This window comes from Podarcis filfolensis, assembly GCF_964270895.1.
Source record: "Podarcis filfolensis genome assembly, chromosome: 2".
Classification (NCBI taxonomy): domain Eukaryota; kingdom Metazoa; phylum Chordata; class Lepidosauria; order Squamata; family Lacertidae; genus Podarcis; species Podarcis filfolensis.
The window spans coordinates 6,561,316-6,686,284 of NC_139605.1; the positions used below are offsets into that span (position 1 = coordinate 6,561,316).

Consider the following 124,969-nt stretch of genomic DNA (forward strand, 5'->3'; position numbering starts at 1 on the left):
GAACGCTCTGCCACAAGAGACAAGGGCCCTGCAGGACTTGACATCTTTCCGCAGGGCCTGCAAGACAGAGCTGTTCCACCAGGCCTTTGGTCAGGGCACAGCCTGACTCCCTCCTTTGGCAATCTTTACAGAACTTTAGTTTATGGTTGCCATCAATTTTGATTTTAATCAATTTTTATAATGTTTTTAGAATGTTGCACTATTTTAGTGTTGTTAGCCGCCCTGAGCCCGGCTTCGGCTGGGGAGGGCGGGATATAAATAAAATTCATTATTACTATTATTTCTTCCTCTCTTTTCTCTCTTTTTTGCAGCAGAAGACATACGTGAAACCATGGCGAAAACAGAACTACCTGCGTTGCCACTGGAACGAAGCACGTGTGAAGACTTGGAACAGCAGAGAAGGAAAACAGAAACAAATCCGAATGGCTGGAGTAAATCCTCTGCTTCTGAAGGCCGCAACTACCCCGAGATTGCAACAGATGAAACAACAGATGAAATAAGAGAAATGAGCAGATGTTGTGCGTATTGGGAATGTTTCGGTTCAGCTCCTCGTGTAGGTCAAAAAACAAACCAGTGCTTAGAAGGCGGAAAGTGTGTCAGTGAGACAATAACTGCAATTGATCAGATGATTCACAAAGAGTCGAAACCATTCTGGTGCGTGGAATGTGGAAAGCGCTTCAGTCTGAGTTCCACCCTTGCTTCTCATCAGATAATCCACAGAGCGGAGAAGCCGTATAGGTGCTTGCAGTGCGGAAAGGGCTTCAGCCAGAAGATTCATCTCACTTCCCATCAAAGAACTCATACAGGGGAGAAACCGTACCAGTGCCCGGAATGCGGGAAGAGCTTCAGCGAGAAGGCGAACCTCGCTTCCCATCACCGGACGCACACAGGGGAGAAACCGTATCAGTGCCCCGAATGTGGGAAGTGCTTCAGGCTGAGCTCTACCTTGAGTTCCCATCAAAGAATTCACAGGGTGGAAAAGCCACATAAGTGCTTGGAATGCGGGAAGGGTTTCAGCCAGAAGATTCACCTCACATCCCACCAGAGAATTCACACAGGGGAGAAGCCCTACCAGTGCGTGGAGTGTGGGAAAAGCTTCATTAGATACTCCAGCCTGACTTCACACCAAAACATCCACAAAGGGGAGAAGCCATTTCGGTGCCCCGAATGCGGGAAGAGCTTCAGTCAGAGTTCCACCCTTAGTTCTCATCAGAGAATCCACAGAGTGGATAAGCCGTACAAATGCTTGGAATGTGGGAAGGGCTTCACTCAGATGATACACCTCACTTCCCACCAGAGGATTCACACCGGGGAGAAGCCGTATCAATGTTCAGAGTGCGGGAAGAGCTTCATTCGAGGTTCAAACCTTATTTCGCATCAGAAAATCCACACAGGGGAGAAACCCTATCATTGTTTGGAATGTGGGAAGAGCTTCAGTCACAAGATCAACCTCACTTCCCATCAAAGGATTCATACGGGGGAAAGGCCGTATCAGTGCTCAGAATGTGGGAAGAGCTTCAGTCAGAAGAGCAACCTTACCTCTCATCAGAGAATTCACACACAGGAGAAACCGTACCAATGCATGGAATGCGGAAAAAGGTTCAGCAGTAAGATCAATCTCGCCTATCATCAAAGAATTCACAGCAGTGCTTGGAATATGCAGTAACTCTGGATCATACCGGCGAGCCCACATATAAGTTTTTTCTCCACCGGAAATGTCAATTAGTAATATTTATTTTTGTGAAAGGATAAGAAAATAGACATAAATGTATGAAGTACATATTGCTGTCAAATATAATGTTGCAGATAACTCCATGTCCTAGACAATCTAATAACAGAGAAAAATTAATCAGGCCCATTTCTGTGGAAACCCAACTTGCTCCAGCTGAATTTGATTCAGCCTTCTCTGTTAAGCAATCCATACCCTTGACAAGAGATACTGAACTGCCTTATGTTGACTCAGCTAAGCTTCAAAGCTTCTCTCTGTTGTAAGCAATGAATCCTTATAATGCGTTATGTTTTGTTCAGGGCCCAATTCAAAGAAATAATTGTCTAGTCAAAAAGGAACAGCATGACCTAGCTGATAGCTGTATGTTTAGAAATGCCATGACCTAGTGAAATTAACATCTTTGAGTGCCGTCTCTGAGTGGCATGGCACTTTGAACAACTGCATTTATATAACAATAATCTAAAAGTGACCGGAGTAAAAACACCTGCATGTTTCGAATAAAACACCTGCATGCTTAGATTGAAACCTGCATGTATATAACCTTGTTATTAGAATTATTTCTTTCTTTTCATCCATTTAAGTATCCTATAAAATTGGCAGTTTGATCTGAAATATTTTAATTAGCTATTTGATTTCTTACTTGCCTTATTAAAAACAGTTTAAAACCAAGTTAAATTCACAGGAATGAGGGGGGGGGGGCGGTTTCCTGAAAACCTGTATATCAATTGTAAAAAGCAAAGAGGTGTGTTTTCAGCATATGACGTAAACTATACAAGGAATGTGCCCGACGCAGCTCTATGGGGAGGGATTTCCACAACCTAGGGGCTGCCATAGAGAATGCCCTCTTGCAGGTCAACCCCTCATCTTCAAAAGGTGGTGGAACAGCCAAGAGGGGCCATTCTGTTGATCTTAACCCAAGAAGGTCTGTGGAGAAGGAGGCAATTTCTCAGATATTTGGGGCCTAAGTCAATTAGGGCTTTCAACGCTGTTAGAAGTGGGTCCGAGACCCTCAAAATAAAATCTGAACAAAATTGGTGAAGCAGCAAAGTGTTTATTGAATATAAAAATGTTCTTGCAAGAGCAAGTGTCCAAAGCAGGCACACCCAAAATTAGCAAAACATAAGCTTATATCCCCTATAGCCAAGTGCAGGTTCCTCATTGGCTGGGCACGTGCAGTTTACAGCCTGTCACATGGGTAGGCAAACTAAGGCCCAGGGGCCGGATCAGGCCCAATCGCCTTCTCAATCTAGTCCGGGAACCAGTGTGTTTTTACATGAAGAGAATGTGTTATTTTATTTAAAATGCATCTCTGGGTTATTTGTGGGATCTGCCTGGTGTTTTCACATGAGTAGAATGTGCCCTTTTATTTCAAATGCATCTCTAGGTTATTTGTGCGGCATAGGAATTCGTTCATTTCTCCCCCCAAAATATAGTCCAGCCCCCACAAGTTTGCTGACCCCTGGCCTATCACGACCGCCTAATTAAAATACTAACATCCCCGTCTTTGTTGACATCTCCCATTACAGTGGTACCTTGGTTCCCAAGTGGCTTAGATGTCAAACAAATTGGCTCCCGAACGCCACAAACCCAGAAGTAAGTGTCCCGGTTTGCAAATGTTTTTTGGAAGCCGAACGACCGACATGTTTCCGATTGAGTGCAGGAAGCTCCTGCAGCCAATCGGAAGCCATGCCTTGGTTTCCGAACCAAGATAACCTGGGGAACTGCTGTAGCAGCCAGCAGTAGAGTCCTGGTGATGCAGGAAGCAGACAGGACGAACCATACTATTTGGTACCATTGGCCCATGCTTACTCCTGACAGGTCTCTCCAGTGTCTGGTTATGATGTTTCTGGCTGCTGAAAGTAGGTGGGTTATGAGTTCTTTGTGGTGTAAGTGGGCATTATTGTCTTGGAAGATGTTTAGGTAAAGGTAAAGGGACCCCTGACCATTAGGTCCAGTTGTGGCCAACTCTGGGGTTGCGGTGCTCATCTCGCTTTATTGGCCAAGGGAGCTGGCGTACAGCTTCCGGGTCATGTGGCCAGCATGACTAAGCTGCTTCTGGCGAACCAGAGCAGCGCACGGAAACGCCGTTTACCTTCCCGCCGGAGCGGTACCTATTTATCTACTTGCACTTGGGCATGCTTTCGAACTGCTAGGTTGGCAGGAGCAGGGACCGAACAACGGGAGCTCACCCCATTGCGGGGATTCGAACCGCCAACCTTCTGATCAGCAAGTCCTAGGCTCTGTGGTTTAACCCACAGCGCCACCTGCGTCTGGAAGATGTTTAGTAAGGCCAATTCTGGTTTCTAATACTTGCTTGATTATTTTACATATTTCTCATATGGGGACAAATAGAAGAAGACGCCTTCACCCCAGTATGGCTCCACTTTATCACACACACACCCCAACAAGACAATGACAAAAACCCACCAACAGCATACAAATCAGTATGGCTAACCTGATCCAAAACACCCACCCACCCCACTCACACATGAAAACAAAGACCACCACAGCCAACCACAAATGAACAGCCACACCCTAGGACAACCCCAACCTCTCTCACCACCAAAGGAACACAAGTGAACAGCAAAGAACCTGCACAAGCAACGCTGACACAAAACCCCACATATATTAAGTAAAATATAAACATCGTCACCCGAACCAACCCCCACCCATGTTCCCCACCCCCAACCTCTTTCCCCCCCTTCCTTCCTAATGTCTCAACAAATGAAACTGATTTGTAAAAATGTTACATGGGGAAAAAATACGAGAGACATTGCACATACTTTTGTAAATCAAGAAAATCTTTAATAAAAATACATTTAAAATAAAAAAATAAAAAAGAAGACATCTGAAGGCAACCCTGTTTAGGGAAGTTTTTAATGTTAGATGTTTTGTTCTGTTTTTAATCTGTTGGGAGCCACCAGATGGGAAACCCAGCCAGATGGGCGGAATTTAAATATTATTATTATTATTATTATTATTATTATTATTATTATTATTATATCCACTAATCTTTACATACAAGCTTCATTCTCCTGGAACTGAAGAATCACATTTTCTTTCTTTAATAAATGATGAATTTTCAAAAGAAGAAGAAGAAGAAGAAGAGGAGGAGGAAGGTAGCAGTATGGCTTGGCCTTTTACCAGGTCTGGAACGGTCATGTCCACCTACTAGTCACATGCAAGGAAGGATGCTCCAGGCCAGGAGGAACAGGAAGTTTTGACTGGCTGGACCAAACATTCCCTTGCATGTCCACTCTAGGAAAACAAGGAATGTTGTACTTGACTGTTCCCAGTGGTTTACATCCCACAAAACCGAGGTACCACTGTAGTATATTTGCTGCTGGATGATAGTTGATCATTTGCTTTGTGAATGAACTAAGAAAATGTAAATGTAAAAAATAATAATATAGCTTTATTGAATGCATACGTGGAATTAAAGAGACGGTTTTTGCAGGGAGAGTGGCAGGGGGCAAATGTTCTGACCTTGACCTGTGCGTAACAAAGCAAAGGCAATAATCTGGGTTGTGATCCAGTAGGCTGAGTTGAACCCAGTGGATCTTAACTGTGGTGAGCCCTGAAAACGGGGCATTTGGGGGACATGTCGGGGGTGGAGTAGAGAGGAGGGGACTTGGGCTGAACCCTAAGCCTATTCATCTGGGTCTCGTGACCTGGCAACCCAGCATAAATAAGCTGTTTTAAAGGCCTGATTTGCCTTTAAAGGCAAGCAGTAGCATTGCTCCTGAACCAAGCTTGGATCCAGAATACTTTACGCTGGCTCCTTACACCAGTTTCTTGTGTGTAGCGTTGCTCCCTTATATTCCTGCGTGAAGATCTGGGCACGGTATCTTACGAAAAGGAAAGAGAGCTGAAATGCGCTTGGTGGGCCACCGGGAGTTTTCTCCCATCTCTGGTCTTGTCAAAATGAAACACATCTTCTGTTTGCGTTTCAGGTGCTTTATATGTGATAGTGCAATAAAAACAATCAAACCAATGTTCTGTCAGCTTTCCCCGCCTTTCGGTCATGTGGCTTGGAAGATGATGTCCCCTGGCCACGGCTGGGGCGAACTTTCCAAGTGACCACCAGTCTGTCCTACATGCTTAAAAGAGAGGGGAATCCCCAGGGGTCAACTAGCCCAACCCAATGCAGGAATCTCGGCTAAAGCATCTATGACAGATGGCCAGCCAACCTCAGCTTGGAAACCTCCAAGGAAGGGGAGTCCGCCACCTCTCAAAGGAGACTGTGCCACCGTTGAACAGCTCTTACTGTTATATAGTTCGTTCGTTCGTTCATTCATTCACCTTGGACTATTGCAATGCGCTCTACGTGGGGCTACCTTTGAAAGTGACCCAGAAACTATAACTAATCCAGTATGCAGCAGCTAGACTGGTGACTGGGGGCGGCCACCGAGACCACGTAACACCGGTCTTGAAAGACCTACATTGGCTCCCAGTACGTTTCCGAGCACAATTCAAAGTGTTGGTGCTGATTTTTAAAGCCCTAAACGGCCTTGGCCCAGTATACCTGAAGGAGCGTCTCCACCGCCATTGTTCTACCCGGACACTGAGGTCCAGCACCGTGGGCCTTCTGGCGGTTCCCTCATTGCAAGAAGCCAAATTACAGGGAACCAGGCAGAGGGCCTTCTCGGTGGTGGCACCCACCCTGTGGAACACCCACCCACCAGATGTCAAAGAGAAAAACAACTACCAGACTTTTAGAAGACATCTGAAGGCAGCCCTGTTTGGGGAAGCTTTTAATGTTTAACAGACGACTGTATTTTCATATTTTGTTGGAAGCCGCCCAGGGTGGCTGGGGAAACCCAGCCAGATGGTAGGGGTATAAATAATAATTTATTATTATTATTATTATTATTATTATTATTATTATTATTATACACCGCCCTATACCCGGAGGTCTCAGGGCGGTTCACAAGACCACGACAAACAAAATCAAACCAAAAGCAGTACAAAACAAAAAAAATTTTTTTCCTTCCAGTAGCACCTTAAAGACCAACTAAGTTAGTTCTTGGTATGAGCTTTCGTGTGCATGCACACTTCTTCAGATACAAAAAGCAGTACAGTGGTACAGATACAAAAGCAGATACAAAAGCAGTACAGTGGTACTTCGGGTTACCGACGCTTCAGGTTACAGACTCCGCTAACCCAGAAATATTACCTCGGGTTAAGAACTTTGCTTCAGGATGAGAACAGAAATCACGCAGCGGCGGTGTGGCGGCAGCGGGAGGCCCCATTAGCTAAAGTGGTGCTTCAGGTTAAGAAAAGTTTCAGGTTAAGAATGGACCTCCGGAACGAATTAGGTTCTTAACACGAGGTACCACTGTAACCCAATAACCCCCCCAAAAAGCCACATTCTAAAAGGGTGTTGGATGTCAGTAAGATCAGCCAAAGGCTTCTAGTTTCTCGTTCAATTGCTCAGCGTAGATGCAAAACCGCATTTCCCTGCAGGATCTGTCAGGGGTTCTTTCGCTTGGATTCCTGCATTGCTGCGGGTCGGACTAGATGACCACCTGGGTGCCCTCCAATTCTTTTGATTCCATGATTTTCTTCTCTCTGCTGAGATGCGATCTTGCGTAGGTAGGATGAGAACGGGATTTCCTGCAAACCTCCCCGCCGCCTCAAAGACACCTTTGCAGTCAGTTTCCTCCCATCTTGCTCAGGGGAAAGGGGCCTATGTCTGAGCCCCCCAGGAGTGGCCAAAGCAGGTATCTCTGTGAAATGCAGAAAAAGCAGAGACCGGAGAGGAATCCGGCAGTTTGGCCTTTGGGTGAACATGAGCCGAGCTCGCTTCCTGGAGAGGGAGGAAACTTGGGGGGGGAGGGAACTCTCATTATAATGCCCCTCCCCATCCGGTGGCTTTCCTGCTTCGTCCCCCGCTGGGATCCACGCTCTGGGATCTGGTGAGCTTGCCTGCCCCACTTTTTGTGCATTTGGGTGAAGGGCAGTCCCAGGGCTGGAGGGGATGGGGAGACTGCAAGGCTGCAAAGAGAGGAGGGGGCTTGGGGGCTTGGCAGAGGGGAGTTGTTAACATCCCCACCTCCTCCACGGTCTGATCCTCTTTTCAAAGCCCTCTGTGTTGGGGCCCTATTTATCTACTTGCACTTTGACGTGCTTTCGAACTGCTACGTTGGCAGGAGCAGGGACCGAGCAACGGGAGCTCACCCCGTCGCGGGGATTCAAACAACTGAACCTTCAGATTGGCAAGCCCTAGGCTCTGGGGTCTCTTGTGGAGGGGAGTTCCAGAGGTTAAGGGTGCGCTGCTATGCGCTTTGCTCTGATGCTCTGCAGAAGTCCCACGCGCACATCGCTCAGGAATTGCAGGAGGCTCAAGCAGGCAGGTCCCCTTCGTTTCAGGAGGGTCCCTGCCCTGTTAATGGAGAAATCTGAGGACTCCCTTGGACAAAAAACAAGGATATCAGCCGGGAATACCAGAGCAAAACAGCAGCCAGTAGGCTTGGTCTTTATTGAAGACTGTCGCGACAGGACTCCCACCTGCCACCAGGTGGAACAAGATGGAAACCCGGAACAAAAGAGCCCCCAAACTTTTATTAGCTGCTAATCCCCATGTTATCTAAAGGTAAAGGGACCCCTGACCATTAGGTCAAGTCGTGACCGACTCTGGGGTTGCGGCACTCATCTTGGTTTACTGGCCGAGGGAGCCGGCGTACGGCTTCCGGGTCATGTGGCCAGCATGACTAAGCCGCTTCTGGCGAACCAGAACCGCCGGAGCGGTACCTGTTTATCTACTTGCACGTTGATGTGCTTTCGAACTGCTAGGTTGGCAGGAGCTGGGACCCAGCAACAGGAGCTCACCCCGTTGCGGGGATTCAAACAACTGAACCTTCAGATCGGCAAGCCCTAGGCTCTGTGGTTTAACCCACAGCGCCACCCATTTTCATGTAGTTCTCTTCAAAGCGTAGCATGCTATGAACTTCAGATCACTCTTCCACAGTTTCTCCCAGAGGTTCAGTTCCATAATATGTCCTTTATTTATTGTCCAGTGTGTCATGGAGACTCATCTTTTGTTTCCCAGAGCTGGAGGCTTTCTTGGGGCACAGACCAAAGATGGAAAAGCAGGATTCTGCTGTGGCAGGAAGAGGCCCTGACACCATCAAGATTGGAAGCACTGAGAACTTCTGGAAAAGAACTGTTCAGAAGAAGATCCCGGGCGAAGGGGTTTTCCATTCCAAAGTACAGCACCGGCAGTTCAGAAACTTCAAGGACGTCTGCTACCAGGAGACCAAGGGACCTCGAGAGCTTTGCAGCCAACTGCGCCGTCTCTGCCATGAGTGGCTCAAGCCAGAGCAAAACACCAAGGCTCAGATCCTGGACCTGGTGATCCTCGAGCAGTTCCTGGCTGTCCTCCCCCCGGAGATGGAGAACTGGGTCAGGGAATGTGGAGCAGAGACCAGTTCCCAGGCGGTGGCCCTGGCTGAAGGTTTCCTCCTGAGCCGGGCAGAGGAGAAGAAGCAGGAAGAGCAGCAGGTGAGAGACAGTTGAATGAGGGTTGTTCCAAAGGGCCTAAAAAACATGAGGGAGCTCAACTCAAAACTCGCTATAATTGGCCAACTTTTTCAGACAGCAAGAGCCTGTTGGATCAGGCCAATGGTTCAGCTGGTCCAGCATCCTCTTCTCACAGTGACTAACTACATGGCCATCTGTCTTGGATTCTTTAGTTAAGATTCCTGCATTGCAGAGGGCTGGACTAGATGACCCTTGTGGTCCCTTCTAGCTCTACCATTCTGATGCCTGTAGGAAGCCGGAAGGACCATCTCTTTCCATATGAACCTACCCAGACCCTAAGATCATCTTCTGAGGCCTTCCTTCCTGTGCCACCTCCTCAAGAGGACCGGAGGGTGGCAAGGCGAGAACAGGGCCTTCTCTGCAGTGGCTCCCCGTCTGTGGGATGCTCTCCCCAGGGAAGTTCACTTGGCGCCTTCATTACGCACCTTTAGGCACCAGGCAAAAGCGTTCCTTTTAAACCAGGCCTTTGGTTGATCTGATTTACATCCTGTGCCCTTTTAAAATGTCTTTTGGGGGGCACGGGGGGAGGCTATTGGGTTGCTGTTTTTATTTTTATTATGTATTTCGTGGTTTTGTATCTTGATTTTAGGGACGTGGGTGGCGCTGTAGGTTAAACCACAGAGCCTAGGACTTGCCAATCAGAAGGTCAGCGGTTCGAATCCCTGCGACGGGGTGAGCTCCCGTCGCTCGGTCCCTGCTCCTGCCCACCTAGCAGTTCGAAAGCATGTCAAAGTGCAAGTAGATAAATAGGTACCGCTCTGGCGGGAAGGTAAACGGCGTTTCCCTGCGCTGCTCTGGTTGGCCAGAAGCGGCTTAGTCATGCTGGCCACATGACCCAGAAGCTGTACGCCGGCTCCCTCGGCCAGTAAAGCGAGATGAGCGCCGCAACCCCAGAGTCGGTCACGACTGGACCTAATGGTCAGGGGCCCCTTTATCTTTACCTTTATCTTGATTTTATTCTGTGAGCTGCCCTGAGCCCCCCGGGTATAGAGCGGTATATGAATTCAATAAATAAACAAAATAAAATAAGTAAGCCGGCAAGATGGACCTGAGAGCAACAGCATTCGCTTACCTCCAGTTCGAACAGTATTGAGTGGTAGAACGTAGCCATTGCGTCTAGGAGGTGTTGATAACAGTGTCCGTGGATCTGTCCAGTCTTTTTCAGAAACCGCCAAATCGGTGGCTATTGCTGCGTCTTGTGGGAGTGAGTTCCATAGTTTAACCATGAATGAAGTAAAGTGCCACCTTATCTTACATGCCCTCCATCTTCCCACCTTCACTGGACGCCCACAAATTCTAGAATCGCCTGCTTTTTCCTTGCATAATTTCGTAAACTTTCGTGACATCAGCTCTCTCTTGCTTTTCCCATAAACCAAGAAGTCCGAAGCGCTTCAGTCTTTCCTCATAAAGAAGTCTCTGCAACCCCTTGATCGTTTTCCCATGCAAGGAGGGCTGGTGTCATTCCTACTCTGATCTCCCACCCCGTTCCTTGTCTTAGATCTCCTCCTTGCGGTTTCTTCTGACCCAACAATTTTTATTACTTTTTAGTTACAATAATCCAACAGTAGCCTCATTATAACAATGCCAAATTATAATACAATTACTAATCCTAATCATTCAGATGCCGAATTATATAATTTAGGTGGCCTCCTGCGTGCTAGAATTGATGGTTTGATGATTTGCTTTCTTTCTGCGTTCCAAGATCTTATTCCTCTCAATTACATTCCATTCAAAATAAACATCCCTTGTATAACAACTGCAATATTAACAACATCCAATTGTCTTGACACATTAAATGATTTATAAACTTGTAGGTGAAGCATTCAAGCTATATCCTTATTCCTCCTGCGTGTGGCAATTATCCTGTCCGTGGCGTTCAGGGCCGGATTTAGGTTTGATGAGGCCCTAAGCTACTGAAGGTAATGGGGCCCTTTCTATGTCCAGCTGTCCTTTGTCAACAACAAATTGTCGCTGTTTTTTGTGTTGAATATATGCTATATGGTAATTTATGGACCTAATAGGTATCTAAAACCAGTGATATTTTAGGGAGCAGGCTAGCAGGCGGGGCCCATTACTTATATCATAGGAGCCTACACAACACAAAACATTGTTGCTGTATGTAGGTTTTATTTTATTTGTTTTTTTATCTTATATTTTGGAAATGTACATCCAAGTTTTTTTCCTTTAATTTTTTTTTAGCGGCCCCCAAGAGAGTGGGGCCTTAAGCTATAGCTTGTTTGGCTTATACGTAAATCCAGCACTAGTGATGTTCCTTCCAGTCCTTGTAAAATGTTATGTCTATCTTTTCCCAGCCGATGCTTCCATCATGCCTTGGGCAGAGCTAATATCCCATTGTTGTTTCAGAAGTTCTCCATCACTCCATAACGTGGTTCATTGTTCTCCAGCTTTTACCAAAAAGCTTCCGAAGATCTGTGTTCACGTTGTTTTACAACTTCATCTTGCTGTTTCAGACCAAGGGTCTCCTTGCAGAATTGGCTGCTGATTCCCTGGAGGCAGAGAGGACGCCATCAACCACTGGAGAGTATCCCATGCGAAACATGTCAGAGAGTGATGGAGGTGCCACTTTGTTGGGTAAATATTAATGTTGCATGATCTTGAACTTGGGTCTCCCTCTTTCAGATTGTGCCGGCCAGTAAATCACCCACAGTTCAAATAAAAATAACAACAATAATTCTATTATTTATACCCCGCCCATCTGGGTATAAATCTGTTATCCCAGCCTTCAATATCGAGTATGTTTACATTTTTTAAAGTCATCCAATCTTTGAGCCACACCAGGTGTGCTGCTTCGTAATATAATTTAAGATCTGGTAATGCAAACCCACCACTATCTCTAATTTCCATCAATAATTTGTATTTTATTCTTGGCTTTTTACCCTGCCAAATGAGCCACTCTGGGCGGCTTACAACATATCTAAAAACATGATAAAAACATCGATCCTTAAAAACTTCCCTGTCTAGGGAGTTAACTGGAAAAACACAGTCTCCACATACTTGACTTAATGTCAAGCTTAATGAGCACAGCAGCTCATTCCCTGTTGGGTCTTCCGGCAGTGTTATGTACTGAAGTTTTCACCCTGGGCCAGCAGGGGGATACTGTAGATAGTTTTCACTCAGGTCCACATATGCAAATAAGGGATTGAAAGTGACATTCAGTGATTGGATAGTTACAGAAAGTTGTTACAGTTGCGTTGTAGTGGAGCTCTAAGCAGGCTGGCTGAACCCTTCAGTTCAGTTCTGTTCTGGCCTGTGAATAAACAAGAGCTGTTTGAAGAATCGCTGTGTCGTCTGATATGTTCACCCACAACTTAACAGGCAGGAAATCAGTTGCTGAAACGGAAAGCCTCCCCCACAACTGTCTTAAGTCCGCTCCTCTCCAGGACTTTTCCCAGCGATCAGAGACTGCACCTTTGTGCGGCCTGTTCTCCTGTTTTGGCCCTCTTCTGGTTCTGGGAGACGGAGGGTGAAGGGAGTTTGCCACAGCACAACGGGGGAGACACCCGTGCCTCTTCATCAGCCTGACCCGTCTCTGCTTCTTGGCCTCCTCTCCTGCTTCACCTTCTGCCTCCGATTCTGGACTGCTCTCTGCCACAGCCTCCTCCTGCTCACTAAACCCTGTCACCTCTTCAGCTTCCGATACCTCCTCTTTCCCGTCTTCTCCCTCTGACCTCTCATCGTCATCCCACCACCATTCTCCAGGCTCTGAGTCTTCTTTCCTTAGGGGTTCCCCAGCTGGTTCCTTCCACCATCCCCCCATGTCCAACCAATCCATGACACCCTCCACTGTTTATGTAATAAATCTTTGGGATGCCTTTGCACGTGGGCGAACATGCTTGCCCCACAGCCCTTATACACAGTTCATCCATATTTATTTCCTACGTTTGAACACGTTAAAGGCGACACTTGGATTTGTTGCCCAGAGCCCAGGTGGAGAGCTGTGTTTTCATCAAACTGGGATATAAAAATAGATTAAGAAGAGGTTGTCTAGGTCATCCTGGGGCCCATCTAGTCCACCATCCTGTTCTCACACTGACCAGCCAAATCCTACATCCTATGCCTTTTTGAAATGTGGGGGTTTTGGGGGTGTGTGTGTCATGGAATTCTACTCAATACAGTGGTACCTCGAGTTACAAACGCCTCAGGTTACAAACTCCGCTAACCTGGAAGAGTTACCTGGAGTTGAGAACTTTGCCCCAGGATGAGAACGGAAATCGTGTGCCGGCGGCGCAGTGGCAGCAGGAGGGATTAGCAAAAGCACACCTCTAGTTAAGAACAGTTTCAGGTTAAGAACGGACCTCCGGAACGCATTAAGTTCGTAACTAGAGGTACCACTGTATTGATCCAGAGCAGATTCCAGCATTTAGTTAGCGGAGTGAAAACTTAAACACGTTGCAGGATTCCCCCAAAACAGACCAGAGGCAATGAATATTTCATCCAGCAGAGCTTTACTGGTACTGAAGGCAAATGAGTGTAATGGTCACAAATCCAATACATTCAGGATTGGCCCTGTCCATAAGAAATCTAGTTGCAGCAGAGTTAACAATAACTTACAATAACTTATAGTAACACTATACACAGAACACCACACCAGAAGGAAGAGAGATAGAAAGTGAAACACAGGCTCTTTCTGCCCTTATTAGTCAGCATGACCTTGGCAGAAGAGATAACAGGACCAAGTTAAGCCAGCTGTACTCAGCTTCTCTGAAGGAATAACCCAAACATCATGAACCTTCTGATTGTTTCTTTCACACAGAGAAGCTTCCAGAACCTTCTTGAACTAATTAGAATAGGAAAGATCTCTACACATCAGATCAATACTTTCTGTACAGTCATACCTCATGTTACGGACGCTTCAGGTTACGTGTTTTTGGGTTGCAGACCATTGGAAACCCGGAAGTACCAGAACAGGTTACTTCCGGGTTTCGCCGCTCGCACATGCGCAGAAGCGCCAAATCGCGCCGGCGCAGACGCGGCGCTTCAGGATGCGAACGCTGTGGGTTGTGAATGTGCCTCCATCATGGATTACGTCCGCAACACGAGGTTCCACTGTACTAAGAAACACAAACTGAAAGGGGGGAGTTATTGCGTTGTTGTTTTTATTTTGATTATGTATTTTGTGGTTTCATGTTCTGTTTTTATCCTGTGAACTGCCCTAAGATCTGTGGGTATGGGGCAGTTTATTATTAATATTAATATTAATATTAATATGAGAAGACTGGGAGCAGGACCTGAACACAAGGAAGCTCTCTCCTCTTGTGGTTTTCCAGCAGTCGGTATTCAGAAATACACTTCCTTCAACTACAGAGCATAGCTATTGTGAGCAGAATTCCTCCGCAGAATGTGTCTAATCCTCCTTTAAAGCTGTCCAGAAAAAAAGGATTCAACATTCAAACTGCATGCAATGGAGGAGACCTGGGCTCTTGGCTTTCCCGCCACCTTTGTCTCTTTAGCAGGTGATGGAATGAGCTTGGCAAGACCCGTTCGGCCGCCTCTTCTTTCGGACGGAGGGGAAGCAGCTGCTGTAACACTAGACCAGGTATGGGGAAGGACCCCTGGGGAGATGGGCAGGTGGCAGCGATGGGGCCTCTTATCTCCTGTGCGCCTCCTTCAGCTTCAACAAATCCCTCTCCTTCTCTTTGCTTCTGTCTGAGCTACATCCAAGGAAGGCCGTGTATGCCAGGCATATTTAAAGCACCTTTCCTTTCCGAGTCTTCTGAATTTTGCTTGTCGATGACCTTCATGTTAAACTTCCATACTTCCTTCCTTCCTTTTAAAAAAATAAAATAAAAATTATTCATTTTTATTCATTATAACATTATAACTTTTGAATTATGGTGCTGGAGGAGACTCTTGAGAGTCCCGTGGACTGGAAGAAGATCAAACCTCTCCATTCTGAAGGAAATCAGCCCTGAGTGCTCACTGGAAGGACAGATCCTGAAGCTGAGGCTCCAAGACTTTGGCCACCTCATGAGAAGAGAAGACTCCCTGGAAAAGACATTGATGTTGGGAAAGCTTCAGGGCACAAGGAGAAGGGGACGACAGAGGGCGAGATGGTGGGACAGTGTTCTCAAAGCTACCAGCATGCGTTTGACCAAACTGCGGGAGGCAGTGGAAGACAGGAGTGCCTGGCATGCTCTGGTCCAGGGGGTCACGAAGAGTCGGACACGACTAAACGACTAAACAACAACAACAAACATTTGTCGTCATACACAAATCATAATCATTTTACAAAATAGATTCTCAGAATCCCCAAACTTCCCTCCATGGTTCCCCCAGATATTCTTTTCAAACTACGTCTTATCATATTCTCCATATTTTCTTAAATCTCAATTTTTATCATAATTCTCACTTCATTGCACTCCAATGTTTTCAATTGTTTGTAGTGTTCTTTCAAGTAACTTAAAATATTTCCCCATTCTTTATTATATTTATTGTCTTCCTGATCTCTGATTTTCCCGGTCATTTTTGCCAATTCGGCATAGTCCATCATCTCTATCAGACATTCTTCTTTTGTAGGTAAATTGTCCTCCTTCCATCTTTGGGCAAATAGCATCCGCGCAGCTGTTGTAGCATACATAAATAGTCTCTTCTGATCCTTAGGTATTTCTGGACCTAAAATTCCTAGTAAGAAAGCTTCCTTCTTTCCTTCCCTCCTTCCTTCCAAGTCCAGTGTCCCATTTTTCCTTTAAATTGATTTTTATTATGTTTTGAATTTTTTTTTTGCAGATTTACTCCACAGACAATAAACCATTATCTTATAGTTTTCTTTTTGACTTCCCATCCTTCCCTCCCTGACATTTTTTTGCTTCTCCTTGGTTGCTGCATTATAATTATTACCAAACCCCCTCACAACATCTTACCATTTTCTTTCTCTGCTTCTCATATCTCAAATCCTGCTCACAATTTCATATCACTCTGATACTTCATCAGAGAGTCCAATAATTTTCCATTAAAAGTTTGTCCTTTGGATCTCTTAATTTTACAGTCAATTCCGCCATTTCATCATAGCCCATTAATTTTAGAAGCCATTCTTCTTTAGCTGGGATTGTTGTTAACCCTCTTTCCATTTCCACATGTAGAGAGTTGTTAGATACATAAAAAGATAAAAGTCAGCTTCTTCAGAACATCTGTCCCAATTATCCCGTGCAGAAAGCCTTCAAGTTTTTTTTGGGGGGGGGGAATAACCAATTTAGACATCTTATTTAGGAGAAGGTATGGAAAGTTAATTTAAAATTTACAGGTTGTTGTACATTAAAAGAGAATTACATGAAGACGATGTATAGATGGTACTTAACAGCGTTTAAGATTGCAAAAATGTATAAGGGTAAATCGGGTGCCTTTTGGAAGTGTAAAATGATGGATGGAACTTTTATTCATATGTGGTGGACCTGCAGAAAGGCAAAAAGGTTATTGGGAAATGATTTATAATGAGTTAAAAATGTTTAAAGTGATGATTCCCAAGAAACCTGAGGCCTTTCTGTTAAGTATAATTACACCAGAGCTTCCAGAGGAATTGTCTAATTTGTTTATGCATGCTATGGCGGTGGCAAGAATAGTCTGAGTGTAAAAATGGAGAGGAAATAATAATAATAATAATAATAATAATTATTTATATTATAATTATAAATATTATTATTATTATTTATATCCCGCCCTCCCCAGCTGAAGCCGGGCTCAGAGCAGCTGACATCAAATGTATAACACATTAACATAAAATCAGACAATCAATTAAAATACATCCTCAAATCAGATCAGGATCAGAATAAAATCCAATCAGATGGCAACCCGCAGATTAGGGTTGGGGACCTTAAATGCTCACCAGGCCCAACTGTTTGTGCTGAAATTATATGGGCCTGTGAGAAAAATTGGTAGGCTACTTTCATGCAAGTTCTTATGAAAGGGGAGAGGGAGTCAGACTGAACCCCAACCAAAGGCCTGGCAAGATGTCAAGTCCCGCAGGGCCCTAGTCTCTTGTGACAGAGCGTTCCACCAGATTGGAGCCACAGCCGAAAAAGCCCTGGCTCTAGTTGAGGCCAGCCTAACCTCTCTGTGGCCTGGGACCTTCAGGATGTTTTTATTTGAAGAACGTAAGTTCCTCCGTGGGACATACCAGGAGAGGCGGTCCCGTAGGTACGAGGGTCCTAGGCCGTATAGGGCTTTAAAGGTTAAAACCAGCACCTTAAACCTGATCCTGTACTCCACCGGGAGCCAGTGCAGCTGGTATAGCACTGGGTGAATGTGATCTCGCAGCGAGGACCCCATAAGGAGTCTCACCGCGGCATTCTGCACCCGCTGGAGTTTCTGGGTCAGTCTCAAGGGCAGCCCCATGTAGAGCGAGTTACAATAATCCAGTCTGGAGGTGACCGTCGCGTGGATCACAGTGGCTAGGTCAGGGCGAGAGAGAAATCCCAATGAAAGAAGAATGACTTATGAAGGTGATTGGATATGCTAAAATGGCTAGACTAACTGAGAATTAAAGTACAGAATGAAGAAAAATTTATTGAAGAATTGAAATATTTTGTAGAAAATTTGAAAAAAAATATCATAGTGATGTTAAAATGTATTGAAGATTTGAAGTATTGCAATGAATGAGAAGTGGTAGTTTAATCATCTATAGTTAACATATATACAGTGGTATCTTGGTTCTCGAATTTAATCCCTTCAGGGAGTCTGTTCGACTCCCGAAACTGTTCGAAAACCAAGGCACGGCTTCCGATTGGCTGCAGGAGCTTCCTGCACTCAACTGGAAGCTATGTAGGATGTTCAGCTTCTGAAAAACATTCGCAAACCAAAACATTCCTGTCCGGGTTTGCGGCGTTCGGGAGCAAATTTGTTTGGGAGCCAAGCCATTCGACTACCAAGGTACCACTGGAATGGGTGAAATATAAGTAATAAAGCAGCTTTATAAGGCAAGAAAAGAACACCATGAGAAGATGGATGGGAAGTCAACAGATAATGAGATATATGTTTTGATGGTTGTCTAAAAGAATTTGTAAAATTTGAAAAGCTAATAAAAAATGTTAATTTGAAAATCTAACAAAAATGTCAGTAATAGGCTATAAACGAATGATATGTTAATAATAAACATCTTCTTTAATTTGTTATCAGTGCCCGGTGTCCTTTGAGGATGTGGCTGTGTTCTTTGCAGAAGAGGAGTGGTCTCTGCTGGATCCTGACCAGAGAGCTCTGCATAGTGAAGTCATGGAGGACAATTGCCTGATGGTCACCTCTCTAGGTAAGGCTCCCTTGTTTCCCTTGCTCCGAGGTGAAGAGCTGCCGTCCTCACAATATAGATTTTAAACTCTGGAGAAAACTTTGGAAAAGCGATTTGAAGTTTACAGCGTGTTATTCTTTCAAGGAGATCTACTTGAAAATGATTTACAGATGGTATTTAACTCCGAGTAGGCTTACTAAGATCTATAAGGCTGAATCAGATAAGTGCTGGAGATGCAAAGAGGCGGAGAGAACATTCATATGTGGTGGACTTGTGAAAGGGTAAAAGAATATTGGGAAATGGTCCATAATGAATTGAAACAAATGTTTAAAAGTACTTTCCCAAAAAAACCCAGAGTCCTTTTTGTTGGGGATAATTCAGACTGAAATTCCCAGGTGTCCAAAAAGGTTATTTATGTATGCCACTATGGCGGCCCATATTATGTTAGCCCAAAAATGGAAAACAAGCCAAGTCCCAACCAAAGAAGAATGGCAACTTAAGCTGACAGAATATGCGCAGCTTGCAGACTTAACATATAGCATAAGAGAATAAGAACTCGTTTGTTGTTGTTGTTTAGTCGTGTCTGACTCTTTGTGACTCCATGGATCAGAGCATGCCAGGCACTCCTGTCTTCCACTGCCTCCCGCAGTTTGGTCAAACTCATGCTGGTAGCTTCGAAAACATTGTCCAGCCATCTCGTCCTCTGTCGTCCCCTTCTCCTTGTGCCCTCCATCTTTCCCAGCATCAGGGTCTTTTCCAGGGAGTCTTCTCTTCTCATGAGGTGGCCAAAGTATTGGAGCCTCAGCTTCAGGATCTGTCCTTCCAGTGAGCACTCAGGGCTGATTTCCTTCAGAATGGAGAGGTTTTATCTTCTTGCAGTCCATGGGGCTCTCAAGAGTCTCCTCCAGCACCATAATTCAAAAGCATCAATTCTTCGGCGATCAGCCTTCTTGATGGTCCAGCTCTCACTTCCATACATCAGTACTGGGAAAACCATAGCTTAAACTATACGGACCTTTGTTGGCAAGGTGATGTCTCTGCTTTTTAAGATGCTGTCTAGGTTTGTCATTGCTTTTCTCCCAAGAAGCAGGCGTCTTTTAATGTCATGACTGCTGACACCATCTGCAGTGATCATGGAGCCCAAGAAAGTAAAATCTCTCACTGCCTCCATTTCTTCCCCTTCTATTTGCCAGGAGATGATGGGACCGGTGGCCATGATCTTCGTTTTTTTGATGTTGAGCTTCAGACCATATTTTGCGCTCATTACAAAGACTAAACACACAGTATATACAGAAATGAAAGCACACCCACCACATGTGGTAGAATATGCCTTCCTTCTCTATACACTTCCAACATATGTTTTGCGTACAACATATGCTTTGGGCCCTCTTACCTTTTTCCTCTCTTCACTCCACAGCGCACGGAAAGCACTTCCGCCGTCGTTTGGACCACACGACCCACCAAACCATCCACACGTTGGAGAAGCCGTATCAGTGCTTCGTGTGCGGCAGGAAGTTCATCCAAAAGGGAAGTCTCACTGAACATCAGAGAATCCACACAGGGGAGAAGCCGTATCAGTGCTCGGAGTGCGGAAAGAGCTTTGGCCAGAAGTCGCAGCTCACTTTTCACCAGAGAACTCATTCGGGGAAGAAACCTTATCAATGCCCGAAGTGCGGAAAGAGCTTCGTTCACCATTCGACTTTTTCTTGCCATCAGAAAGTTCACTTTCGGGAGAAATTGTATAAATCGGGGGTGGGCAACATCAGGCCACTCTACCCTGCGCTTGGCACCTGCCCCACACCAGGCCCCCCCTCCCCAGCCCCCCCAATGACCCTGCTTTTTCTGCCTGCCTGGAATGTGTCCTTCAACTCCAACAATGCCCCTTGAATGTCTGTATCGAGGATAGAGAAGGTGTTGAAACTGGCTGGCTGTCATGTCAGGCCATGAGAAAGTTCACTTCAGAGGAGTCTGCTACGCAACTGGGCCCAGGATAGATCTCTTAAATCAGCTCGTGGGAAGAAGGGAGCTTCCTTCCGCCTGATTTAGGTGTGTGAGTGATCTCTACAGGGAACGTTTTCATGCTCCAGAGCCCAGCGCTAAGCAGGATTGATCAGTCCTGCTCCCCACCCACATAGACCAGCTTTTGACAGGAGAATAATGACAGCAAATGATTGACAGGTGGGTGGGCTCACCCACAAGTCAGAAGCTGGCTCAGGTCGGTGGGGTGAGGTGGGGAGATATCTGGTCCCCCAGGCAGAAAAGGGTTCTCTACCCACTGCGGTGGGACGCGGGTGGCGCTGTGGGTTAAACCACAGAGCCTAGCACTTGCTGATCAGAAGGTCGCGGCTCAAATCCCTGCGACGGGGTGAGCTCCCGCTCCGGCGGGAAGGTAAATGGCGTTTCCGTGCACTGCTCTGGTTCGCCAGAAGCAGCTTAGTCATGCTGGGCACATTACCCGTAAGCTGTACGCCGGCTCCCTCGGCCAATAAAGCGAGATGAGCGTCGCAACCCCAGAGTCGGCCACGACTGGACCTAATGGTCAGGGGTCCGTTTATCTTTACCTTTACCCACTGGGGTAAGTTACTGGTTTTCCTTTACCGATTTACTAGATACTAGCATTTTGAGACAGCATATGGCAGCCATTCTGTGATTGGCCATGCCCAGGAGAGCAGCCATTTTAGATTGTCACCCATGTCACTTTCTCTACGTTCCAAAGGTTGCAAAGAAAGGCGTAAGAAGAATGGATAGCTCAGTTGGTGCTGATAACGCCAAGGTTGCAGGTTCGAGCCGTGAATGGGGCAACTGCATTTTCCTGCATTGCAGGACTAGATGATCCTCAGGGTCCCTTCTTACCCTACAATCCTATGATTTTTATGATTCTCTAAACTGCCATCTATCCACAGCTGATCCATCAGGCTACAGTGGCAGGAGGCGACTGCAGGGCTTCTCCAGTGGAGAGCAATTTTGGGTTCCTCCGTTTGAGCTGTTTGCGTTCCAGCTGGTCATTACTATTATTCAGTGACTAAGAAACAGCTCCTGCACTCCCTTCTCCTATTTCCTTCCCATCCTGTTTCCTTTTCTGTTGTGCCTCTTCGATCGTAAGCAGATGATGCTCTTACACTACTTATATTTGTAAGCTGGTGCTTTCAAATGTTTCCGGGTTGCATATCAAATAAATGCTTCATTTATCTTTATAAATGGATTGCAGAGAAGAAAATGCATATTGCAATTTTTAAAAAAGAGGTGTCCTGGGTGTTGCATGGAGACTTGAAAGGTGGGATAGGAATTGTGTTTTATATATATATATATATATATACATATACATATATACATATACATACATATATATATATATATATATATATATATATAGTTGTTGTTTAGTCGTGTCCGACTCTTCGTGACCCCCTGGACCAGAGCACGCTAGGCACTCCTGTCTTCCACTGCCTCCCGCAGTTTGGTCAAACTCATGCTGGTAGCTTCAAGAACACTATCCAACCATCTCGTCCTCTGTCGTCCCCTTCTCCTTGTGCCCTCCATCTTTCCCAACATCAGGGTCTTTTCCAGGGAGTCTTCTCTTCTCATGAGGTGGCCAAAGTATTGGAGCCTCAGCTTCACGATCTGTCCAGTGAGCACTTAGGGCTGATTTCCTTCAGAATGAAGAGGTTTGATCTTCTTGCAGTCCATGGGACTCTCGGGAGTCTCCTCCAGCACCAGAATTCAAAAGCATCAATTCTTCTGCGATCAGCCTTCTTTATGGTCCAGCTCTCACTTCCATACATCACTACTGGGAAAGCCATAGCTTTAACTATACGGACCTTTGTTGGCAAGGTGATGTCTCTGCTTTTTAAGATGCTGTCTAGGTTTGTCATTGCTTTTCTCCCAAGAAGCAGGCATCTTTTAATTTCGTGACTGCTGTCACCTTCTGCAGTGATCGTGGAGCCCAAGAAAGTAAATTCTCCTTCATGGATCACTGCCTTGTTGTGGTGAAGGGGCTTGAATAACTCAGAGAAGCTATGAGCTATGCCATGCAGGGCCACCCAAGATGGACAGGTCATAGTGGAGAGTTTTGACGAAACATGATCCACCTGGAGCAGGAACTGGCAAGCCACTCCAGTATCCCTGACAAGAAAACTCCATGGACAAAGACAACAGGCATATATATACCGGATTTCTGTCTCCCAACCCTGAACATCAGCAGGGACTGGCCCAAGATCACCCAGGGAGCTTCATTCATGGCTGAGTTAGGGGGATCTGAACTCGGGTCTCCCAGGTCCTAGTCCAGCACTTGATAACCACCACACCACACTGGCTCTGCAAGGTTGTTGTTGTTAAAATTTGTATATCCCCCTTCATCCGTAGATCACAACGTTGGAGGTTTATAAGCAGAGTTTGGCTGGCCATCTGTCATGGATGCTCTAGTTGAGATTCCTGCATTACAGGGGGTTGGACTAGATGACCCTTGGGGTCCTTCCAACTATGATTCCATGAGAAACTTACCATTTAAAAAGCACAAACACATAATAAAAATAAGAGCAAAAATTCTGAGTAGGACTAAGTTGAATACTACCCAGAGCCCCCAGGAGAGCCTCTTTCCACTCCACCCAAAAAACCCACAAATGCACATTATAATTTCTGACCCTTCAAGTGTCTCAGGGACGTCCCTGATTTAGAGAAGCCCATCCCGGTTTCTGATCTGATCCCGGAATGTCCCACTTTTCCTTAGGATGTCCGTATTTTCATTGGAGAAACGTCGGAGGGTATGGAGTAATCTGACCCCCGAGCCGTCTGAAGTCAATCCTGTATAGGGAAGGGTTTTGTGTGTGTTTTTAAAAAAAGTTTAATGTTTTATAATGTTTTTATATATGTTGGAAGCCGCCCAGAGTGGCTGGGACGTAAGTAGTAAACTTATTATGGAATGGGATGTCCTTATTTTCATCGGAGAAATGTTGCAGGGTATGCAATTTAGGACTACATAAACTCTTAGAAGACATCTGTATTGGGAAGTTTTTAATGTTTGATGCTTTATTATGTTTTATATGTCCTGTAAGCCGCCCAGAGTGGCTGGGGAACTAATAATAATGATGATGATGACTGGAGTATATTATTATTATTATATGTACCCAGATGAGCAGGAAATAATAATCATAACAACAACTGGAGTATAGTATTATTATTATTATACGTACCCAGATGAGTGGGAAATAATAATAATAATAATAATAATAATAATAATAATAATAATACAGTAACGGCAGGGTATAATATTATTATTATACCCCAGATGGGCGGTGTTACGGTAAAAATCTGGGTGCGAGGCTGCTCAGCCACCCAGCTCGTCGGACTAAGTCCGCGGGTCCCTGCGGAGGAAAAATGAGCTCAGCCGGAGACAGGAGCAAACTGCAGAAGATCCAAGTTTATTGCGCAATAGGTTCAAGGCGAGATTGAACAGCGAGAAAGGGGTGACATAAACTTTTGAAACTTCCCTCCATGTCCCAGAATACAGTGCAAAATACATCCCAGTTACATCATGAATACATTAAGAAGAGGTTGGGTTACACAGATTACATCATGAATATATTAAGAAGAGGTTGGGTTACACAGGATTAACATATGGAGGAGGGAGGGGGGAATATGCAGAGCTGGAGATATGTGCAGATAAGCACATCCTGATGAGAAGACAATGGTCCATGTACTGGCATTTCCTGGAGGAAAGGCTTGGCAGAGTGATTTGACAGGATTAGGGTCTTGACACCTTGCCTGAGGGATTATGGAGGACGGGGGAGGTGTCATGGAGTCCTAGAGAAATTGAGCAAATTGGCACATTGATTTTCTATGAATTTTATAGATTTTAGTCCCTTTTGACACTGACAATTGGAAATAAATGGATATATTGTAGCGAAGAAGAAGGTGAAGAAGACATGCCCCCCTTCCGTATCAGCGGGGAATAATAATAAATATATAAATAAGTAACCATCATATTTAAGTTACAGATAGGTAGCCGTGTTGGTCTGCCATAGTCAAAACAAAAAAAATTTTTTTCCTTCCAGTAGCACCTTAAAGACCAACTAAGTTAGTTCTTGGTATGAGCTTTCGTGTGCATGCACACTTGGTATCTGAAGAACCATGTGTGCAACCACACATGGTATCTGAAGAAGTGTGCATGCACACGAAAGCTCATACCAAGAACTAACTTAGTTGGTCTTTAAGGTGCTACTGGAAGGAAAAAAATTTTTTTGTTTCATCATATTTAAGATCAGCGTTTGGGCCAAAGGATAAGCCGCCCCCCCCCCCCGCGTGTGCGTTATTCGCTCCTGCCGAGAGGCAGGCAGCATCGAGTGGCCTTCTAAGGGTTAAGGGAAACAAGCGGAGCCAGATTCCTAGAGCGGAAGGCAGCTTCTTCCGGGTGTAGGGAGAGGAAAGGGCGGCGCTCGCGGGGGTGCAAGGGCGCCTCCTGGCGGTGCTCCTTCCTGCCTTCCCACTCCTTCTCCTCCCGGAGGGGGAAAATGGCTTTTGTCTTCCCCGAGGGCTGCCTGGGCGCCTCCCTGCCGGGCTTGGCTCTGGTGGGTCGCCCTGCTCTGGCCCCCTCTCTCCCCCCTTGGGCTTTGGGGGGATGCGGGGCAGGTGGGGGGTCAAGGGGGTGGAGGAATCCGCTGGTTGGGGGTGCAGGGATGGATGGCTTCACCCCATAGGGAGGCGTTGGGGTACGGCAGGCACCCCGTTTATTCCCATAGGGAAGTGGACATTGGCATGGGACGGACCCCTCTGCATTTCCCCCTATAGGGAGGTGTGGGGTGGTATTGACATTCCCCTCTCCATTGACATTCAATGCTCTTTTAAAATGTTCTGGGGAGGGAGGTTATTGGGGCGGGTTTGTTTCTGTTTTCATTGTGGGGGGAGGATGTTGTTGTTGTTTTTATTTTTATTAGGTATTTTGTGGTTTTATATCTCGATTTTGTTCTGTGAACCACCCTGAAACCCCCTGGGTATAAATTTAATAAATAATGCAGTGGTACCTCGGGTTAAGGGACGCGGGTGGTGCTGTGGGTTAAACCACAGAGCCTAGGGCTTGCCGATCAGAAGGTTGGCGGTTCGAATCCCCGCGACGGGGTGAGCTCCCGTTGCTCGGTCCCTGCTCCTGCCAACCTAGCAGTTCAAAAGCACGTCAAAGTGCAAGTAGATAAATAGGTACCGCTCCGGCGGGAAGGTAAATGGCGTTTCCGTGCGCTGCTCTGGTTCACCAGAAGTGGCTTAGTCATGCTGGCCACATAACCCGGAAGCTGCACACTGGCTCCCTCGGCCAATAAAGCGAGATGAGCGCCACAACCCCAGAGTCGGCCACTATTGGACCTAATGGTCGGGTCCCTTTACCCTTTACCTTTACCTCGGGTTACCTTCAGGTTACAGACACTTCAGGTTACAGACTCTGCTAACCCAGAAATAGTACCTCGGGTTAAGACCTTTGCTTCAGGTTGAGAACAGAAATCGCGTGGCAGCGGCAGCGGGAGGCCCCATTAGCTAAAGTGGTGCTTCAAGTTAAGAACAGTTTCAGGTTAAGAATGGACCTCCGGAATGAATTAAGTTCTTAACCCGAGGTACCACTGTAATCTAGTTTGTGTTTTTATATTGTGATTTTATGCTGTGACCGCCCTGAGACCTGCGGGTATAGGGCGTTATACAAGTTTGTTTAATAATAATAACAATTACACCCAATAGTTATGGGGGGGGTGGAGAATGCCGAGAAGAGGAATGCAAAGGACCCCCCCATTTCACCCCATAGGGAGGTGATCTGAGCACCTGGCATATCCAGCACCCCTCCCCATCAGCAACTGCAAAGGAAGGTGGGGAGAAGCTTCTTTCCTTTCTCCTTGGCCCGCCCAGGTGTCTCCTTTACTCTAGGCCAGTGGTTCTCAGCCTGTGGGTTCCCAGATGTTGTTGGACTGCAACTCCCATCATCCCTGAGCTCTGGCCTTGCTAGCTAGGGGTGATGGGAGTTGTAGTTCAACAACATCTGGGGACCCACAGGTTGAGAAAGGTTGCTCTAGGCCACTGACACCTGGTATATGTCAGATTATATCTATCAGTATATTAACAATCACCCCTATTCTTCAGCTCATAAATTGTTTTAACTGATTTTTAACGTGTTTTTTTATACTGTTGCAAACCTGTCCATTTCATGGTACAGAATACTTGACTTTTTATGTTTCCATGAGGTTCCAGGGGAGGAACGACGTCAAAAGAGGGCTGGGGACTTAAGAGGAACAGCAAGAAAAGGAAAGAATAAATACTTGATCATTCTGCGTGCCTAGGAGAGATGCTGCATCTTCTCACCCACAACCAGATTGAAGGTTTTGGTTTGTGGCCTTGAGACAGAGCAGCCTCCTCTTCCAATCTCTAGCTCCTCTTTGAGTTTTGCTTTTTCTCCTAGAATGAAACTTGATTGCTGGCTGGAGTCATCCACATAAATCCTTCTTTTCTGACAGCGCAATAATTTGTGTAAACAAATGTTTTGGCTTTGCAGGACGTGGTGGAACCTCCAATTCTGTCTGTCTTTGCCTGGAGACAGGCATTGGCAGAAGAAGGCAGATTTCACCATTCAGCCTTCGTGGAGGCTTCCTTGGAGCACAGATCAACTATGGGAGAAGACGACCCAGCTGCTTGCAGAGCAGGGAAAGGCCCCCTTATCAGTGGGGAATTCTGGGAAAGAGCACTGCCAAAAAACCTGGATGAGGAGGACACCCTCAGCTCGGATGTACAACGCCGTCGCTTCAGGCAGTTCCGCTACCAGGAGGCCGAGGGACCCCGAGAGGTCTGCAGCCGACTCCACGATTTCTGCTGTCGTTGGCTAAAGCCAGGGCAGTACACCAAGACTCAGATCCTGGACTTGGTGATCCTGGAGCAGTTCCTGGCTGTCCTCCCCCCGGAGATGGAGAACTGGGTCAGGGAATGTGGAGTGGAGACCAGTTCCCAGGCGGTGGCCCTGGCCGAAGGTTTCCTTCTGAGTCAGGCGGAGGAGAAGAAACAGTTAGAGCAACAGGTGAGAGGGTTTCATCCTGGTAGTTCCAAGGTGTTGAGAATCCTTAAAAACTCGACTGATTCCCCAGCTTTCCCTAGAAATCATCCAATAGCCAGCACCCCCAAGCTTTTGCTTCTGCCATTCTTTTTGCAATCCTTCTCCCCATTCTCTGTTTGAATACACTTTCCTCTTCCAGGTCAAAGTTCTTCTTGGACAAGCAGTTCCTGATTTCTTTGAGGCGGAGAGGATTCTGTTGGGCACCGGACAGAGGTCACTTGGTAAGGGAGAAGGAGGTGGACTTGCCTCTATTGATTATACAATACAGTCGTACCTTGGAAGTCGAATGGCATTCGTTCCGGAAGTCCGTTCAGCTTCCAAAACGTTTGAATACCAAAACGCGGCTTCTGATTGGCTGCAGGAAGCTTCTGCCACCAATTGGAAGCCCCGTCAGACGTTCAGCTTCCAAAAACAGTTCACAAACCGGAACAGTGACCTCCGGGTTTGTGACGTTTGGGAGCCAAAACCTTTTGGGAACTAAGCTTTTTGACTTCCAAGGTACGACTGTAAATCTGTGGGCTGCTTTCATCTTTTTTTATTTCTTTTTCAATGGGGTAACACACTTGTCTCCAGCCTCAAAAATGACATAATCCTGAAAAGCTTGGTATGTTTGTGTCCAAGAGCCCAGATGGGGAGAGAGTTGTTTCCACACCACCGACCTGTAAAATGGGTATAAACATCCAGAAATGCATGCAACAGCTAAATTTTTTTTGTAGCACCCACATGCACCGTATTTTTTGCTCTATTAGACGCACCGGACCATAATGCGCACCTAGTTTTTAGGTGAGGAAAACAAGAAATAAGAAGGCAACGCAAAGCACCCTGAGCTAAGAGGGAGCGCTCCTCCATCTTCGCTCAGGAGGCTTTGCGGGGCTATCCCTGAAGCCAGGAGATCAACCAATCCCACTTGCCCTCCCGGCTTCAGCGAAAGCAAGCCTACTGGCTTTCCTCCCGCAAGAGCTGTGCACTCTTTAAAGGGAGCGCAGCTCTTGGGGGCTTTTCTGGTAGGTGGGGGAAGGGACAGAGCCATGCGCTCTGTCCCTTCCCCCACCTCCCGCAAAAGCCAGGGATAGCCGCGCGAAGCCTCCGCAGGACAGTGGGATGAAGGCGCCCCGTGGAGGCTTGTCGAGGTAAACCCTGGTTGCTCTGCCGGCACCCGGGGTTTCCCCCGCCAGCCCAAAGAGCGGCTCAGGAGTGTGACCTGCACACAGCCTGCCCACTGCTCCCAGGGCTGGAGGGGGAAGTCCGGGTTTCCCCTGCCAGCCCCAAAGCAGCTCAGGAGCGTGCCGCACTCCGGCAATTTAGCTGCAGGGACCACACATTCGCTCCATAAGACACACAGACATTTCCCCTTAGTTTTCAAGAGGAATAAAGTGCGTCTTATGGAGCGAAAAATACAGTACATTGTTTCATAAATTGACTTCCCATCTTCACCTCCGATGTTTTTCCCCACTTAAACCTTTTCTGCTGCATTATATATTTATGTACTGCAGAAAGTTTCTCTGTTACAGTTAAAGACTTCAAAAAGATTTTGAAGATTTTGAACTTAGATGCGCATTGTAACTGAGATGAGCACCTCCTACCAACCTCCTTTCATCTTTGTCTCTGACAGGCAATGGAGTGATACCAGAAATGCTTTCTCGGTCAACTCTTCTGTGTCCTGGAGGAGAAGCAGCAGACACAGGAGCTGAGCCGGTATGGAGAAATATCGCTGGCTGCCTCTGTCCCACCCCTCTTGCCTCCTTAGGCCTAGAATGAACCTCTTTTCTTCTCTTTAACTGCATGGTTCAGTCAGTAGAGCACAAGACTTTTAATCTCAGGTTTGTGGGTTCAAGTCCCACGTTGGGCAAAAAGATTCCTCCGTTGCAGGGGGTTGGACTAGATGACCCTCGGGTTCCCTTCCAATTCTACAATTCTATGAGTCTTTGCTTCAGTCAAAACTGCAGGCAAGGAAGCAGTGGTTGCTGGTACCCCTTGGGACTGGTGGGTGGGGGTTGAAGGAACCTTTATTTTAAAAAAACCCAGAAGCCTTTCTCTGAGGGATAATAGGACAGGATATAGCAAAAGACCGGAAGAAACTACAGTGGTACCTCGGGTTACAGACGCTTCAGGTTACAGACTCCGCTAACCCAGACATAGTACCTCGGCTTAAGAACTTTGCTTCAGGATGAGAACAGAAGCGGCACCAGGAGGCCCCATTAGCTAAAGTGGTACCTCAGGTTAAGAACAGTTTCAGGTTAAGAACTGACCTCCAGAATGAATTAAATTCTTAATCCGAGGTACCACTGTACTTATGTATGCAAGCACAGCAGCCAGGATGCTTTATGCGCAGAGATGGAAGCAGGATACCGTCCCAACCAAGGAAGAATGGCAGGCAAAATTAATGGAATATGTAGAAATGGCAAAACTTATGGGGATAAGAAATCATCTGAAGGCAGCCCTGTTTAGGCAAGCTTTTAATGTTGAATAGACTATTGTATTTTAATACTCTGTTGGAAGCCGCCCAGAGTGGCTGGGGAAACCCAGCCAGATGGGCGGGGTATAAATAATAAATTATTAATATTAATATTAATATTAATATTAATATTATTAGAAATCAAGAAGAGAGTGTTTTTATTAAAGAATGGGGATGTTACATATATTTTTTAAAAAGAATCATTGTAAACAACTAAATACATTAGCAGGATTAATATAAAATCAAGCAGTTGAGGGGAAAGAAGATCTATCTATCTATTTGTCAGGAGTTCAGCCTACACTCAAGTAGGACCCTGGCAGAGACATATGCCCGACTGGCATGTTCTCTCCCTCCTGGTCGTTCGTTCGGGAGCTTCAAAAGCTTTCTTCTGCCCGAACATCACAGCGACTGATGCCAACCGACACCGGCACACTTAGGGATCGGCAGAGTTTGTGCAACTTTCGTGACAGACCTCAGCAACTCAGCATTTTGGCTAATCTACTTTATTTACATATAAACACACGGAGCACTGCAACATGGCTCCCTCCCTCTCTAGCGTCAGACAGCAAAGAGAGAGAGAACAAAGGACAATAGTCCCACTTCACGGAACACAGTAACACAAACATCCTGTTTCCGTCACTTCCCACTCCGTGGAGTCAATGTGAAAGACAACAATCCCATGACTGCAATCATGGAGCAGGAATTCTAACACTATCATCTATCTATCTAAAAGATGTTATGGGGGAGGTACAGTTTAGTTAAACGAATTCACTACGTAACCAGAGAAGGAGTGGAGGGAAGTCAAAATGAAAGATACAAATGTAAAGGAGACTCTTGTTGTTAAATTGAAAACTATATATATGGGGTAGAAGGCAGGGAGCCCAACAGCAGGTGACGGCAGAGTCAATAACAGGCAGCTCCAACTAATTCTTCCTCCTCCCTGCTAAGTCCTATAAGGGGGAACATTGGGACTAAGGAGGAGGAGGTCGATTTGCTATTCCACCTCAGTTTTAACTAACCCAGGCAGGAGAGACTGGGATTGTTGGGGAGGGCAGCGCCCCATTTTCCAAAATAGACCAGTCTCCACAGCTAGGAAGGCTGCAAATGTCTCTCCCCACCCCCCAAATTATGCAAGATAATATCCAGCTGCCTTTCCTGGATGAGCCTTTTGGATTCAGCTAGTAGATCATCTTTTATGTGATCTATAAAGCAGCAAACATTTCTCTCTCTTTTTTCAGGGTCCAGTGTCATTTGAAGAGGTTGCTGTGTTTTTCACAGAGGAGGAATTGCCTCTGCTGGATCCTGACCAGAAAGCTCTACACAGGGAAGTTATGGAGGAGAATTATGGGATGGTGGCCTCTTTTGGTAAGGCCCCCTATTTCCCTGGCTGGGAAAATAAGGAACGCGTAATTTCTTTTGCACATTTCCACACTCCAACCATATTTTGGGTAGTGCGGGTCTAACCATGTCTACTTAGAAGTAAGTCACATTAAATTCAGCGACTGCAAGCTTATCTTTTTAAGAGAAGCATTTCCATTGCTCTAACCATTACATCACACCACACCACATGGACTCCATAAACATCATGAGGACAGTTCTCTGTGCTGGTAGAGCCTGAGACTCTTAATCTAATGGATTGTGGGTTCAAGCCCCACATTGGGGAAAAAGATCCCTGCATTGGAGGGGGTTGGACTTCATCATCATCATCATAATCATCATCATCATTATTATTTATATAGTGCCCTATACCCAGGTGTCTCAGGGCAGTCCACAGAATAAAATCAAGATATAAAACCACAAAATACACAATAAAAATAAAAACAACAACCCAATAGCCCCCCCAAACAACAAATTACAATCATAGGATTGTAGAATTGGAAGGGACCCCCAGTGTCATCTAGACTCTCATCCTGCAATATATGCCAGTTGCCAGTAAATGCCGGTCAACAGAATGTGTGAAAATTTGCCTTCCGTATATTGCAATGACCTTTATTGCAAAGTGTCATTCTGTTTGCTTGGTGAATGGAGGCTCAATTTCTTCCCCAAGCTCTTATCACTTTCCCTGTCTTCATTACAGCAGGCGGTGAATGGGAAATGCAAAATAATCGTGACCGACTCCCAAAGGTGTCATCGGAAAGAGACAGATGCAAAAAGAGCAAAACGCACACCGGACAGCTGCCGTATAAATGCCTGGAGTGCGGAAAGAGCTTCAGACTGAGTGCAAGTCTCACAAACCATCAGAGAAGCCACAATGGGGAGAAACCATATAAATGTTTGGACTGCGGAAAGAGCTTCAGTCTGAACAGAGACCTTGCTTATCACCAGATCATTCACACGGGGGAGAAGCCGTTCCAATGCACGGAGTGCGGAAAGACTTTTACTCGAAGCACAAACCTCCGCGGTCATCAGAGAATCCACACAGGCGAGAAACCCTACCAGTGCTTAGTGTGTGGAAAGAGCTTCAGCCAGAAAAAATATCTCACGTCTCATCATCGGATTCACACAGGGGAGAAACCCTATAAATGTTTGGACTGTGGAAAGTGCTTCATTCTGAACAAAGACCTCACTTGCCATCAAAGAATCCACACGGGGGAGAAGCCGTATCAGTGTTTGGAATGTGGGAAGAACTTTCGCTTGAACAAAGACCTTGCTTGTCATCAGAGAATTCACACCGGGGAGAAACCGTACCAATGCTTGGAGTGTGGAAAGAGCTTCAATAGGAGCACAAACTTCCGCTGTCATCAGAGAATCCACACCGGGGAGAAACCGTATCAGTGCTTGGAGTGTGGAAAGAGCTTCACTCGGAAGGTACATCTCACTTGTCACACACAAAAATCGCACTCGGGGGAAATCGTACAAGAGCTTGGAGATGAGCTGTTCCAGGATTCCTTTGAAATCCTTACCGTGGACATATGAAAAGGAATTCGAGAGAGATAAATTTCGCTCTGAAGTCAAACTCGAGTATAATACAGTTAAACCTTGGATCCCGAACACCTCCATTTTCGAATGCTTCAGCTCCCGAATGACGAAAACCTGGAAGTAAATGCTCCAGTTTTGGAACGTTTTTCGGAAGCTGAATGTCCAACGCGGCCTGCAACCAATCGGAAGCCATGCCTTGGTCGTCGGAACATTTCAGAAGCCGAACGGGCTTCTGGAACGGATTACGTTCGACAACCGAGGTTTGACTGTAGCTGTTTTGCAGCCATGGGAGAGATCTGTAAATACGTTGTCTTATTAAAGTTCTCAAGCAATATTTGTTTTCAGTTAGTTAGTGACACAACACAGTGGTCCAGAAGCGAGCTTACAATTTTTGCTGACATATCAGAGAATTAAATCAATAGCTGAATTGGTGGGTAAATTTTAAGAAGATTTATTTTTCCCTAGGAAAGCTACTTTATACCAAGTTAGAGCATTGATCCATCTAGCTCAATATTGTCTTCATTGACTGGTAGTGACATTATAGGCAGGAAATGTCTACCAGAGATGCCCTTCTGTGTGAGACGTGTCTTCAGTCTCCTCATTGGAAATATACATATTTATACTGGCAATGGGCCGAACATCTCTCTGTTAATCTCAAAGAGTTGCATTCAACTACGTCCTACTCAGAGTAAACCCTCCGAAATTAATGAACACAATCGTATCCACTAACTCCAATGGGTCTGCTCTTGAGCAGGACTAACGTTGCACACCGCCCAAAGTAAGTGTTTATAGTCTTTTTTTATTGCTGGTACCTCGCACTGCAGAAGTCACAATATTATCCGCGTTTGTTGAAAATGCAAACGCCATTCGTACATGGTGGAAAAATAAAATCGCCTATTCCTGTGGGGACGTTATAGCTCAGATGAACAAAAATACTGGCAGTTCCGTATCTGCAATACAGTCGTACCTTGGTTTTCAAACAGTCCTCGAACGTTTTGGCTCCCGAACGCTGCAAACCTGGGAGTGTTCCAATTTGTGAACTATTTTTGGAAGCCGGACGTTCAATGGGGCTCCCACGGCTTCCTGCAGCCAATCAGAAGCTGTGTTTTGGTTTTCGAACGTTTTGGAAGTTGAACTTCCAAGGTGTGGCTGTATATATTTTACTTGGTTGTCTCATTGGCGGGGACAGACTATTGCTAGCATGTAACTTTGGTGTTTAAAAGCTTGCACTGGTTGCCCGCTGGGAAAAGTTAAAGGTTCTTGTATTAAGAACCTGGGTCCAGTATATTCTTAGGACTGCCTGATTCCTTATATCCCAGCCAGATCAAGGAGGTCTTCAAAGCAGTCATCTCCATCAGGAGCTATGTGACAATTGTGTGAAACTTCCAGTTATGATCACATACCCTCCAACATCTCTCCAATGAAAATAATGACCTTAATTCCCCGCCACTCTGGGCTGCTTCCAATATATATAAAAACATAAAACCTTTTTAAAAACTTCCCTATACAGGGCTGGCTTCTAACGGTTGTATAGTTACTTATCTCCTTGGCTCAGGGGGTCGCATAACTCCATACCGTCCAACATTTCTCTGATGAAAATAGGGATTTTCTAAGGACATTCCAGGATCAATGTAAATCTGGGACTGCCCCTGGAAAATAGGGTCTGAGATCAGTTTTGTCGAGCTTCCTGTGCTCAGTGATGACCTTAAAAAGCTGGCGTTTAAGTAAGCTGTTCTGATTTTATGGTTGGTTTTAGTTTTCTTGTGTCTTCTCAACTACACTGCATACCACTTACAGACTATGATGTTAAGCGGTATGTAAGTGGCTGAAAGAAATCAACGATAAGAAGGGACCCTTTGGAATGAGCAGTAAATCTTTTATTTAAACACATAGTGGGAATAGTTCTAGCAGCCAAATGGATGCTCCCTTGTATTCCTCCACAAAAGGATATAGCCTCAGCGGTAATGTTAACAGGATCTGCTCATTTATGCGAAGGCAGGCAAAAGAAAGAAATCTCTGAGCAACGTGGAAAGCCATTATTGTATCATACTGCCATGTAATATGGATATCAAAGTGATCTGACTGCGCATTGGATTAATGAGTTACCTTGCATATATTAACTTCTATGTAAAGCAAGAACAAGATAGTATAAATGCAGATTAATTTGGTAACTCCCACTGATGAAACACATTTTATCAGTGAAGAATATTATCTGTTACGTGTATATATTGTGCATTTTGTGACGTGTGTTTTGTATATTTATAATAAAACTTTTTTCCCATTAAGTACTTGCAATATGGAACAAAACTATGCCACCGTTTCACTCCTGTTTTCACACTGGATAATCCATTTGCTGTAGGAATGAAGAAGTCGAGAGTATTCGCAATACGTTTCTCTGCCAATAGCCAGTTTTGCAAAAGTTTTATTTGGTTTTACAAATTCATTCACACAAATAAAATTCTTAAAATTGTTAAAATTAAAACAAAATTCTTCCGAATCTTCGGGCTTCCCTCCCCCGCTCCCTGGATCCTTAGAATACCTTTGTCCACCGAATATTATAAACTCATCCAAATAACAACCTTCCATTATATCCAAAATCTTTGCAACATTGCAAGGGTTGTTTAAAGCCTGCCAAAGAGTTCGAGTGTTTACAGTGTTCTTTTAGATACAATCTAAAATTGTCCCATTCTCTCTTGAAGTTTTTATCCTGATTTCCCCAGTGAATCTTGCCATTCTCTGCCAATAGCCAGGTCAGGCTGACTCACTACTCTCAGAGTACCAAGATAAACAAGAGGTTTGCTTCAAAGGGTGCATGTTTCGCACTTGGCTCCTGTCTTGGAAGAAATGCACAGGGGAAGGGGATGGATTGGGGGAATCCTGGTGCTTGGGCTTGCAAGGGTTAACATGAACCATAACTGGTTTCCAGGAGAGGAAGGGAATGTGAGATAAGGAGAGGGGGGCGTCTTTCCAGGCTCTTTTCCTGCAAGGCTTTTCTCCCTTGCAAAGAAGGAGCTTTCACTTGTGCAAAGCGCTGAGTTGCTGGAACCTCCTGCAACTTGGTGAGAAACCCCCACTTTGCACATTGGGGGAAAGGCGCTTGGTGGTCCCGGTCCCCCCAAATCAGGAGATCATTATGATGGGGGCCTAGGTAAAGGTAAAGGGAACCCTGACCATTAGGTCCAGTCTTGGCCGACTCTGGGGTTGCAGCGCTCTGCCTGGTTCCCTGTAACCTCACTTCGCGCAGGGAGGGAACCGCCAGAAGGGCCTCGGAGCTGGACCTCAGTGTCCAGGCTGAACGATGGGGATGGAGACGCTCCTTCAGATGTCCCCCACCAGAGGCACCACCATACACCCCAAACTAAGGTAAAGGGACCCCTGACCATTAGGTCCAGTCATGGCCGACTCTGGGGTTGCGGCGCTCATCTCGCTTTACTGGCCAAGGGAGCCAGCGTACAGCTTCTGGGTCATGTGGCCACCATGACTAAGCCGCTTCTGGCAAACCAGAGCAGCGCATGGAAACGCCGTCTACCTTCCCGGCGGAGTGGTACCTATTTATCTACTTGCACTTTGACGTGCTTTCGAACTGCTAGGTTGGCAGGAGCAGGGACCGAGCAACCGGAGCTCACCCCGTCGTGGGGATTCGAACCACCAGCCTTCTGATCAGCAAGTCCTAGGCTCTATGGTTTAACCCACAGCGCCACCCGCGTCCCTTGGGGGGTTGGGAGAGGATAATATGCATTTTCTATCCTGGGTGTGGGTAATCATACTTCGATGTGAGTTAATCCCCTTGAATTAGGCACTGGAGTTAACCACCTTCCTGCCTGACACGGGTGTGTGCCATTCAGACATGCAACTGCAAAAAGCCAGCCTTTTTTTTAAAAAAAAACCAACTGAAGGAGACAGCCGCACATTGGAACAAAGGAAGCGTGTTTATCTTAAAGGGAAACGAAAGTGAAACACCCTAAAGGTAGAAAACCAAATGCAAAGGCAGAGACAAAAAAATGCAGTTTAAAGAGAAGTTTTAGTTAGTGATGCAGCAGCAAAATGGTGCATAATTCAGCTGGGAGGAGATGTGATTTGTTATTTTTCCTCTCTGGCTGAAGCGTCTGTGTTGCAAGATAAGGACAAAGAAAGGGAAGGGAAGGGGTTGGGAATCTGTTCCAGATCTTCGGGTGAGCTGAAATTGTTGCTAGGATGGTTATTTTTATTGCTTGGATTTTATGGGGTTGGATTTTATGGGTGGTCCTGTGAGCACATAGTTCTGGGATGAGTGGGATCAGCTTCTTCTCATTTTATATTTCCACCCTGCCTGGTAAAAGACAGTCCCCACTGGGCTCAGGAAGAAAATGAAGAAACTGTGCTCCTCAGAGGATTGCTGAGCTTTCCATTTTAATAATAATAATAATAATAATAATAATAATAATAATAATAATAATAATAGTAATAATAATAGTAATAATAATTATTATACCCCAACCTTCTGGCCGGGTCTCCCCAGCCACTCTGGGCAGCTCCCAACGAAATACAGTGGTACCTCGGGTTACATACGCTTCAGGTTACAGACTCCGCTAACCCAGAAATATTACCTTGGGTTAAGAACTTTGCTTCAGGATGAGAACAGAAATCGTACAGCAGCAGTGCAGCAGCAGCATAAGGCCCCATTAGCTAAAGTAGTGCTTCAGGTTAAAAACAGTTTCAGGTTAAGAACAGACCTCCAGAACGAATTAAGTTCTTAACCTGAGGTACCACTGTATTAAAAACACGATCAAACATTAAAAACTTCCCTAAACAGGGCTGCCTTCAGATGTCTTCTAAAAGTCAGGTAGTTGTTTATTTCCTTGACATCTGGTGGGAGGGCGTTCCACAGGGCAGGTGCCACTACCGAAAAGGCCCTTTGCCTGGTTCCCTGTAACCTCTCTTCTCACACTGAGGGAACCGCCAGAAGGCCCTCAGTGCTGGACCTCAGTGTTTGGGATGAATGATGATGGGGGTGGAGACGCTCCTTCAGGTGTCCCCCACCAGATACACCACCACACACCCCAAACTACTTACCTGTCAAACATGGCATGGGGTTCCAATTGGTCAAAAACCATCACTCAAACCAACCTGGGAGAGGAAGTCCTTAAAAGGGGGCAGTGGCATGCTGCCTCGCGGACCACACAACTGAGCATCCTTGTGTCTTTCAGCTGAGCCCTGGGGGTGTAAATGACTGGCAGACTTTACAAAGCTGGTATCACTGGGTCAAGTTTGTCGATTCATTAAACTAGATAATAAATAAATTAAAATGTCCAGTAGCACCTTAGAGACCATCTAAGTTTGCTCTGGGTATAAGCTTTCATGTGTATGCACACTTCTTCAGATACACACAAAAGCTTATACGGTGGATGCTCAGATTGCAAACGTGATTTGTGCGGGATGCATGTTTGCAACCCGCAGTGGCACATCTCCGCACACGCGGGTTGCGATTTGGCGCTCATGCGCAAAGCACGATTTAGTGCTTTTGCACATGCACGACCCCCAAAACCCGGAAGTAACCTGTTCCGGTACTTCCAGGTTTTGGCAGGTCCGTAACCCGAAAAAATGTAACCCAAGGTATGACTGTACCCAGAACAAACTTAGTTGGTCTCTAAGGTGCTACTGGGCATTTTTTTTTTATTTCAACTGCGTCAGACCAACACAGCTACCTATCTGAATCATTAAACTAGATAGTTTTGAATAAACGTACACCCTGAATAAAAGTTACCATTTTGAATGCGCGCTGTTATCTTCCTTAGTAGAGTCCTGCAAAACCACTATTCTGAATGGTGATTCCTCAAGAGGAGTGGGCACTCAGAATGAACATCTGAAACCAAGGTGACCTGAAAAGGTTTGGGAACCACTGGATTAGACAGGTGTGACCAACCGTGCTCTCCTTATTTTTTATTTTTTTAAAAAGACGAACCCTTTTATCCGGCCACAATGTGGATGTATATATTAAGAACGGAGGGAAAACATTGTCGTTACAAAAGGAATTACTCCATCACATTAGTCGCCAGAACACATTTGAAGAAGAAAAAACAGAGACGGGGGCTCCTGAGAAAATCCAGTTGCTGTGTGGTCCACTCCCAAATGGAAACATAAATAAAGTGAATCCTGGGCCAGGCTATCCTCCTTTACAGAGTTGTAACTATGAATTGCATTGGGGAGAATGATATCCCATCTGCCCGAGCATTTTGAGGGAACAGCGAGATATGAATAAGAGAGGAAAATAAAATAGGCTGAAACCATAGACATCTTTGCTGAGCCATATTGAACAGTGGGATTTTACCTCAGAGTAAGCGTGCTGTGAAAGCAGAATTGGGGGGTCCTTAAGGATTAAACCTATCCTGCCGTTGCTTGGTGTTATTTTCAATTAGATTACATCTTTTTAAAGAAATAAATTGCTGAGGGAAATCTGGGAAAGAGCAGGCAAAGGAAAAACAGACTCTGGTCTCAATTAGTTCGCTTCAGAGACTGTGACTAGAAGCTGGCCTCGGCCTTTGCAGAGCTATCACAGGCGCTCTTATCCCATAAAAAGTTTGACTTAAAAAAACCCCAACCCAGAAAGGAACACTAGAAACACCTAAGAGAGCAGACCTTGAGGAAATGAGGGCGATATACCCCTTTTCAGACAGTCGAGAGAAGGGGAATGCATCTCGTCCTCCAAAATTGACATCCTTGAATTCAGTGAGCTCAGCTCCCAAATCAGCGACATAAAACAATTCTTTTTTTAATCTGATTTTCCCATTTCCCCTCTTTCACTACAGCAGGGATGGGATCCTGGACTGTGATGGTGGGAGGTATCCCAGTCTTCCCCCCCCCCCACTTCCCACAGGGACAGAAAGCTGATCTCTGCTAGCATGCATTTAGGACTCTCGAAGTCCCTTCTGAAATGGGAGCAATGGTGCTCTTTTAAGTGAAAAAGGCCATGTCATCAGGACAGTTGTGGATTTGCTACAGTTTTACCTGTTACCAGTTTTACCTGGCCCAGTATACCTGAAGAAGCGTCTCCACTCCCATCGTTCTGCCCGAACGCTGAGGTCCAGCGCCGAGGGCCTTCTGGCCGTTCTCTCCCTACAAGAAGCAAAGCTACAGGGAACCAGGCAGAGGGCCTTCTCGGTAGTGGCGCCTGCCCTGTGGAACGCTCTCCCATCAGATGTCAAAGAGATAAACAGCTACCTGACATTCAGAAGACATCTTAAGGCAGCCCTGTTTAGGGAAGTTTTTAATGTGTGACATCTTAGTATATTTTTGGTCTTTGTGGAAGCTGCCCAGAGTGGCTGGGGAAACCCAGCCAGATGGGCAGGGGACAAATAATAAATTATTATTATTATTATTATTTTAAGAAAGGAGCGTGTGGAGCTTAGGTGTGGCCAAGATGGATTCAGCAATCCTTAATTGTTAATTTTGATCCTGCGTGGTGCTTGAATGCAACAGATGCAGACATTTTAATACAGTTCATTTCACACTTTATGATCCCTCGTGAAGACACTGTTTTATTTTACATGCATATTTTTGCTCTTTATCACGTAGAAGATGCTGCTGATTTCTCTTTGCAGGGCTTACAAGTTTCAGAAACTAAAAAATGCCTTCACCTCTTCCACTGATAAATTGGAAATAAATATTCGCAAATGGGATCTTGACCCTCTAGCATTCTGTTTGCTCCCTACCCTCTTGCTTTATTTAGGGCAAATTAAAGAATTCACTTTCACGAGAATTTGTTCCTTTCCGGAAGCACAGCTTCTCCCCTGTGTGCATTACCGCTGAACCTTTTAAAAAAAACATCAAGAATATATACTGCTCCCCGCTTTACGACAACAGAAGTTTGTGTTTCTACTCAAATCCTCTCCCCAACTCCCCTTTTTAAAAATTTGTTGTTGTGTAGTTGTTTAGTCGTGTCCGACTCTTCGTGACCCCCTGGACCAGAGCACGCCAGGCACTCCTGTCTTCCACTGCCTCTCGCAGTTTGGTCAGACCCATGTTTGTAGCTTCGAGAACACTGTCCAACCATCTCGTCCTCTGTCGTCCCCTTCTCCTTGTGCCCTCCATCTTTCCCAACATCAGGGTCTTTTCCAGGGAGTCTTCTCTTCTCATGAGGTAGCCAAAGTCTTGGAGCCTCAGCTTCAGGACCTGTCCTTCCCGTGAGCACTCAGGGCTGACTTCCTTCAGAATGGATCTTCTTGCGGTCCCCTTTGTGAGCTCTTTGATGAGAACTGAGGCTTTTCTGGCTGTAGAAGCTCTTCCCGCACTCCAAGCACGGATACGATTTATCCCCCGTGTGAATGCTCTGATGGTACGTAAGGTAAATAGCCTGGCTGAAGCTCTTTCCGCACTCCAGGCATTTATAGGGCTTATTCGCCGTGTGAATCAACGCTTGGTGGTTGGCGAGGTGCTCCTGCCGCCGGAAGGCCTTCCCACATTCCAGACACGGGTAGGGTTTCTCTCCCGTGTGAATCCTTTTGTGGGAATACAGGTGGGACTTCGCTCTGAAGGCCTTCCCGCACTCGGGGCACTGAAATGGCTTCTCCCCCGTGTGGATCCTTTCGTGGGAACAAAGGGCGGCGCTGCATTTGAAGCTCTTTCCGCACTCCAAGCACCGATACTGCTTCTCCCCCGTGTGGGTCCTTTGGTGGCGGGTTAGCTTGAAACGGCAGCGGAAGCCCTTTCCGCACTCCAAGCACCTGTGCGGCTTCACCTCTGTGTGAATTACCTGATGCTTACGTAGGTGCTTCTTCTGGTAGAAGCACTTCCCGCATTCCAGACACGCGTACGGTTTCTCTCCCGTGTGAACTTTTTGGTGGGAATACAGGTGAGAGCGATCCCTGAAACGCTTCCCGCACTCGGCGCACGGATACGGTTTCTCCCCGGTGTGAAGTGTCTGGTGGGAAGAGAGGGTGGAGCTGTGCCGGAAGCCCCTCCCACAATCCGGGCACTGATATGGTTTCTCCCCGGTGTGGATCCTCTGGTGCCGAATCAGATTATAGCGGCAGTTGAAGCTCCGCCCACACTCTAAGCACCGGTACGGTTTTTCCTCTGTGTGAATCGCCCGGTGGTTGGTGAGGTGTTTCTTCTGGCTGAAGGTCTTTCCACATTCCAAGCACCGGTATGGCTTCTCCCCCGTGTGAATCCTTTGGTGAGAAATAAGGCCAGAAGTGTAAGGGAAGCTTTTCCCACACTCAGCGCAAATATAGGGTTTCTCTGTGCTGTGAATTCCTTGATGGGAAGCGACACGAATGATGCTTGTTCCGCACTCTGAGTGCTCGTAAGAATTCTCCCTTGGGTGGGTTTTGACGCTGGGTTTACGTCCCCTTTTAGAACTGAGACTCCCCCTGTTCACACGGGGTATCCCTGTTTCCTTTCTCTCATCCGTTTCTTCTCGGGCTGCAATTTCACGGTAGTCACATCCCCGAGAAGCGGACGATTTATTTCTCCTCTTCCCTTCATGTCCCTCCCTTTCCAATGTCTCTTTCCCAAGTAGATCTCCCTTATTCTGGGTTTCCCATTCATCACCTTCTGCAAAGAAGAGAGAGAGTAAGCAGATAAGAGCCTGAGGGGAAAACATTAGTCTCAAATCACTGAGCAGCTTCAACACTTGTGATCAAGGAAGAGCTGGAAGGATTTAGATAGGAAGCAGACCTGATCACAGATTTAACTGCTTCAGTTGATAGCTGATGTGCTATATATGCTGTGGAGTTCAGCTTCTAGCTCAGATAGGAAATTCGTGGGGTGATCTGGGACTAATCACACTCAGCTTGGCCTACTTCACAAGGTGTAAATGTAAGATGTAAATGTACAGGTAAATGTACAGGTAAATGTAAGAACCATGCATCATCTACATTGGTTCCCAGTACGTCTCCGAGTACAACTCAAAGTGTTGGTGCTGACCTTGAAAGCCCTAAACAGACTCGGCCAAGTATACCTGAAGGAGCGTCTCCACCACCATTGTCCATTCTGGACACTGAGGTCCAGCTCCGAGGGCCTTCTGGAGGTTCCCTGATTGTGAGAAGTGAGGTTACAGGGAACCAGACAGAGAGCCTTCTCGGTAGTGGCACCCGCCCTGTGGAACACCCTCCCTTCAGATGTGAAGGAAAAAGACAACAATCTGACTTTTAGAAGACACATGAAAGCAGCCTTGTTTAGGGAAGTTTTTAATGTCTGATGTTTTATTGTGTTTTTAATATTCTGTTGGGAGTCGGTCAGAGTGGCTGGGGAAACCCAGCCAGATGGGCGGGGTATAAATAAAAATTTATTATTATTATTATCTTTTCCAAACTGTTAGTTGCAAAAGAAACAACTGGAGGATAGATATTGGGGGGGGGGGGGAGAGAATGGCAGAGCATCCCAGACTTTTTTAGGCCAAACCCTTTTCATAAAATAGCGGTAACCACTCCCATTCCTCTCAGCCCCAGCCACAATCGCAATGCTCAGGAATGGTGGAAACTAGAATCCAAAAACCTTAAGAGGGCACTATTTTGGCTGTCCCAGTCCTGTAAGGGTCCTCAAACCTCACCCCCCCAAAAAAATCACAATAGGCACCCAATAGCGAGGAAGATCCTCGTTCCATAACCTGGTCTGCCCATCTGTAGGAGGGAGTATCTGAGTCCCATTTTTGGTGCTCCTCCCTCCACACCACCTATAGGAAAAATATAAACAAAGCCATCCCAAGGCCCAAAATAAAAAGCTGTACAGAAACCTGACAATGTATAATGGAACCAAAATGGAGGTTAGATACAGCATACGAGCATGTGAGGAAAAGGTTTAGTGAGAACTCCAAACAAGGGTCTTTCAAGCCAAATGTGGGGAAATATATACGTATATAACTTTTTTATTGGGGAGAAGCGGGGGAAATGGATGTAGGCTCTGAAAGAGAGCATACTTGACTCCTGATCACATGTTTCTTGAGAGGCAAAAGAATCTCTTATTTGTGGGCACTTGAAACCAGGAAATCCCAGACTTTTTTCTGCCATGGATTGCTGTTTGGCCCAGTCAAGAAACCTGCTCCATCTTCTGACATCTGTCATCTTTCCAGCCAACCAGGAAATAGCTGAGATTCTAGTTCCACTTCTGTATAAACTCTGAAACTTCCATTCTGAAAAAGCCTGGCCAGTTTTAACCAGTTAAACCATTGTTAAGAATGGCAAAAGTGGAGGGCATGTATTCAGAGAACATCCTTTCAACATTAACCGCACAGACAGGGAGTTTCACCGAGTTTCACTATATAAGGAAATTATGAGATTATGATCCAAGAGAGAGCCTCACCAAGAGAGGACAGAATCCAAAGGCTCTCCTCCGTGACTTGGTTATGCAGAGCTCTCTGGTCAGGATCCAGCAGATCCCACTCCTCTTCTGTAAACCACACAGCCACATCCTCAAAGGATACCGAACCCTGAAAGAAACAGAAAACGTTTTTCCTCCTTGCACATTACACAAAGATTATCGACTAGCCACAATCAAAATACTAGGTGTGATGAAGTGGCTGGTCATTATTCTCAATATTTAAATGGGGTTGTTTTGGGGGGTAGGGCAGACACAAGCCTTCATTAGGGGCAGCTTTGACAGAATCTAAGAGGAAGAGAGAGATCTGTTTAGGATCGAGAGGGGAGCAGGTGGCAAAAGTGTTGAAAGGTCACTTTAAAATGTGAAGGTTCATTATTGTTTCACAAGTTGTGTATGTCTTTAAGGGCCAGGGCAGATAACGAGACCCAGTCTTACAGCTGTGAAACATAGCAGGTTTTGCTGAGTTGTGTTAATCAAGCTGTGTCAGCAATTGGGTATAGTATATAAGGAGAGGCACCTAGCTCTCCCATTACCCTGGGGGATGGGTTGGTGGTTGGGTCATGCTTGTTGTTATCTTTAGTGTAAAAGGAGTTTTTGTTATTAAAACCTTGTTGAAGTTATTTTGAGTTCCTTGTTATGCATGGTCTCCCCAGCAAGCTCTCTGCAGCGCTACTATACTGCAAATAGCCAACAAAAGGTACCAGCCTCTTTCCCCCAGTGATTTATTCTCCTACCTGATCTGGTTTCACAGCTGCTCCTTCTTCAACACCGCAAAGAAGAGATGTCTGAGCAGGTATTCTGTCACCTGCGAGAGACAAACGTGCCACGAACCCATTAAAACACATGTACTTCGGAGTTTGAGCGACTGCATGTCTCATTTAGGAAAGGTCCTATATGATGAGTGCATTCCAGCAGTTTATACTCTTTATATTTCGATCGTGTGAAAACCTGTCTCTGGTCCCTAACCAGAAATCAGGGGTGTGAAGTGTTGCAAATAAACCAAGTTTGCCTTCCCCCAAAAGATAAAAGGGTTTCCTTCAAAATATGCAGAGAGAAAACAAACTGAAATAGAAGCCTTGAATCAGTACCTGGTGACCTCTGACCTTTGACGGATGGAGCCCTCTCTGCTTTAGGGAAATCAGTCCTCTTTTCTGTTGCTGGATCCTTTACCCGAAACTGCAATAGGGATAGAAGACATCACATGGGGAGAAGGATTTTAAAAAAGGGATGGCAAAGGCAGAAACCTGAAGGATATTCCTGTATGGCTAGTTTCCAGTGAAAGTAGGAAAATAAACAGAGGGTTTTTTCATATCAACCCTTCCATTCCGAAAACTTTGGGAGTTTCAAACTCAAGGGTTCCCTGCAGATTCCAAACACCACCAGCCCCAGCAAAAACAGACAATGCTCAGGGTCCTGAAAGACCTACATTGGCTCCCAGTATGTTTCCGAGCACAATTCAAAGTGTTGGTGCTGATCTTTAAAGCCCTAAACGGCCTCGGCCCAGTATCCCTGAAGGAGCGTCTCCACCCCCATCGTTCTGCCTGGACACTGAGGTCCAGCTCCGAGGGCCTTCTGGTGGTTCCCTCCCTGAGAGAAGTGAGGTAACAGGGAATGAGGCAGAGGGCCTTCTTGGTGGTGGGAGCCCACCCTGTAGAACGTCCTCCCATCAGATGTCAAGGAGATAAACAACTATCTGACTTTTAGAAGGCAGCCCTGAAGGCAGCCCTGTTTAGGGAAGTTTTTAATGTTTGATGTTTTATCATTTTTTAATATCCTATTGGGAGCCACTCAGAGTGGCTGGGGAGACCCAGCCAGATGGGCGGGGTATAAATAAAATATTATTATCAGGGATGATGGGAATTTTTAATTCAACATATTTTGGAGGACACATCCATAATCAAGATGAAACGCTCTCACCTGCTGCTCTTCCTGCTTCCTGTCCTCTGTCCAGCTCAGGAGGAAACCTTCGGCCAGGGCCACCGCCTGGGAACTGGTCTCCGCTCCACATTCCCTGACCCAGTTCCCCATCTCTGGGGGGAGGACAGCCAGGAACTGCTCCAGGATCACCAGGTCCAGGACCTGAGCCTTGGTGTGTCTCTCCGGCTTCAGCCACTGACGGCAAAGGTGGTGGAGTCGGCTGCAAACTTCTCGGGGTCCCTCAGCCTCCTGGTAGCGGAATCGCCTGAAATGCTGGCGCTGTACGTCTGAGCTGAGGGCATTCTCCTCACCCAGGATCTCCTGCATGGCTCTTTCCCAGAATCTCCCACTGCTCCAAATCTTGAAAGAATTGTGGTCTCTTCCCACTTCAAGGGCAGCCATATTTGATCTGGGCACCAAGGAAGCCTCAGCCTTTTTTGGTCTATTTCTCAGGACAAAGGCTGTTCTCATTAGTCTCTTTGCAACCAAGTCCTGCAAAGCCAAGACATTTTTTCCGTGTTAGAATTATCACGTTGTCAGTAAAAAGATTCCCTGTATTAGTTAAAGGAGCATGGCTCTCAACTAGGGCCATATATCGTCCAATCCCGGTTTTCAGGTCCATATCATGATTCATAATTTTTGACCTGGCAATTTATCACAAATCATGATGTGTGTGTGTGTGCTTTGCAAAAATCACAATGCAGGAAAAACAGTGAAGCTGGCCAATGATTCTACATAGCTCCATCCTTATTTCAGACTTCGTGATATATTGGTATATCACAATTTTTAGCTGGTGATCTATCACAATGTTAAAAACCAGATGTCGCCCAATCCTATTCTCAACCAGGTCTTCTTTCTCTAGGAAGGAAAGGCTGATGAATGCTGACATTCAAAGAGATTGGAGGGCAGAAAGGGAAAAGAAGATGCCTTGGGGTAAAATCCTAAAAAAACCTCAATAACTTCAATGCTAAAAAACTCAACAACTTCAACCATAAAAAAACTCAACAATTTTGGGGTAAAATCCTAAAAAATGGTCAACAACTTCATCAAATCTGGCCCGCTTTGAAAAAAGTTTGGATACCACTTAAAGAGTAAGCAAATAACACTGGAGTTGATTTAAACCCGTGGTTCCCAGCAGGGGGGCAATTTGGTTTTTAAGGGGGGGGGCAATTCAAGAATCAGTTATTAACAGCTAATGGCCTTTTAGGCTTCCTCCACATGAATAGGAATTCACTTTTTGAATAATAAGAATTATATGTCACGGGGGCCGGGGGGGGGGAATCAGGATTTTAGAGATGCTTAGGTGGGGCATGGCCAAAAAAAGGTTGGCAACCACTGGTTTAAACCAAAGTTGCCACTCAACAAAAGCAATGTCAATCAGATTCACTGCATCTCTTGCACACAGTTGATTAATCTGCTTATTCCACACATGCTTAAAACCTAAATTGCTGCTGAAGATATACCCCCTCCCTGTTTTAGTCATGGGGGGAGGGGCTTATGGTTTATTTTGCTATTATGTTATGCATTTGTGTGTTTTTCTACTGTAAACTGCCCTGTGGTCCTCAGAGGAAGGACGGCATAGAATTGTAATAAAGAAAAATAACAGTAATGTGTGACATCTTAGTGTATTTTTTGTCTTTGTGGAAGCCGCCCAGAGTGGCTGGGGAAACCCAGCCAGATGGGCAGGGTACAAATAATAAATTATTATTATTAATAATATTTTTAATTATGCAACACAACACCAGCAATAACGGATAAAGCCCTTAAGAACAAATGCAGAGGCCAAACAGCTCGCCGAAAGGTCTGGATCAGGATCAGGATCTTGTCTACCCTTCCCTGTGAGGTAGGGAGGGCTGAATCCATCCAGCCATCCGTCTCCTTTCCAAATCTATATTTACCATATTGGCCCGAATATAAGCCACACCCGAATATAGGCTACTTGGGGGGGAGCCACTTTGCCAGCAGCGTAAGTTCTGGAATATAAGCTGCACTTTGAACTTTTCACGATCAGAATTGGGGTGGGGGGAGTGTGGCTTATATTTGGCCAATATGGTACATGTCACTAACAGCAACTCTTCCCACCTATGGTTTTGAAGCTGAAAAACTCTCAGATCTCCTACAATTCAGCACCTATGGGTGGGAGGGAGGGAAAGAGGGTTTCCTGGCCTCTCCTGCAATCCTGCTCTGTAATAGCCTGCTGCTCCCAGCTGGGTTTTTCGGATCCCTATTTTCTTTCCATTTTCCTTTAATTCAAATATAAACCGCCTTGCGATCCTGGACTGAAGGCTGGGCGTTTGCGCTTCACAAAATGGAACAAGAGCAAGTAAGTAAACGCTTATTTTCAGCCGGGTTTTCCTTTGCTGGGTTTGATGGCTTGCCAGTTTTCAAGTTAAGTGCCTTCTGTCAGAAGCGTAGAATCGTGGCGTTGGAAGGGATCCCGGGGGTCATCTAGTCCAACCCCAGGGATCTGAATGAAAGCATCCATGGCAGGTGGCCATCAAAAAGTCCCGCGCACGCATCTTGGGAGCTGGTCTCTGAATTGCCATCATGTGTGTGTTATTAAGTAAAGGTAAAGGGACCCCTGATCATTAGGTCCAGTCGTGGCCGACTCTGGGGTTGCGGCGCTCATCTCGCTTTATTGGCCGAGGGAGCCGGCGTACAGCTTCCAGGTCATGTGGCCAGCATGACTAAGCCGCTTCTGGCGAACCAGAGCAGCGCACGGAAACGCCGTTTACCTTCCCACCGGAGCAGTACCTATTTATCTACTTGCACTTTAACGTGCTTTCGAATTGCTAGGTGGGCAGGAGCAGGGACCGAGCAACGGGAGCTCACCCCGTCGCGGGGATTCGAACCACCGACCTTCTGATCGGCAAGCCGGTTTAACCCACAGCGCCACCCGCGTCCCGTGTGTTATTGGAGGGGCATTAATTCTAATCGCAGCGCAATGCACAATTCATAGAACTGCAGAGCTGGAAGGGGCCCCTTGGTGTCATCTAGACCAACCCCCAGAAATGCATTGGCCGTCTCAAGAGATGCAGACACAGCGCACCCCCAGCGGCTTCCTGGCCTTGCTGGAGGGAGCTCCACTCCCTGATTTGGGGGGCATGGGATAAACAGGCCCCCCGTGGGACCCTCTCCCTGGGGCACCCTGTGCAATGGGTAGGGGGGGGCTCACCAGATTGCAGATGCAGCATTTGGAAATGACCCTCCCAAGTGGAAAAGCCAGGCAGGAAAAGGGACTTCAGAGAGGTGGTGCTTTGGCTGCAGAGGACGCCTCCTCCTCCCCCCCCCACTCCCAATTCACTTCTTCTCTAGGAATCGAGCTCGCTTCGTTTTAACCCTTTGAAGCCCAGCCTCTGCACCGCTTGCTTTCAAAGCAGCAGCCGCCAAGGAGGAAAGGCAGATGGGTGCTTTGCAGGCGCACTTCAGGTTCCCAAAGGAACATAGCCCATGGAAACAGCCCCGCCACAAGACTGTTTGTTTGTTACGTGGTCACAAAGCACAGATCCACATGGATCCTCAGGATCTTTGCATTGGGTCACCCCAATTCACCATCAGATCACAGAGGATGTCCATGGCTACAGCCTGCACCAACCCCCCCCCCCACACACATCCACTGTTTCGTGGGGCTGTAATGGCGCAAAAACGTGGTTACAAAACATATACCTACATGGATCCTCAGGATTTTTGCTTTGGTTCACCCCAAACTCACCGTCAAATCACATGTCTGTGGTCACAGTATGAACCACAAAAATCATACATCCACTGTTTCGTTCAGAATATTTTTTTTTCTTGAATGCGGTATATATTGAAACCAGATTTCTGTCTCCCAACCCTGAACATCAGCAGTGACCGGCCCAAGGTCACCCAGGGAGCTTCATTCATGGCTGAGTTAGGGGGATTTGAACCCAGGTCTCCCAGGTCCTAGTCCAGCACTTGATAACCACCACATAGAATCGTAGTGTCGTGGAATTGTGGCCTCGGAAGGGACCCCGAGGATCATCCAGCCCAACCCCCTTGCAATGCAGGAATAGGCAGCTGCCCCAGACGGGGATCGAACCTGCAACCTTGCCGTTATCGGCACCACGCTCTAAGCAACTGAACCATCCAGGGAGCAAGGACTGGGGTGTGTGTCCAAAGCATAATCAGGTTTTTAAAAACGCCATCAACTGGGTCAAGTCAGGGAGGCGTGGAAAAGGCTGGCGGTGAGCCACATTTTATGTCATAGAGCAGGCAACTCCCATCATCCCTAGCTAACAGGACCAGTGGTCAGGGATGATGGGAATTGTAGTCCCAAAACAGCTGGAGGGCTGAGTTTGGGGATGCCTGTCATGGAGCCATAGAACTGTCGAATTGGAAGGGACCCAGGGGTCATCTAGTCCAACCCCATTGCGATGCAGGGATTTCTTTTGCCCGATGTGGGGCTTGAACCCACGGCCTTGAGATTTAAGAGTCTTGTTCTCTGCCAACGCAAAGAGCTGGCTTCACAGAATCCGTGTGGTGCAGTGCAGTGGTTAGAGCGTCAGACTCCAACCCTCCTGTGATTCCCAGTGACTGGCACCCAGAGGCATCACCAGTAGCAGCCACAGATGGCCTGGTCAGCCATGAGTTCCTCCAGTCCTCTTTTAAAGCCAGCAGTGGTGTGCAGTGGTTAGTGTGTCAGGTTGGAGGATGGATGGCAGCTAATGGATTGAGGTTGAATCCTGATAAGACAGAAGTACTGTTTTTGGGGGACAGGGGGCTGGTGGGTGTGGGGAACTCACTGGTCCTGAATGGGGTAACTGTGCCCCTGAAGGACCAGGTGTGCAGCCTGGGAGTCATTCTGGACTCACAGCTGTCCATATAGGCACAGGTCAATTCTGTGTCCAGGGTGGCCGTCTACCAGCTCCATCTGGTACACAGGCTGAGACCCTACCTGCCTGCAGACTGTCTCTCCAGAGTGGTGCATGCTCTCAGTGGCGTAGCGTGGAGGGTGGAGGGGGGGCCGGCTGCACTGGGCGCAGCATCTGGGGGTTAGGGTTAGGGGGCGCAAATCCACGGGTTAGGGGGCGCAAATTACTTGCCTTGCCCCGGGTGCTGACAACCCACGCTACGCCACTGCATGCTCTGGTTATCTCCCACTTAGACTACTGCAATGCGCTCTATGTGGGGCTACCTTTGAAGGTGACTGGGAAACTGCAATTAATCCAGAATGCGGCAGCTAGACTGGTGACTGGGGTGGCCAAGACTGGTCCTGAAAGATCTTAATTGGCTCCCAGTACGTTTCCGAGCACAATTCAAAGTGTTGTTGTTTTTTTTAAATTATGTTTTATTAATTTTCCATACATTTATACCACATTAACAATTTGCATTAAACTTTTCGGTTTTTGACTTCCTTCGGCTTCTCTGCCAATCATTCAAATTCTAATTTCTTTAAATACACATTTCCAAATTTTAGTATTGCCTTTATACCTACCCCCCTCTTATATTTTGCTTTTTTACAATATTTCTTATTCTGTTACAGAGCTTCTCTAAATGCCACTAACGTTATTCCGTTATCACTTATACATTCCCAGTATTCTGCTAATTTTCCCCAGTCCTCGATGAATTTTTGATCTCGTTGATATCTAATCTTCCCAGTCAGTTTATCAAGTTCTGCATAGTCCATCAGCTTCGTTCTCCATTCCTCCAACGTTGGTATTTGTTCTTGTTTCCATTTCTGGGCCAGTAGTATTCTTGCCGCTGTCACTGCATATTGGAAAATTTTGTAGTCCTTTCTATTTATTTCATTGCCAACAATTCCTAACCTGGCAGGGGAGATACCATGATCACAAAGGTGGTTTTCCCAGGGTGAGGCTCATCCATTGCACAATTCAAAGTGTTGGTGCTGACCTTTAAAGCCCTAAACGGCCTCAGTCCAGTATATCTGAAGGAGCGTCTCCACCCCCATCATTCAGCTCTGACATTGAGAACGATTTTGAAAGGGAAGAACTTTAGGGGACGTGTTAAAACAAGTAAAGTGGGGATTGCTGCACCTCCAGATTGGCTGTTTCCTTCTGTCCCCCCCCCCTTTTTTTTGCACCACACACACACAACCAGCCATAAAAGTCCTGAATGAATTCATCATGCTTGAAATTGTAGCTGGTCAATGGGGGGAGAACCTAAGTCCTGGAGGCCAAATGTCTTCACCAGTTGTGCTCCATGCCTCTTTTGTGGTGTTCTTCGACTGCATACACACCATGCATTTAAAATGCACAACCCCCCCCAAAGAATCCTGGGAACTGTAGTTTGTTCAGGGTGCTGGGAATGGTAGCTCCATGATAGGTAAACTGCAGTTCCCAGAATTCCTTAGGGGAAGCCATGTGCTTCAGACGTACGGCGTGTATCGCTCTGGAAGTGGGATTAAGCCTCTTTGTCTCTGTGTGTCTGACTGAATTTCAGCCTATTGTACAAATGTCACCTCCATCACTCGGTCACTTTTGCCTTTGGCCCCTCCCACCATCGGCATGCGGCCCCCAGAAAGTTGCTCACGAAAGGCTGTGTTGTTGGCCAAGGCACAGTCTGACCCCCTCCTTTGGTAATCCTCACAGAACTCTAGCCCAATGGTTGCCATTAATTTGATTTTGAATTGATTTTAAAATGAATTGATTTTAGAATGCTGTGTTGTTTTTATTGTTGTTAGCCGCTCTGAGCCCGGCTTCGGCTGGGGAGGGCGGGATATAAATAAAATTTTATTATTATTATTACTGTGAGGAGATTTGACCATATGTGGCCTCGTATCTCCATAGGGTGGTGGAGAAACTAAAGGGAGCAAGCAGATTTACATTTCACTCCCTTTGAAGGGACAGGATACCCAAATCCTGTCTGTAAAATCACCCCAGGCCTCAAAAACTGTAGCTAGGCCCCAAAATTCCCTTTTCTCTCTTCTAAAATCCACAGCTTCAGCTTTTCTCACAAGATGCCAGGAGTCACAAGACAGGAGTTTCTGTTCATGATCAGGAAAACTCACCATGGGGCAGGGCTCCTGAAGAGGGGGAGAAAGGGGAGGGAACTGGAGGGGATATATGCTCTGTGCAAATGGCTGCAAAACTTGTGCTAAGCTTGTGAGTTATCACGCTTACTCCTTCTACCAGCCCGGATGGTAACAATAAAGCTCTTTCTCTGAATTATCCCTTGAGTGTCTATTTGACTCCCACTTCCTTCCCGGGCGCAATGCTCTTCCCACCCGAAGGCAAAGCCTGAAAAGGCTACACCTTTTTGTAGTGAACAAAAAGAACTACCAGCCAGCAACAGGTCTACCGTTTGGGGCAGACCTGGCGAAGTGAGCTGGGAGATCCCTCAACATACCTGACTTCTGAGAAACTTACATTCTGGGACCTGACATCCGGACATCTTTAAACTCAGCGCTGGATCCTTAAAGCCACTTCCTTCTCTCCTCACATCCTGCCCTTAAGTTTTTAACATTTGGCATTTTATTATGTTTTTATATCTTATAATGATTTTATTAGTTTTCCAATTACAATAATCCAGTAATAGCCTCATAATAACAATGTCAAATTATAATACACTCTCTCCCACTTTAGGAATTCTTTGATGGTGACTGGAGTTTGTGCCTTCCTCTGAAACATTTCCTGCACACGTCATTGAGCAAACACCGGCCAGGAAATCACACAGTCCAAAGCTGGAATTATCTCTTTATTAGCAAAACATGATCTTCACAGACTGGGCTGAGTGTCAGCCTTAATGAGCACAGCAGTTCATTCCCTGTATGTGTTACCCCATTACCCCATGACACGGGTGGCGCTGTGGTCTAAACCACTGAGCCTCATGAGCTTGCCGATCAGAAGGTCGGCAGTTCGAATCCCCGCGACGGGGTGAGCTCCTGTTGTTCTTTCCCAGCTCCTGCCAACCTAGCAGTTCTAAAGCACACCAGTACAAGTAGATAAATAGGTACCACTGTGGTGGGAAGGTAAACGGTGTTTCTGTGCACTCTGGTTTCCCTCACGGTGTCCCGTTGTGCCAGAAGCAGTTTAGTCCTGCTGGCCACATGACCCAGAAAGCTGTGTGTGGACAAACGCCAGCTCCCTCAGCCTGAAAGCGAGATGAGCGCTGAAACCCCATAGTCGCCTTTGACTAGACTTAATCGTCCAGGAGTGCTATACCTTTTTTTTTTATAACCCATGAAACCAGTTGCCGAGACTAAAGGTCCCTGCCTTCTCACAGCTGTCTATGTGGGGAGCCATCTCCAGAGGTTTTCCCAAGCAATCAGAGACTGTGCCTGTATGTCCTTCTTTGCTCTTCCCTTTTCATGCCTCTTTTGGTTCTGGGAGTGAGAGGAGCTTGTTGCAGCAGGAGGGGAAGACATCTGTGAGTCTTCACATTTCTACCTCTTTACGTCCCTCCTCCTATTCACCTGCTTTAGCTTTCCCCCCTGATTCTGGTCTTCTTTCTGCCACAGACTCTCCCAGCTCACTAAGCCCTGTTACCTCTTCAGCTTCCGACTTCTCCTTCTCCCAGACTTCTCCCCCTTCTCCCTCTGACCACTCATTGTTGTCTCACAACCAATCCCTGGGCTCTGAGCCTTCTTCCCTTGATGGTTCCACAGCCGGTTCCTCCACCATTCCTCTGCTTCCAACCAGTCCCCGACAACACACACAGCAAACTTCTCTTTTCCCCTTGTATGAATTCTCTGATGGGGAATGAAACTTTTTTTGCAGATGAAGTCCTTTCCATAATCCAATCATTTATACAGTCTCTCTCCATTGTGAATTCTTTGATGATCAGTGAGACGTCTCTTCTGTGGCAATGTAAAGGCCACACCTTCTTAAGTATTTACATAAATGATCCTTTGTGTGAATCCTTTTGAGAAGTGAGTTGTATCTTCTTTCTGAACCCCATTCTATATTCAAACATTAATATGGTTTCGCCCTTTGTGAATCCACTGATGACAACAAAAATGTGTACGTCTCCTGAAGCTCTTTCCAAACATTTTTTTTTTTTATAGTTTCTTACCTATGTGAATTCTTTGGTGATTACAGATACTTTTCTTGCAGCTGAAGTTCCTTCCACATTCTAAGCATTTATATGGCTTCTCCCCTGTGTGAATTCTTTTATGTTTCGTAAGGTGAGATTTGTCTCTGAACCCCTTTCCACACACCAAGCATTCGTACGGTTTCTCCCCGGTGTGAATTGTTTGATGGAAGAGAAGGCTAGAACCGTCTTTGAAGCCCTTTCCACACTCAGAACATTTATATGGTTTCTCCCCTGTGTGAATTCTTTCATGAGAACTAAGGTGTGCCTTCCCACCGAAGCTCTTTCCGCATTGGAAGCATTTGTATGGCTTCTCCCCACTGTGAATTCGTAGATGGGAGGTGAGACTTTGCTTCAAGATGAAGCTCTTCCCACATTCCATGCACTTATATGGTAAGTCCTGTGTGTGAATTCTTCCATGGGAAGTGAGTCTGTGTTTGGAAATAAAGCTGTTTCCACATTCCAAGCATTTATATGGTTTCTCCCCAGTGTGGATTCTCTGATGATTAGTAAGATGTATCTTCCGAGTGAAGCTCTTTCCACACTCCAAACATTTATGTGGCTTTTCCCCTGTATGAATTCTCTGATGGGAAGAAAGGCTAGAACTGTGACGGAAGCTCTTTCCACACTCCAAGCATTCAAACGGTTTCTCCCCTGTATGAATTCTCTGATGGGAAGAAAGCTCACCACTGCGAGGGAAGCTCTTTCCACATTCCAGGCACGTATACGGTTTCTCCCCTGTGTGAATTCTCTGATGAAAAGTGAGACTTGTCTTATGGGTGAAGCTTTTCCCACAATTCAAGCATTTATATGGTTTCTCCCCTGTGTGAGTTCTCTGATGAAAAGTGAGGCTTGCCTTATGCATGAAGCTCTTTTCACATTCTAAGCATTTATATGGTTTCTCTCCTGTGTGAATTCTTTGATGATAAGTGACGCTCTTTTTGCAGCTGAAGCCCTTTCCACACTCCAGGCATTTATATGGTTTCTCCCCAATGTGAATTATCTGATGGGAAGTGAGCTTGGAGCTCTGAGCGAAGACTTTTCCACATTCCAGGCACTTATAAGACTTCTCCCCAGTGTGAACCATTTGGTGATTAGTAAGATATATCTTCCGAGTGAAGCTTTTTCCACATTCCATACATTGATACGGTTTCTCCCCTGTGTGAATTCTTTGATGATAACTGAGTCCATGCTTGCAACTAATGCTCTTTCCACATTCCAAGCATTTATATGGTTTCACTCCACTATGAATTCCACAATGGAAAATGAGTGTGGAGTTTCTCGTGAAGCTCTTTCCACACTCAAAGCATTTATATGGTTTCTCCCCTTTGCAGTTTTGGCAATGTGCTCTACATTTTCTTTTAGAACCGAAACTTTTCCAATAATCCCGACACTTCTTTTTGTTTCTTATATCTGTTTTTCCTTTGACTGCAATTTCATTGTAGTTACTACCCTGAGAGGCTGGGGGTGTATTCCTTCCCATCTTCTCTGCTTCACTTTTCCTTCTCTGCTTTTCCTTCTTTGTGCATCTTTCCAGTGACTCTTTTCCAACTCGTTTTCCTTTATTATTGGCTTTCGATTTGTCACCTGCAATGAAGAGAGAAATAGCTAAAAGCCTGTGGACAGAAACCTCAAATCACTGAATACAATCACTGAACACTGAACAAATCCATCTGGTACGCAGGCTGAGACCCTACCTGCCCGCAGACTGTCTCACCAGAGTGGTGCATGCTCTGGTTATCTCCCGCTTGGACTACTGCAATGCGCTCTACGTGGGGCTACCTTTGAAGGTGACACGGAAACTGCAACTAATCCAGAATGCGGCAGCTAGACTGGTGACTGGGAGCGGCCGCCGAGACCATATAACACCGGTCTTGAAAGACCTACATTGGCTCCCAGTACATTTCCGAGCACAATTCAAAGTGTTGGTGCTGACCTTTAAAGCCCTAAATGGCCTTGGTCCAGTATATCTGAAGGAGCGTCTCCACCCCCATCGTTCTACCCAGACACTGAGGCCCAGCGCCGAGGGCCTTCTGGTGGTTCCCTCACTGCAAGAAGCCAAATTACAGGGAACCAGGCAGAGGGCCTTCTCAGCAGTGGCTCCCGACCTGTGGAACGCCCTCCCACCAGATGTCAAAGAGAACAACAACTACCAAACTTTTAGACGACATCTGAAGGCAGCCCTGTTTAGGGAAGCTTTTAATGTTTAACACACTACTGTATTTTAATATTGTATTGGAAGCCGCCCAGAATGGCTGGGAAAACCTAGCCAGTTGGGCGGGGTATAAATAATAAATTATTATTATTATTATAACAACTTCAATGCTTGTGATAACGGGAAAGCTGGAAGGAATGGGATGGGAGGCAGATTTTAACTGCTTCTGTTGACTGGTGTTAACTGACAGCTGGAGTGCTATGGATTTGGGCCATAGAGATGTATGTTCAGCTCCTAGTGAGAGGGTGAATCTCATTGGATGGTCTTCAGCCAATCACACTCTCTTGGTCTAATCAACTTCCCCCTATCTTATAGGTTTGCAAGGCCTATACAAGCAGTAATTCCCGCCCCCCCCTTAGATTTTTATTAAATGCAGTGTTAGGATATAAAAGTTTTTAATCCAGAAAAATAAATAAATACTCCTAGATTGGAAGATGGAGACTTCAAGTGCTGGAATAGAGGAAATGTGCAGAAAATATTAGATATATTGAGAAAGATCAGGAGAGGGAGGCCCTTTTTAGTTACTGGCCAAATTTTTTTCTCCATAAGAGGGACATTATTATTATTTCAGTCAAACCAAATCTGCTCCATCTCTTATGCCAGTCAGCTCTCTGCCCCAAAAGAAAATGGCTGGGATGCTAGCTCTGCCTCCCTAAAAACTCTGAAACTTACATTTCAAAAGGTCTGCTCAGTTCAAAGCAGCCAGGTCATTGTTTAGAAGGGCACAACGAAAGGATGCAAATTCAGAGAGAATACATTAGATAACTGTCAGTTCAAAGTAAACTGCAGAGGGCTTCAGGGCCTGGAGAAGGAGGAGAACATCTCTGACCACCAGAACGAACCAGAAATCAATCTGGGAAAGGAAGTGTCTGTGGGGACGATCACATCAGTGATCATTCCAGGCTGCGACCTTTTGTCAGGGACCGTGCTGAGGAGGGCTGCACTGAGGTGGAATGGTGGGAGCCTTTCCCTCCCCCTGACCCTGAATCTTCCCAGGAACAGGAGGACAGTGTAGATTTGGAACAGCGGTTTGCAGAGGGGCATAGTTCAGAAGGCCAAAGCTGGGAAATACTGGATGGGGAGCAGCTAGGAGAAGAAACACTGGGAGAGAGAGGGTTAACAAATTCACAGTCGTTGGACCTGAAGGAGCGTCTTCACCCCCACCGTTCTGCCCGGACACTGAGGTCCAGCTGGAGCGGTACCTATTTATCTACTTGCACTTTGACGTGCTTTTGAACTGCTAGGTTGGCAGGAGCAGGGACAGAGCAATGGGAGCTCACCCCGTCACAGAGATTCGAACTGCGACCTGCTGATCGGCAAGCCCTAGGCTCTGTGGTTTAACCCACAGCGCCACCCGCATCCCTTATAAGTACAGAATTTCAAAATGGGCATTATGATCCAACAGGGAACCATACCCAGAGAGGCCACAATGTCTCTATTTTCCTCCATGACTTCCTTGTGCAGAGCTCTCTGGTCAGGATCCAACACAGCCCACTCTTCTTCTGTGAAATGTACAGTCACATCCTCAAAGGACACTGGACCCTAAAAGGAAAAAGGAAACACCTCCTTGCATATAATATACAGATGAGCAGGGTATAAGTAATAAATTATTATTATTATTATTATTACTATTACTATTATTATTATTTGTGATTACTGACCGGCACATTCCTGTGACGCTGCCCCTCCCCAGCAACACCTCTCCCCTGTTAGAATTTCTGCTCCATGATTGCAGTCATGGGATTGTTGTCTATCACATGACGGTGTATGTTTTGACTCCACAGAGTGGGAAGTGACAGAGACAGGATGTTTGTGTTACTGTGTTCCGTGAAGTGGGACTATTGTCCTTTGTTCTTCTTTTTGCTGTCTGATGTTAGAGAGAGGGGGAGCCATGCTGCAGTGCTCTGTGTGTGTTTCATATGTAAACAAAGTAGATTAGCCAAAATGCTGAGTTGCTGAGGTCTGTTACGCAAGCTGCGAATACTCTGCGGATCCCTAAGTGTGCTGGTGTCAGTCGGCATCGGTTGCTGTGATGTTTGGGTTGAAGAAAGCTTTTGAAGCTCCCGAATGAACGACCAGGAGGGAGAGAACATGCCAGTCCGGCATGTGTCTCTACCAGGGTCCTACTCGAGTGTAGGATGAGCTCTTGACATCCCCAACCTAATTCATACCGACCTTGAGTGTTTTTGCCCTGCTGGAATATGACCTTGAACTTGGAGGGGCGTGTAGAAACTACACACCCCTCTGGTCTCACCCACCCCTGGAAGGTTGCTCAGATAAGAATGTGGCCCTCAGCCTGAACCAGTTTCCCCACCCATGTCCCACCTGATCCGATTCCACAGCGGCTCCTTCTCCTCCGCCACAAAGAGGAAATGAATGAGGATGTCTTGGCCGCTTCATTCCCTCGCCTGAAGGAGACAAACAAACGTGCCCGAGAGCCATTAGGACATCCTCACCTCTGAAAGGCATGCCTAACTTAGAAAAAATCCTAGCTTCATATGTGGTGGTCTTGTAGTAAGGTTAAAGCTTACTGGGAAATGATATATAACGAATTGAAAAGGTTGTTTAAAATAACCTTTGTAAAAAAACTGAAAAGCTTTTCTTTTGGGAGTTATAGGGACAGAACTACCTAAAGTGTACAGAAATTTATTCATGTATGCGACTAGAGCAGCCAAGAATGTTGCTTGCCCAAAAATAGAAATAACTTCTAAAATACAGCAAAACAAAACACACCCCATCCCCACGTCTCCTAGGTTTTCGGAGACCTGGCTGGTATTTTCTTAACTGCTGTAGGAAATGTTGGTACTTGGATGGTAATGAATGGTAATGAATGCTGGTGAACAAGGTACATATCAGGTCCGAGAGGAAAACAAGAAAGGAATTTTTGCCTAGAAAGTTCATAGAAGAGGCAACTTTAAAGACCTTCTCAACTCCACCAGATTCACAAATTGGGCAGGTTGAAATGTTATTAATCCTGCTATCCAAAAAAGTGTGTCCCCTGGAAAGCTAAGGTCTGCAAATGGTTTTTCTTAGAGCAGCAGTAAGGGTGATAAAATACCTCCAGGAAAAATGTATTTTTTTTATAACTGGCACCAATATGAATAAGACATTTGTGTGATTGAATGAAAACCCCATCACTTAAAACAGAAAGGAATTCCCTCTTGAAACATCGGATTCACTCTAGTGGGACAGAAATTAGGCCAAGCCTCAGTATTAAGACCAGGGCTTTTTTTCCAGTTGGAACTCAACAGAACTCAGTTCTGGCACCTCTCAGTGAGGCTACAGGGAACCAGGCAGAGGGCCTTCTCGGTAGTGGCGCCCTCCCATCAGATGTCAAGGAAATAAACAACTATCTGACTTTTAGAAGACATCTGAAGGCAGATCTGTTTAGGGAAGTTTTTAATGTTTGATCTTTTATTGTGTTTAATATTCTGTTGGGAGCTGCCCAGAATAGCTAGTGAATAAATTATTATTATTATTATTATTATTATAGGTGTTCACGGTGAGTTCTGATGCCTATTTTTCTAGAAAAGTTAAGACCATCAGAATGTCAGTGGAATTTCCTCAGTACATTTGAGAAGAAGTGGGTTCCAGTTCATTACCTCCAAATAGCAGCTACTTCCATGGAAGTTCAATTCACAACATGGAGAGAGACCAAACTGAGATACATTGCATTGATCCTCACCCAATGGCTTCTGTCTGGGGTCTGATGGAGTCGTCTCTGTCGCAGGGGAATCACCTCCCATTTCAGCAAACAGACCCTTTACCTGAAACAACAGCGATAAGGATAGAAGACATTAAATGGGGAGAAATGACACAGCTGAAAACCTTGATGATTTCTAAATAAATTTGGACAAGGAGTACAGAATTTTGCACCCACAGTCTGACCTGCTTGGGACTATGTAACAACGCTTAACATTTCTTTAAAGTTAATATTGTTTTATTTCTGCTTTACATTTTAAAATATTCATTTAAACAACCTTAAAATATCGGTGACTTCCCTTGTTCTCTTTCCATGGTTCATTTTACATAACATAAATCCTTGCATATTTTACATAAACTAAACCATTCAGTATTCCATTATTACTTCTATCAAAGCTTATTTACACTGTTGAATTTATCTTAATGCTGCCAGCGTTTTCAAGTGTACACAATTTTCCCCATATATTCAATAAACATTTTCCAATCTTCTCTAAACGTATGTTCGTCTTGTTCTCTTATTCTATATGTTAAGTCCACAAGCTGCACATATTCCATCAGTTTAAGTTGCCATTCTTCTTTGGTTGGGACCTCGCTCGTTCTCCATTTTTGTTTTATTGATTCTAAATGCTGTATTAACCCGTCAATCATATAGTATGAAATTTACTAAAATTGTGATGTTCAGCTATCAGCTTACCCTTTTCGTGGCTGATTTGTTACCAGTGTTATGTAGATTGCAATTGTGTTACTGATGTTCTGCTAATTATTTTACATAATGTTGTTCTGTTATGTTTTGCTATGTTACTGTTATTTATTGTTTGAAAGTCGCTTTGAGACTCATTTGAATGTAAAGTGACATGGAAATATAATAAATCAAATCAAATCAAATTAAATCAAAATCAGGGCCAGTCTACTAGCGAAGAATGGGAAGAAACAAGATTTATCAACTATAGAAGAATGGCAGATGAAGATGATGGACTATACGGAACTTGCTGAACTGACTGGGAGACTATGAGACTCTGAGAGAAGAGACGGGGTGGAAGAAGACTGGAAAAAGTTTAAAGAATATTTGAAAAAATATGTTAATATTTAAATCTTAGAATAGCTTTGGAAGTGGATATAGGCTGTAGGGTTAGAAGTAGAATATAGTGTATTTTAAAATAGTATTATTTGTAAGTAATAAAATGTGAAGATTTTTATGGTAAAGGTAAGTGTGATTAAAAATGGTTAAAAATTATGATATATGAAACTGCTAAAGATGACGTAAAATGAAAATCAGATAGGGGGGACTTGGGGAAGCTCACCTAACAATATTTAGAAAAAATAAGGATAAGACAAGAATTTGTTTGTATTGTTTATTTGTGTTATAAAATGAATAATTTTTTTTGAAAAACAGCAACACAAAAGCAAAAAACCAGGGCCAGTCAAAGCAGTGCCTTTCAGATGTGCCTTTCAGAGATGATGGATTTAGTCCAGCAACTTCTGGGGGCTCCTGTTTGTTAGGTTTAATGTAGATTAAACATTCTCACCTGCTGCTCTGCCTGCTTTTTCTCCTCTGCCCTGCTCAGGAGGAAACCTTCAGCCAGGGCCACCGCCTGGGAACTGGTCTCTGCTCCGCATTCCCTGACCCAGTTCTCCATCTCCGGGGGAAGGACAGCCAGGAACTGCTCCAAGATCACTAAATCCAGGATCTGAGTCTTGGTGTGTCTCTCCGGCTTCAGCCACTGACGGCAAAGATGGTGGAGTCGGCTGCAAACTTCCCGTGGTCCCTTGGCCTCCTGGTAGTGAAAGTGCCTAAACTGTAGGCAGTGCACATCTGAGCCATGGATGTTCTCCCTCAAGGTCTTGTGTCTGCTTCCACCCCAAATTTCCCCAGTGCTCCCAGTCACGACGCTATCAGGCTGTCTTCCTGCTTCGAGGGCGGCAGAGTCTTGTTCTTCCATCTCTTATCTGCAGAAAAACATTCTCTGATGAAAATGTATTTTTCATTTTGATTGCTCATACAGTGGATGCTCGGGTTGTGAACGTCATCCATGCGGGATGCACGTTCGCAACCCGCAGCGTTCGCAACCCGCAGTGGCGCATCTGTGCACGTGTGGGTTGTGATTTGGCGCTTCTGCGCATGTGCAAAGCTCGATTCTGGCCAACCAGAAGCAGCTTAGTCATGCTGGCCACATGACCCAGAAGCTGTATGCCGGCTCCCTTGGCCAATAAAGCGAGATGAGCGCCGCAACCCCAGAGTCAGTCACGACTGGACCTAATGGTCAGGGGTCCCTTTACCTTTTTAAACAATTATAACAAGAGATATGTCACCTGCAGGCCAGGAGAAGCCCAAACCCCCATCCTCAGTGCATGCTTGCTCCTTAATAATCATTTTATTGCTTATACCCTGGCCCATCTGGCTGGGTTTCCCCAGTCACTCTGGGCAGCTTCCAGCAAAATAAAATATGGGTCAGTTGCATATTTCTGTCTTAAAGGGGGCTGGACTAGATGATCCTCAGAGTCCCTTCCAACTCTGACAATCCACTCCCACTAATCAACTTCACCTCGCAGACCCACTTTAAACCCCAGCCTCCCCAAATAGCTCAGCTGGGAGACCAATAGACTCATCATCTCAGGGTCGTTGGTTCGAGTCTCACATGGGCAAAATATTTCTGCATTGCAGAGGGTTGGACAAGAAGGATCCGGGGGTGCCCCTTGCAACTTTACAATTCTGTGATTCTATCTTAGATAATAGAAAATGGGGAACGGAGACACGAACCACCCCTCTCCCTATTTGTTTCCTGTGGTGGATCTCCTGATCTGCGTCTCCCATGCGATGCCTCCTCCTTTCCACCAAACGCACCAAAAGATGCTGCAGAATCTTACCGGGTTGCAGGAAGAGCGGCGGATGCAGCGCGCGGTGGAGAAAAGCAGAGGCTCCTTCCTCTGCAAAGCGGGGAGCTGCTTCTGCTCTAGAGGAAGCCCCCCTCCCTTCCTCCCACCCCAAATTTCCTTCTTCTCTAGGAATCCGGTTCTTTTTTAACCCTTGCAGGGCCTAAGCACGAGCATTGCCGCTCTGTGCCAAAGAGGAAACGTGCGCCCTGCGCGCACAGAGATGGGAATCTGGGCATCTTTTCTTGGGGGCGGGGAGACTCGCCTCCACTTCGGGTTCCCAAGCAAACGTGGCCAGGGGGGAGGAATCAGTTGAAAATAACTTTGAAGAGGGGGGAAAGGAGGTCTAGTGGTTAGAGCAGCCCTTTCCCATCACTGCACAGGGTGATTCTCCTGCCCCACGTGCCAATGCCCTATGCAGCCTAGGACCCACGTACCTATGGGACCGCCTCTCCTGGTAAGGTCCACAAATGACAACATTTTGGAGGTCTCAAGTTGCAAGGTGGTTAGATTGGCCTCAACTAGGGCCGTGGCCTTTTCAGTACTGGCCCCAACTTGGTGGAACGCTCTGCCCAAGAGACTAGGGCCCTGCGGGAATTGACATCTTTCCGCAGGGCCTGCAAGACAGAGCTGTTCCGCCTGGCCTTTGATTTGGACTCAGTCTGACCATTATGTTTCCCTCCCCTTATGGTCTTGATCTATCGGCTACTTTTAAAATGAGTCTGCATTTTAAATTGCATTTTAACCTGTATTTTAACTTTCCTATTATGTTTTTACTGTAATTTTACGGGTGTTAGCCGCCCTGAGCCCGGCTCTGGCCGGGGAGGGCGGGGTATAAATAAAATTTATATTTATATTTATATTTATATTTATTATTATTATTATTATTATTATTATTATTATTATTATTAATGCACCCCTGAGCAAGAGTGCTGCTTGTCTCTTTTCTTGGCAAGGGGACAGAGGGGGCAAGGAGTTTAATAGAATCAAAGAAACGTAGAACTGGAAGGGACCCCGAGGGTCATCTAGTCCAGCCTCCTGCAATGCAAGAGTTAAAGGTAGAAAAAGTGTTAAAGGGGCAAGGAATAGCGGTGGGGGAGAGAAGAGGGGCAGGAAATATTTCCAAGCTGCCCCCTTTGAGAATCCGATGACTTCTCTGAGATTTTGGAAAGGATGGATCTTGCCCAGTGCTGACTGGACTTGAACCCGGCACCCTCTTCGTTCAAAGGGAGATGCTTGGCAACTGGGCTAAGGTCCTTTCCGTAGCGAGGCAACTGGCCTTGTAATGGCTGTGGCTGAAGCCTAAGGGGACTGGGAAGGGGGCAAGCTCGCCTTTCAGTGGCAGTCAAAACCAGGGTGTATAAACCAGCGTTTATAAAAACACAATAAAATGTCAAACATTAAGAAGCTTCCCGGTACAGGGCTGCCTTCAGATGTCTTCTAAAAGTTGTGTAGTTTTTTATCTCCTTGACATCTGGTGGGAGGGAGTTCCACAGTGCGGGTGCCACCACCGAGAAGGCCCTCTGCTTGGCTCCATGTAACTTCGCTTCTCACAGTGAGGGAGCCGCCAGAAGACCCTCAGACCCTCAGTGTCTGGGCTGAGCGATGGGTGTGGAGATGCTCCTTCAGGTATACTGGGCCAAGGCCAGTATTTTATCAGGTTATTTGATACATGAAAACATTTTGCCTGCTTCTGAAAGGCCTGGTTAGATTTATATATCAATAGGAAATGATTTATAATGAATTGAAGAAAATGTTGAAATATACATTTGTTAAGAAACCAGAAGCATTTTTACTAGGCATTACAGGTAATGAGATAAATAAGAAAGAAAAGAAGTTATTTTTATATGCAGTGACAGCAGCAAGAATATTGATGGCCCAGAAATGGAAACAGGAGGAATTACCTATGATAGAAGAACGGAGAACTAAAATGATGGATTATGCAGAACTGGACAGAATGACAGGAAGGATCCGGAATCGGCGAGATCAAAGATTTACAGAAGATTGGGAAAAGTTTATCCAATATATGCAAAAACTGAGTGATAATAAAATTACGTTTGTAAGCTTTAAGGAAGCTCTGTGAGGGGAAAGGGTTAAAAGGGCAGAAATGTGTAAAAAGTAACAATAGGAAGGAATGGTAGACAAATTGAGGGAAGTCAAAAAAGAGAAGATGTAATTAAGATGTATGGAATGTAAAAATTTGCTTTTGTACTTGAAAACTAATAAAAATATTATATATATATATATATATATAAATTTGCCGTATTTTTCGCTCTATAAGACGCACCAGACCACAAGACGCACCTAGTTTTTGGTGGAGGAAAACAAGAAAAAAAATATTCTGAATCTCAGAAGCCAGAACAGCAAGAGGGATTGCTGCGCAGTGAAAGCAGCAATCCCTCATGCTGTTCTGGCTTCTGGGATAGCTGCGCAGCCTGCATTCGCTCCATAAGACGCACACACATTTCCCCTTTTTAGGAGGGAAAAAGTGAGTCTTATAGAACAAAAAATACGGTATATATCAATAAAAATATTGCAAGGCCACTTCCTAGAACTACGACTCCCATCAGCCTCAGCAAGCCTCACCAAGTGGCCAAGGCGATGGGAGTTGTAGTTCATCAACCGCTGGAGGGTCCCAAAGGTCGCCCACCTCCTTGTGAGCATCTGAGGCAATTCCCTAAAAGGGAAAAAAAACCACTGATCCTGCTATTCTAGCAGCTTGGGAAAAGGTGGGGAAAGCCTCAGCTAGAGGACTTCGTTATCTGTGCTTCCGAAAGCATGTTCGCAACCCGCAGCGCCGCGTCTGCGCATGTGCGGGTTGCAATTCAGCGCTTCTGCGCATGCGCAAAGTGCAATTTAGTGCTTCTGCGCAAGCGCCGAAACCCAGAAGTAACCCGTTCCAGTACTTCCGGGGTTCAGTGCGGTGCGCAACCCGAAATCGCACAGCCCGAAGCGTCTGTAACCCGAGGTATGACTGTAGTTGGTCAAGAGAGCCGTGGACCCAAAAAGGTTGAAAACCTCTGGTGTAGATCATTTGCACAGAGGAAAACTATTTAACAAATCACATGTAAATACAGTGGTGCCCCGCAAGACGAACGCCTCGCAAGACGAAAAACCCGCTAGACGAAAGGGTTTTCCGTTTTGGAGGCGGTTCGCAAAACGAATTTCCCTATGGGCTTCCTTCGCAAGACGAAAGCCCATAGGGAAATCTCCAGGACAGCGGGGAAGCGCAGCGCGTCTTCCCCACTGTCCTCGGACCTCCTCCGAAGGCTGGCGTTGGGGCGGAGACCTCCTCCCGCCGCCAGCCTTCGGAAGGCTCCTCCGAAGGCTGGCGGTGGGGCGCAGAGACCTTCTCCCCGCGCCAGCCTTCGGATGGCTGTCCTGAAGACTTGCGGTGGGAGGAGGGTTTTCCTTCCCACCGCCAACATTCAGAATGCTGTTCTGAATGTTGGCGGTGGGGAGGAAAAACCCTCCTCCCACCGCAAGCCCCGGGAACAGAGGAGAAGCGCTGCGCGCCTTCCCCTCTGTTCCCGTACCTGTCCTGAAGGCTTGCGGTGGGGAGAAAAGCCCTTCTCCGCACCGCCAGCCTGGCAAGCGGTCTCCATAGGAACGCATTAATTGATTTTCAATGCATTCCTATGGGAAACCGTGCTTCGCAAGACGAAAAACTCACAAGAAGAAAAAACTTGCGGAACGAATTAATTTCGTCTTGCGAGGCACCACTGTACTGAGATCAGTTGCAGGTATTAGATAAAACAAAAAAAAAATTTTCCTTCCAGTAGCACCTTAAAGACCAACTAAGTTAGTTCTTGGTATGAGCTTTCGTGTGCATGCACACTTCTTCAGATACACTGAAACAGAAGTTGCCAGATCCTTCTATATAGTGAGAAGGTGGGGAGGGGTATTACTCAGAAGGGTGGTGGGAATGGGTGGTTGGCAGATAGCTGTGATGAGCCTGTTGACAACTCTTAATGACTGCAATAGGTCTTACAGGAAAAAGCAAGGGGTGAGAAGGTGAAAAATGGCTTTGTCATGTATAATGAGATAAGAATCCAATGTCTTTGTTCAGACCAGGTCTCTCCATGGTTTTAAGTTTGGTAATGAGTTGCAATTCAGCAGCTTCTCTTTCCAGTCTATTTCTGAAATTCCTTTGTAGTAATACAGCTACTTTGAGATCTTGTATAGAATGTCCTGGGAGATTGAAGTGTTCTCCTACTGGTTTCTCTGTCTTGTGATTCTTGATGTCCGATTTATGTCCGTTTATTCTTTGGCGTAAGGTTTGGCCTGTTTGTCCAATATAGAGAGCTGAGGGACACTGTTGGCATTTGATGGCATATACAATGTTAGACGATGAGCAATTAAATAGTCCCGAGATGGTATGTGTGATGTTGTTGGGGCCAGTAATGGTGTTGTCCGGGTGTATGTGGCAGCAAAGTTGGCATCTGGGTTTATTGCAGGCTCTGGTGCCGGTGTCCGTACCAGACGTAACACGGACACTGGTAAATTAATTCGTTCCGCAAGTTTTTTTTTTTAAGGTGCTACTGGAAGGAAAAAAATTTTTTTGTTTTGACTATGGCAGACCAACACGGCTACCTATCTGTAACAGGTATTAGATAGTGAGCATGTTCAATGTCTCAGCAGATTTCTCCACAGATTGTCATGAGTCCACAGTGGTTTGGGTCCTTCAGAATCAAGGTAACTGGCAACGACAGTGTCTTTCGGATATGTTTTATTTACACATATATGCTGGCTGAATATAATACGGAGAGGACTCACACAAATCTTGCTCTCTTGTTCTGTGTCTGGGGAGAGGCATAGATCCACAGAATTGGACTCAACACAGAGAGTTGCTCCCCCCCCCCAACTCCATCACAAGGAAAGGCAGCCCAGACAGCAAGTCATTGCACTTTACCTTACCTGCATATACTGTTCCTTTTATTTCTCCTTGCTGTTGATTTCTCTTTGATGCTTTCATCTTTCAGAAACTAAAATGCCCCCACTGCTAATGTATATACAGTGGTACCTTAGTTTAAGAACAGCTTAGTTTATGAACAACTTGGATTAAGAATGTTGTAAACCCGGAAGTAAGGGATGTGGGTGGCGCTGTGAGTTAAACCAGAGCCTGGGACTTGCCGATCAGAAGGTCGGCGGTTCGAATCCCCGCAACGGGGTGAGCTCCCGTGGCTCGGTCCCTGCTCCTGCCAACCTAGCAGTTTGAAAGCACATCAAAGTGCAAGTAGATAAATAGGTCTACTCCGGCGGGAAGGTAAATGGCGTTTCCGTGTGCTGCTCTGGTTCGCCACATGACCCGGAAGCTGTACGCCAGCTCCCTCGGCCAATAAAGCACTGCAACCCCAGAGTTGTCCGCGACTGGACCTAATGGTCAGGGGTCCCTATAACTTTACCTTTAAACCCGGAATTAGGTGTTTTGGTTTGTGAACGTTGCCTTGGAAGCAGAACATGTTCCGCTTCCTGTTGAGTGTGTTCCATTTGTAAATTGAGTCCCCCATTGCTATGGGAAAGCACGCCTTGGTTTAAGAACACTTTGGTTTAAGAACGGACTTCGGGAACGGATTGAGTTAGTAAACCAAGGTACCACTGTAATATAAATATATCCAAGTGGATTTTTAGACTCTCCTGGATCCTGCCTTGTCCCCAACATCTTGCCTCCTGGGACAAATATATTGTTTCGCCCCTGTGTGAATTCTTTGATGACAGGTTAGGTTAGTACTGTGCATGATGCTCTGATCATCTTTGAAGAATTAATTAATGATAGCAACAGAAGTTTCTGCCTTTTTGGAAGCTCCTCCCAACTTCTAAGTACTGCATTGGATCCCAGTACGTTTCCGAGCACAATTCAAAGTGTTGGTGCTGACCTTTAAAGCCCTAAACGGCCTCGGTCCTGTATACCTCCATTGTTCAGCCTGGACACTGTGGTCCAGTGCCGAGAGCCTTCCGGCGGCTCCCTCCCTGCGAGACGCGAGGCTACAGGGAACCAGGCAGAGGGCCTTCTCGGTAGTGGTGCCCGCCCTGTGGAACGCCCTCCCATCAGATGTCAAGGAAATAAGCAACTATCTTATCTTTAAAAGACATCTGAAGGCAGCCCTGTTTAGGGAAGTTTTTAATATTTAATGCTGTATTGTTTTTAAAGCTTGATTGGGAGCCGCCCAGAGTGGCTGGGGAAACTCAGCCAGATGGGCGGGGTATAAATATATTATTATTATTATTATTATTATTATTATTATTATTATTATTATTAATTACTCCACAAATTTTCCTGCATATGCCCTGTCTATATGCAATTCAAGCATTTATTTGGGTTTTTCTTGCAGAAAGAAAGCTAGGGACTGCTCCTAAAGCTCCTTTAATATTCCAAGTCTTTATATGGGTTCTCCACTGTATGGATTTTTTGGTGGGAATAAAGGCTGGAGATCTGAAGAAAGCTGCTCCCATACACTGCCCATCGATTTGTGTGTTCTTTGATGAACATTGCGATGGGAACTCTGAGCGAAGCCCTTTCCACACTCCAGGCATTTATAGGGTTTCTCTCCCGTATGAACTCGTTGGTGTGTCGTGAGAGCTGACTTCTCAATGAAGCTTTTTCCACACTCAGAACATTTATAGTGTTTCTCTCCTGTATGAATTCTTTGATGTTTTCTAAGACAATTCTTCTGAGTGTACCTTTTCCCGCATTCCAAACATACATGTGGTTTCTCCTGGATGTGCATTTTTTTATGATTAACGAGATCTGCCTCCTGACTGAGGCACTTTCCACATTCCAAGCATTTATATTGTGTCTCTGCAGTGTGCGATTTCTGGTGATAAATTAGACTAGTACTTTGGCTGAAGTTCTTTCCACACTCTAAACATTTATATGGTTTCTCCCCTGTGTGAATTCTCTGATGGTAAGTGAGATGGGAGCTCTGACTGAATCTCTTTCCGCATTGCAAACATTTATACGGTTTCTCCCCGGTGTGAATTCTTTGATGGGAAGCGAGGTTTTTCTTCAAAGCGAAGCTCTTTCCACAATGTGAGCATTTATGTGGTTTCTCACCAGAGTGAACTGTTTGATGGTGCATGAGAGTTATTTTGTGAGTGAAGCTTTTTTCACATTCCAAACACTGATAGGGTTTCTCCCCAGAGTGGATTCTGTTATGAGAAGCAAGACTTGTCTTGTGCCTTAAGATCTTTCCACACTCCAAGCACTGATAGGGTTTCTCCCTTGTGTGAATTCTTTGATGGGAAGTCAAATGGTTGCGTTCCCTGAAGCCCGCTCCACACTCCAAGCATTTATAGGGTTTCTCCCTATTGTGAATTCTTTGATGGTACATGAGAATTATCTTCCCGCCAAAGCTCATTCCACACTCACTGCATTTATATGGTTTCTCTGCGCTGTGGATTCCTTGTGCTGAAACAGAAGAAATGGGGAAATGTGTGGGGTTTTTTCTTTTTAAAAAAACATATTTTTTATTGCTCAATTTCCACATAACAAATTATCAAACCATATAATCACCTACATAATTCCCCCCCCCAAGCTCCTCTCCCTGGTTTCGCTGCACATTATTTTCTCTCCATATTATAAAATTGTATATATCCTTACATATCTGTCCATCATGTTATCAACAATAAATTTGTGTATGTTTATTCAAAACCTGCCAAGGAGTCCAGTTCATTTTGTTGTGCTTTTAAATAATTTGTGTAAAGTTCCCATTCCTCCTTAAAGTCTCAGTAGTCCTTGTCTTGCAGTTTGTATGTCAATTTAGCCAGTTCTGCATAGTTCATCAATTTCTCTTGCCACTGTTTTGTCGGGGTTTCCTCATTCTTCCATCCTTGTGCTATCAAGACTCTTGCCGCTGTTGTAGCATATATAAACAAGTTCCTTATTTTCCTTGGCAGGTCTTGTGCTACAATCCCTTACAAAAATGCTTCTGGTTTTTTTTTACAAATATCGTTTTAAACATTTTCTTCAATTCATTAAATATCATTTCCCAATTTTTTAAAATTTCTTTACATTCCCACCACATATGATAAAAAGTCCCTTCTTTTTCTTTACATTTCCAGCAAATGTTAGAGCCGGTTTTCTACATTTTTGCTACCTGTACTGGTGTTATATACCATCTATACATCATTTTCATATAATTTTCTTTCAGAAGGGAATAATTTGTAAATTGGAAAATGTGTGGGGTTCTTACTGGCTAATACCCTTTTATGTGGTACCGTCCAGATGTTATTAGACTTTCCCATCAGCTCCAGCTGGAACGGACAGCTGTCAGGGATGATGAAGGTGGAATCCTGCAACCTCTGGAGGGAACCACATTGGCTACCCAGCCGTAAAAAGGTGTGTCCCCCAAAAAAAACATATTACACTAAGCTGCCACCAGCCCTTCCTTTCACCTCATCTTTGGAATTAATATAAACAAAGAGGGAAACTTCGGGCTTCAGTTGTGAAGCATTTTGGACATGAAAATGGAGCTTATCCACGCTGTATATTAGCACATGAGGAAAAGTTTTAGCCAGAAAATCCAAATTCAGAACCAATTCTGAAGCCATTAGGAGAGAAGAATAATGGAAGCTGGTTCTGAAAGAGAGAGCATTTTTGCATTCCTAGGAAGGCAAAGGCCTCTCGTTTTTATGGAAATCAGTGAACCCCAGCTTCTTTTGTGAAGTGGATTATTATTTGGCCCATTCATGAAATTCACTCAATTTCTGATGACGTGAACCCGTCTCTTTGGCCTTCTGGAAAATGACTTCGTTCCACCTCCCTCACAACTCTGAAACTTACATTCCACAAATAACCTGACCAGATAAGACCAACCAAGCCACAGTTGTGAAGGGCAGATCTTGAGAATGCAGGAGAGATTAATTTTCAAGATTAAAAGCAGGAATAAAAAACCTAGATGCTGTATGTGTAGCACAGCTGAGCGATGTCAGAATATTAGGATTGCTCACATACAGAAATATTGAATTTAAAAAACGATATTATGACGCAACAGGGGATCTTACCGAGAGAGGCCATGATCCTCCAGTTATCCTCCATGACATCCTTATGCAATACCCTCTGGTCAGGATCCAGCAGCGACCACTCCTCATCCGTGAAATGCACGGCCACATCCTCAAAGGATATGGGACCCTAAAAGAAAAGGGAAACATTTTCTCATGGGTAGGATAGAGATGGTCTATTGGCAACATTCAAAAGGCCAGTTAAATTGAGGTGGGTGCTTATTATTCTCTGGAATTAAACCTTCTTGGGCGCCATTTGCAGCCTTCGCTGAGGGCAGCTTTTGATAGGAGCAAATTGATGGAAAGAGATTCACTTAGGACCAGGGAGGTGAGAGGGGAAAGTGGGGCCCAGCCTCTCCCCTCAGTGATCCATCCCCCTACCTGATCTGGTCTCACAGCTGCTCCTTCTACTGAACCACAAAGAGGAGATGGCCGAGGACATCTTGCTGCCATCATTCCATTGCCTGTCAGAGACAAAACCACTAGTTATCTCCTGCTTGGACTACTGCAATGCACTCTACGTGGGGCTACCTTTGAAGGTGACCTGGAAACTACAACTAATCCAGAATGTGGCAGCTAGACTGGTGACTGGGAGCGGCCACCGAGACCACATAAAACCAGTCTTGAAAGACGTACATTGGCTACCAGTTCGTTTCCGAGCACAATTCAAAGTGTTGGTGCTGACCTTGAAAGCCCTAAACGGCCTTAGCCCAGTATACCTGAAGGAGCGTCTCCACCCCCATCGTTCTGCCCGGACGCTGAGGTCCAGCTCCGAGGGCCTTCTGGCAGTTTCCTCATTGCGAGAAGCAAAGCTACAGGGAACCAGGCAGAGGGCCTTCTCGGTAGTGGTGCCCGCCCTGTGGAGTGCCCTCCCTTCAGATGTCAAAGAGATAAACAACCACCTAACATTTAGAAGACATCTGAAGGCAGCCTTGTTCAGGGAAGTTTTTAATGTGTGACATTTTAATGTATTTTTAATCTTTCTTGGAAGCCACCCAGGGTGACTTGGGAAACCCAGCCAGATGGGCGGGGTACAAATAATAAATTATTATTATTATTATTATTATTATTATTATTATTATTATTATTGGCACATACTTGGATGAGAAACTGATACTTAGAGAAAGTCTGAACTGTTGAGCAAGTTTGAGATGTGTGCATCTGTTTGATAGTTCCAGTGTGTGAACACATAGCAACCCTTTGGGGCTTTTGATCACATATCCATGTGCATAATGTGTTGCAAATAAGCATATTTTCAAGCCCTGGAGAAGGGTGGAGATTTGTCTCCCCGCAAAAGGTTAAAGAAGATGATGCATGGGTAGGCAAACTAAGGTTCATGGGCCAGATCAGGCCCAATCGCCTTCTGGATCCGGTCCATGGACGGTCCGGGAATCGCTGCGTGGATCACCAGTGTGCATGTTCTTTCCCTATCCCTCACATGGCAGCAGCGCCGCCTTCTCCTCCCTCCCTCCTCCTGGCTTCTCCCCGCCCTGCCTAGAGGAGGAAGGGGGCTGGGCTTTGTTGGTGTCAGCAGCAGCAGCAGGGCTCAAGCGGCCGCCATTTTAAGCAGCCCGTCTCCAGAGCCCTTTCGCACGCCGCTCATCGTCCCTCCGCCGCTGCCGCCAGCCCCTGCCACTCGCAAGACACAGGTAAGCAGCCACTGGGGCTTGTGGTTTTCTTACATCATTTTGTTTTTCAAAATATAGTCCGGCCCCCCACAAGGTCTGAGGGACAGTGGACCAGCCCCCTGCTGAAAAAGTTTGCTCACCCCTGAGTTGATGGCTTAGTTTCAAAATTAAGAGAGGGAGACCATATTGAAACACTATCCCTAAATCCTCACCCAGAGGCCTCTGCCTGATGTCTGACAGATTCCTTTCTGCTCTGGGGAAATCGCTTCTCATTTCTGTTACCAGATCCTTTACCTGTAACAGAAATATGCATTGAAGACATCGCACGGAAACAGCAAATGCAAAAACCTCAGGGGTACTTGGCTATCTGTTTGGCGGACTTCCACAGAAAGTTGGTGAAGAAGCAGAGAATTCTGGGATCCCCTCCCTCACATCCTGAGCCCTTTGGGATTATCTAGCTAGGAGGTAGCTGACATAACACTCTCCAAAAGTTGCTGGACTTCAGCTCCCATCATTCCCAGTCAATATGTAGAATGAAGAAGGATGATGGGAGTTTTAGTTCCACAACCTCTAGATGACACCAGGTTGACTCTTGCTGATCCAGACAAAATTCTCACCTGCAGCTCTGTCTGCTTCTGGTCCTCTGCCCGGCTCAGGAGGAAACCTTCAGCCAGGGCCACCGCCTGGGAACTGGTCTCTGCTCCACATTCCCTCACCCAGTTCTCCATCTCCAGGGGGAGGACAGCCAGGAACTGCTCCAAGATCACTAAATCCAGGATCTGAGTCTTGGTGTGTCTCTCCGGCTTCAGCCACTGATGGCAGAGATGGTGGAGTCGGCTGCAAACCTCTCGGGGTCCCTTGGCCTCCTGGTAGCGGGAATGCCTGAAACGCTGGCAGTGTACATCTGAGCCATGGATGTTCTCCCTCAATGTCTTGTGTCTGCTTCCAACCCAAATTTCCCCAGTGCTCCCAGTCATGATTCGGTCAGGCTGTCTTCCTGCTTCGAGGGCGGCAGAGTCTTGTTCTTCCATCTCTTGCCTGCAGAAAAACATTCTCTGATGAAAACATATTTTTCGTTTTGATCCCCCGTATTGTGAATTATGTAATACACAACATTTCTTCCCCTCATTTGAGATCCGGGACGCGGGTGGCGCTGTGTGTTAAACCACAGAGCCTAGGACTTGCCGATCAGAAGGTTGGCAGTTCGAATCCCCGCGACGGGGTGAGCTCCCGTTGCTCGGTCCCTGCTCCTGCCAACCTAGCAGTTCAAAAGTGCAAGTAGATAAATAGGTACCCCTCCGGCAGGAAGGTAGACAGCGTTTCCGTGCGCTGCTCTGGTTCGCCAGAAGCGGCTTAGTCATGCTGGCCACATGACCCGGAAGCTGTACGTCGGCTCCCTCAGCCAGTAAAGCGAGATGAGCGCCGCAACCCCAGAGTCGGCCCCGACTGGACCTAATGGTCAGGGGTCCCTTTACCTTTACCTATACCGCTTTGCATATGGAGGTTCTAATGCTCGCACAGCTATTAATGTTCCTATCACACTGCCCATTTGCAGGATCCCTGCCTCAAAATCTAAGAACGTGTACCAAGACCGCATCTTGGTCTACCTTAGGTTATGGACTCTCCTTCCTCAGAGGTTTTTCTGCAGAGGTTCGATGGCCTTCTGCTATGGATGCTTCAGCTGAGATTCCTGCATTGCAGGGGTTGGACTAGATGACCCTCGGGTCCCTTCCAGCTCTGAGATTCTGCATCCATACCCTATTACACAGACTCTTCAACCAGAGAGAAACATACCACATCCTCAGTCTGACCCTTATGTTTCCCTCCCCTTATGGTCTTGATTTATCAGCTATTTTAAAATGATTTTAAAATGGTTTTTTCCCTCCCTCTCTTTTCCCCCTATTATGCTTTTACTGTGTTTTTATTTCATTGGTGTTAGCCGCCCTGAGCCCGGCTCTGGCTGGGGAGGGCGGGGTATAAATAAAAATTTATTATTATTATTATTAATATTATTATCCTGGCTCAGCTCCCTCCCATTGCTATATTCAGGGATCACTAACAGAGACTGTTTTCATCTATGCTCTTTAAAGCTCAGTTTTAATCCTGTAAATGCCAAACCCCTCATGCAGGAATACAGTGGTACCTCGGGTTACATACGCTTCAGGTTACACACTCCGCTAACCCAGAAATAGTGCTTCAGGTTAAGAACTTTGCTTCAGGATGAGAACAGAAATTGTGCTCCGGCGGTGCAGCGGCAGCGGGAGGCCCCATTAGCTAAAGTGGTGCTTCAAGTTAAGAACAGTTTCAGGTTAAGAACGGACCTCCGGAACGAATTAAGTTCTTAACCCAAGGTACCACTGTAGTGTCCTTGGGCGGAAGTACTCCCAGCATAATGTGATCCCTGGAAAACACTAGCGTCTGAATGCGCACACATTTATTATGTGCTTACCAAGCTAGAAAGCTCCGCTTGACAAACAGGGGCTTTAATTTTAAGGGAAGAAGAACAATTGGCTGGGATAGCTCAGTTGGTTATTTCCAGTAACACCAAGGTTGCAGGCTCCACCCACCTGCATATTCCTACATCGCTGGGGTTGGACTAGATGACCCTCAGCTTCCCTTCCAAATCCATGATTCTATACTTTTGTATTCCACCTTTTCCTCCAAGGAGCTCAAGGCAGCATGCGTTGCTCTCCCTCTCTCTATTTAATCCTCATGACAACCCTATGAGTTAGGCCATGTTCCCGGTCCGCTCTCACCACTGCACTGCACTGCCTTTAAGAGAGGACAGCACAAACTCATGGAGCAGAGGGCTATCAATGGCTACTGGCCGCCATGGCTGTGCTCTGCCTGCTTGCCTCTTTTCTGAATTATTTTCTTTGTAAAGCTTTTTATAGCTGTTTAATTACATGATGTGCATAAACAATTATAACAAGAGATATGCCGCCTTCAGGCCAGGAGAAGCCCAGACTCCCATCCTCAGCGCATGTTTGCTCCTTAATCATAATAATAATTTTATTGCTTATACTCTGGCCCATCTGGCTGGGTTTCCCCAGTCACTCTGGGCAGCTTCCAGCAAAATAAAATATGGGTCATTTGCATATTTCTGTCTTAAAGGGGGCTGGACTAGATGCTCCTCAGGGTCCCTTCCAACGATAATGACAATCCGCTCCCACTGATCAACTCCACCTCGCAGACCCACTTTAAACCCCAGCCGCCCCAAACAGCTCAACCGAGAGAGCAATAGCCTCTTAATCTCAGGGTCGTGGGTTCGAGTCTCACATGGGCAAAAGATTCCTGCATTGCACGGGGATGGATAAGATGACCCGGGGGTGCCCCTTGCAATTTTACGATTCTGTGATTCTATCTTAGATAATAGAAAATGGGGAACGGAGACACGAACAACCCCTCTCCCTATTTGTTTCCTGTGATGGTTCTCCTGATCTGCGTCTCCCATGCGACGCCTCCTCCTTTCCACCAAACGCACCAAAAGATGCTGCAGAAACTCACCGGGTTGGAGAAGGAGCCGCAGATGCAGCGCGCAGTGGGGAAAAGCAGAGGCTCCTTCCTCTGCAAAGCGGGGAGCTGCTTCTTGCTCTGGAGGAAGCCCCCTCTCTCCCTTCCACCCCAAATTTCCTTCTTCTCTAGGAATCCGCTTCTTTTTTAACCCTTTCAGGGCCTAAGCACGAGCACTGCCGCTCTGTGCCAAAGAGGAAACGTGCGCCCTGCGCGCACACAGATGGGAATCCGGGCATCTCCTGGCCCGGGGCGGGGGGGGGGGAGACTCGCCGGCACTTCGGGCTCCCAAGCGAACGTGGCCAGGGGGGGAATGAGCAGGAAAGCAGCATTTTTAAAGTAACTTTGAAGAGGGATAGGATGGGGGAAGGAGGCCTAGTGGTTAGAGCAGCCCTTTTCCATCACTGCGCAGGGCGGTTCTGCTGCCCCACGTGCAAATACGCACCTCTTTTCTTGGTCAGGAGAAAGATGGGGCAAGGAGTTTAATAGAATCAAAGAACTGTAGAGTCGGAAGGGACTCCGAGGGTCATCTGGTCCAGCCTCCAGCAATGCAAGAGTTAAAGGTAGAAAAAAAATGGGGCGAAGCTTTTTTTCTTCTTTGTGGGGCAAGGAGTAGCCGTGGGGCAGAGAAGTTTTCCAAGCTGCCCCTCTGGAATTTGGAAAGGATGGCTCTTGCCTGGCGCTGTTTGGACTTGAACTTGGCCCCCTCGGTGTTATCTTGGAGTGTATGTATGTATGTATTTTTTTAACTCTAATAAAATCCATTGAAAAATAAAAAGGGTGGGGAAACCCTCCGCTGGAGAAAGACTCCATTATCTCTGCCTCCTCTCCGTTTCTGAGGAAGAAATTCGTCCTAAAATGATCTACAGAAGTATGTTGTGAACCTCCCTGGGAGCTACAGGTTTGCAAAATTAGATAAATACAAAGAGTCTAGAAGCCACCTTATAGTCCTCAACCAAGATTCACATCCTGTGTGTTGCTATGGGGATTGTGCACAGTTGACGTGGTTTGAGGAAATTTACTTTTATTTACCCCAAATAAACCGCCTCAAATGTTGTAAACTTTCCTCACAGGGGAGCAACGTAGAACCTGAGATGGGAGGCAGTTCATATTCTCTTTCTCTCGATATGATTTTGTTCCCAGTTAGGGAACGTGTTTCTTTTTTTTAAATTCCACCATTATTATTCCCATATAAAAGGGGAGCAGGTCTGTGGCTGGGTTACGCCAGCCCTGCAAAGTTGTCCAGAAGTATTATACCCATTTTGCTGGAGAAAGGAAGGGAAGTTTTTGAATGATAGTCTAAAGTGTAATACAGTATTGTTTTAAATGTGCTGTTGCTCTTGTTGGTAAGGAAATGTAGTGTGGAGGAGGCTGTAAAGCTATTTAACATATCACGCGTAAATATTGAGATCAGTTGCAGGCATTAGGTAAAAAGTTTGTTCATCCATCAATATGCGGATGATACCCAGCTCTACCTCTTTCAGATCAGAACCAGTGAATGTCCTGTGAGTGGACATTCTGGAGGCGGTTGGAGGATGGATGGCGGTTAACAGATTGAGGTCGAATCCTGACAAGACAGAAGTACTGTTTTGGGGGGACAGGGAGTGGGTGGGTGTGCAGGACTCCCTGGTCCTGAATGGGGTAACTGTGCCCCTGAAGGACCAGGTGCGCAGCCTGGGAGTCATTTTGGACTCACAGCTGTCCATGGAGGCGCAGGTCAATTCTGTGTCCAGGGCAGCTGTCTACCAGCTCCATCTGGTACGCAGGCTGAGACCCTCCCTGTCCGCAGACTGTCTCGCCAGAGTGGTGCATGCTCTAGTTATCTCCCGCTTGGACTACTGCAATGCGCTCTATGTGGGGCTACCTTTGAAAGTGATCTGGAAACTACAACTAATCCAGAATGCGGCAGCTAGACTGGTGACTGGGAGCGGCCGCTGAGACCACATAACACTGGTCTTGAAAGACCTACATTGGCTCCCAGAACGTTTCCAAGCACAATTCAAAGTGTTGGTGCTGACCTTTAAAGCCCCAAATGGCCTCGGTCCCGTACACCTCAAGGAGCATCTCCACCCCCATCATTCTGCCCTGACACTGAGATCCAGCACTGAGGGCCTTCTGGCGCTTTCCTTGCTGTGAGGTTACAGGGAACCAGGCAGAGGGCCTTCTTGGTGGTGGCGCCCGCCCTGTGGAACGCCCTCCCATCAGATGTCAAAGAGAACAACAACTACCAGACTTTTAGAAGACATCTGAAGACAGCCCTGCTTAGGGAAGCTTTTAATGTTTGATGCATTACTGTATTTTAATATTTTGTTGGATGCCACCCAGAGTGGCTGGGGAAGCCCAGCCAGATAGGCAGGGTATAATTTATTATTATTATTATTATTATTATTATTATTATTATTATTATTATTAATCTCTGATTTCTCTGCAGATTGTCATGAGTCCACAGCGGTTTGGGTTCTTTAGAGTCAAGGTACAGACTGGAGAAGACAGTGTCTTTCGGATATGTTTTATTTACACAAATATACAGGCTGAGCATAAGATGAGAGCAGGAGTCACACAAATCTTGCTCCCTTGTTATCTGTAAACAAGTCTGGAGGAAGCTACTAACTTTATTCTTTGCTTACTCTCCCCTCTGATAATTCTTCAATGAGATGGGAGCTGCATTTTCTTACTCAAGCTTTTCCTGCACTCCAAGCATTGATATGACCCCCCACCACTGTGAATTATTTGATGATAATGGAAATTTCTGCTTCTTCAGAAGCTTCTTCCAAGGACTTTTAAAATATTCCTCCACAAAGTGTCTTGGCACAAGCCCTGTCCGTACGCATTACAAGCATTTATATGGTTTCTTCTTGCGGAAAGAAGGAACTGCTCTTAAAGCTCCTTTAATATTCCAAGTCTTTATATGGGTTCTCCACTGTATGGATTTTTTGGTGGGAATAAAGGCTGGAGATCTGAAGAAAGCTGCTCCCATACGCTGCCCATCGATGTGTGAGTTCTTTGATGAAGATTGCGATGGGAACTCTGAGCGAAGCCCTTTCCACACTCCAGGCATTTATAGGGTTTCTCCCCTGTGTGAATTCTCTGATGGCGAGTGAGAGGGGAACACTGACTAAAGCCCTTTCCACACTCCAGGCATTTATAGGGTTTCTCTCCTGTATGAACTCGTTGGTGTGTCGTGAGAGTTGACTTCTCAGTGAAGCTTTTCCCACACTCAGCGCATTTATATGGTTTCTCTCCTGTATGAATTCTTTGATGTTTTCTAAGACAATTCTTCAGAGCGTAGCTTTTTCCACATTCCACGCATACATATGGTTTCTCCTGGGTGTGCATTTTTTGATGATCGACCAGATCCGCTTCCTGACTGAGGCACTTTCCACATTCTGAGCATTTATATTGTGTGTCTGGAGTGTGCGCTTTCTGGTGGTAAATGACACTAGTACGGTTTCTGAAGCTCTTTCCACACTCTAAGCATTTATACGGCTTCTCCCCAGTGTGAATTCTGCTATGGTAAGTGAGGTGGTGGCTCTGAGCGAACATCTTTCCACAGTGCAAGCATCTATAGGGTTTCTCCCCCGTGTGAATTCTTTTGTGGGTAGTGAGATTTATCTTCGCAGCGAAGCTTTTCCCACATTCCGAGCATTTAAAGGGTTTCTCACCAGTGTGAGTTCTTTGATGGTCGGCGAGTCTGTCCTTGCTGCTTAAGCTCTTTCCACATTGCAAGCATTTATACGGCTTCTCCCCCGTGTGAATTCTTTTATGGGTACTGAGGTTCATCTTTAAGGTAAAGCTCTTTCCACATTCCAAACATTTATATGGCTTTTTGCCCGTGTGAATTGTCTGATGAGAAGAAAGGCTAGAATTGTTTCTGAAGCTCTTTCCACATTTCAAGCACTGATACGGCTTCTCCCCGGTGTGAATTCTCTGATGAACACCGAGTTGTACCTTCCGACTGAAGCTCTTTCCACACTCACTGCATTTATATGGTGTCTCCCCTGTGTGAATTCTCTGATGGCGAGTGAGAGGGGAACACTGACTAAAGCCCTTTCCACACTCCAGGCATTTATAGGGTTTCTCCCCTGTATGAATCCTTTTGTGGGAAGAAAGGGTAGAATTGTGTCTGAAGCTCTTTCCACACTCCAAGCATTTATATGGTTTCTCCCCTGTATGAATTGTCTGATGATGAGTAAGTTCTTGATGACTAATGACGCTCTTTCCACATTCCAAGTATTGATATGATTTCTCTCCGGGATGAATGGTTTGATGCCGAGTAAGTTTTGAATGACTAATGAAGCTCTTTCCACATTCCAAGCATTTATATTCCTCTGTGTGAATTCTTTGATGAGAAGCTAGGCTAGAATTTTCTCTGAAGCTTTTTCCACATTCCAAGCACTGGTATGGCTTCTCCCCTGTGTGAATTCTTTGGTGAATAGTTAGACGTAACTTCTGAGAGAAACTCTTTCCGCATTCCAAGCATTTATATGGTTTCCCCCCCTTGTGAATTATCTGATGAGAAGAAAGGGTAGAACTGTCACTGAAGCTCTTTCCACATTCCAAGCATTCATACTGGTTCTCTCCCGTGTGAATTCTTTGATGAGAAGAAAGGGTAAACTTTTCTCTGAAGCTCTTTCCACATTCCAGACACTGATACGGTTTCTCCCCTGTGTGAATTCTTTGATGATAAATGAGTCTTTGCTTGCTACTGAAGCTACTTCTGCATTCTGAGCATTTATATGGTTTCTCTCCTGTGTGAATTCTCTGATGGCAAGAAAGGCTATAACTGTCTCTGAACCCTTTTCCACACTCAGAGCATCTATGCGGTTGCTCCCCTTTGTAATTTTTGCAGTAGTATTTACATTGGTGTTTTGAACCAAGACTTTCCCATTGAACGAGGCAGTTACCACATGGCTTTCTGTCATCTGTTTTTTCCTGGACTGAGGTTGCATAAAAGCCACTGTCCTTTAGAAGCGTCTTCCTTTTCTTTTCTGCTTCGATTTTCCTCCTTTGCTCTTCTCGCTTCCTACAGCTGTCTCGGCCCTGGGTCTCTTTTCCGTGTAGTTCTTCCTTATTCTTCATTTCTGATTCATCACATTCTGCAATGAATTGAGAAACTCATAAGAGCCTAAGGAAGAAACAGACCCTTATCTAGCTTAACGACTTCCATACTTAGGATAAAGGCAAAACTGAGTGGATATAGATGGAAGTACACATTTAACTGGGATGCGGGTGGCGCTGTGGTCTAAACCACAGAGCCTAGGGCTTGATGATCAGAAGGTCGACGGCTCAAATCCCCGCGAAGGGGTGAGCTCCCGTTGCTCGGTCCCTGCTCCTGCCCACCTAGCAGTTCAAAAGTGCAAGTAGATAAATAGGAAACGCTCCGGCAGGAAGGTAAATGGCGTTTCCGTGTGCTGCTCTGGTTGGCCAGAAGAGGCTTAGTCATGCTGGCCACATGACCCGGAAGCTGTACGCCGGCTCCCTCGGCCAATAAAGTGAGATGAGCACCGCAACCCCAGAGTCGGCCACGACTGGACCTAATGGTCAGGGGTCCCTTTACCTTTACACATTTAACTAGCTCTCCTGACGCAGCAGGTGTGCTACAGAGTATTGGTTTCAAACCACAGAAACCTGAGTTCAGCTTCCAACTCAGGGATGAATCTCATTGTCTGGTCTTGGGCCAATCACTCTCACTCGACCCAACCCAGTTTGAGAACTATGATTCGTGTACCTACTTACCATGCATTTTTGGAATGGCTGGATTTGGGCTAGCTGGAACTAATTATACTTCACAGACCCCCATTTCTCACTAAGAGTAGCTTTGGAAACGGGGAACCCTTTTTGAATATGACCCCCACGCCTGAAAGAGACCCCTAGACTCTCATCCTTGATATTGAAGATATTTGTTGCTTTGCAAGCTTGGATGATCAAGGGAGCGATGGCAGGGGTTTGCACCATTTCCACCAGGGTAACACAGTGGCCTGGAGAAAAGGCTTAACTGTGTTATGTACAGCGGCTCATCGTGGGTGAAGGAACAGAAGAGCCTCTGCAGCTGGCACTGATGGAGTAAATTATTTTAAGAGTCCTCAGCCCCCTCTCCAAACCAGTCAATTACAATAGGTTGCTATCAGGCACAACAAAGTGTTGGTGCTGACCTTGAAAGCCCTAAATGGCCTCAGCCCAGTATACCTGAAGGAGCATCTCCACCCCTGTCCTTCAACCCGGTCCAGCGCCGAGGGCCTTCTGGCAGTTCCCTCACTGCGAGAAGTGAGGTAACAGGGAACCAGACAGAGGGCCTTCTCGGTAGTTCCCGCCCTGTGGAACACCCTCCCACCAGATGTCAAGGAAATAAACAACTATTTGACTTTTAGGAGACATCTGAAGGCAGCCCTGTTTAGGGAAGTTTTTAAAGTTTGATGTTTTATCGAGTCTTTAATCTTCTGTTGGGAGCCGCCCAGAGTAGTTGGGGAAACCCAGCCAGATGGGTGGGGTACAAATAATAAATTATTATTACTATTATTATTACAATGATCTTCCTTCCGTACTCTGGTCTATCCAGCTGTACATGGGAGTTTCTGAGCCTTCTTTCCCAGAAACTTCCTTCCCACCCCATTCTAGGAAATTTGTGTTTATATATATATATATATATAAATAAAACAAAGAGGGGAGCTTTGGATTTGCCTTCCCAAAGCCCTAAACACACACAAAAAGCAGACACCTGACACTTGCAAAGGCCATGGTTTAGAAAGGCATGAGTGGAAGATTGAGGGAGGAAATGACAGGTACGTGCTTATTCAAGGTTAATTGCAGAGGAACAGAAAGCTCAGATACTGCAGGAGAGCCACTGTTGACCCACCTCGGAATAGTGGATTTCATTCCATGAAGAAATAAAGATAAAGGACCTATGGATGGTTAAGTCCCGTCAAAGGCTACTTTGAGGTTGTGGCACTCATCTTGCTTTCAGGCCCAGGGAGCCGGTGTTTGTCCACAGACAGCTTTCCGGGTCATGTGGCCAGCAGGACTAAACCGCTTCTGGCGCAACGGAACACCATGGCAAGTGCCAGAGCGCACAGAAATGCCGTTTACTTTCCCACTGCAGTGATACCTATTTATCTACTTGTGCTGGCGTGCTTTTGAGCTGCTAGGTTGGTAGGAACTGGGAGAGCAATGGGAGCTCACTCCGTCACGGGGATTGAAACCGCTGACCCAAGAGGCTCAGTGGTTTAGACCACAGCGCCACCCGCATCATGTTCATTCCGTAAATAAATTCTGACTCATGAAGCATATATTAAGATCCTCACCGAGAGATGCCAGGATCCCAACACTCTCCTCCATGACTTCGTTATGCAGAGCCCTCTGGTCAGGATCCAGCAAGGCCCACTCCTCTTCGGTGAACCACACAGCCACGTCCTCAAAAGATATTGGACCCTGAAAGAAAAAGAAAACATTTTCTCCTTGTAGGTAATACAGTGTTATTTCCACCTGCCTACCAGCGACTTGCGACCAAGTGAAGATGCCCGGGTGTCAGGATGGCGCCTGATGTCTCCCCCATCTGGAAGTGCATACCTGGGGCTCCTTGGATCACTGTTTTCACACACTAACAACACACCCTGTAGAATTCTACCCGTGATATTTTATCTGCACAATCTGAACAGATTACAACATAATTTAAATAGAAACACTTGCAAGTACCAGATTGGCTTAGGATTTAAATATGTGATGTTCTAGAATAATATATCTAAAGCTAAATTGAAAAGAAAGATGTTAATTGATTAAGTGAATTTTATGAGAAATTAGTTTTGGAAAACTGTTACAATGATATACAAAGAAGAAGAAGAAGAAGGAGGAGGAGGAGGAGTTTGGATTAGATATCCCGCTTTATCACTACCTGAAGGAGTCTCAAAGCGGCTAACATTCTCCTTTCCCTTCCTCCCCCACAACAAACACTCTGTGAGGTGAGTGGGGCTGAGAGACTTCAGAGAAGTGTGACTGGCCCAAGGTCACCCAGCAGCTGCATGTGGAAGAGCGGAGATGTGAACCTGGTTCACCAGATTACAAGTCCACCGCTCTTAACCACCACACCTCAGCTAGGGGGATTCGAGGAAGTCACCTAAAAATGTTAACAAAAGTGGAATTACAGTTAGGATTTATGTTTGTTTGTTTTTTGATGTTTGTTATAAATTTGGAAAATTAATAAAATTTTTGAAAAAGGAAAGAAAAGAAAAGAAAAATAGACCAATTGTGGAACACAATCACCAGCTACTGACCAAAAGAAAAAAAAAGGGGGGGGAAGAGTTCCGGGTTTAAGCAGCGGACACACGCAGTAGTGTGGGAAGGAGCAGGAGCACAAATAGAAAAAACAACAAAACAACAGCGCGGATGGGCCAATGGCGCGCGTGCCAGCAGTGAGGGCCCCGTGTGCCCACTCTGCCACACGTGCCATAGGTTCGCCACCGCTGGTATATACAAACTAGCTTCACCCATTTTTGCATCTGGTGCCACCCACCAGTGGCATGTGAAACCCCAAATCTTTCACAGACGAGAATGCAGCCCCCACTCTGAATAAGTCTCCCCACTCCTGCCCTACCTGATCTGGTTCTGCAGCAGCTCCTTCTCCTCCCCAAAGAAGAGATGTCTGAGTAGATCTTCTCAGCATCATCCCATCACCTGTGAGAGACAAAGATTGGGTGAAGCCGTTGGCTCATATTTATCTCAGAGGCGAATGAAAGCATGTCTGCTGCTTGCATTGGCAGCCATTCTTCTCTGTTGTGGAGGGAATGAATAAAACTTACTTCCCTAAACAGGGCTGCCTTCAGATGTCTTCTAAAAGTCAGATACAGTGGTACCTTGGGTTACATACGCTTCAGGTTACAGACTCCACTAACCAGAAATAGTACCTCGGGTTAAGAACTTTGCTTCAGGATGAGAACAGAAGTTGTGCTCCGGCAGCGGGAGGCCCCATTAGCTAAAGTGGTGCTTCAGGTTAAGAACAGTTTCAGGTTAAGAATGGACCTCCAGAACGAATTAAGTACTTAACCCGAGGTACCACTATACAGTAGTACCTCGGTTTACAAACTTAATCGGTTCCAGAAGTCTGTTCTTAAACCAAAGCCATTCTTAAACTGAGGTGCGCTTTCTCTAATGAGGTGCCCTTCCACCGTTCGGATTCCATTCTTAGACTGAGGTAAAGTTCGCAAACCAGGACACTACTTCCGGTTTTGCGGTTGTTCGTAAACCAAATCATTCTTAAACAGGACTGTTTTTAAACCGAGGTACCACTGTAGTTGTTTATTTCCTGCATGCACACTGAACTCTCTTCCCTCGCCAGATCAAAAAAGGCCACGGATCCCTTTCAAAACCAACAGAGGGAGACCAAATGGAGACACAGACGATGGATCCTTACCCAGTGGCTTCTCTCTGCCATCCAACGGAGATCTCTCTGCGTCAGGGAAATCGCTTCTAATTTCCGCAAGCAGACCCTTTACCTGAAACAGCGATGAGGATTGGAGGACATTGAATGGGGAGATGTAATAGAAAACAGAATGACACTGGGGAAAACATAAGCAGTACTTGTAAGATTTTCCAGAGAACGTTGGTGAATGAAAGTAGAGGTTTTGGGGGATGCCCTCCCTCCATCTCTTTCTCTGAAATAATTTTTATTTGGTTTTACAAATATAAAATCATAACAAAACAAAATACATATCCATATTTAGAGATTCCTTCAAATCTCTGGACTTCCCACCTTTCCCAGGTCCCAGGTCGCAAGGTGGTTAGATTGGCCTCAGCCAGGGCCTGGGCCTTTTTAGCACTGGCCCCGACTTGGTGGAACGCTCTGTCACAAGAGACTAGGGCCCTGCGGGACCTGACATCTTTCCGCAGGGGCTGCAAGACAGAGCTGTTCCCCCGGCTTTTGGTTTGGACTCAGTCTGACCCTTATGTTTCCCTCCCCTTACGGTTTTTGATCTATGGGCTATTTTTAAAATCAGGCTGCATTTTAAATTACATTTTAACCTGCATTTTAAATTAGTTTTTTCCTATTATGTTTTTACTGTAATTTTATTGGTGTTAGCCGCCCTGAGCCCGGCTCTGGCTGGGGAATAAATAAAATTTTTTATTTTATTATTATTATTCCCTGTTGTCAACCTTTTCAACTGCATATTATTCAGTAGTCCATATTTTAAGTCACTCCATTTTGTCCGTAATATTGCCCTCCCTCTCTTTCAGAGTCTGTTGGGACTATCTGGACCAGGAGTAGCCAATATTCCCCCTCAACGTTGCTCAGAGGCAATGAGAGGTTTAGTTCAAAAACACCTGAAGGCCATCACAAGATCTTGAGATGCTCTCACCTGCTGCTCTTCCTGCTTCTCCTCCTCTGCCTGACTCAGGAGGAAACCTTCGGCCAGGGCCATCGCCTGGGAACTGGTCTCTGCTCCACATTCCCTGACCCAGTTCTCCATCTCTGTGGGGAGGACGGCCAGGAACTGCTCCAGGATCACCAGGTCCAGGATCTGAGCCTTGGTGTGTCTCTCTGGCTTCAGCCACTCGTGGCAAAGATGGTGCAGTCGGCTGCAAACCTCTCGGGGTCCCTTGGCCTCCTGGTTGCGGATCGGCCTGAAATCCTGGTGCTGAGCATCTGAGCTGAGGGCGTCCTCTTTACCCAGGATCCCCTGTGCATTCCTTTCCCAGAATCCCTCACTGCTCTCGCTTTTGATGGGATCGGCGCCTCTTCCTTTTTCAGCAGCATCCGTCTCTTGCTCTTCCATCTTTCACCTACATAAAACCCACGTTGCTGATTAAAGCTTATTTCTCCCTTTGATTTGCCGTGTTTGTCCCTTTCCTATCAGCCTGGGAAAAACATACACCACTTCTCCAAGCCCGCAAGCTGCATTCCACCATTAATAATAATAATAATAATAATGTTTATTTATACCCTGCCCTCCCCAGCCAAGGCCGGGCTCAGGGCGGCTAACAAGCAAAAATAAAAACAAGTTGAATGAATACAACTTAAAAACAAAATTAAAATACGACATTAAAATATTAAAATGTAGCCTCATCATTTACATTACAATCATGATACATTACATTCATGTACCATGCAAGAGTGTAATCATCTATGGTTCCTTTTATTTCCAATTAAGTTCCAATTAATTTTCCAAATTCCAAAACAAATTAACAACAAATCAGTTTGGAATTTAACACCAATTTAACAACTAACTTTCCATTCCCCCACCCCCAAAATAGGATTCTTTTCCCTCCCTCCTTTGCTGCTCGTAGTAAAACACTTTTCCTTAATTTCTAATACTTTCCCATTCATTCCTTTTCCCGCCGGCTCTGCATGTCCCATTCTTGTTTAGACATTTACCTGACATTTCCCCAGCGAATCAAATTAATCTTCCTTTCTAAATCCATTTAAATAATGATTTTAAATCATATTTCCTCCAATAAAACCCAATAAATCATCCTGTCTTTTTCATCTATGGTTCCTAAGGCCCACTTTAACCCTACAAATGCTGGACAGAAACATTCCCATAAGGAGGGTGGCCCCAGGAAAACCAGTAACTTTTAAAACTGCATATTGTAAGTCCATCTAATTTGTAATCTTGCCTTGTATCCGAAATCTGTGTAACGTTTTAAGAGCTATTTAAAACCTGCCAAATCCCATCACCACCCTTTCCCGGGTGTGCCCAGGTTTCTTGCTGCCCAAGTTCAGGGGCAACCAATGTCTCTCCTTCCACACTGATGCAACCTGAGCATTTGGGATCCAGGGGGATCTTCCCTCCAGCATCTCCCTCCCAGCTCACCCATGCGGACCACCCACGTTGACCCATTCATTGTTCTGCACCTGAGAAAGCGCGCTCCCCCCCCCATTCCCACGCACTGGTCTCCATGGCAACCTCTTCGCACTTGCAGATCCGAGGCCATTCACAGGCAGGGCCGGGGAGCTACCTTTGCCTTCACAAAGGAACCGGTCGGGCTGGTTTCCTCTCGCATGCCTCCCACCTGCACGGATGCAGGGTTGCAGGTCTGGAAGCGGCGCGCCACGACACCCCCTAAGAGCCTTCCTAACAATGCAACCCGCTCAGCTCCCACCGGAGCCGCGCGCCTTTGTTGTCACGTGTGAAGGCGCAGACGCGTGTCGGTGCCCGATTAACGGGGGCGTTCATTATAACTTGGTGCTGCAGCTCAGCCTTGCAGACCGGCTTTAAAACCCCCGCCTCCCCATGGCTGAGCTGATAAGAAATCAAGGCGCTCCGCTCCCTGACCTGGGTATGGGGTTGTTTATTTATTTGGGGGGGTCCCCCAAAATAGATCATCTGCAAAGGCCTCCGTTGCACCCTCCCCACTGCCCAGGGAAACCCCTTCGACCCAAATCAGGGACACTCACCAGGTTCAGACAGATGCTGATGCAGAACACGGGTCAGACAAAGGCTCCTGCTTTGCGTCCTGCCCCGCTCGTGAGAATGCGGACTGGAAAGAGGTGCTTTATCTCTCCCGACGGCCCCGCCTCTAACTCCTCCTCCTCCTCTCCCCCACATCTCCTCCCTCCGCATGCATCCGGTTCACTTTAACCCTTACAGCACCGAACTGCGGAGAGGACCTCTCTCCTTCCCTCTCCCCAAAATACCCCAGTAATAAGATCATTAAGTTTGCAGATGATGCAACGGTGGTTGGCTTGATCACAGCTGGAGAGGGGGAGGCGGCCTATAGGAAGGAAGTTGAGCAGTTGGGGGAGTGGCGCAGGAAAAACAACTTAAAGAAAACAATAGAGATTATTGTGGACTTTAGGAAATGTAAATTGAATATTCAGCCACTTATTATTGAGGGGAAGTGCGTGGAACAGGTCTCGGTGTTTCGATTTCTGGGAATGAGGTTGAGAGATGACCTAACCTGGGGAGAAAACAGCAAAGACCTGATGAAGAGAGCACAGCAGAGGTTATATTTTCTGAGAAGCCTCCGCAAAAACAATCTCTCAAAGGACCTGTTGATGGCATTTTACCATTGTGCTGTGGAGAGTGCATTAACTTATGGTCTGTGTGTGTGGTTTGGGAGCTGCACGGTCAGGGAAAAAACAATGCTGTCCAGGGTTGTAAAGACTGCGGAGAGAATAATTGGGCGCACTCTTCCCACCTTGGATCAAATCTATGCTTCCAGGTGTCACAAGAAAGCTGCAGAGATAGCGCAGGATAGTGTGCACCCCGGAAATGATCTCTTTCAGCTTCTGCCTTCTGGAAGAAGGTACAGGGTTATTAAGACTAGGACTAGCCGCCTGAGAAAGTTTCTATCCAAATGCCATTTTGGTTTTAAACTCAGTGTAAAGGTAAAGGTAAAGGGACCCCTGACCGTTAGGTCCAGTCGTGGTCGACTCTGGGGTTGCGGCGCTCCTCTCACTTTATTGGCCGAGGGAGCCGGAATACATCTTCCGGGTCGTGGCCAGCATGACTAAGCCGCTTCTGGTGACCCAGAGCAGCGCATGGAAACGCTGTTTACCTTCCTGCCGGAGAGGTACCTATTGATCTACTTGCACTGTGACATGCTTTCGAAATGTTAGGTTGGCAGGAGCAGGGACCGAGCAACGGGAGCTCACCCCATCGCAGGGATTCGAACCGCCGACCTTCTGATCAGCAAGTCCTAGGCTCTGTGGTTTAACCACAGTGTAAGGAGTCTCTATGGCATAGCTGTCAACGTTTCCCTTTTTTAAATGGAAATTCCCTTATTCCAAATAGGATTCCTCGCAAGAAAAGGGAAAAGTTGACAGCTATGCTCTATGGGAGTACAGTGGTACCTCGGGTCAACAACTTAATTCGTTCCGGAAGTCCGTTCTTAGCCTGAAACTGTTCTTAACCTGAAACACCACTCTAGCTAATGGGGCCTCCCGCTGCCACCGCATGATTTCTGTTCTCATCCTGAAGCAAAGTTCTTAACCCGAGATACTATTTCCGGGTTAGCAGAGTCTGTAACCTGAAGCGTCTGTAACCCGAGGTACCACTGTATATTGTATTTTTAAAATGGGGTATCTGAGTTTTTAGGGGGCTAACCAGGTTGGGATAGCTGGGCTAGCAGGCTTGTTGGTTTTGAATGTCTTATGTAGATATATTTTTTTCCAATTTTGTTGTTCTGTATGGGACAATGACAATAAAGATTATCGTATCATATCTCTTTGCATTCCTTTGAAAGCAAAAGAGCCAAGGAGGCAATGAATCATGGAATTGCAGAGCCAGAACATCCAGTCTAACCCCCCCCCCCGAAATGCAGGAATCCTTTGCCCTAGAATGTGCTATTCTAGGCTGTATCCCCAGAAGTACAGTGTCCAGATCAAGGGAAATCCTAGTTCCACTCTGTTCTGCTTTGGTGTGTCCAGTTCTGGGTGCCACGGTTTTATTTTTATTTTTCCAAAAATTTTATTAGTTTTCACAATATTATAAACAAAAACAAACACACAAGACAAACAAACATACAACATAGCCTTATTGAAAATTACAGTTATTAACTTTGTTAAGTGACTTCCTCGCTTCCCCTTGGTTGAATTTCATTGCATGTCTTTTTAACGGTTTTCCAAATCCCAATTTTTATGAAATTTAACTTAAACATTAACATCCTTAGATCTTCACCTTGTGGAATTAAACATATTAATTCATCACTTAACATAAATAAAATCCTAAGCCCATTAAATATCTGCAAGCTATTTTCAGTTAGTTTAACTTAACAAATTTAACTAAATAATCATTAAATTTATTCCACTCTTTCTGATACTCCTCCTGATACTCCGGTTTTAAGGATAGAATCTTAAAGTTGGAAGGGACCCCAAGGGACATCTTGTCCAACCGCCTCCGATGCAGAAACCACAGCTAAAGCACCCGTGAGAGATTGCCACCAGACCTCCAGGAGGAAACAGGTATTGCACAGAGATGGTGCTCTTCTGAGGCATCAGACTACAAAAATAGGAGGAGGAAGCTGGCAGAGAAGACTCCAAGCCGTTTTAGCATTTTTGTGAATGTTCAGTCCCCCATTCCCCCCCACCCAGAAATCCCATAATCTCACACCTCAATAGGGCCCATCACTCAAGGAGAAACGTGCTAAGAGGAAGGCACACTTTGCAAACCCTCACTAGGATCAACTCCCACCCGGAAACCTATGTCCCCACTGTGGAAGGATGTGTGGATCCAGAATTGGCCTCCACAGTCACTTACAGACTCACTGTTAAGACCGTGTTCATGGAAGACAATCTTACTTAGCTACAAGGGATTGCCTAAGAAGAAGGAAAAAAAGATAAAGGCCTAAATGGCTTGGGACACATGTTCCTGAAAAGGGGCCTTTCCCAATATCAACCATCTTGAACCTGAAGAGCGACAGGTGAGCACATTACTGCCACTAGGGAGCGCCACCCACTTGGTGTTGACAGGGCCTTTTCGGTGGCAGCCCCTCTTCTGTGGAATGCCCTCCCGAAAGCGCCAAATGATTTGTATCAAAGCCATCTCACCTCGCCACTAGATCTCCGTCTGAGCAACTGGAAGTCCTATGAAAGGGAAGGGTGAACTTCAACAATTCCTTATGCTCCCCTTGATCTCCAGCTGTAATGCCCAAAATCCAATAGTAACCACATGCGTGGGCATCGCTTAAGAAACACAGGAGAGGGAGACTAATTTTGAAGCAGGAATGACCAAAAACAACAAACAAAAAGACCGGCAAAAAGGTGGAAGAGAATTAAGTTTCTAAAATGGATTTTTATTAAAGTTTTCACAATACAATAAAATAATATCTAGAACAAGCAGAATTGGGAATATAAGAGAGGAAAGAGGGAAAGGGAAAAAAAGAGGGAGGGAGGAGAACAAAGCTATAAGCAGGGGTCAGCAAACTTTTTCAGCAGGGGGCCAGTCCACTGTCCCTCAGACCTTGTGGGGGGCCGGATTATATTTTGAATAATAATAAGGAACAAATTCCTCTGCCCCACAAATAACCCAGAGATGCATTTTAAATAAAAGCACACCTTCTACTCATGTAAAAACACCACGCAGGCCCACAAATAACCCAGAGATGCATTTTAAATAAAAGGACACATTTTATTCATGGAGAAACATGCTGATTCCTGGACCGTCTACAGGCCGGATTTAGAAGGTGATTGGGCCGGATCCAGCCCCTGGGCCTTAGTTTGCCTACCCATGCTATAAGAAACACCAAAGATAAAGGGGGAAGACATCCGATTCTCCGTCTACATTAGAAAAGGATTATTTAAGACATTTTTAAAATGTGTAAGAGCATTAAGACTAATTGGGGACAGTGCTGTGTTTCAGATATACGGTTTTATTTACATATATATGCAGCCTAAGCATCAGGTGGAGAGGCCTCCCAAAATTCACATTCCCACAGATTTTGCTCCCCCATTTGATCTTTGGAGAGATGCTGGGATATTTGCACGCCGACCTCTCCAAACTTCACCAGGAAAAATAAGACCAGACTGTCCCCTGTCCACAAGATGGCCTCTGAGGCAGGGGATTCAGTTCACAAACCTTTCGATTATATACAGTTTCCTTATTCTATTTCTATATCTACTATCAGCATCTAAAACCACCAGAGCCTTTTTCCACGGAATTGCATTCTAGATACTAGCAATATTCTTTTAAACTAAGAGGGTATGTAGTTAGGGCAGTTAGGTAAGCTTTAAAGAGAGGGCCGTTTGGAGTTTAGGTCACCCCCATGAAGTCACAGACAATTTTAATTTTCCATGTAACAGCCGCTTCACCAGGTTATCTTAATACAGTTTATTTCAGTCTTCGCTTTCCCTTTTTATTTATCGTGTTTTATTTTACCCACAGTTCCTTTTATCTTTCCCTTCCCCAAGATTTATTTATATATAGTTTGCAGTTGCTCTCCCTCTCTATACTTCCATGGTTCATAAACAAAACTACACCTATTGTTCTTCTGCTGCATGTATTTTAAATAAAACTTTCCAGGTGGTTTTTTTTAGTTTCTTGGATCCTGTTTGGTCACCGACATCTTGCAAATCAAAGTCCTCGTTTTCACATGTGTTTATATGGTTTCCTCCCTGCGAGAACTCTTTAATACCAGGTAAGGCTGAAACTTTCTGAAGCTCTTTGCAGCTTCAAAGCACCGACAGTCAAAATCTCATAGCTACATGAATTTTCTGGTGGCTGAGGGGGAGTTGGGAAGATGAATGCAGTGGAAGGATTTCAATTTTTCTGGCCTTTATATGGATCCTACCCTTTGAGAATTCTTACCCAAGCTTTTCCCGCACTCCAAAGCTTTAATATAATCTCAACCCCCAACTGTCTATCCTTTGATTACTGAAGTTTCTGCTTCTTCGTAAGGTCTCTGCTACCATTTCTATGGTTTCTCTGCTCCGGGAAGTATTTGATGGGAAAGCGAGACTTTTCTTGAAGCTATTTCCAAGCATCTATATCGGTTCTCCGCTGTACGGATTCTGTGGCGGGAACAAAGGCTGGAGCTGCGAAGAAAGCTGTTCCCACACTCCAAACATGGAGGTGTGACTTCTCTGATGGAGACTGAGAGAGTAGCTCTGCGTGAAGGTTTTCCCACACTCCATGCATTCGTACGGTTTCTCCCCTGTGTGAGTTCGGTGGTGTTTTGTGAGCGTGGTCTTCTCCGTGAAGCATTTCCCGCATTCAAAACATTTATACCGTTTCTCTCCCGTGTGGATTCTCTGATGACGTCTGAGGTAATTCTTCAGAGTGAAGCACTTCCCACAGTGCAAGCACATATGGGGTTTCTCCTGGGTGTGGATTTTCTTATGGTTGACGAGATCCGCCGCCCGTCTGACACACTTTCCGCACTCCAAACACTTATACGGCTTATCCCCGGTGTGGATTTCCTGGTGGTAAGTCAGGTTCGTGCTGTTTCTGAAGCCCTTTCCGCACTCCAGGCATTTATAGGGTTTCTCCCCAGTGTGGACTTTCCGGTGGTAAGCGAGGTTGGAGTTCCGACTGAAGCTCTTTCCGCACTCCAGGCATTTATACGGTTTCTCCCCTGTGTGGATTCTTTCATGTGCGGTAAGGTGCACCTTCAGAGTGAAGCTCTTCCCGCATTCCAAGCACTTGTACGGTTTCTCCCCGGAGTGAATCGTCTGGTGGTTTGCCAGGATCACCTTCCGGGTGAAACTCTTTCCGCACTCGAAACATTTGTACGGCTTCTCGCCGGTGTGAACTCTCTGATGATTGGTGAGAATGATCTTCCGAGTGAAGCTTTTCTCACACTCCAAGCATTTGTAGGGTTTCTCGCCGGTGTGGATCCTCTTGTGGTACGACAGGCTGCAGTTGTGTATGAAACACTTGCCGCACTCCAGGCATTGAAACGGCTTCTCCCCTGTATGAATTCTCTGATGATTAGTTAGACGTAACTTCCGAGAGAAGCTCTTTCCACATTCCTTGCAGTTGTAAGGTTTTTCCTTCGTGGGAATTATCGGAGGCGGAGGAGAAAGGCTATCATCTCTGAAGTCCCCTCCACATTCAAAAGACCGGTATGGTTCCTCCTCTGGGTGAATTTCCTGAGGAGAAGAGATGGTGGAGTTTTCTCCGAAGTTCTTCTCACATTCCATGTATTGATATGGTTTTTCTCCAGTACAGCTGCCTTTTCCCTCTGTCTCTATCACATGTTGTTCTCCATTATTCTCGGTTTCAGATAGATCACCTTCTGCAATGAAGAGAGAAACTGATAAAAGCCTGAGGAAGGAATAGAGCCTCAAATCACTGAGGTAGTAGCAAGGCTGAAGCTTACTGGGAAAAGATATATAATGAATTGAAAAGGATGTTCAAAATAACTTTTATTTTTTAAAAAACAAAACCCCAGAAGCTTTTCTTTTGGGAATTATAGGGACAGAACTACCTAAATCAGGCACCCCCAAATTCGGCTCTCCAGATGTTTTGGGACTACAACTCCCATCATCCCTAGCTAACAGGCCCAGTGGTCAGGGATGATGGGAATTGTAGTCCCAAAACATCTGGAGGGCTGAGTTTGAGGGTGCCTGACCTAAATTGTATAGAAATTTATTTATGTGTGCAACTACAGCAGCAAAAATGCTACTCGCCCCAAAATGGAATGAAGGAGAAGTTCCAACAAAGGAAAAATGGATACAAAAAACTTATGGAATATGCAGAAATGTCATAACTTACCGGAAGAACAAGAAATCAAGATAACAAACTTTTTATTTAAAAAATGGAAAAGGTTTATTGAATATTTACAGATAAATTGCAAACAGATAAAAAACACTGGCAGAATTATTGTAATAACCTGCTGTTTCATAAGAGTAAATATTGAAAGTAGATAATTAAATGAATTTGGATATGCAGAAGATATTAAAAATAAATTTAAGGAACCAGAGAAAGAGGGGAAGAATGTATAAATTTGAAAGTATAAATAAAAACTTTTTTTTTAAAAAAAGAAGAAACTAGCTTCCAGGTGGAATATCCGGAAATCGCTGAAATGTCTGGGGAAACCCAGACGTATGGCAACCCATGTCGGAAGTGGAGATTTTTGGGTGAATTTACTTTTTAAAAGCTCAAAAGCTTCAATTTATTTGGAGTTTTAGCAAGGAAAGGTCAACAACTTTTTGAAATATGGCAAACCTACAATCCTTAAAAACTTTTTAAAAAAATATATACAGTGGTACCTCGGGTTAAGTACTTAATTCGTTCCAGAAGTCCGTTCTTAACCTGAAACTGTTCTTAACCTGAAGCACCATTTTAGCTAATGGGGCCTCCTGCTGCTGCTGCGCCGCCGGAGAACAATTTCTGTTCTCATCCTGAAGCAAAGTTCTTAACCCGAGGAACTATTTCTGGGTTAGCGGAGTCTGTAACCTGAAGCGTGTGCAACCCGAGGTACCGCTGTATTTACAAATTTCAAAAAATTACAAATTTAATACACAAGACGTATTTTCCAATCAATATTCATTGAAAATTACTTGTTTCACCCACCGAACAAATCAGAAACTTGCCTTTCATAAGGCCTGGCCTATTCAGACCAGTCAGGTCAACTGGAGGGGGTATATTCAGAGAGAACACAATAGATAGCTGCCTATTCAAACTTAACTGCAGTGGATTAAGAACCCCTGAGCTAATCACATACAGAAATTTCAAAACAGGTACTTCAAAACGGGCTACTTGCTTACCCTCACAGGCCGCAATCCCATAGATCTCTTCCATGACTCCCAGATTCAGAGATCTCTGCTCAAGATCCAGCAAAGCCGATACTCCCCTTCTGTGAAATGCACAGCTACGTCCTCAAAGGACACTGGGGGGGAGGGGGGAAGGAAAACATTTCATCCTTGTAGATCAGATTATCAGCCAGCTACATAAAGGTAAAGGTAAAGGGACCCCTGACCATTAGGTCCAGTCGTGACCGACTCTGGAGTTGCTGCACTCATCTCGCTTTACTGGCCGAGAGAGCCGGCGTACAGCTTCCGGGTCATGTGGCCAGCATGACTGGTTCTGGTGAACCAGAGCAGCGCACGGAAACGCCGTTTACCTTCCCACCGAGTGGTACCTATTTATCTACTTGCACTTTGATGTGCTTTCGAACTGCTAGGTTGGCAGGAGCAGGGACCGAGCAACGGGAGCTCACCCCGTTGCGGGGATTCGAACCGCCAACCTTCTGATCAGCAAGTCCTAGGCTCTGTGGTTTAACCCACAGCGCCACCCACTGTGGGTTAAAACATTTTATCCTTGTAGATCAGATTATCAACCAGCTACATAAAAAAGGCTAATTGCTGATCATTATTCTCGTAATTTAATGAAACCTTCTTGAGTGGCGTTTTCAAGGAGAGAGAACTGTTTAGGCTCAGGGAAGGTCATTTCCGGAAAGAGATAGCTTGCCAGGACTTGCTAGCTCCATTGCCTGAGAGGAAAAGGGAAGCTCATGCCTGTGTCTCAGAGGCAAATTGAAACACATCCAAATAAGAAAAAGTTGTATTGGCGGCAGTGGCGTAGCGTGGGTTGTCAGCACCCGGGGCAAGGCAAGTAATTTGCGCCCCCTAACCCGTGGATTTGCGCCCCCTAACCCGTGGATTTGCGCCCCCTAACCCATGGATTTGCCCTAACCCCAGATGTTGCGCCCGGTGCGGCCGGCCCCCCCTGCACCCCCCATGCTACGCCACTGATTGGCGGTCTGAGTGGATAAACAAAACTTTTTTGTTCGAAGCTGTAGCCCACCACAAGGGAGATGCAACGAACACACGAGGTCAAGAGGGATGTGAATAAACAATCAAAAGTTTATTATTGGATCCACACAGGCATCAAACCTATGTTAACGATAAAAAACCTACTTTCCCCTTCAATTAGTCATGGGTTGGTTTTTTTTTAAGACAATTTTTGGTGTTTTTTTTTAAACAACTACAAAAACGATTAAGCACCTATCCAGCATTCAAGATTCAAACATATTACTTTACTGAGAATATTGAGTACAGTGGTACCTCTGGTTAAGTACTTAATTCGTTCCGGAGGTCCGTACTTAACCTGAAACTGTTCTTAACCTGAAGCACCACTTTAGCTAATGGGGCCTCCCGCTGCCGCTGCACTGCCAGAGCACGATTTCTGTTCTCATCCTGAAGCAAACTTCTTAACCCGAGGTACTATTTCTGGGTTAGCTGAGTCTGTAACCTGAAGCATCTGTAACCTGAAGCGTCTGTAACCCGAGGTACCACTGTAGTCGGCACAAGATCTCGATTTGGGTCTGGCGAGATGCTCAGACGTTGTCATATCCCAGATAGGATAGTTACCAACACCCATTTTCAAGATGCCTGCCTGTTATTTCACTAACTGGGTTCCGGCCTTCTCTATCTTGTTTTCCTTTCTTTGTCTACATCCTATGGACAACATAACACATCTCCTTCCATCTACATTCCTATTCAGTCTCTAACTAGGGCTGCTACCTACCTGGGCTTGTCAAGCTCTGCTTTAACCCTGTAAATGCCAAACTCCCCCTTCCCCCAATCCAACAAAAGTTTGGATGAGCAGAAGTACTCCCAGCAAGAAGCAGCGCCCAGGAAACACTGAAATGAGGTGCTCGGGGGGGGGAGGTCTGCGTCTCCCTGGTCCTGAATGGGGCATCTGTGGCCCAGAAGGACCAGGTGCGCAGCCTGGGAGTCATCTGGACTCACAGCTGTCCATGGAGGCGCAAGTCAATTCTGTGTCCAGGGCAGCTGTTTACCAGCTCCATCTGGTACACAGGCTGAGACCCTACCTGCCCGCAGACTGTCTCACCAGAGTGGTGCATGCTCTGGTTATCTCCCGCTTGGACTACTGCCATGCGCTCCATGTGGGGCTACCTTTGAAGGTGATCCGGAAACTACAACTAATCCAGAATGCGGCAGCTAGACTGGTGACTGGGAGCAGCCGCCGAGACCACATAATTCTGGTCTTGATAAGCCTACACTGGCTCCCAGTATGTTTCCGAGCACAATTCAAAGTGTTTGTGGTGACCTTTAAAGCCCTAAACGGCCTCGGCCCAGTATACCTGAAGGAGCGTCTCCATCGTTCTGCCCGGACACTGAGGTCCAGCATCAAAGGCCTTCTGGTGGTTCCCTCGCTGCGAGAAGCCAAGTTACAGGGAACCAGGCAGAGGGCCTTCTTGGTAGTGGCACCCGCCCTGTGGAACGCCCTCCCAGCAGATGTCAAAGAGAAGAACAACTAATAGACTTTTAGAAGACATCTGAAGGCAGCCCTGTTTAGGGAAGCTTTTAATGTTTAATAGGTTATTGTATTTTAATATTCTGTTGGAAGCCGCCCAGAGTGGCTGGGGAAACCCAGCCAGATGGGCGGGGTTTAAATAATAAATGATGATGATGATAATGATAGGCTCCTGTAGCTCCCTAGCCTGCACCGTTTCTGGCACTTTCTGGCACTTGGTCTATACCAGGATAGCCGGAACAGACCTTTTGTTGGCTGGGATACATAAATAGCAGTCAAGTACAACATTCATTGTTTTCCTAGAGTGGACATGCAAGGGAATGTTTGGTCCGGTCAGTCAAAAACTTCCTGTTTCCTCCTGACTGGGACATACTTCCTTTAGCATGTGACTATAGGTGGGTGTGACCTTACCTGCCCAGGTAACAAAAGGGCAAGGCACGCAGCACACTTCCTCTCTTTTGACTTCTTCCATTGGACCAGCATTTTAGCTAGAAATGCTCTTTTGGCCTTTAGCCAACAGAGGACACTGGGATTATCCCCATATGGCAGGCATGTCTAAAGTCTGTTTCGAGGGCCTAATCCGGCCCCCGTGGCAGTTTATTTCCTGCGGTAAAATCCTAAAAAAGGTCAACAACTTATCGGTCGGCCCTCATGCATGTTCACTTCATCAAATCTGGACACCCCTGGGCTATGGGATAGATCCACTTTGTAACTAAGTCTGCCTTCAGGGATACAACTGTGAAATGATGATTCGTTTGTAAACTTCTTTGATATACTTTACACAAGATTGTGGAGTGTTTATTCTTTTAAGAGGGATAATAAGGGGACTTAAAGATACGACTCTGGGGTTGCGGCACTCATCTGGCTTTACTGGCTGAGGGAGCCGGTGTACAGCTTCCGGGTCATGTGGCCAGCATGGCGAACCAGAGAAGCGCATGGAAGCGCCGTTTACCTTCCCGCCGGAGCGGTACCTATTTATCTACTTGCACTTTGACGTGCTTTCAAACTGCTAGGTTGGCAGGAGCAGGGACCGAGCAACGGGAGCTCACCCCATCGCGGGGATTTGAACCACGACCTTCTGATCGGCAAGTCCTGGGCTCTGTGGTTTAACCCACAGCGCCACCCGAGATGCTTAAACAAGCCTGCAACCAGCTACCTGCTGTGCGTTTAAAGGGGAATGTAAACTCTGCTAAGTTATAGAACTTGCTAGCACAAGTTAGTAATTCGTTCTGGAGGACTGTTCTTAACCTGAAACTGTTCTTAACCTGAAGCACCACTTTAACTAATGGGGCCTCCTCCTGCTGCTGCTGCAGCGTCGGAGCATGATTTCTGTTCTCATCCTGAAGCAAAGTTCTTAACCTGAAGCAGTATTTCTGGGTTAGCGGAGTCTGTAACCTGAAGCGTCTGTAACCTGAAGCGTATGCAACCCGAGGTACCACTGTAAACAATATATCCTCTCCAGCCTCCCTGAACATTCCCACACCTTTCTCTTCCCTGTTCCCTCCCATTCCAATGGGCATAAGCAACAATTCTGCAAAGAGAACCGGTGTGGTGTAGCGGTTAGAATGTTGGACTAGGAGCCGGGAGACCCGGGTTCGAACCCCCGCTCAGCCACGATGTTCACTGGGTAACCTTGGGCCAGCCACTGCCATTCCGCCTAGCCTACCTCACAAGGTTGTTGTGAGGAAAGGATGGGGGGAGGGCAGAAAGGTGGGGTATAAAGGATGCTGATGACATCACTCCTATGCACCCCTGTTGCCACTGCATGGCCAGCTAGGGCAGGATGGCTCGGTTAATCTGCATTCATTTCCATCTGAACAGTTCATTTCCACCAGGAAGTCTTGCGCAGTTGAGCCTTTGATTGATAAGAAATGCATTGGGGGAGAAGAAAAGAAACAGCTCCTAGTAGTACTTGGTTTCGGCAAGATTTCTTTCTTTCTGTTCGGTGTATAATTTTGTATTAAATTTTCCAAACATTTTCACAATAATCTGCATCTCAAATGATTACCGTATTTTTCACTCCATAAGACGCACCTGACCATAAGGCACACCTAGTTTTTAGAAGGGGAATGCAAGAAAAAAAATATTATTTAAAGGGAGAGCTGAGCAGAGCCTGTATGCATCCCAGGCTCTGTTCAGCGCTCCCTTTCACGAGCCGCGTGAAGCGTGTGTGCGGCGCTTGCAGGATTTTCCCCAAGAGCCACACACACACACTCCGCGTGGCTCTTTAAGGGGAGTGCGGCTATCCCTGGCTTTTGCGGGAGGTGGGGGGAGGGACAGAGCGCGCGGCTCTGTCCCTTCCCCCACCTCCCGCAAGAACAGCGCTCCCTCTAGCTGTTCTGGCTTTGGGATAGCCCCACGAAGCCTCCACAGGGCAGCAGGATGAAGGCTCCCCGTGCCCTGCGGAGGCTTCCCATGGCTAAGCCAGAAGCTAGAACAGCAAGAAGGAGCGCTGCGCAGCACTCCCTCTTGCTGTTCTGGTTTCTGGGATAGCCGCGCAGCCTGCATTCACTCCATAAGACACACACACATTTCCCCTTACTTTTTAGGAGGGAAAAAGTGTGTCTTATAGAGCGAAAATTACAGTACATTGTTTCATAAATTGACTTCCCATCTTCACCTCCGATGTTTTTCCCCACTTAAACCTTTTCTGCTGCATTATATATTGATGTACTGCAGAAAGTTTCTCTGTTACAGTTAAAGACTTTGAAAAGATTTCTATCCATATTCTGCAAATAAATCATTTCGTCACTGCACCATGCTGCACTGAAATGTTAAAATGTTTAAAATTTAAAATTCCTAAAAGGAATGCCTCTGGCCTTTTACTATATGATATTCTTAGTATTTAATTTCTTCGTGGATCATGCTCCAAAATTTCAATTTAAACGATGATATTCCAGAAGACAAAACTAATTTTTTCTTATATTCAACGTCTGCAGCAAGAATCCTGGTGGCTAAGTATTGGAAAGAGAACCAGTTACCCACAAGGGGAGAATGGTTATGTAAGCTTTCGGAATATTTAGAATTAGCCAAATTGACAGATATAATGAGACAAAAACCCAAAAGTGAAGTGAAAAAGGAATGGGAGTGGCTAAATGAATACCTTAAAAGCCAAGGTTCGAGGACAGAAATCTGGCTGAGTCTGGAATAACCTTGTGAAGTGAAAGGATAAGAATGAGGGATTTATATCTAGATGTTAGGATAGAGATGATAAGGAAAACAGGAAGACATAATGAGAGGTAAAGGAGGTGCTGTGGGATTGGTGATAGTCAATGTTTGTTTTTCTTTTTAGTGTTTATATTATTAACTTGTAAGATAGGGATTTGGGGGTTTTTTTGTATGCTGGTTTTTGTGTTTTGTGTATTGTTATTTTTTATATTTTTCATGTTGTTGTGTGGAAAATACTAATACAATTTGCTATTCAAAAAAGAAGAAGAAATGTTAAAATGTTTATTTGATCATCCTTGTTATCTTGCCATCCTCCACTTGGCATCCTGTCCTGCCACACACTTTGAGAACCACACAATTAAAACGTTTTGTGTTGTGACAACCTCATCCAGACAGGGAAGATCTGGGATACCAAGGCACTGTCACGGACAGTGATTTGGGGAAAGGGGCACTGAAATCAAAGGGTACTTATGAAATTACTCAGGGTTTGTTTGTTTTTTAGCAGGAACGTGGGGGAACTCAGTTCCCTTACCTTTTGAAAATTAAATAATTGTTATCTTTTGTCTGGGGGTGCTGGAACGGATATACACCCAAATACCTGAGCCCCAAATCCACCTATATCTGTAATCAATAAAGTTGTCACCACATCCTTGTCTGCTTGAGTTTATTAATCACATCTTACATTTAGTCACTGGGGGGTGGCAGCACTGCGACTGGGCCCACAATAAACAAACAAACAAACAAACAAACAAACAAACAAGTCCCCCCACCTTTTTTCCAGAAAAAAAGCACCAGGTACTGGAATCAAAGGGTACTTACCAAATGACTCTGTTTATTAAAGATGGAACAGTCTCTCTGTTGCTATTTCAACTAGAAACAAGCAAAAATAAAAGCATTTTTAAAAATAAAAATAAAAAATACATTAAAGGCCCACATCGAATATAACTGATCTGTAGAAAGGACTTTATGATCTGAAAATAGAGACGGTGTATGTACTTCTGCAACCCAAGGAAATATTTAATAAAAACAATTAAAATAAAAGAGAGTGTCAAGAAAAAAGAGAAAGAAAGCCTCAAACAAATTTGGATTCTGGCAGCTTTGAGAGCCACTGCTTTAGATGAAAAAAACCTGCAAAGATCCCCTCCTCTTGCAGACCCTCAAAGGGATGCTATTATCCAGGTACAGTCCAGGATTTGCAGAAGCCTGCAAGGTTTCTAATTTGATCCCAGAATGTCCTGCTTTCCTTAGGATGTCCCTATTTCCATTGGAGAAATGTTGGGAGTTATCCAACCCCCAAGCTGAGGAGATAAGTAACTATACAACCTTTAGAAGACATCTGAAGGCAGCCCTGTACAGGGAAGTTTTAAAAAAATGTTTAATGTTTTATTATTATAAAACATTTTAATATTTTTTTGTTGTATGTTGGAAGCCGGTCAGAGTGGCTGGGGCAACGCAGTCAGCTGGGCAGGGTATAAAAATAAAATAAAATAATAATTATTATTAAATAGGACATCCCTATTATCATCAGAGAAATGTTGGTGGGTGTGGAGTTATGCGACCCCTGAGCCAAGGAGATAAGTAACTATATAACCTTTAGAAGACATCCCTGTATAGGGAATTTTTTAAAAAAGTTTAATGTTTTATGATTATAAAATATTTTTATATTTTATATCTCCATCTATCTATTTATCTATCTATCTGTTGGAGGCCACCCAGAGTGGCTGGGGTAACGCAGTTAGATGGGCGGGGTATAAAAATAAAATAAAATAATAATTATCGTTGAATAGGACGTCCCTATTATCATTGGAGAAATGTTGGTGGGTGCAGAGTTATGCGACCCCCGAGCCAAGGAAATAAGTAACTATACAACCTTTAGAAGACATCCCTGTCATTTTAAAATATTTATATATATATATGTGTGTGTGTGTGTGTGTGTGTATATCTATATCTATATCTATATCTATATCTATATCTATATCTATATATATATATATATATATATATATGTTGGAGGCCGCCCAGAGTGGCTGGGGTAACGCAGTCAGATGGGCAGGGTATAAAAATAAAATAAAATAATAATTATTGTTGAATAGGACGTCCCTATTATCATCAGGGAAATGCGGGTGTAGTTATGCGACCCCCGACCCAAGGACATAAGTAACTATACAACATTTAGAAGACATCCCTGTATAGGGAATTTTTAAAAAACGTTTAATGTTTTATTATTATAAAATGTGTGTGTGTGTGTGTGTGTGTGTGTGTGTGTGTGTGTGTGTTGGAGGCCGCCCAGAGTGGCTGGGGTAGCGCAGTCAGATGGGCGGGGTATAAAATAATAATAATAATAATAATAATAATAATAATAATAATAATAATTGAATAGGACGTCCCTATTTTCATCGGAGGGGATTCTCCTGTCTGGATTCTCAGGCCAAAATGTGGGGGGAGCATCCATTCTCTCTCTCTCTCCGGAGCACAAAGGAGGCTTCGCTTCCCGGATGGCCTGCTAGCTTTGCGCTTTTGCGCGCAGGAAGGCAGAGAAAGGATCTCCCCCTCCCTCCCCAGATCGGGTGGCTTTTTGTGACAGATCCCGGACGGATCGGCTGCAGGCCCCCTCCCGGGCCCCCTCCCTTTGTCTCGATCCCACCCCCGGGACACCCCTTTGCCCCCTCCCCATGCGCAAAACGGGGAGCTCACCGGATGGCAGGAGGCGCCTCGACGCAGCTGCAAAGGCGAGTCAAGGCCACCCTGGGGAGGGAGAGGCTGGCAGGAAGGCGCTTCGGAAGGAGGCGCTTTGGCAAAGACCTCGTCCCCAAATCCCTCTCCTCTCTAGGAATCGAGTTCATTGCATTTTTAACCCTTGCCAGGACAGATCTCTGCTCTTTTTTTCCTTTTTTTTTTTTTGCATTTGACAGATGGGAGTTTTGCCTTGTTGGCGGCTCAAGGGAATCTCAAGAGAATATTTGAGATGGCCTCGGGCAGCAGCCTGGCTTCATTTCTTAGTTCTAGTTACTGGGCGGTAGCCGTGTTGGTCTGCCGTAGTCGAAATAAAATAAAATAAAAATCCTTCCAGTAGCACCTTAGAGACCAACTAAGTTTGTTATTGGTATGAGCTTTCGTGTGCATGCACACTTGTTCAGATACGAAATACAGTGTTGCCTCGGGTTACACACGCTTCAGGTTACAAACTCTGCTAACCCAGAAATAGTACCTCAGGTTAAGAACTTTGCTTCAGGATGAGAACAGAAATTGTGCTCCGGCAGCGGGAGGCCCCATTAGCTAAAGTGGTGCTTCAGGTTAAGAAGAGTTTCAGGTTAATAACGGACCTCCAGAATGAATTAAGTACTTAAACCGAGGCAGTGGCGTAGCGTGGGTTGTCAGCACCCGGGGCAAGGCAAGTAATTTGCGCCCCCTAACCCGTGGATTTGCGCCCCCTAACCCGTGGATTTGCGCCCCCTAACCTGTGGATTTGCCCTAACCCCAGATGTTGCGCCCGGTGCGGCCGGCCCCCCCTGCACCCCCCACGCTACGCCACTGAACCGAGGTACAACTGTTTATCTTCAGATATCTGAAGAAGTGTGCATGCACACGAAAGCTCATACCAATAACAAACTTAGTTGGTCTCTAAGGTGCTACTAAAAGGGACCCAGGTGGTGCTGTGGGTTAAACCACAGAGCCTAGGACTTGCTGATCAGAAGGTCGGCGGTTCGAATCCCCGTGATGGGGTGAGCTCCCGTTGCTCGGTCCCTGCTCCTGCCAACCTAGCAGTTCGAAAGCATGTCAAAGTGCAAGTAGATGAATAGGTACCGCTCCAGCGGGAAGGTAAACGGCGTTTCCGTGCGCTGCTCTGGTTTGCCAGAAGCGGCTTAGTCATGCTGGCCACATGACCCAGAAGCTGTACGCCGGCTCCCTTGGGCAATAAAGCGAGATGAGTGCCGCAACCCCAGAGTCGGTCACGACTGGACCTAATGGTCAGGGGTCCCTTTACCTTTAAGGTGCTACTGGAAGGATTTTTATTATTATTATTTCATTTCTTAGGTTAGCTTTAGCTTAAGACCATGCCAGGATTAAGACCGTTATTGTTGTTGACATTTGTATACAGTGGCAATCAAAATGATTCAACCCCCATTGCAAATCAGGTTTATTATCCGAAGCAAATCTCTCTCTCTCAAAGTAGTATAAACACTGACAATTGGGAAACACTGGCCTGCGAGTGCTCCAATCGGAGAGCAGCCTTTACCAAAGGTGTCATGAACTTTGAAGATGCTTGAACTCAGGACGAAAGGGAGAAACGTAGATCTTACTCTGTTAAATTAGTTGCCAAGATTAAAGATCCCCACCTTCCCACAGCCATCTATCTCCCCACTCCAGTCAGAGAGTACACCTGTTTGTCGCTTCCCTTTGCTCTGCCCTTGTCATGCCTCTCCCAAGTCAGGGGGAGAGAGGAGTTTGTTGTATAAACCCCTACAGCTGGGAAACACTGGCCTGAGAAGAAGAAGAGTTTGGATTTGATATCCTGCTTTATCACTACCCGAAGGAGTCTCATAGCGGCTAACATTCTCCTTTCCCTTCCTCCCCCACAATAAACACTCTGTGAGGTGAGTGGGGCTGAGAGACTTCAAAGAAGTGTGACTAACCCAAGGTCACCCAGCAGCTGCATGTGGAGGAGCAGGGAAGCGAACCAGGTTCACCAGATTACGAGTCTACTGCTCTTAACCACTACACCACACTGAGAGCGCTCCAACTGGAGAATAGCTTTTACCAAAGGTGTCATGGGCTTTGAAGACGCTCGAACTCAGGACAAAAGGGAGAAACTCCCGCCCGGAAACCTATGTCCCCACTGTGGAAGGATATGTGGATCCAGAATTGGCCTCCACAGTCACTTACGGACTCACTGCTAAAACCATGTTTATGGAAGACAATCTTACTTGGATGCAAGTGATCTCCAAAGAAGAAGAAGATTATCAAAATTTACAGACTTTCAGCTGTTTGCCATCAGCAAACCGAACACAAGCAATTGAAGTAGCTTGACACGATGGATGCTTCAAGTGGTTTCTCCAAAATCACTGATGGCAGAGATTGTAGAGTCGGCTGCAAACCTCTCTGGGTCCCTCGGCTTCCTAGTACAGTGGAACCTCGGTTGTCAAACGCGTCAGAAGCTGAACAATTTGGAACCCGAATGCCGACAACCCGGAAGTGAATGCTTCTGTTTTTGAGGCGCGTTTCTCCATTTATTCTCCATTTTTCAACAGATTTTGCTGACCGGCAGTTGAGCCTCGGTTGTCAAATGTTTTCGGCTGTTGAACTGTCTCCCGGAACAGATTACGTTCGACAACCAGGTTTCCACTGTAACAGAAATGCCTGAATCTCTGACATTGAGCATCTGAGCTGAGGGTTTCATTTAAATAAAGACATACCCTTCATTTAAATACAGTGGTATCTTGAGTTACAGATGCTTCAGGTTAGAGACTCCGCTAACCCAGAAATAGTACCTCGTGTTAAGAATTTTGCTTCAGGATGAGAACAGAAATCGCACGGCAACAGCATGAAGCCCCATTAGCTAAAGGGTACCTCAGGTTAAGAACGGACCTCCAGAACGAATTAAGTTTTTAACCAGAGGTACCACTGTACTGGTTAAAAATTCATTTTTAGTACAGACTCAGAAAGCTTACTAACTTATTTACTGAGATATTTGCGTCATTTTACATGGTTATCTGCAGTTACCTTTAAACTCAAACAAATAGGGATTGCAATAGTCTCCTTTTACTGGATGAGTTACATATTTTCTCTCGCATTAAGCAGAGCCTGTTAGATCATGAATTTCAAAAACTTTATCCAACTCACTCCTCTGTATGTTTATCTGCTTACGTAGCCTCCTCACGGAATGGTACCCAACAATTTTTATACTTTAGATTTCCCTTCGTATTATAGAGGGGGTTTTTTGTTAGCCAGTTTAAATGCATTCCACTCATTTGTACTGTCTGGAAGGTAAACAAAAACCACTTCCAGAATAGACTTTGCTCTTGTGATATGAATACACCAGGTACAATATACGAGTGCTTTTTTCTAGGGGTACGCAGAGGTACGCATACCCCTAAACATTTTGTGAATCTTGTGAAGCACTTTGAGGTGCTTTCGAACTGCTAGGTTGGCAGGAGCAGGGACTGAGCAATGGGAGCTCATCCCGTCGTGGGGATTCGAACTGCCAACCTTCTGATCGGCAAGCCCTAGACCCTGTGGTTTAACCCACAGCGCCACCCGCGTCCCCTACCAAAATCTTATCCTCCAGGAATTGTATCTAATCCCTTGTTAAAGCCCTCCAGTGTTTTCAGCCATTGGAAGACACCACACTTTATTAGGAAAATAGGAAGACTTTACACTGTGTAGTAATATCGATTAATAATAATAGCCAAGTCATACCAGGCATTCATATCTAGGGAAGGAACGCCATATCTAGGGAAGGAACTCCATAACTGGGCTGCCACCATGCAGATGGTGCCTTCTGCCAGGTCCATCGAGGTCAGTCTTGCCTCCACTGACTGCCAGTGGCTCTGCAAGGTCTTCCCAACCATACCTGCAGATGTCCTGGCCAGGGATGATGGGAGCTGTAGTCTTAAGGAAACAGAGGGCACCAGGTGGGCAAGGCTGAAAGCGTCTGTTTCAATCTGAAGTTCTTTGCCAGCATGCTAAAAGGGGATAAAGTTAGAACTAGCAACCAGATTTTTAGGAGTTCTCTTGACGGAATCAAGTCCCACTTGCTAAATCAGAACTCCTGTCCATTTAGGGCAGAAGCAGATTTTCTCCCAATTCAAAAATGACAAGGAAGCCTATGAATGAAAATTGTTGCAGTATGAATACCACAACTTACTAGGTACGTGTGTGTTTGTGTGTAAGCAAAAGCATGGGAAGCAATCCAGAAGCATTGTCTGCTACTTGAGAAAACATTCAGCAATTGCAAAAACCCGGAGACATTTTTTAAAAATAAATAAATAAAGATCACATGATCACTGAGTCATTTCCAGGAAGGGAAACTCCCAGTGGCTGAAAACTGAAAAAGCGAAACTTAAGTCTGGTCTTCAGCACGAGGGAGCCATGGCTGCTGCAGGGGGTCACATCCAGCGTCTCCGTGATGAAGCCACTTGCTCCATCTGCCTGGATTACTTCAAGGATCCAGTGACCGTCCCAGAGTGTGGGCACAACTTCTGCCGATCCTGCCTGATCCTGTTCTGGGGGGAATCGGAGGCAGAGGCTTCCTGCCCTCAGTGCAGGGAAAGAGTCCGGAGAAGGAGCCTCGTCTCCAATCGGCAACTGGCTAATATGGTGGAAATAGCGAAGAATCTCAGCCTTCAAGAGGGAAAGGAGGAAGGAGGGAAAGGAGGAGTCTGTGAGAAGCACCAGGAGCCCCTGAAACTCTTCTGCAAAGTCCATGAAGCCCACATCTGCCTGGTGTGTGACAAATCAAAGGAACATGAAAATCACAAGGTGATTCCTCTGGAAGAGGCTTTGGAGGAATACAAGGTAGGAGATCCATGGATCTGGAGGGGGAGAAATAAATAGCTGTGGATTCTTCTTGGGAGGTTTTCTTTTTACTTCTCAGGTCCAAAGTAGGCATGGCATTGATTGGTCGTTGTTTATCGCCTTGGAAGCAGCCCAGGGGAAGCCTGAGGGCTCCTGGGATGGCTGGAGGGGGGAGTTGAAGTCTTTCTCTCTGCCAGGGGGACAAGGGGATCTTGAAATACTCACAGCAGCTTCAAAGATTTGAACTGGGACCTTGGCAGGGAGAGAAAGGGTTAACCTCGTCCACATCCCCCAGCAAGGCTGCTTTGTACATATTTAGAACAGTAGAAATGTAAATGGCACATAGACAACTAAGTACATGTCTCCTTTGGTTACCAGGATTCCTCCTCAATGCCCTGCAAAACAGAGAGCAGCAAGGGATCAGCTGGGGGGGGGGGCGGGCGGGGACTGTTAGCCAGGAATTGACCAGATGGTGCAGGATCCCACCCCCCAAGTATCTGTTGGAAGCAGATTTGGGAGTGGAAGCACCTACTGGTGGCTTATTCTGGGGGTGATGTGGAGCCTCTGCAATGAGGTTTTTTTGGGGGGGGGCTGAGGATCTCCTCCCACCCCAAATTTTGAGACGCTCTGGTCTATCCCTGCATCTCTCGCCTCTTGGGCTGACCTCACTATCTCATTGATGCTAGAATGGTACATCCCAGCTTGGATCCTGCCTTAGCCCTTCCTCCTCCTCTTTCCACTTCTCCCTGAGACCTCAAGGTGAGAAGTCAGGCTGGGACCGCCAAGGAAAGGAGAGGAGGCTGAGAGATCACTCCGCAAGGGAGGGTGTTTGAGAAAAGGTGAGGGGCTGCCAGCTCTGCAGGCAAGGGGGGACCTGAGCCCCACAGGGTAGTTGATCCATGGAGCCGTGGACCCAAAAAGGCTGAAAACCTCTGTACTTTTATTTCCACCAGTAAATTACTTTGCTATTCTAGCAAGGCCACTGGGCGCAAGAAGCCATTATGATTTTAATTTCTCTGTGTGTCTCAATCAAAGCTGAATTTTTCCTTTTCTCTTTAGGGAGAGATCTGTCACCACCTGGAGATTCTGAGGAAAGAGAGAGGGGAAATTCTGGCCCATCAAGCAGATCTGGACAAGGAAAGCAAAGACCTCCTGGTAAGTGTCTCTGTTGTTACTAGACAGGGAACAAGTACTTGAGACCTCCAGGTATAGGGCAGTATATAAATTCAATAAAGAAGAAGAAGAAGAATCGAGTCAGGACTGAGAAGTGATGGGGAAATCTGCCCATTTCAGCTTCTCCTCATTTCTCATTTTTCATATCAGCCTGTTTATTAATTTACTGTTCTGAAAATGAATCAGATGTTAGGGTAGCTACCTCCTTGTATAAATATTTTGATCTGTACTTTACCCTCATAAATACATTTTTTGTGAATATTACCTGGCTGGGTCAAGCTTGAAAATATCAGAATTTTAAAGCTCTGTTTTGGTCTCCATATTTTCTCAGCAATAGTGAATTAGGTAAGTTCACCTTTGAATGCAGCTAAATGGAGATTATTTCCCCTTGTCATTTATTATGTGAATAGCAGTCAAGGAGAAGCCTGAGGACTTGTGAGCTGAAAGGGTGGAAGCAATTTAATCCAAATCCTGATTTACCATAAATAGTACTAAAGAACTGAATTCTAAATGTGCTTTCTTGTTCATTTTTAGGAAACTCAGGCTTTTTAAAACCTTTAAAGAAAACAGGGGAGCTATGGGGATGAACTCTGCACTTTGTTCTCCTCTGTTTCTGTTCCATCCAACACCTAAATGGCCCCAGTCTAAACTGAGGGGTGTTTTATGTCCCTGGATGTTCTCTGAACAGCTTAGAACTCTGGTTATGCCATGCCCCAAAACATGCAGGGAAAATCCATGGCTAGGAAAAAAGAGCTCCTTCCTTTAGGCTGTATCCGTCTGCAAAATAGACATCAACAGAAACAGCAATGGAGAGGGCCTCCCCTCAAAATAAAGGTTTACTTCTTTAGCCACTGAAGGTTTCATGTCTATAGAAAAATCAGAAGTGTCCTCCCTGTGGAATTCTCATAATTTTCTTTCTGCTGTTTCGAGGCTAAGCACCAAACACACTCAGACCTCCTCTTTTCTTGCAGAAATTAACAGAAACAGAGAGGCTGAAGATTGTGGAGAAGTTCAGAGAACTGCGCCAGTTCCTGGAAGAACAAGAAAAAGGTCTGCTGAATCATATAGAAGAGGTGGAGAAGGAGATTGCAGGGAGAAGGAATGAGCAGCTGGCCAGACTCTCCAGGAAACTCTCCTCTCTTGAGAGGATCATCCAGGAGATGGAGGAGAAGCGTCAGCAGCCAGCGACTGAACTCCTGCAGGTAAGACGGTGGCAGGAAAAGCCCAAGGCTCCAGGAAAAGGCTGCCTCCCATCCTTTATGTGTCCCTTTCATGTATACAAGGAGCGCAGGGGCTCAGATGATGGAGCCTCCAGTCAGGTATGTAATGGACAGGAAGTCCCAAGAGACCTGGGATGCTTAACTCACCTGAATGCAGACTAGAGATTCTTCTGTGTTCTTGATGGAACAGGAGGTGGTTTTCTGCTCTTTGCTGATGATTTGTCTCCAAATTCCTTCTTCTTGAAAATGCTGCCTTCCTGCCCTGGGCTGGGCTTCAGCGAGGATGAGTTCAGGCCTCCTTCTGACATGAGCCAGTCTCTTGACCAAGCTTCTTTTCCACTTCCCTCCACAACTTCTTGGTTGATCCCCTTCACAATGGATCCAGAGCGGCCCAAAATGGTGCTCAGTCACAGTGACCAAAGAGCAAGACAGAGGGACTCATCCAGACTGCTGCTTGTCCCACCCCTTTCCTCAAGGAAAACCTGCTGCTCTCTACTGCTGAATTAGAGCAAACCTCAGCCTGGTTTTCTCTGGATTGACGTTTGCTTCGATGTTGAACTAAGGAACAGGTTTTTCCTGAGGGAAAGCAGCAGGGCAAAGGCAAAACCACTTGGACCCGTGTTTTCTGGGCACAGGAAAAGCAGAAGTGTGGAGGAGCCCAAAGAAACACTGAGCTATACAATAATAATAATAATAATAATAATAATAATAATAATAATAAAAAATTTTTATCCTGCCCATCTGGCTGGGTTTCCCCAGCCACTCTGAGCGGCTTCCTACCGAATATTAAAAACAATACAGCACCAGACATTAAAAACTTCCCTAAGAAGGGCCGCCTTCAGTTTTCTTTTAAAAGTAAAATAATTGTTTATTGCCTTGACATCTGCTGGGAGGGTGTTCCACAGGGCAGGTGCCACTACTGAGAAGGCCCTCTGCCTGGTTCCCTGTATCCTCACTTCTCGCAGTGAGGGAACCGCCAGAAGGCCTTCGGCGCTGGACCTCAGTGTCCGGGCAGAACGATGGGGGTGGAGATGCTCCTTTAAGTATACAGGACCGAGGCCGTTTAGGGCTTTAAAGGTCAGCACCAACACTTTGAATTGTGCTGGGAAACGTACTGGGAGCTGTTTTATTACCCCTTTGGAGGCATTTTATGCTGCAGGTGCTTTTCTTATTTCTAGTTGGAAAGTAGAATTTGAAATTTGGGGACTTCTATGGAAGACAATTTGGGACAGTTCCCTGGTAGGATTATCCTGTAGGCTTACTTACGTCTGAATTGCACAATGCAAACAGGATTAAAGTTAATAAATTACAGTATAAGACAAGAGATGGAGTGGAATCTTCTATTGAATCCATAAACATGAGATTCCCTTAAATGCTGGTGAATTTTCCTGAGGATTTTCAACAATAATTGCAAACTGATGTGGAAATGTGGAGAACTTGATATTGGAAAAATTCATAATTTCAGATTGGAGAAATAAAAGCTGTGAGAAACCAAAACTGGCTGATTCCACCATCCCTGCCCACAACCTTGCCATGTGCCAGGCAGACTGGCATCCGAGGGCCAGGGTCTGAGGGGGTCTTCCTAGTCTGGCCTGTGGGGTGCAGTGAATTCCCTTCTCTTTTCCCCTCTAGGATGTGAGAAGCACCTTGCAGAGGTAAGTGGATCTGGCTCGTTTCCATTAGCATCACTCTTTGAAGCTGAGATGCAGGAACCTCAGACATGGCCCCCCAGGGGCTGCAGGGGGGAGACTGTAGGACTCACTCCCTGAGGCATCTCACAGGTAAAAGCAGGGCCCCCTCTTTGGGACTTGACAATGGGTAGATCACAGTTGGTCATTTTATACTGTGAGGAGATCTCAGTCTCTTGGGAGTTGGACGTGCCTGCCTTAGCTGTTTCCTTCTAGACTGACCAGTTTAGTCACTCTGCCGGCCCCCCACCCTGACCCAAGCAAACTCTTGCCCCATAGAGCCCCTTGGGAGGGGGCGATTTCTCACCAAGGAGCAGGAATTGGCTATTTTCTTGACCATGTTCCGGCTGCAGTATTTCAATTCAAGGTGTCACTCAGGTTCAGAGTAGAGGTTTTAAGGAACATTTCTTGTTTCCCAACAAAAGTGCATCTCGTTTTCTTCCTCACCCCTTCTCTGGGGACATCTAGAGAAAGGAAATGTGTGCTGTGCTGTCACCACCCTCAGACAATTCCTGCCCCTTGATACCATATGATTCTGCTGCTTCTTTGAATTGACACCAGTGGGGAGACTCAGAGGCCTGGGGTTGCTGTTTTGGCCCTTGGGGGTCTGGCTGAGGAGTCCGTAGTGAGGAAGAAACTCCCCACTCAGCGCCTGCCTGTCTCTCTAGGCCTCCTCTCAATTCCTTTCTTTTCCTTTAACAGAAATTGCAGATTTGAATGGGCTGACCTTGTTTTTCTTTCCACCAGGTATGAGAAAAGAGAGAGTCCAGAGAACCCACTGCCTTTCCCTCCAGAACTGAGGAACAGGATCTTGGAATCCTGTGATCTAAATCACCTTGTGGAGGATGCAATGAAACAATGGAAAGGTAATTAAAATTGGCTGCCAGGATTTCTCACTGGGAATTCTATTATTTCTTCAGAACTGAACATGCCAGGCTCTTACTGCATGGAATTGAGTAACCCCAGGATACCTTCCTTCTTGGGGCTCCAGCCTTCATTTCCTGTCCCCCAGAATGGCCCATGTATATTGTGACGCTGAATCCTGTAAAGAAAGCCTGAATCAGAGTGTATCTCTTTTCAATTCTACGGAACCTCCTTTTCCTTTTGGTTACCAGTCTACATAAATCTGGGGTTGTCCTTTTAGAGGTTCTCCTGCTCTGAATGGAGTCAATTCAAGGATGCTACATTATGAAGTGTTACTTTTGTATGGAGATTTATTTCAGGTGGAAGAGTGTTGCCCTTACACTTTATAGCTTTTTGCTTCCTCAGATGCTGTGTTATACAAAAAACAGACTCAGAAAGGTAAATTTCCAGGGGAGGAACAATTTGACAGGAGGGATGGGGACTGATATTTCATGGTGTTAAACCGTCTGTTCTGCAGACTTTGGGACCCCCATCAATGGCGTAACTCTGGGAAACAGTCCTCTAGGGGGTTTGGGCTCTTTGTCTGTCCCATGAATGAACTGGGAGAGGGTTTGAAGGCTTGGATTGGGGGCAGAGCTTGTCCCTGTGAAGAACCTGCACACCAGTCTGAGTTCCATTCCTGCCTATAGACTAGTATCCTGGTTTCACCCTCGATTTTACAGATTTTGCTTTCTTTGATAAAATCGATATACTGCTCAATTGTGGGGGAAAAGCCTCAGAGCCTTACAATATCTTACAAAACCTTAAGGAGGATCCTGCAGGGTCAGTCCAATGTCCATCTTGTCATGTTCTCATGTATAAGGAATCTCCCTTGCGTGTTGTTTTCCCTCCACACAATCTGGAGAGGTTCTTTTGGGGCTTTTGAGATCAGCCCCATTCCAGGAGGGAGGACTTCCAACTGCATGAGACCCTTTGAATTACAGGGTAAAGCTCTGCCGATTCTTCCTCTGCTTTGTCAGCATGCTTGGAAATTCCGGTTTCAGCAGCTTTTTCCCACCAGTTCACTTGGCGCAGATGTTAACCTTCCTCCAGCCATTCAGTACAGATTCCCATTTTATTCATGGATTTTGAATGATTGTATTCCGCCATTTTCTAGTATGGTTTACCATTTCTGATTTCCCCATGGAATCATGGAATAGTAGAGTTTGAAGGGATCCCAAGGATCATCTAGTCCATGGGTAGGCAAACTAAGGCCTGGGGGCTGGATCCGGCCCAATCTCCTTCTAAATCCCGCCCGCGGACTGTCTGGGAATCAGCGTGTTTTTACATGAGTAGAATGTGTCCTTTTATTTAAAATGCATCTCTGGGTTATTTGTGGGGCATAGGATTTTGTTCATTCCCCCCCCAAAAAAAAAGATATAGTTCGGCCCCCCACAAGGTCTGAGGACTGTGGACCGGCCCCCTGCTGAAAAAGTTTGCTGACCCCTGTTCTAGTCCAACCCCCTGCAATGCAGGAATCACAGCTAAACAGGTTAGTTGTTTTAATTCCTTAGGCCTACAGTTGTTGTCTTTCAATTACTTGTTTTATGAACAAGGTTTTATGATCTTTTGCTTGAAATAAGGAAACAACAGATGCTATGTTATGGTGATGTTTTGTAAAAAGATTTTCTTGCAGTGTAGACCATTAAGCCTCTCTTTTTGCTTCCCCAGATGTCCAGTCACTAAGAAGTCTCCAGAGAGGTAAAATTCACATGGAGACCTCAGTTCTTGGGGGGGGGGACTAGTGTTTCATGGGGGGTCAAGAGTCTCTTCTGTACAATTGAGAACCATCCACCGCTTGACTTTAGCCCTGCTGTTTGTACCACAAAGGCAGAGAGGGTGGACTTGAAGGGGGAGAGAGAAACTTCCCAGAAGGATCAGGCGGAGGCGGGAAGAGCTTTACTCCTGGCTGGAGAGAGTCGGGTTGCTTTTCCATCATGTGACCTTTTCCAGGCCTGGTTGCCATGTGTCCTCCTTTTCCTGGCCATGTCTTCTATTTTCATGATCAAAATTTCTTAACATTTGTATCGGGGCAGATTTTTAAAATTTGGCAGAATGTCCCCAAGTTTTTTTGTCCAGTTTTTTTGGTTTACAAGAACCCATGAAATTTTTAATATTGCATTAGAGCAGGCATAGGCAACCTCGGCCCTCCAAATGTTTCGGTACTACAATTCCCATCATCCCTGACCACTGGTCCTGTTAGCTAGGAGTTGTAGTCCCAAAACATGTGGAGGGCCGAGGTTGGCGATGCCTGCATTAGAGTCAGATCTAAGGCACCCGGTTAGGCTAATCTGCAGCAGAGAATCACAACAGAGCAGCATCTTAAGCTAGCGACATACTGTAAAAATCCCTTCTCTTGTGGCTGAACTAAAAGGATGCTGGCTCAGCTACAAGATATTGGAGAAGGAGTCCGGGAGGGCAAGAGTTAAGCCCCCCTGCCCTTAAGGAGAGTCCACATGCAGATGTTTAACAGTTTAATAAATTGTTCTGTGCACACTTACATTCAGAAAGATGTGAACATGAGCCCAAATATTTCATGTGGCAAGTGAGGGAACAATATGTATTCTTACTATTCTTTTGTTGTTGAAAGTTAAGAACATTGCTACTAGCAATATCTCACAGCTTCTATAGCCTACATATAGTAGGGGTATTTAAAATGAGAGTCATCATAGTGATCCATGGTTAAAAATCGAAGTTGGCCAATGTGTCCTCTTTCTTGCTCTTCAAAATAGGGCAGCCCTACACTTGCCTATCATGACTGTCTCAGCCCCAAACTGGTAACCTTTTGAGTTATTCCCCGCTTCCCCCAGGGCACTAGTCTTATGGTATATATTAAATCCCAAAGAGAAGCATGGAATAAGCAGTCCTTTGTAAAATTGCCCTGCCACCTGCCTCCTCTTCCCTGGCGGCAAGGCCTAAACTTCCAAGATGGTTGGGAGGAAGGAGAGACCAAGTGGGTGAGAGAGATGGAGAGCAGGAATAAACAGGCTCCCCACTTAACACGATTTTCACTTTTGTGCACGAGGGCCCAGTACATAACCCACGCGAAAGTGAGGGGAAGCCTATATGTGGTTTTGTGTTGTATTTTTATGCTGTGGACCACCCTCAGACCTATAGATGAAGGGCAGTATGCAAATGTTGATATTATTATTATTATTACTGCTGGGGGTCCTCATCCCGCAGCCCAACCCAGAGCTCCCAAAGGCCAATTCCCACAGAGATTGTCAGAGGAAAGCAGCTTCTCTCCTCTCCTGCCTCCTCCAATTCTCCTCTCTTTCCTCTTAGATAACACAAAAGAGCTGAGTAAAAGGTTTCCTGGGTGGTTTTTCCCCTTAGAAAATGCCTGGGTTGAGAGGAGGGCAGGCACAATGGACATTGAATATAAGAAAGTGAAGGAAACTGAGTTAAAAACCAACCAGAAGATATTTATTCTGATCAAAGTCTCAAGGAGGAGTCTCAGTCTTGCATGTGATGCAAATAAATCCCCTTGATCTGAAAGGGAATCTGGGTTTTTCGGGTGTTTCTTGGATTAGGATGTCCATCTCTCTCTCTCCGCTGACTCTGCCTCTCTTCTCTTTCCCTCATCTTCTCCCCAACAGCAAATGTCACTCTGGATCCAGACACAGCCCATCCCCGGCTCATCCTGTCCAAGGATGGGAAAAGCGTGAGATGGGGAGGCAGACCTCAAGCCCTGCCTTACAATCCTGAGAGATTCATTAAACGGCCTTGTGTGTTGGGACGTGAGGGATTCACAGCAGGCAGACATTTCTGGGAAGTCACTGTGGAAAGTGGGGAATGGTGGGCTTTGGGGGTCGCCAGGAAGTCTGTGATGAGAAAGGTCCGCTTCTCCTTTAGACCTGAGTGGGGGATCTGGGCTGTGGGGAAGTCGGGAGGGGAGTCCTGGGCCTGCATTTCCCCTGGTTCCTCTCTTCTGTCCCTGAGGGAGAAGCCCAGGAGGATCCGGGTGACTCTGGACTATGAAGGGGGACGTGTGTCTTTTTCTGACGCTGACTCAGGAGCCGAACTCTACACGTTCTCAGGAGCCTCGTTCTCTGCAGAGACCCTCCTCCCTTTCTTTTATCTGGATGACTTTGAAACCCACCTCAGTATCTCCTTAGGAGACTAGATCTGCCTCTCAGGCCCAGCCGGAGTTTCTCTCCAGACCAGAGTGACTGATATAAAAAACATTTACCCACCAGGAGAACCTTGGGCAGTTTTTCAAGGGCCCTTTGAGAAGATTCATTTTCCTTCCTTTCCCCAGAATTCCCTCTGCAGCTTGCTTCTTCTTAAAGAGACAGTCACACTTTTAACAGTCCCAATAAATCATCTTTTCCTCACCTTCAGTCTTGTTTTCCTTTTGAGATGTCTGATTTGGCAGAGCACGAGACTCTTAATCCCAGGGTTGTGGGTTGGAGCCCCACGTTCGGCAAAGGTTTCCTGCACTGCAGGGGGTGGGACTAGATGACCCTCAGGATCCCTCGCAACTCTGCGATTCTACGAAACCTCCCTCTCCCCACAAGACCTTATGCAGCTGTGAAAATGCATGCATTATTGGATTAATAGAGGACTAAAAAATGAACCCCTTCCCCCACATCAGGCAGGATAGCTCCTTACTCTGGAGACCTCAGATGGGAAGAAAATTAAAAAGAAATTGGAGAGGGCGCCTGTTAAGTTGTGGGTGAACATATCAGATGACAAAGCGATTCTTCCAAAGCAGCTCTTTATTTGTAAGCTGGAACAGAACTGAACTGAAGAGCTCAGTCAGCCTGCTCATATAGAGCTAGCTCCAGAACAATGTAAGTGTTGCAACTTTCTAAAACTATCCAATCACTGAACGTCACTTTCGATCCTTCATTTGCATAACTATCTACAGTATCCCCCTGCTGGCCCAGGGTGAGAACTTCAGTATATAACAGCGTCAGCTTCAAATGCCCTCTGCAAATACAGCCTCCCCATCTCCACATGTTGCCAGAAATAAACCTCCTTGCATTGAGTGGGGCTTCTGCCCAGTTATAGGTGTTATGGTTGATGCATTAACGTTCCGTATTTACAGGCTGGATTCTGTATATCGGGGGCAGCAAATGGGGTGTCCTCTGGATAATGCTGGACTCCAACTCCCCTCTGACCCATCCAGCATGGCCAGGGGTCAGAGAGGATGGAAGCTGCAGTCCGGCAGCTTCCGGAGGGTGCCCCATGGGCTGGGCTGCCCTATACATTTGGCAGGACACCCTCCCTGTGTTCCTCAGCCCCACCCCAAATGCACAATGCTCCCCCAAGGAGGGTCTTTTCAGCACCAGCTGCATCTGATTTCTCTCCTGGGATACTAAGAGCTAGAACAACAAATGCCTGTGGAATTGACCCCTCAATGATCTGGCAGGACTCTCCCTGGCTCCACTATCAGGGCCGCCGACTACTGACCGGTGCAGCCTGCTCTCCTTTTCCTGCATTTCCCACGGGGTGGTGGCACATGTCAAAATAAAGACACCTTTGCCGCCCCCCACCTGCCTGAGGGCCACCTCCCCTTGCTCCATCCCCTATAGTATGTTGGTGATGTTTGTGTGTCATCATACATTTCCCTGTGAGTTTCCACTCACCCCATGGAAGGACACAAAAAGTGGCCCATTTGGTCCAGCACCCAAGAGGGGCCACCCAGACGCCCGTGGGACACCTGCAAGCGGGACCAGCGTGTAAAACCAGCTTCCCCCCTCCTTGCAGTTTCCATCACCTGAGATTTAGAAGCCTTCTGCCTCTGGAGTGTGGAGGCAGAGCAGAGCCATTGTGCTTCACAGCCTAGTGCTCCATGAATTTGTCCCCTTGTCTTGTCCCCAGCTCAATGGGTGGAGCATGATAGTCTTAATCTAAGGGTCACTGGCTTGAGCACCACGTTGGGCAAAGAATTCCTGCATTGCAAAGATCTGGACTAGGTGACTCTTGTGGTACCATTCAGCTCTGCAATTCCATGATTTTAAGTTGGTTGCCGTCTCTGCCTTCAGTGGCAGTGAGTTCCATAGTTCATTTACGCACTCCACAACGAAATGCTTTTTTCTGTCCTGGATCTCCCAACAATCAGCTTTGTTTGGGGGCCACGACTTCTAGTGCTATGAGAATCTGCAACGTGGATATCATGTGTCTCTGTCTCCCTGCCTCCATCGTGGGGACCAGAGCAGAGGGTGGGCAGTTTTGTTTGTCCCCTCCTGGGGCAGGAAGCCTCAACAGAGAACTTTCTTGAATTAACAACAACAACTGGCCATCCGCCTGTGTCTTGTGACCTAGAAAAGGTGTATGTTCTCCACTGCAAATCAGGATGTAACCAACATTTCTCCCTCTTTTTTCTGTGGAATGTGGCACTTTTCAAGAATATTAGCTGGACGTATTCCCTAAATGAATTATCTGGTGTCCGATTAATGCCTCCTTCTGAATGAAGCTTTTCCCACACTCGGGGCATTCATAAGGTTTCTCCTTCGCGTAGGTCCTTTGGTGTTTGATCAGCGTATCTCACGGAGAAAAGTTTTTCCTGCACTCAGGGCATTTGTGAGGCTTCTCTCCTGTGTGGATGTTCTGATAGTCAATCAACCTACAAGGATGATGGAAACTTGCCCCACACTCGGTGGGGTTTCTCCCCTGTGTGCGTCTTTCGATGTTCAACTAAGTTGCATGGGTGCTTGAAGTTTCTCCCACAATCATGGCACTCGTCCGGCTGCCCCCCCTGTGTGGGTTCTCCGGGGTTTGAGTAACGTATCTCTCCGGGAAAAGCTTTTCCCGCAGTCCTAGAATTCGTGAGACCTCTCTCCCGTGTGGGTTTGCAGGTGACTCTCAAACTGGTCCTCTGGCTGAAGCTTTCCCCACAGTGGGAGCACTTGTGTGGTTTCTCTTCCATGAGGCCTCTCTGATGGCGCACCCAGATCTCTCACTGGGGAAAGGACCATTTGTACGCTTCCTCTCCCATGTGCATCCTCTGCTGCTCAGTCAGGGCGGATCCTCGCTGGAAGCTCTCCCCACACATGGAGCATTCATGAGGATGTTCTTTGGCATTCAGCCTCCCCAGACGCAAACTGTGCTGGCCGTTCCTCCCAGGATTTGAGGAGAAGGGCTTTTCTGCTCCAAAGTGCACTGGGCTTTCACGAAAGGCAACTGGACTACTGGGTGATGGTTGCGTTCATTTGCTCCCTGGTGTCCTTTGGACTCACGCTTTTGCTCTGCAATCTCAGCTAACAAAGGAATGTTCCTTAGGGATATTCCCTCTGGCACAGCTTCCCTTGGTGGGAAATCTCCATCTTGATCTCTCTCCTTTTACCTGCAGGTGAAACCAAAAACATTTTTTAAACATTATGTGTGTGGGAAACCCCTAAGCAGGACCTGGGAATAAGAGCCCCTCCTGGAGGCTCCAGCAGCTGCTATTCAGGAGGATTACTGCTTCTAGCCACAGAGGCAGAGCATATAACCATCCAAAGTCTTCAGGTAAAGGTAAAGGGACCCCTGACCATTAGGTCCAGTCGTGGCCGACTCTGGGGTTGTGGCGCTCATCTCGCTTTATTGGCCGAGGGAGCCGGCGTCCAGCTTCCGGGTCATGTGGCCAGCATGACTAAGCCGCTTCTGGCGAAACAGAGCAGCACACGGAAACGCCGTTTACTTTCCCGCCGGAGCGGTACCTATTTATCTACTTGCACTTTGACGTGCTTTCGAACTGCTAGGTTGGCAGGAGCAGGGACTGAGCAACGGGAGCTCACCCCATCGTGGGGATTCGAAGTGCCAACCTTCTGATCGGCAAGCCCTAGACCCTGTGCTTTAACCCACAGCACCACCCGCATCCCCTACCAAAGTCTTATCCTCCAGGAATTGTATCTAATCCCCTGTTAAAGCCCTCCATGTTTTTCAGCCATTGGAAGGCACCACACTTTATTAGGAATATAGGAATACTTTACACTGTATAGTAATATTGATTAATAATAATAGCCAAGTCATACCAGGCATTCATATCTAGGGAAGGAATGCCATAACTGGGCTGCCACCATGCAGATGGTGCCTTCTGCCAGGTCCATCGAGGTCAGTATGCCTCCATTGACTGGCAGTGGCTCTGCAAAGCTTTCCCAACCATCTTGTGAAGCACTTTGAGGTGCTTTCGAACTGCTAGGTTGGCAGGAGCAGGGACTGAGCAATGGGAGCTCATCCCGTCGTGGGGATTCGAACTGCCAACCTTCTGATCGGCAAGCCCTAGACCCTGTGGTTTAACCCACAGCGCCACCCGCGTCCCCTACCAAAATCTTATCCTCCAGGAATTGTATCTAATCCCTTGTTAAAGCCCTCCAGTGTTTTCAGCCATTGGAAGACACCACACTTTATTAGGAAAATAGGAAGACTTTACACTGTGTAGTAATATCGATTAATAATAATAGCCAAGTCATACCAGGCATTCATATCTAGGGAAGGAACGCCATATCTAGGGAAGGAACTCCATAACTGGGCTGCCACCATGCAGATGGTGCCTTCTGCCAGGTCCATCGAGGTCAGTCTTGCCTCCACTGACTGCCAGTGGCTCTGCAAGGTCTTCCC

At 46.0% G+C, this 124,969-nt stretch overlaps 9 protein-coding genes across 21 annotated transcripts in view; 4 read left to right on the top strand and 5 right to left on the bottom strand.

Moving 5' to 3' along the window:
* The window catches only part of LOC310756633 (uncharacterized protein), an 11,109-nt gene extending 8,739 nt beyond the window's left edge, over positions 1 to 2,370 (top strand). For 2 of the 3 annotated variants that reach the window (XM_083601082.1, XM_083601083.1), the window contains exon 6: positions 312 to 2,370. In XM_083601082.1, coding sequence (XP_083457208.1) covers positions 312 to 1,666 — 1,355 coding nt within the window. In that variant the 3' untranslated portion in view covers positions 1,667 to 2,370. The remainder of the gene's footprint in view (positions 1 to 311) is intronic. The other variant, XM_083601084.1, reaches the window with a different exon arrangement.
* Positions 2,371 to 7,541: 5,171 nt separating this feature from the next.
* Positions 7,542 to 21,723, top strand: LOC310756999 (zinc finger protein 202-like). 2 transcript variants are annotated; one of them, XM_083602070.1, is made up of 6 exons: positions 7,542 to 7,647; positions 8,781 to 9,232; positions 11,743 to 11,863; positions 14,743 to 14,828; positions 18,401 to 18,527; positions 19,924 to 21,723. In XM_083602070.1, the coding sequence occupies exons 2-6, from the start codon at positions 8,813 to 8,815 to the stop codon at positions 20,391 to 20,393; spliced, it is 1,224 nt and encodes a 407-aa protein (XP_083458196.1). In that variant the 5' UTR covers positions 7,542 to 7,647; positions 8,781 to 8,812; the 3' UTR covers positions 20,394 to 21,723. The 2 variants fall into 2 exon arrangements, with proteins under 2 accessions (XP_083458196.1, XP_083458195.1); XM_083602069.1 differs by lacking the exon at positions 7,542 to 7,647 and adding an exon at positions 7,959 to 8,324.
* A 3,188-nt stretch (positions 21,724 to 24,911) lies between these two features.
* On the top strand, positions 24,912 to 35,260 carry LOC310756767 (uncharacterized protein). Of its 4 annotated transcripts, XR_014544977.1 has the most exons (7): positions 24,912 to 25,069; positions 27,028 to 27,543; positions 27,719 to 27,800; positions 29,192 to 29,274; positions 31,273 to 31,399; positions 32,112 to 33,383; positions 33,439 to 35,260. XR_014544977.1 is itself a non-coding variant. In XM_083601475.1 (6 exons), the coding sequence occupies exons 1-6, from the start codon at positions 25,013 to 25,015 to the stop codon at positions 32,948 to 32,950; spliced, it is 1,719 nt and encodes a 572-aa protein (XP_083457601.1). In that variant the 5' UTR covers positions 24,912 to 25,012; the 3' UTR covers positions 32,951 to 35,260. The 4 variants fall into 4 exon arrangements, 3 of the variants coding, with proteins under 3 accessions (XP_083457601.1, XP_083457602.1, XP_083457603.1); XM_083601475.1 differs by having other exon boundaries at positions 27,719 to 27,815; positions 32,112 to 35,260; XM_083601476.1 differs by having other exon boundaries at positions 27,719 to 27,815; positions 32,115 to 35,260.
* Positions 35,261 to 40,449: 5,189 nt separating this feature from the next.
* LOC310756623 (uncharacterized protein) lies at positions 40,450 to 49,474 on the bottom strand. Of its 2 annotated transcripts, XM_083601019.1 has the most exons (7): positions 49,341 to 49,474; positions 46,591 to 46,657; positions 46,166 to 46,548; positions 45,337 to 45,424; positions 44,983 to 45,053; positions 44,231 to 44,357; positions 40,450 to 42,484 (listed from the first exon to the last, which is right to left on the bottom strand). In XM_083601019.1, exons 2-7 carry the CDS (start codon positions 46,634 to 46,636, stop codon positions 41,121 to 41,123), a joined length of 2,079 nt encoding a protein of 692 aa, XP_083457145.1. In that variant the 5' UTR covers positions 46,637 to 46,657; positions 49,341 to 49,474; the 3' UTR covers positions 40,450 to 41,120. The 2 variants fall into 2 exon arrangements, with proteins under 2 accessions (XP_083457145.1, XP_083457144.1); XM_083601018.1 differs by having other exon boundaries at positions 46,166 to 46,657.
* Positions 49,475 to 53,822: 4,348 nt separating this feature from the next.
* LOC310756563 (uncharacterized protein) lies at positions 53,823 to 78,187 on the bottom strand. The gene is made up of 6 exons (XM_083600854.1): positions 78,098 to 78,187; positions 75,208 to 75,645; positions 61,075 to 61,156; positions 59,715 to 59,797; positions 58,805 to 58,931; positions 53,823 to 56,761 (listed from the first exon to the last, which is right to left on the bottom strand). Exons 2-6 carry the CDS (start codon positions 75,640 to 75,642, stop codon positions 55,143 to 55,145), a joined length of 2,346 nt encoding a protein of 781 aa, XP_083456980.1. The 5' UTR covers positions 75,643 to 75,645; positions 78,098 to 78,187; the 3' UTR covers positions 53,823 to 55,142.
* On the bottom strand, positions 68,675 to 74,877 carry LOC310757075 (uncharacterized protein). Its single transcript, XM_083602217.1, has 3 exons — positions 74,803 to 74,877; positions 72,966 to 73,092; positions 68,675 to 71,370 (listed from the first exon to the last, which is right to left on the bottom strand). Exons 2-3 carry the CDS (start codon positions 72,997 to 72,999, stop codon positions 70,343 to 70,345), a joined length of 1,062 nt encoding a protein of 353 aa, XP_083458343.1. The 5' UTR covers positions 73,000 to 73,092; positions 74,803 to 74,877; the 3' UTR covers positions 68,675 to 70,342.
* A 2,409-nt stretch (positions 78,188 to 80,596) lies between the features above and the next one.
* Positions 80,597 to 91,342, bottom strand: LOC310756469 (uncharacterized protein). Its single transcript, XM_083600610.1, has 6 exons — positions 90,486 to 91,342; positions 88,447 to 88,870; positions 87,504 to 87,585; positions 86,688 to 86,767; positions 85,402 to 85,528; positions 80,597 to 83,199 (listed from the first exon to the last, which is right to left on the bottom strand). Exons 2-6 carry the CDS (start codon positions 88,861 to 88,863, stop codon positions 81,008 to 81,010), a joined length of 2,898 nt encoding a protein of 965 aa, XP_083456736.1. The 5' UTR covers positions 88,864 to 88,870; positions 90,486 to 91,342; the 3' UTR covers positions 80,597 to 81,007.
* Positions 91,343 to 93,802: 2,460 nt separating this feature from the next.
* LOC310756994 (uncharacterized protein) lies at positions 93,803 to 106,740 on the bottom strand. 4 transcript variants are annotated; one of them, XR_014545010.1, is made up of 5 exons: positions 106,615 to 106,740; positions 104,740 to 104,790; positions 98,238 to 98,359; positions 94,156 to 96,763; positions 93,803 to 94,085 (listed from the first exon to the last, which is right to left on the bottom strand). XR_014545010.1 is itself a non-coding variant. In XM_083602056.1 (4 exons), the coding sequence occupies exons 3-4, from the start codon at positions 98,269 to 98,271 to the stop codon at positions 95,511 to 95,513; spliced, it is 1,287 nt and encodes a 428-aa protein (XP_083458182.1). In that variant the 5' UTR covers positions 98,272 to 98,359; positions 104,740 to 104,790; positions 106,615 to 106,740; the 3' UTR covers positions 93,803 to 95,510. The 4 variants fall into 4 exon arrangements, 2 of the variants coding, with proteins under 2 accessions (XP_083458182.1, XP_083458183.1); XR_014545011.1 differs by lacking the exon at positions 106,615 to 106,740 and adding an exon at positions 106,091 to 106,434 and having other exon boundaries at positions 104,740 to 105,511; XM_083602056.1 differs by having other exon boundaries at positions 93,803 to 96,763.
* A 4,167-nt stretch (positions 106,741 to 110,907) lies between these two features.
* On the top strand, positions 110,908 to 120,756 carry LOC310756874 (zinc finger protein RFP-like). Of its 3 annotated transcripts, XM_083601767.1 has the most exons (8): positions 110,908 to 111,435; positions 112,495 to 112,590; positions 113,580 to 113,810; positions 115,461 to 115,483; positions 116,264 to 116,382; positions 116,786 to 116,818; positions 118,091 to 118,120; positions 120,019 to 120,756. In XM_083601767.1, the coding sequence occupies exons 1-8, from the start codon at positions 111,010 to 111,012 to the stop codon at positions 120,543 to 120,545; spliced, it is 1,485 nt and encodes a 494-aa protein (XP_083457893.1). In that variant the 5' UTR covers positions 110,908 to 111,009; the 3' UTR covers positions 120,546 to 120,756. The 3 variants fall into 3 exon arrangements, with proteins under 3 accessions (XP_083457893.1, XP_083457894.1, XP_083457895.1); XM_083601768.1 differs by lacking the exon at positions 118,091 to 118,120; XM_083601769.1 differs by lacking the exons at positions 116,786 to 116,818; positions 118,091 to 118,120.
* Positions 120,757 to 124,969: the final 4,213 nt, after the last annotated feature.

Excerpts from the sequence above, each read along its gene's own strand:
- LOC310756469 (XM_083600610.1), bottom strand. The coding sequence starts at position 88,863 with ATGGAAGAGCAAGAGACGGATGCTGCTGAAAAAGGAAGAGGCGCCGAT. Across the intron at positions 85,529-86,687 it reads CTGCTGCAGAACCAGATCAG|GGTCCAATATCTTTTGAGGA; the intron begins GTAGGGCAGGAG and ends TTTTTCTTTCAG. Across the intron at positions 83,200-85,401 it reads TGGGATCCTGGCATCTCTCG|AATGTGATGAATCAGAAATG; the intron begins GTGAGGATCTTA and ends AATTCATTGCAG.
- LOC310757075 (XM_083602217.1), bottom strand. The coding sequence starts at position 72,999 with ATGGAGGATAACTGGAGGATCATGGCCTCTCTCG. Across the intron at positions 71,371-72,965 it reads GAGGATCATGGCCTCTCTCG|CACAAGGAATCCACAGCGCA; the intron begins GTAAGATCCCCT and ends CTTCTGTTTCAG.
- LOC310756563 (XM_083600854.1), bottom strand. The coding sequence starts at position 75,642 with ATGTTTTTCTGCAGGCAAGAGATGGAAGAACAAGACTCTGCCGCCCTC. Across the intron at positions 59,798-61,074 it reads CCCCAGACAGAAGCCATTGG|GCGAGGGAATGAAGCGGCCA; the intron begins GTGAGGATCAAT and ends TGTCTCCTTCAG. Across the intron at positions 58,932-59,714 it reads CCGCTGTGGAATCGGATCAG|GGTCCAGTGTCCTTTGAGGA; the intron begins GTGGGACATGGG and ends TTTTCCTTTTAG.
- LOC310756994 (XM_083602056.1), bottom strand. The coding sequence starts at position 98,271 with ATGGAAGAGATCTATGGGATTGCGGCCTGTGAGG. Across the intron at positions 96,764-98,237 it reads TGGGATTGCGGCCTGTGAGG|AAGGTGATCTATCTGAAACC; the intron begins GTAAGCAAGTAG and ends TCTTCATTGCAG.
- LOC310756767 (XM_083601475.1), top strand. The coding sequence starts at position 25,013 with ATGGCTTTTGTCTTCCCCGAGGGCTGCCTGGGCGCCTCCCTGCCGGGC. Across the intron at positions 27,544-27,718 it reads AGAAACAGTTAGAGCAACAG|GTCAAAGTTCTTCTTGGACA; the intron begins GTGAGAGGGTTT and ends TTCCTCTTCCAG. Across the intron at positions 31,400-32,111 it reads TGGGATGGTGGCCTCTTTTG|CAGGCGGTGAATGGGAAATG; the intron begins GTAAGGCCCCCT and ends TCTTCATTACAG.
- LOC310756623 (XM_083601018.1), bottom strand. The coding sequence starts at position 46,636 with ATGAGAACAGCCTTTGTCCTGAGAAATAGACCAAAAAAGGCTGAGGCT. Across the intron at positions 45,425-46,165 it reads GGAAGCAGGAAGAGCAGCAG|TTTCGGGTAAAGGATCCAGC; the intron begins GTGAGAGCGTTT and ends TCCCTATTGCAG. Across the intron at positions 42,485-44,230 it reads TTGGATTCTGTCCTCTCTTG|AAGGTGATGAATGGGAAACC; the intron begins GTGAGGCTCTCT and ends TCTTCTTTGCAG.
- LOC310756874 (XM_083601767.1), top strand. The coding sequence starts at position 111,010 with ATGGCTGCTGCAGGGGGTCACATCCAGCGTCTCCGTGATGAAGCCACT. Across the intron at positions 113,811-115,460 it reads CAGCGACTGAACTCCTGCAG|GATGTGAGAAGCACCTTGCA; the intron begins GTAAGACGGTGG and ends TTTCCCCTCTAG. Across the intron at positions 116,383-116,785 it reads TGCAATGAAACAATGGAAAG|ATGCTGTGTTATACAAAAAA; the intron begins GTAATTAAAATT and ends TTGCTTCCTCAG.
- LOC310756999 (XM_083602069.1), top strand. Across the intron at positions 14,829-18,400 it reads CTGCTGTAACACTAGACCAG|TGCCCGGTGTCCTTTGAGGA; the intron begins GTATGGGGAAGG and ends ATTTGTTATCAG. Across the intron at positions 18,528-19,923 it reads CCTGATGGTCACCTCTCTAG|CGCACGGAAAGCACTTCCGC; the intron begins GTAAGGCTCCCT and ends TTCACTCCACAG.